General features: G+C 37.7%; 5 protein-coding genes across 6 annotated transcripts; 1 reads left to right on the forward strand and 4 right to left on the reverse strand.

Moving 5' to 3' along the window:
* Window positions 1-585: 585 nt before the first annotated feature.
* On the reverse strand, window positions 586-28,012 carry trim45 (tripartite motif containing 45). 2 transcript variants are annotated; one of them, XM_051959129.1, is made up of 9 exons: window positions 27,888-28,012; window positions 27,303-27,767; window positions 25,533-25,821; window positions 21,617-21,762; window positions 20,392-20,708; window positions 13,012-13,141; window positions 8,676-8,790; window positions 7,542-7,668; window positions 586-4,999 (listed from the first exon to the last, which is right to left on the reverse strand). In XM_051959129.1, the coding sequence occupies exons 2-9, from the start codon at window positions 27,746-27,748 to the stop codon at window positions 4,845-4,847; spliced, it is 1,725 nt and encodes a 574-aa protein (XP_051815089.1). In that variant the 5' UTR covers window positions 27,749-27,767; window positions 27,888-28,012; the 3' UTR covers window positions 586-4,844. The 2 variants fall into 2 exon arrangements, with proteins under 2 accessions (XP_051815089.1, XP_022072481.2); XM_022216789.2 differs by having other exon boundaries at window positions 27,303-28,012.
* Window positions 28,013-30,554: 2,542 nt separating this feature from the next.
* Window positions 30,555-37,745, reverse strand: vtcn1 (V-set domain containing T cell activation inhibitor 1). Its single transcript, XM_022216792.1, has 5 exons — window positions 37,714-37,745; window positions 36,064-36,128; window positions 33,275-33,640; window positions 30,867-31,118; window positions 30,555-30,667 (listed from the first exon to the last, which is right to left on the reverse strand). The coding sequence occupies exons 1-5, from the start codon at window positions 37,743-37,745 to the stop codon at window positions 30,555-30,557; spliced, it is 828 nt and encodes a 275-aa protein (XP_022072484.1).
* Window positions 37,746-45,109: 7,364 nt separating this feature from the next.
* LOC110967244 (MAGUK p55 subfamily member 4-like) lies at window positions 45,110-71,525 on the reverse strand. Its single transcript, XM_051959396.1, has 20 exons — window positions 71,516-71,525; window positions 69,681-69,802; window positions 68,141-68,218; window positions 67,131-67,214; window positions 66,919-67,050; window positions 58,237-58,318; window positions 58,064-58,149; window positions 57,889-57,960; window positions 56,882-57,078; window positions 55,286-55,344; window positions 54,334-54,351; window positions 52,398-52,439; window positions 52,289-52,309; window positions 51,837-51,875; window positions 49,687-49,854; window positions 48,915-48,995; window positions 48,495-48,588; window positions 48,281-48,389; window positions 47,199-47,333; window positions 45,110-45,727 (listed from the first exon to the last, which is right to left on the reverse strand). The coding sequence occupies exons 1-20, from the start codon at window positions 71,523-71,525 to the stop codon at window positions 45,545-45,547; spliced, it is 1,812 nt and encodes a 603-aa protein (XP_051815356.1). The 3' UTR covers window positions 45,110-45,544.
* An 18,152-nt stretch (window positions 71,526-89,677) lies between these two features.
* On the reverse strand, window positions 89,678-90,607 carry LOC110967245 (olfactory receptor 6N2-like). Its single transcript, XM_022216791.2, has one exon. The coding sequence runs from the start codon at window positions 90,602-90,604 to the stop codon at window positions 89,678-89,680; it is 927 nt and encodes a 308-aa protein (XP_022072483.2). The 5' UTR covers window positions 90,605-90,607.
* Window positions 90,608-100,043: 9,436 nt separating this feature from the next.
* LOC110972566 (olfactory receptor 11A1-like) lies at window positions 100,044-100,982 on the forward strand. The gene has a single exon (XM_022222944.2). It carries the CDS (start codon window positions 100,044-100,046, stop codon window positions 100,980-100,982), a length of 939 nt encoding a protein of 312 aa, XP_022078636.2.
* The last annotated feature ends 588 nt before the right edge of the window (window positions 100,983-101,570 follow it).

Below are 101,570 nucleotides of genomic sequence, written 5' to 3' on the forward strand. Positions count from 1 at the left end.
TTAAAAATCAACCGTTTCCAGCTAGAATAGTCATTTACCACATTAACTATGTCTACACTTGATGTATCATTAATTTAATGTTATCTTCATTGAAAAAATTGCTTTTCTTTCAAAAATAAGGACATTTCTAAGTGAGCCCAAACTTTTCAATGGTAGTGTAAAATTTGACAGAAAAGTTCAAGAAAAACCTTAAAACATGGAATCAAAGGATCTGCAGCTAATGTCCAGAAAACACCAGTTCTGTAGGTTTGGATGTTGTGGCGGATTAAAAGAGTCGTAACTCTGGTCTTGTGCTTTTAAAGAGTCTTCTGATCGATTAAAGGAGTATCGGTTCTTCCAGATGTTCAAGATGAAAACTGAAAATATCGTTGCTGCTGTTGCTGTTCGACTCTTTACCCAAAGCATCAAAGATAACAAACGATGGTTTACAGAAAGGTATCAAACTATTGGGAATCTTCTCTAAACACTTCTGAAGCACACTCACTTTTATACAATCACCTCCAGGTATCATCACAGATCCTCAATCAATATAGGAGTTGCTTCTTGATGAAATTGTGTGGAACAAACACATAGACATCCTGTTAGTTCAGTTTGAAATCAGGATGTAGAAACTGTTTATTTCATTGTTCAGGTTTACAGGCTTCAGTATAAAATGCTGGAAAAATGAAAAAGGCACTTTTTTAACACATGAGCAGAAACGTTCTGAAATGTCAGCGTTCAGGAGGTTCTCCCTTAATCTGAAGATGTTGGACCACAAGATGAAGAGATGTGAAGTATTTGCATAGTTCTATTTTACTTTAAAACATGCATTTATACTCACAGTTAACATATTTGTTATTCAGAATACACAAAAATACACAGAGAGGCTCAGGATGAGTTCCAGGTTTGTGATTGGAAGTCTTTACCAGCTAAAAAAAAACCTAAAGGAAACCTGTCAGGTGCTGATTTTCTTCATCGTTCTACCAACAATAGTGAGAAATCTACAAGTGCACAAGTTGAGGTTTAACATTCTGGTTGAGTTTTAAAACACAGTGAACTCCAGTTTCTATTCACGAGCTCTATTCATGAGCTGTTTCCATCCTGACCAGTGTTTCGTATGTAATCTTACAAAATCTCGCTATACAAACAGTAATATTCACAAACTGAGACAGTCTATCGCACCACATTACCATTATCAGCTCAGAAGTACAAATACCTGTAGTTTGTACCACAAAAGTAACATTTGAAAAGTGCAACAAATACATAAAAGGTAAATATGAAGTATTTGGTAATTTCGTCACCTTATTGCATACAAGGAAGGCCAGAGTTCGAGTTTATATGATGTAAAGTTCATCACTTGCCCAACAGTACATGTCCAAAGTATTGGATGCTTGATGGATGTACGACTACATAGTGTGGTAACAGACTAAACATTTTGACAATCTTGAAAACGCTGGACGCACCTGAGTGGATGAACACTTCACTGTCTGCTCCTGGATTTCCAACCAGACCAACACGGTGGCCCATTTGCAACCTTAAATAACTAAAACAGTTCAACAAAATGTGTTGTTGAGAACACTTGAGGTGAAAAATAAGGAGTGCAGTTGGTAAATATGTCTTCATTTAAGAGTTTTTCGGTAGGTCCCAGAGGCACTGAGTGCACAAAGTAGTCAAGCTATGTGTCTTCAGGGATGTGGAAACACATCGCATCTGAATATTTGGAAGGCGGCACTAGTGGGCCACTAGGTGGTCACATAACAGCCCTTCAGACCTTCAGTCCAGTAGATGTATCAGACCAACATGGTGGCTCAGTCACAATCTTTCTCGCTTATTTTGAAAACACTTCAGCAAAAAAATTTTTGAAAGCACCTCAGGCGAGAAATAGGTAGCTGAATCTGTCGTTGTTTTAGTTCAACGACGCCTAGTTTAGACATTTCATGAAAGTTTCGTGATAGTTTCATGAACGTTTCACTAAAGTTTCACGAAAGGTTCAGGATGTGTTGAACCTCCATTCCCCACTCTGCATTTGCATAAAGTAGAATTAAACTAATTTAGGCAAATGATCTCTGAGGCAATGCATGGGATTCCAGCTCGAAATGCACTGTAACACATTTCACATTGACAGTGAATGGGATGCAATAAACTGACGAATTCTGAGGACATGTACAATAAGGCTAATCGGGAGCAGCGAATGTGATGCCCCGTCTCTTAAAACACAACATGCTGCTACCAGAAGGCATTGCAGTGAATGGGAAGCGTGGAGATGACAGATCCTATTCCTAGCCCTATGACAAACCCACGGTACATGTATGGACTAGAAAGTAGTACAGGCTCAGCACTATCCTCGATGTTTAGAAGTTCATGAGGGTCTGCATGACTTCCGTCATCTCCCAAAGTCCATGAAAGTCCATAAAGACCCTCCATGGATGACTTTGTTCAGCCCAAAACATTCACAAAGGTGCACACGTCCATGCCCAGAATACCTAGATGTTGACCGACTGTGCATATATGAAACAGAGTCCTCGAAGCAGAGTTGAAAAGTAGATTAATAAAAGCAAAACAATGAAAAAACAGCTGCACATCTGTGGTGTCTAAATCTATAAAGGGAGTACAATCAAGGCTACAAGGGCGCTTCATGCTTTCTTGTCTGTAAGGGTCCACATGTAGACCAATATCTGTGACCATACATACGTGAGGAAAATGAAATGGTGCTAAAATCAAATGATTGTTATAAAGAAAGACTGTTGGAGAAGATTCTTCATCATCCACACCTTTATAATTCAGCATTCTAAGAGTTGTAACTGTAAATTAGTCTCTGCTGGATTTTGCAATTGCTTTGATTGGTAGATTCTTTCCAATAATGACACCCCAACACAGGAGGAAGTTCTAAATTCTCCAGATATCTTGTGCAATGTTTGCGCAATGTACTCGACAAGCCTCATGCCAATGTGTAACTAGCACTTTAATCCTGTAAAAAGTACAAAGTCACAACTTTCTGAAACATCCACGGGAGTCCTGAGTGTTTTTCTGGGTTCAATATAAACAGCAATGAAATGCTATCTGCTTTTTAAGTCAACATCGGTCATGTGGAAACCATGTGTTGGCGTTTTGTTCAACCTACACATCCATAATGTCCGCAATTGTTCAAATGTGCATCCGTAAGGGAGCATAATTAAAGCCTGAATACCTGCTGCTAATACGTCTATAGGATTCAGTAAAAGGCACATTAAATTCTAAGTTCTAATAACAAATGTGCAGTAGTTTAGTATAAACGTAGAAACAAAAGTACAGTAGTTTTAATGGAAAAAAAATTCCCACTATTAAATGACAGTCAATAAACTTCAAGTACAAGAACTGTACATTAATTACCTTATAAACAGAATACACAACGGTCACTACTGTAAAGGAAATTCTAAATTTAAGTAAAATATTGGTGTGGATATTAATGCTAAATATATAGTTTAGAGACTGTTTGCTATGTTCCTTACACAACATGAGATGCTAATTATCAGAAAATATTGTATACTTTACAGCTTCATAATTGTACATGAAGAACTACATTTCATTAGGCTATAAAAATACTTTCTGGAGATTCTTAGTATTTCTATTCTAATACGTTTTACATTTAAATAAGCTTTTTTCAGACTTTAGATATGTAACACTGCAGGATTCATCGTTGTTAAAGTGTCAGGATTTTTGCTAAACTTGTGAAACTGGGCAGACAGTTTGTTGTAATCTTGTGTGTGTCTATCAATCTTTTTTCAGACTGAAACGGAAAAACCTCCACAATAATTAATGTTAAAATGTGCGAATCGGCATTCTTGTTTATCCCAGTTTAACTGAACACTCGTGTGCTAGCTGGAGGTCATTAAACCTTGTAGAAGTGTCTGTCATGGTGCTCCTTTACGAGCTAAACTCCCACAATGCTCTTCTGTACTTTCAGAACCACATTTCTAGGGCTGCATACCTGAAGCTATTTGTTCCAAGACAGCACTATCTACAGCAATAAATGACTGCCAAAGTGCACGACTTCAAAGGCTGGTTCCACTCGAAATACTACGAGTATTCCACACAAGAAGTACTGAGTTCCTATAGTTTCAAAGGTTATTTTAGCCAAAGCAGTACTTGCATTTATCCCAAAATATCACTATATTTATTCTGTATTTTAAGTTGTTACTACGAGTTGTATTTATATAAATTGTGTATTTAGCATATTTAGGCCATTATCAGGTACAATAACAGCAGAATCATACACTGTGGTCTTTAGGTCTCAAATGGGAACAGTTTGGAGACTTGTTTTTAACATTAAACAAAGAAAACTTGATTCATTTTCATGACTCACACTACAACTGTTGTTAATCTTGATCAGAAACTAGCAGTGATAGACATAAGGGGGCTCCACCTGGTGGCACAACCAGGTACTACAGCTAATCTAATCTGTGGTCACGTCATTCCTTTAGCATGATTTAAAGCCTGTGTGCTGGCCTGATCTCACTAAAGTCTCGTGGAAGTCTCTGTCACGGTGCTCCTTTACTAAACTTCCCACCTAAGAGGCTCCATCTGGTGGCAAAAGCAGGTACTACAGCTAGTTTACAGCTATACTGAGGACATCCAAACTTTTAGCACATTTGACTCCGGAGTAGATGTCAAGTTGGCAGAGTTTAGTCAAAGAACTTTATAACTCAGATTGAGATCTTCAGTCTCACACTTTGGTGTTTGTCCTTGTTTGTCTCTAATGACAAACTGGCTCCTGTATCTGTGTCTTCAGAGTTGTACTTCCTCTGTCTGATCTTTTCAATGTTTCCAAAACAAACCCGAAGCTTTCTTGCTGCCGTCCTGCGTCACCTTGCATCATCTCGTCACTTTCAGAGCTCCACAGTTCTCAGGTGGCTCCGAGGGGAAACTGAAGCCAAAACGCTCTGAGGCAGACACTCGGACTGCTGCACTGTGCTGCCACAACAGGACCAGTGAGGCTTCCCTGGATGCCCCTTATGTCCGTGACCACAGCCTTTAAAGCCTCCTGCATAAAGACAAACATGAAGTAAACAGACAAGTCAGGACGGGAGATCAGACGCAGTTTTAGATCTTTCAAGTCTTTCTAGGGAGTGTTGACGGAACAAAAAAAGACAGAAAATGGAGATGATTTATACTGGATTGTATTAGCAGGACAGCTGACAATCCAAACATGATGAACACACAAAACTACACACAAACAAAACTTTATTCATCAGGACACCCTTCTTCTATTAATTCTTCTACAGTTGAATAATAAACTCATCTAATTTAACCTAAAATTCCATAACTTTTAGAGACAGTTCCTGTCAATGCTGCAAGTAGATGCAGAATGAGAAGATGAGAAAATTGTGCCTCCTTTTTTCATCATACATGTCCTGTTCTTGCATGATTTATTTTAAAACATATTCAAAAGAAACTTGTGGAAAACCTTGTTTATTAATACTATGTCTACATAAAGAGTGCCTCATGTAACTCAGTGCATTTCTGTGTTGATCAAGCTGCAAAGGAAAGCGTATTTTGAGGCTTTAATTCTAATTTCCTGTTTTTACTAGCCTAGTAAAAGTGTTTAACCTATCTTCTGCAAGTATTTTACTTTAACATGACCAAACTGTGTTTCTTTTATGCCAGAAGACGTAATGAGTGAAATAAACAGTCAAACAACACAATAGTTGCCAATTTCCACCCTACCCTAACCTCTTCAGACCCTGCATACTCATATGAGGACGTTACATTTTTGCTGTTCTACACCATGATACCTCATTTGTAAGAATGTTGACCCATTATCCTCATCCGGGGGCCCTGCCTGAACCATCAGGTGGTCTCATAATGAAATTACACTCATTTGGGAAAAAACAAGATGGCGGGAATCCCAGCTAAAGTTTTCTACAGCAGCTCCCGACAGAAACATGGACAAGGAAAAAATCTTGAATTTTATGATTGAAAGTAGTATATTTATGCACAATAACGTCTGTAGCTTCACCTGGCATGCTTATTTGATAAATTTGAGTAATATTAGCAAGCTACAATGTCTGTAGACATGATGTACTTCTTTGAGGACATCAGGTCTAGCCTCACTGCAAAAACGTAAAATCTTGCCAAGAACATTTATTTTATTGTCTTTATTTTCAGTCACAATGTCTAATTTCTAGTCAAAACAAGTCTAATTACACTTCTTCCTCCAAAAAGTAACTTGTTTTTAGACAATTACCACCTGTTTCAAGCTAATTTCACTAGAAAGAAGTAGAATAATTTTTAATTAATTAATTAATTAGAAAAAAATTCAATTTTTTAGGCTAATTGGGTTTTTGTATATGCAAAGACAGACCCATTCTCCTCATATGAGGGCACTGGTTTTGATAGTTCAAGAGCACATAGAAAGGTAAACTTTAATATCAACTAAAATTAGGTCCTACTAATCCCAAATAGTAAGGAGACATAAAAAATGCACATCAAACAAAAACCCGGGTCTCAGGAGGCTAAAGCTGCAGTGTAATGATGACAGTTTCTAAAACATGGATTCTGACATCCAGGGTTTCATACTTAACAGACTTTAAGAAGCCGCTTGCAGGGTGGAGCTTTCTGCATAATGTATAAATAAATTAAACTGACATTCAAACTTGCCACTGTGCAGCATAATGTAGTCTGCCACAGTCATAGGTGAGCTGGTGTGCTGAAAATGCAGCAAACAGATCATAGATCTGAATCATTTGTATTGTGCAGGCTGGTATATCCCATTTTACCACAGAAAGGGATTTGTTTTTTAATGGAAAAACATCTAAATTTGTCATTTTCATACACAGAGATGAGTTTTTTACGGGTTTAATCCATGACCAGGGAGGGTGTTAATGCATCTCTGATGGTTGTATTCATCAAATAACATTCAAATAAATATTACTACACATATAGAGCAGAAAAGAACCAATTCATAAATAACAACAACAACAACAAAACAAACACCAGTTGAGGCTTCAGCTCCAGATTAAGAACTGATGAAGCCTCTTGAATACCACTAATGTAAACAAAAATATCTTTTGCTGCATTACTTTTCTCAGTAGTTTGTACAATATCATTTTCTGTATCACATGCATTTCATTTAATTTCATGTGCAATAATTTTATATTTTCATTTTTCAGGTGCAATATTTCATTATCATGTGTGACATTATTTATTACCTCAGTATAACTGCCAGCATTACTTTTTATTTTTCTGCTCTAGTCTTATTTTAGTTTGCTTACTTTTTCAGTAATGTATTCTACTTACATGGTATTATTTTCTACTTTTTAGACACTGCATTTCTTATGTTATTTAATTTTGCGTTTTTCTGAGGATGATCTTTCACAAGAATTTCCTTGATCTCATCTCATCTCATCTCATCTTCCAGAAGCTAAAAGAGAAGTCCAGCTGTTTTCTACTGAAGCTCCTAGGATTACAACACCAGGATGACTGAGAATCTGCACAGACAAAGTGACTCCACGTTGTTTTTTGGCCATTTCTTCCTCTTTATTGGCAGTAAAGGCCCCTAAATGACCCCCTTCCCTCTGACAGACCTGGCATCGTTCCTGTGCAGCCACATCGAGCCTCTTTAGCTCCTCCACTGGAGCAGAATGAGCAGCAGTGAAACGTCCCACTGTGACGCCTCAGCTTCCTCTTTACAGTCAGAACAAACGGAGAACCCTGCAGGAGGAGGCAGGACAGAGTCACACGGTCTGTTAACTCCAACTCCAAGCAGCTTCAGGGTGTTTTTTTGCTTTGTTCACATTTTTCTCCACTGTAAACTCACATTTACTGCAACATAAAGTCCTGCACTTCCATGGAAACAGAACAAACATGAAGACGGAGAGAGAACTCAGAAATATCCTCTGCGCAGAACAACATAGTTTAATGCCACAAATTATAAAATAAAATGAAAAACAAAAGTTTAATTTCTTCTCCTGGTTACTTCTTCTATAAAAATTTGAAGAAAACTGAAATTAACACATTAAATTTTTCCCCAAATGGGTCTAAATACTAAAAAAATTGATATCTCTAAATGCTTTATTTAACTGACATTTTTAAAAATGTGTTCCTGTACTGGTCTCCTTTCTCCTTGCGGTAAACACAGCCTGCAGTTCAACCGAGAAGGATTTTAATTTCATAAGATTGTAGGTTGCAGCTGAATCTCTAATGATTTAAATAAAAAAACTCTGGACAGAGCAAATTATTTATTTTTGTGTTTTTAAATGACACATGTAGAATTATTCATAAACATTTTTGCAGAGGATGTTAAGCATTGACTTGTTTAATTTTCCTGCTGCAAAGACAAGTCCCAGATGAGCAGTTCAGGAACTGCTGGAAAGCTGAAAATCCAACTATTTTTTTCTGTTTTCACAGTTTCTTTCTGTGATAAATGTCGTGATTTTGGTGATTTTTTAAGAAGACAACAGACCTTTGAAACCCACCAGAGGGTTAAAACTGAAAAAAGTGGCTAACTTCTCATAAGAGGATGTCTGACAGTCTGTTCATTATTAAACATCCCAGGAGACAAACTGAACATCATTTTAAAGATTGTTTAATTTGTCAGGATGATGTGAACGTCCCTGAGGCGAGTCTCTGTCCAGCTGTCAGCTCACTGTTCTAACATGCAGCTCTGATTAAACAAAGACAATAAACCCCCCCCGCAGATTTAAACTATATGTTTTTACCTTGACATGCTGAGCTTTGACACAAACCCACACTGAGTAAACTCCTGGTTCTTCAGGTGTGAATGAAACACTGTAGGATCCGTCACTGTTGTCCACCACTGTCGTCTCCACTGTGCTGAAGGAAAACAAAACAAATCAACTTATTAATAATGTAAAACGTGACAGATGACCAATGTAGTAATACCAAAGTCAGTGTTAAGAGCTTCAGTTTCTTTTTTCATGTCTTGACATCCAATTCTCAACATTTCATTCCCTGTTGTCAAGCGGAGATCACTGTGGGAGTTTAGCTAGTGAAGGGACACCATGACAAAGACTTCTGTGAGGTTTAATGACATCTGACATGCAGCAAATCGAGTAGGAGTTAATTATGTCTCAGGAACTTTTGCAATTTCATCAGCAGTGTTGGTGCACAGCCAATAAAAATTGACAACTACAGGTAAAAATTTGACATAAAAAATTAAGATTAAAAAAAGTGTGTATTCAACATTATAAAAGTAACTTTGTGCAAAAAAAGTCAATGTAAAATGCATGATAAAGAGCATTTCCTATTTCAGTGAAAGAAGAATTGCACAAATATTAATCAAACTCTCAAAAATTATCACTGTTTGAAGAGGATATCCCTCCCATCCAATTTCTAAACATTTCATTCCCTGTTGTCAAACAGAGACCACTGTGGGAGTTTAGCTCGTAAAGGGACACCATGACAAAGACTTGTGTGAGGCTTAATGACACCTTATATGTAGGAAATGGAGTCAGGGTCAATTAGGATGCTGCTCCAGTGTCTCAGTAGTTTTTTTTAATTTCACCAGCAGTGACATAAAAAAGTTCCAATAAAAAGTGAGCTGATTTTAACGATCATTAATCAACTACTGTCGTCTCCACGGTGCTGAATGAAGATGGAACTAATCAGCTCATTAATAATGTAAAAAGCAGCTCATAATCAGTGTAGTGTCACCAAAATCACCGTTAAGCTTCTTGTTTTTCATCTGATGACATCAAATTTCCAAACATTCTTTTGAATAACAGAGCAAACAAACAATTGAATCGGCGGATTCTTCATACAGTGGCAGAGAAAAGACATCAATAATCTCAGCAATACAAACACAGTAACCACAGCTGGTAGAGTTAGCTACAGCTAATGTGTTCATAGCTTTCATGGAATTTTGACACCCATAAAACAAAATTAACCGACCGACAAATGATTGCAGCTTTCTTTCTCAACAAGTTCTTTCTAGCTTTTTTACATTCAAAGCTAGCATGCAGAGTTTAAACACCATCATTATCCTCTTGATCTCCTTTATTAATAGGTGTGTCTACATCCTTATAGTAGCTCTCAGAACGGGCTGCAGGTCCTCATGAACAGATTGTTGGTCCCTGTGAGTGTATATCTAATTTTTGGATAATTTGAGGGAACACTTAGTGTCTGGAGACGGAGCAGAAGAGTTCTTCTAGCATTTGAGGACGTAACTTCTCACCTCTCCAGAGTAGAACTTTCCAGAATGGTGTAAAAAGTTTGGATAAAGACCAAAAAAATCTGAACCTAATCTGCAGGTTTATCTCCAAACTTCTTCAAGTGAAGTGGACAAAGATTAGTGACAATATTAAGGATGTTGCATTCAATTTGTTGCTCCTGACCTCATCCAAGCAGTTTGAAATTAAGTATCTACCAATGCTGAGCCCCAAATTATACCATTATCCTTCACAGAAAAGCTTCTTAAGGGTTTATATGCACTAAATACAACAACATTTCTCTAGTTAATATACAAAGCAGGGAGGAGATGCAAAAAAACAAGAAAAAAAAGAAACTGGAAAAGACTAGTTTACTTTAAAATAACTGCGATGCATATGAAAAAGCTTTGAGACACCACATGAAACAAACAGCAACACAAATGAGTGTGACAGAAGGAAAAAAGTCGAGGGCAAAAGAACAAGAAGAAAGATTTTGGGAAAAAGAAGAAAATTCTGAAGACCATGTCACATAAAACTTAAATATCTAGAATATAAAATATCTTAAAAACACAACTCAACACGACAAGAAAGCAAAAACAACTAGTCATTGTTCATTTAAGTCAAGAAATATGACCCCAGAGTAGCGTATTTTACTCCAAAATCCAAACTCTCTGAAGCTCATTTACTCACTTTTAACACTAAAGTGACTAAAATCAATCCAATGCGTCCGGTTGACAACTACACAGCTCTGCAGCGCAACAAAGAACTTCAGGTTTCTAAATGTCATTTCACTAATAACCAACAGATTCATCATCTATTTAGTGCAGCTTTGTTTTGGGTTTTTTTCTTTTTCACTAAATAACCAAGTAAACTAATTAAAATAAATAAAAGTGTAATGTCATACTGTTTCCTGTGGTTGTTTAGCAGCAGTCTGGTGTAGTTTCATAATGAACATCACTCAGATTACAGACAAAGACGGGAAACTCCCACACGTTCTGTCATCACATGTCTGGAAGAGTTCATTCACTAAAAAGAATCCTACATGCAAGCTGTCACAGCTGCTGGTAAGAATCAGATCTTCCTGGTAGAGTTACACAACTGAGAATAAAACTGGGTAAAGACTGTTTAATCAAACAGATGAGCAAAAACAGGAATGGAAAGAAGAAAAATGAGGTTATGGAGGTCAATAAGGATGAACCTCCTGCCACCTATATACACTCCCATTCAAAAAGTTTCATCATTTTAACTTAATCCTAACAACTAGCTGAATTTAGTTTGGCAAATTCCATGACTGGGCAGATATTGAGCCTCACTAGGGGTTTGTTTGGATGAACCAAAGGTGAAAATATCTAATTGCAGTTTTTCTCATGATTTCATTTGTGCTAAAATTTACTAAAGTCATCATAAGTTCAATATTTACTGTGTAATGTTTATAAAACATGACTGAGCATTTACCACTACTGCTGTTTGATACTGCAGCCGCCACAGGAAGCCAGCAGGTCCATGTTGGCCAGCAGAGGGCATCCTGGGAGTTTAGCGAGCAAAGGGGCAGCATGACAAAGACCTCTGTGAAGCTTAATGACAGGCAGCTAGCACACATGGAGTTTACAAAGGTGGGATCAACTGAAAAGTTTTTCTGATGTCCCAGTTGGTCATATAATCGGCATTTTTTCTGATAATGTCAACAATTACATTGGAGATGAATGAACAAATGTGCTGAGCTAATATTACTGATACTGATCAGTTAATCAATTATTTGCACACTATTTGCACTAACATTGTAAAACACTAACATATAAACATTAACATTGTAAACTCTTTACACAGGGTATTTTGCATTTTAGATTTTTCTTACTGTTTGTTATTTACTGCACATTTTTGCTTATTTATCAGTATTTTTAGCGGTGGGAACTGTACTTTTCTGCTGTAGCAACCAAATTTCGCCAAAAGAAAGTATTTCTATTCTATTCTGTTCTGTTAAAAGTTGTCGTGATCGACCCAAACCTTGTGTCAGACGTGCTGCAAAGCATATATTGTAAATTGCAGCTGTTGCAGTTTGCTAATTATATTATTTTAAATTATGATTTTGACTTCAAGCCAATACATTTTCCACAGACAGTTCAGCTGTTTGTTAGCTTGTTTTACACTGATTACTATTGACTCTAAGTATGATTTGTTTCTGAGTTAACTAAAGACTCTAAAATAACTCTTTACACACCTGTTTCCTGTTTGTCTATTGTTTCCAGCTTCAGTTTTCATTATATTTACAATCTTAGCGTTGAGTAGAATGTGCACAATATATCTTAGCCTTTTTGATGAGGCTATATGGCTTAGCTCTGGACTCCAAACTGATTTTATTGTCAATCTGTTGCTCTAAAATGGCCGTAGCTTGAGTTTCAAACCTGTATTCTCTTGAATGGCCAGCAGGGGCGACATCTCTGGTTTAAAGATTGCATGAGAAAATGACTACATTCTCACTTGATTTGCTACTTTAGCAGATGCTTTTCTAATGAGTTTATGGTCTCAATTGTTAGTTTAAAGCCTTTTTGTATAAAGCATGATGTTCTTTGTTTGTAAATTATGGTCCCATTTGGAGAAAAACTGAGGATAAACCAAGCGCAAAACAAACAAAACTATCTCATACGTACAATGGCTCTCACCCATTTCCAATATTTGGAAGATCTTGGCTCCAACCTGAAATGATGTTCTACTTGATACGGCCATATTTATTTATTTAGATTATAATAAAACTTCTCCTTAAAATGTCACATTACCAGCATAAATATAGAGCCATTGGCGTCTTGTTCCAGGACATTTCTGCAGCTGCTTTACAATTTGCTGAATCAGAAATGCCTTCAAAGACGACCACACGCTGTCATGGACTCACCATTTCTTCTTCTCCTTGTGGACGATGCTGACCTGGACGTTCTCTCCACCTCGAACCATCTGCTCTCCGGCTGGGTCTCGGCACACGAGGGTGAAGTTTCCTCTCTGGCCCTGAACGCCTCGATGCAGACCTGAGACCAGCAGAGGTTAAAGGTGAGAGGTTAGACAGCTGTTCTGAGTGATTAAAAAAATGTGTTACATAGACGAAACAGCACTAACAGTCATTGGTGAAGGTTGAACATCTTAAGCAACTGACTGAAGCAGGATATTACCTCCTACGTACTGTAGTTACAGACTGAACAACCTCTCAGATGGACAGATTTTCAGAAAAACAATTACAATCAACAAAAACCTAGGGCTCACAGGAAATCATGTTGATTTTTGCGGGGCATGGTGGTGGCAGTATCATGCCATGGATCAATGTTTAAAGAGCCATATTTTGAGAAATAATGTAGATAGAGTCCTGAAATTTTACAGGTTTATTGACATGTACATCTGGTCTCCAATGGTAAACCCTTCGTTTATAGAATAATACAAACCAGTTATATGATGGTGAAAATCTGGTTTTTCTCTATTCCGAAACCTTTATTTTTCACCCTAAGATGCAGATTTTTTTCCTTGTGACTAAGTATGGTGCCAGTCAGAGGTATACTTTATGAGAAAACCAATTGGAGTTTTTGCATTTATGGCCAATATTTGAACTTTTAAGCAGGTACAATGGTGAAACCACTCCAACAGTGTCCCAACTGGAAGAGTCCTATAATATTGTTACTGGGATAAAAGAAAAAACTCTGTCCAACTGCTGTTAAAGACAAAAAAAATTCTCTAAAATGATCGTACTTTCCAAAAAACAACTACAAATGCAAGTTCATGAAAGGACTAACGCACAAACACTAAAGCAAACAACTATAGATAGGACTTTTTTTGCACAAACACACAAGCAGCTAATGCAGAAAAACACAAATTAAAGTAGAAATGTTTCCCAAACATGAACCCAAGAGGACCGTATATTCACTGTGGAAGAAGAACCTGCATAAAAAGACTACTAATGCTTTTAGTTTCACCATCTCAGCCTCTAAACTGAACCACTTTCCTGCTGCTTAGGAGTTTCAAACCCTCCTGTCATCATTTAGAGTTTCATTAAGTCGCTGTAGATATTCATCAGGGTTTGTTGTCGTGTTAAAGCAAACATCGTCTGCCTTCACGTCGGTGATTAATGCCGCTCTGCGTCTCCCCGTCAGGGTCTATTAGCCGTCCGATAACAAATCGTCCTGTTTTCATCTGGTCTTATTGAGCAGCTGCAGTGTTTGGGTGCCGCTAATGAAACTACCTCATGAATAAGAAGAATTAAGTGAGGAGATGAGCTGCTCTTCAGAATGAAATGGCTCCAAATAGCAGATAAAATGCTAAAAATGCAAGTTTTTGCTCTTCTTTATGTCTGATTCTGACACAATATTTATATTTTTGTCATCTCTCTACCCTCAGAAAGACAGAAAAAATGTTTTTGCTCGAAATAAACAAGTATATTAAAAAACTGTATGAATGTTAGGTCAACAAGAAAAGGTTTTTAACGCAGTTGTGAGATAATAAACGATGTCAAAAGAAGGTTTCCAAACATGCCGCACAATTAGACCTGAAACAGTTCATTGTTTAGATGATCAAAAGAAAATGCAAACAGTAAAATGAGCTTCACTTTTAATGCTTTTCTGAAATTCTTGACTGTCATTCTAGACATTTATCAAGCAAAAGGTGAAACATTCACTGGCTTCAGCCTCCTAAATTGAACAATTCACTACTTTTTTCAACAAAAATAAGAAAAAGAAAGAGCAAAATGAGGAAGACAAAAAGAAAATTAGGCAAAACAGGAAATACTCGGATTTATTGGGCTTTTATTGTATATTTATAAAGTCGGGTTAATAATTATGAATACTGTAAATTGTTCATCTCTATTTATTGCAGTCAGGCAAACTGAATTCTACATCATATTTGTAGGGTTTTAATCCTTCATATTTAAATAAATAACACCACAGGCTATAAATCTCAATATTCTGACTTGTTAGTCTATTTATTTTAACTAATTTATCAACAGTTAATTAACTATAAAAATGGCCAATTTTTATGTGAAAAATATCCACATCAAAAATCTGTATTTTCCCAAATATTTCTTAAATCTTAAGAAAATCTTTTTGACATTGCTGAACTGTAAAATGACACAAAAATCTTATTATTTAAGGAAAAAATAATAATATTAAAGGCTGTTTTTTTTTTACAGCTATTGTACAGATTTTCCCTGTTTTGTTAAACTGCAAATAATATCAAGGAAAATCACACAAAATCATTATTTTACAAGTTAATTATAACAATTTCAACAGTTATTAGTCACCTTGATTACGAATATCAGTATCGACATGTCAAAGAAGTCCTAATGCCTCCAAATTATAATTTAAAACATGTAATTTATTGAACTTTTCTATCATCTTTTCATTTTATATAAAGTCTGTCAGACAAAAAAGTTCACAGTTCAGTTTGAAAATGTTGCAGAAACGTAAAAAAGACGTGTTTTATATGCAAGTTATTATTTTGAAAAGCTCAGTGTTTCCTGTCTGCAGCAGCCAGTTGACCTTAACAGTAAAAGCAGGTGTAATAATATATAAAATATGCACATATCTGCATTAAAAAACACCACAACACTGAAATCCTCCCTATTTTCTCCATAACAGATGATTTTTCTGTCTTTTTTTTTAAACCTGATTGAGCTCCACTGTTGCTGCTAATCTGCTACTATCTACTATTCTCTCAATCGTCTGCATTAAGTGTGAATTTATGTTCCTGCAGCTGCCACCGTTTAGAACACAGCTGTCGTATCCCACAATGCACCTGTGCAGCTCGGCTGAAACACTCAGCGGCTTCTTGTCGCCCTCAGAGGAGATAATCGCAGTAAAGCCTCTGTTATTTTCTACGTTCTGGCAGGAATCTTTGGCCTTTATCTGACCCTTAAATGAGTCTCAGTGTGAAGCTGAGGATAAATAACTCACCCGGTTTATCTGACGGATGAATTTAGACGTCTTAAATGAGAAAAACCTGGACAACGCTGTAAAGCATGAACCATTTTATCTGTACTATAACTGCTAAAATCATAGCAAAAAGGGTTTAGTATATACACACGTGGACAAAATTGTTGGTACCCCTCAGTTAAAGAAGGAAAAACCCACAATTCTCACTGAAATCACTTGAAACTCACAAAAGTAACAATAAATAAAAATTTATTGAAAATTAAATCATCAAAAACAGCCATTACTTTTGAATTGTTGATTAACATAATTATTTAAAAAAACAAACTAATGAAACAGGCCTGGACAAAAATGATGGTACCTCTATAAAAGATTGAAAACTATTTGACCAGAGTGACATGATTAACTCAGGTGTGTCATTTAATTGACATCACAGGTGTTTCCAAACTCATAATCAGTCAGTCTGCCTATTTAAAGGGAGACAAGTAGTCACCCTGCTGTTTGGTGAAAAGGTGTGTACCACACTGAACATGGACAACAGAAAGCGAAGGAGAGAATTGTCCCAGGACATCCGAAAAAAAAATGATAGACAAACATCTTAAAGGTAAAGGCTATAAGACCATCTCTAAACAGCTTGAAGTTCCTGTGACAACAGTGGCTCATATTATTCAGAAGTTCAAGACCCACGGGACAGTAGCCAACCTCCCTGGACGTGGCCGCAAGAGGAAAATTGATGACAAATTGAAGAGACGGATCGTTGGAATTGTATCCAAAGAGCCCAGAGCAACCTCCAAAGAAATTAAAGGTGAACTCCAAGGCCAAGGTACATCAGTGTCAGATCGCACCATTCGTCGTTGTTTGAGCCAAAGTGGACTTCATGGGAGACGACCAAGGAGGACACCACTGCTGAAAAAAACTCATAAAAAAGCCAGACTGGAATTTGCAAAAATGCATGTTGACAAGCCACAAAGCTTCTGGGAGAATGTCCTTTGGACAGATGAGACCAAACTGGAGCTTTTTGGTAAGGCACATCAACTCTATGTTCATAGACTCAAAACCAAGCATACGAAGAAAAGAACACTGTCCCTACGGTGAAACATGGAGGAGGCTCAGTAATGTTTTGGGGCTGCTTTGCTGCATCTGGCACAGGGTGTCTTGAAAGTGTGCAAGGTACGATGAAATCTGAAGACTATCAAGGCATTCTGGAGAGAAATGTGCTGCCTAGTGTCAGAAAGCTTGGTCTCAGTCACAGGTCATGGGTCTTCCAACAGGACAACGATCCAAAACACACAGCCAAAAGCACCCAAGAATGGCTGAGAGAAAAGCGTTGGACTATTCTAAAGTGGCCTTCTATGAGCCCAGATCTGAATCCCATTGAACATATGTGGAAGGAGCTGAAACATGCCATTTGGAGAAGACACCCATCAAACCTGAGACAACTGGAGCTGTTTGCTCATGAGGAGTGGGCCAAAATACCTGTTGACAGCTGCAGAACGCTCATTGACAAATACAGAAATCGTTTAATTGCAGTGATTGCCTCAAAAGGTTGTGCAACAAAATATTAAGTTATGGGTACCATCATTTTTGTCCAGCCCTATTTCATTAGTTTGTTTTTTTAATAATTATGTTAATCAACAATTCAAAAGTGATGGCTGATTTTGATTATTTAATTTTCAATAAATTTTTATTTATTGTTACTTTTGTGAGTTTCAAGTGATTTCAGTGAGAATTGTGGGTTTTTCCTTCTTTAACTGAGGGGTACCAACAATTTTGTCCACGTGTGTATATTACCCAAAAAACAACAGATAACTGAAAAAAAATGAAAAAATGTACAAGCATACATGTTTGTTTCTACAACTCCATGATGTCCAGATGAAAAATCTGTATTTAGCAAATAAAAATGACTTTAAAAATTTCTTTAATTAAAATTTAACAAAACAATAATAAAAAAATAATAATTCAGAATTTTTGAAAAAAGTATTTTGCAAATACTTATCAGTTGTTTTAAATTAATAAATTTAAATTTCTTTATTTTAAAACTATCAAAAATAGAAATAAAAGCCAATAAATTAGGATTTTTAAACTTTTTTTTTTTACAGATAGTAGCTGGTGAAATCACAGAAAAAATATCAACACTTTTTTTTTTAAATTGCATAATGTCATCACACATCAAAAATCTGTATTTCAGCAAATAATTAGTTTTTTAAAAATTAAATTCTTTACTTTAAAATCAACAAAAAATAAATAAAAAATACTATTTTAGAATTTTTTTGACAGATAATAACTAGTAAAATCACAGAAATAAGCTATTGAAACACAAGTAAAAAAAAAAAAAACTTTGCAAAATGTCCACATAAAAAACATAATGTTAGCAAATAATAATTAGTGTCTTTAACATTCCTTTACTTTAAAATGTCTTTTTAAAACTGTATTTATATCAGGGAAAAACATAATTATTTTGGAGTGTTTTACAGATTTTTACAGATAATAACTGGTAAAATCACAGAGAAAAGGTATTAGCACATGAATTAATACAAACCTTTTTTAATGTCCACATCAAAAATCTGTATTTGAGCAAATAATAATTAGTTTTTTGTTTTTTTTTTAAATCCTTTGTTTTTCAATCAGCAAAAAATATACTAACAATCATTTTGGAGCATTGTACAGATTACTGTAAAAACGGGTAAAATCACAGAACAAAAATATTAATTTCCTTCCATACTAAAATAAATAAATAAAAAATTTAAATATTGGCCAAAACTAAACAATCTGCATTTTTACAAACAGTGATTCTTCCTTTTCAATGTGAGACCACGTAGTTATAGTTCTACTGTATTTAAATCAACTGAATACACCATTATTTTACAGATACTTGCTGTTGTTTTCACAGTTTTTGGACGTTAACAGATTTTTGTAGGCACCATTGAACTGTGATCTGTGAGAGGTAAAGAACACCACTGCACTAAATGTTCATTAATGCAATTCATAATGAGGTAGAAACAAGGTTTATTGGGGTTTTTAGATAATAAAACATGACCCAGGAACATCATTACTGTTCCTGAGAAACAAACCTAACAGGGAGGTTAACGTGTCAAAAGTCGTTCCTCCTTCCTTAACTTTCATTTCTTGAACTTTCTGAACCTCCATGTTGGCGGTTGGAGCTGTTCTGGCAGCACAAGGAGGAAAGTTCACAATATCATGTTTTGGTTTGTTGTGGTCGAGTTAGAAAGAAGAACTTGGGTATAAATTACTCTCTAGTTCCTCTTTAACTCACTTTCCTTTTCCTTTTTAACTCTGCAGCTGCAGAAACGTCACCAGTCCAACTTCCTCTTGCTCACGCCAGCAATGTTCTTCTTTTATTTTGAAACTGTGCAGCTCTTTAGTCTTTGAGCAGGTGCTTCCTGAAGAGTTCCTATTTGTGTTAAACGTCCCCTCAAGTCTCCACATTCCTTCAGTCCCAGAGGAATGTTTGCTTTGAAGCCTCAGAGGGAACAACAGTCTTTATCTGCAGCTGAACTCCACGTCTACCTCTGGAAATGAGAATTCTCTCTATCGTCTAAGGACAAGGCGGAACAAATGCTCTGGTTTTCTTCCTCTAAAGACTAAAACCAAGGATTTATTAGTCATTACAGTCTTTCAACCCATTTCTTTTCTATTACTGTCTCACTTTGCTCTTCAGATTTGTGACATTTCTGGTGTTTTCTCACTGCAACTATATAAAATTCATGTTTTTATCGTCTTTTGTTTTTTTTCCCTCATTATTTGTATAAAACGTGGTTCATGAAAAAAATAAAGTTCCTGTTTGAAGGTATTTTTAGACCTGAATGAAGAAGCTTTGGTTGCATGGTGAACATTCATAACACCATTATTGTGGTTTGTGAAAAATACCATGAAAGAATATTGAACTATGAAACAATATTGTAATAACAAAGGCAATTTTCAGTTTAGTGCATGATAAACACTTTTTAATGCCAGTTTAGGTCTTCTTCTAGGATTTGTCGCCATTCTATGAGAAGCCTGCTGTTTACTTGCCAAAATTCCACCATTTATCACAGCCAGAGACTGTAAAAACTAAAATTTAATTAAATAGTTCTCTGTGACGTGCAGAGACGTGCAGTTTCAGTCCAAAAATGAACCAAATCAAAGCCTAAATTAGTAAAATTTTCTGGTTTCTTTCTTGTTCTGTGGCACAAAATTGAATATCTTTTGTCATGTTGAACTTTAGGAGACTCTAATGGACATTTCTCACTATTTTCGAGCATTTTAAACAACTAAACAATTAAGTAATAATCAACACATTAATTCACTTTAATATTAGATTTTTCATTTTTGGGACAAATATGAGACAAAAATTCAGAATGTTTTCCTACCTTCTCCTTCGATGGTACACCTGCTGACGTCCACCGTCCTGGAGTTGATCACTCCGACCACCGGGTATCCCTCCACTTCACCCGCCGGCTCGTTGGGCACGAAGCAGATGCCGCCACCGTCGTCAGGGGCGACGGTTGCCGGGTGGGGGTCGTAGCCGCTCTCTGATAGGCTGGTCAGCCTCCTCAGCGTCACCCCTTTGGCGCTGAGGATCTCGGTGTCGGAGCCGCAGCTCAGCAGTCGCTCGGCAAAGTCGACGCCGCCACGGACGTCCAGCAGCGCCTGTTGCAGCTGCGCCCTCTGCAGGTGGAGCTGGTTCCTGCAGGACGGAGGAATTAAGAGCGTTCTAGACACCGTACACCACAGTTGTACAACATTATGACCACTGACAGGGGAAGTGAAGAACATCGATCATCTTGTTATAAAGCAATGTTCTGCTGGGGAACCTTGAGTCCTGACATTCATGTGGATGTTTGACATGTAGCGCCTATCCAAACACTGCAGGTCAAGAAACCCCCATGCACCATGGCAACAGCAGTTCTTGATGCCAGTTTCCACTCTCACCAGGGCGATGTACCCAGACACACCACAATAACTGCTCAGGAGTGGTCCGGACAACAGAGCTAATGCGTTCACTCGAGTTCCACATTCCCCAGATCCAAACCTTATTGATCATCTGTGGGATGTTCCAGGATAAGCCTGATCTAGGAAGGTCCCACCCTGCAACCCACAAGATCCACAGAATTCACCGGTGCCACAGGACATCCTGTCCGTTCTGCGTCTGTTGTTGTAAATGATGGTGATATACAGCCATGACCATAAGTTTGGACACAGCATGACTTCCTATGTCTGTTTTGATGTCTATTACAGAACATAACTAATATTTTTTGACAGCACCAGTTTAATTAGTCAACAAATCAACAAGGGATATAATATTATCAATAAATTCCAACAATTGGAACAACTTTGTTCCCAAAACATAATATTAGAAGAAAATAACAAAAAATGCAGTACTTTCACAACCGAATTTGGTAAGAATAACAAAATGACACCAAACTCTTTTGATGTTTTTTTTAAATATGAAACTTAATATAGTTCTCAGGAGTTGTGTACTGTATTGTAAGTGACAATTTTGTGGTATTTTCTAAGATTCACAAGCGTCATGGTACTTGTGTCCAAACTTATGGCCATGGCTGTATGAACAGCTCAGCGCTGGTTGTTTCCTACCTTCGTTGGACTCGGAGCTCCTCGAGGCGACGCAGCAGTGACAGGCAGTGTTGCTCCACAGCGCTGGCGTAGCCTCGGGCAAATGCCCTCACCTCGCTGGCCATCGCCTCTACTCGCATCTGCAGAGACTCCTGGGAAGCTTCCACCTGCAGCAGGAAGAGAATTCCAGTTAGACTTTAAAAAGTGAAACTATATGAATCATTTGTGTCATGAAGGAGCTGGTTTGGGAGTTATTACATTATGTTGAAGCATTATGAAGCCAGTGTGGGACCTTCGTCAAAATCCTTGGTTGTCCGTACAGCAAATTACGGACGACCAGCTCCTGCCAAATCCAAATTTTTGGTAGTCCGTACAAATTTCTGGTCGTCCGTAATTCGTGGCGTTTTTTTTTAGTTGAAGCAAAAAATAAAATTGATTAAAAAGTCACTTTTTAAAAAATCTTTAATTATATCTTGTGTAACTTTAATACGACACTCCAGTAAGACTTAGATCATCATCCTGAGATCATTATGATCACTTTTAATATGGCAACTCTACAGAAATAACATTGAAAATTTAAATGTAGCATCAAGTCCTCCAGTAGCACTGAGATCATCATCCTGAGATCATCATCCTGAGATCATCATCCTGAGATCATTTTTAACATAACAACTATGTACATTATTACTAGTATCATCTATCTAACATTGAAATAAACTTATCTCTGATAAGCAAATATGAGATATTATAATATCATCATCATCATACCAAGTCTATATATCTTCATATCCAATACTAATATTTTCATATTATCATTAAATAGTCTCTCTGACCAACAAGAACAAATATGACTTAGACAAGTTAGCACAAAGTCTCTTAGTTAGCACAAAAATGTCATGCCAAAAAAGTCCTAAGACCACATCATCCCTGAGAATATTCCTTGATAACAAAACCCAAGCGTCTGCCCTAATAACCCGTGTGATCCAAACTGAGAGCTGTGTGGAGATGTGGGAATCGAACCTCCAAACATCGAATAATAAGAAAAATCGGAAATGAAACTCTTCATTATCCATTATAGCCCCCTCTGTACTGTCATTCAGTGATCGAAGCGAGACCCCTAAGGAAAGTTGGGAACCGAAGCAATAAATACAAATAAATGGTTAGAGTCGCAATCGACATCGCTCAACATCCACACGAACCCCAACCGGAAACTGAAACCTGCACGAAGCGATGCGCAATGACACAAGATGGCGGCCTCCTGCAGGTTGAGAACCGAGAAGTTATTCGTTGTTTTAAATTGGTAAGAAATCATTACCTCCGCCAGGTTATGTAATCACCGGAGTTTGTTTGTCTGTCTGTCTGTCTGTCCGCGTGTGTGTGTGTGTGTGTGTGTGTGTGTGTGTGTGTGTCTGTCCGCGTGTGTGTGTGTGTGTGTGTTTGTCTGTGTGTTTGTCTGTTAACAGGATAACTCAAAAAGTCAAGGACGGATTTTCACCAAATTTTTACAGAATGTCCAGAAGAGCAAAAGTAACAATCGATTAGATTTTGGAGGTGATCCGGATCACCGTCTGGATCCAGGATTTTTTTGAAGGTCGAAGGACAATTGCGAGGGATGGCCGTCAGGCCATCTCTCAATTGTACAGACAGAGGTCGCCGGATCGATCCCAGGCGACGGCCGAATTCCGCGCGGCCGGTTCGGCCTGCCCGAGCGAGTCGGGACCGACGGAACGAAGCGGCGGCGACGCGTACGGTACCGTCACACGCGCGCGCAACGCTACCGTTTTGTGCGTGCGTCAAAACACTGTGCTGTTACACTGTATATGCATGTTATGCTTTGTGCACAAACTGTTAAAACTAAATTAAATCCGTCCATTACGTTTTGGGTTATGCTGTTAATAGACAAACAGACAGACAGACAGACAAACAAACTCCGATTGGTCATCTGTACAACTGAGCGATGGCCTGGCGGAGGTCTGCACTCTCCGAGTGCTTTTCTAGTTTAATATGTCTTTCTGAGCGGCGGTCGTCCGGGCGGACGAGTAAGAATGTAGATATCGTAATGACGAGTCGTCCGGCCGAGTTTCAGGTCGCTACGGACGAGCGCGAAGGTCCCACACTGTGAAGCTGAGACTACATCATTAAATTCGTTGAAGAATTTCTGCTCAACCAACTCTGATTTGCCAAAATTTTCATATCACAAAATATGGATATTTATTAAGATATTTGTGAAATTTTAGATTAATATGTGAAATACTTTTGGAGATAAACATTTTTTAAAAATACCCATCAACCCACTTTCAGAATGTTTTTTTTTGCGCATTGTAATTTAAGGTTAAAATGCGAACAAAGCAACGCAAAAAGAAGATATGTGAGACGAAATACTGATAAAAAAGATGAAAAATGACTAAAATGACACACAAAACGACTATTAAAAGATGTAAAAGGACCAAAATGAGGCTAAAATGCAACCAAGTGATTTCAAACAACCACAAATGACACAAAGTGTCCTAAATGTGACACAATACAATCAGTCTCATGAAAAATGGCCAAAATGACGCATTACACAGCAAGAAAGATGCAAAACAACCCCAATGAGACCCAAAATCACCAAAACAGAGCAGAGAAAAATCATAAAGAGATGTAAAAAGCCACAAATTGTTTTTTTAAACGAATTGTGCTGTCAAAAAGTCATTAAGCACCACATATGTCTTTGTTTACAAGCTAAACATCCAAGAATGCTTGCCAACACTGAACCGCAGACTCCCTGTGTTCAATGTCAACGGTATTTATAAAACACATTTAAAATAACTGGAGTTGAATCAAATCAGCTGAATTCCAATTGCTTACATATAGAGCTGGGCGATATATCGAATTAATTCGATTTTATTTTTTCAATCGATGTGTAAAAAATTCAATCTCAACATCGAGTTTAATGTTAATGTCCCTCCGCTATTTTTACCCGACGCATGTAATACACACAGTCGCCATACCAGGATGACTGGCGCTGTAGCACAGTGTACAGTCAACATTCTCTTACAATTGAGCAATAGACGAAGAACACACAGATACGACAGGGATACACATGAGAGATGGAGGTGGAGAAAGGAGAAGAAAATGAGGAAGATATTGTGCAAAAAAAAGGGCACCGTGACTTCAATAGTATGGACTTGGTTTGGATATGCGAGGTCGGACATGGAACAGACCGAGGTGTTGCGCAGAGTTTGTAAAAAGATGCTGAAAACAAAGGGAAGAAGCACAACAATTCTCTTTCAGCACCTCAAGCAGAAGCACCCGGCAGAGTGGGAGCAAAGTGTCAGGCGTCGCCTTACAAGCACCGAGTCCAGCTCCAAGAGCGAAGCTCCAAAAAAACAGTTAAATGCTGACGTTTTGGCATTCAATAAAAGATCCTATTTTTGAATAATGTTTAATTGTCTTTCTTTACACAGAAAAAAAATCAATTAAAATCGTTTATCGGATTTCAAGCCAAAAAAAATCGAGATTTAATTTTTTGGCTATATCACCCAGCCCTACTTACATAGGCCACTGTGATATAAGAAAGGTTTAGTAATTCATGCCGGTTTGACTAAAAACACTTTGTGCCACCTGAAAGGCATTAAGCACCACGGAAGTCTTTGTCATGGTGCCCCTTTACTAGCTAAAAATCACACACCAACACTACAGATGGAACTACAAAAGCCACTGAGACACTGTAGCAGCATCCTAAACAACCCTGACTGAATTTAGTACATGTCAGATGTCATTTAGCACCACATAAGTCTGTCATGGTGCCCCTTTATGAGCTAAAATGCCCAGCATGCTTGTAAACACTGAAGTGGACGTTTGCTGTGTTCAATGTCAACAATATTTTTAGGCACAGTTAAAACAAGTAGAGTAACAAACACACCTCTTCAGTTCTTAATAAAACAATGTTTTTTACCTTCTGCAGTGACTCCTCCAGACGCTCCAGTCGAGGTCGCAGTCGCCCGGCAACCAGCTCCCGGATGCGGTCTCCGTGGCGATCGATGACGTCCTGCGTGGGGCAGCATCGGTGGTCGCGGTGCAGCGTGGCGGCACATTCCAGGCAGACGGGGAGGTCGCAGGGCTGGCAGAAGAGCCGGAGCTCCTGTCCAGGGTGGAGGGAGCAGAGGACGGGCCGGCAGAGGCGACCTCGAGCCTTCAGATCCTCCAGAGGCTGGACAGAGTGAGACAAAGTTCGCTTCTGACGCCTGCAGGCACAAACATAAAACAAGAAAAATGTAGAACTTCATCGATCTCAGATCTGGTTGTAAATGTAGCTGGAGATTGGATGTTATTTACTGTTGGCTGTGAGAGAGAACAACATAAAAGTTTGGACACAGGAAATCTCACTGAAAGATTAAATATGGCTTTATTGAAAGAAGAGTTGAACTGGTACTTCTCAGTGAACATAAAGGATGGACATATGGAAAGACAAGGATAGGATTTGAGTTAGGGAAGTGCAGAGTTTTGTATTGTTATTGGATATTACTCACTTTGAATTAGGTGAGTCAATTTAAAGGAGGTGAATACTTACACAGTTTCTTTCATTTTATATTTCTAGTTATTAGTAGAAAAAATAGAAATCAGTTCTCATTTTGACATGAAAGAGTCGATTTTTTTTGTAGATTCTTGCCTTAAAAGTCAAAATACATTGACCATGAATGTCTAAAATGTGAGCCTAAAACAGGTGAATAAGTTCTTAATTTATATATTTTTAATTACTTTGGAGAAATCAGGTCTCACTTTGACATGAAAGAGTCATTTTTTTTGTAGATTCTTACTTTAAAAGTCACGTTAAATTAAGTAAAATTCCATTTTTAAAAACTTGCAAAGATATTACTTTGCAGATATCTGTTCTCACTTTGACATGAAATAACTTTTTTGGGGTAAATTCTTGTCAAAAAGGTCAAATTAAATTGACCATATTTCACTCTGGCGCTGAGCTTCAAATTTTAGCATATAGCAGGTGTTTACTTTTGCAATTATTTTCATTTGATGTTTTGAAAATAATTTTGCTTTCACTTTGTTCAAATCTATTCTTACTTTGACATGAAGGAGTCTTTTTGGGTAAATTCTTGCCTTAAAAGTCATGCTAAATTGATAAAGATTTAATTTAGAAAAGTAATAAAACTGGAAAACTTGCAAAGATTTTATTTTGTAGAAATCAGTTCTCACTTTGACATGAAAGAGTCATTTTAGGTAAATTCTTTTCAAAAAAGACAAATTATACTGACAATGAATGCTTCTCACTGCAGAAACATCAACATTCTTTCTGAGCTTCAAATATAGCATAAAATATGTGAATAATTGTTTAGATTTTATATTTTTAATATTAATCTGCTTTTACTTTGTAGAAATCTGTTCTAGTGTTGACATGAAAGAATGCTATTTTGGTAAATTCTTTTCAAAAAAGCCAAATTAAAGTGACCGTGATGTGAGCATGTTTCTCATTCTGGCACTGAGCTTCAAATTTAGGATAAAACTCTATATAAGAACAGTTTGCACTGCATGTTTAGGCAATATTTTCATGTCAAATTAAACCAGAACACAATGATTTAATGACATCTTTTCAACATTTAAACAACTGAAGTATTCAAAAGTTACTTTTTGTCTTTGATTTGACTTTTTTGGACCATAAATATATGCTAAATCGACTGTTTTTTGCTCTCTGGTTCCGGTTCTGACCCACCTGTGCGCCTGGCGGCAGAACTCGCACAGGTTGACGCAGCAGACCTCGCAGCGGCTCCCGGCGTCTCCTTCCCCGCACAGGTCGCAGCCCAGCGGGCCGTCGGTCACCAGCGTCTCCAGGAACACCTCATCCAGAGCCAGGTGGTCGGTGCTCAGCCCGGCCGGCCCGGACGGAGGGAGCTCCACCTCGGAGTCGCAGTCGGGGCAGAGCACGGTAACGGTAACGGCGGATCGGTCCTCGCCGCTCCGGTCCTCCGCTGCGTCCAGGCGGCGGAGCGGCGGAGACTTGGAGAACGGCTCCAGCTGGGCGATGCAGTCCGAGCAGAAGCTGTGCAGGCAGGGCAGGATCTTCGGGTCCCGGTAGAGGCGTTTACACACGTTACAAACCGCCCGGGGGTTCACCGAGTCGCCTTTTTGTTCCGGTTTCTCCGCGCTCTGCTCCGACATGCTGCGTTTTTGGAGACTTCTGGTGCCAAAAACAAACCAAACAAACTCAGCAGACTGTCAGAGCTCAGGGGAAACTTCTACACAGGCCCTCTCCTGCATAATAAGACCGTTTTCTTCACTGTTACAAAAACAAACTCACTAATTATGATCCCTGGGAAACTTTCCTCAGGCTGCGTTCACGGCTCCACGGACATCCGACACCCCAGTTCCCACCAGACCAATAGGAAGCTCCCTGCAGACTATCCGGGGTGGTCCAAAGACTTCCAGGACTTTTTTTTACCACCAGCTGCACCTCTGACTGACCCCATCTACTGGTAGCACAGAACAATGGAGCTGGAGGAAGTTTTATTGATTACTTTTTTAAAATAATGCAGCAAATGTGACAGGGAAATGGAAAAATCTACACATTTCTTTTGTGTTTTCTTTTTATTTGTCTTAACAGGCTGCATATTTTTTAAAGCTACAACATCACAATTTACATCACAAACAATAAATCCACCTATTTCAGGAAAAAAAAGAATTTCTTTCTGCATTTAGGAAATTAAAGAATGATAGAAGATGTATGAAAACAAAATCTTAAAGCAGAAATATGCAGGCAGATAGTAACAAACAATAATATAAAATTCAATGTTTATATGATGAAATTTGAACCTCATTGTCAGAGCAAGAAACATGGTCATGTTCTCATCATAGGTGTTGTAATTTAGCTTTCTATAGACAAGAATTGACAAGAAAAGACTCTTTCATGTCAAAGTGAAAACATATTTTAAATGCATATTAATTACAAACATAAAAGCGAGACACCTATTGAAGAAGTTCCAAGCTTCAGTACCTGAGGTGTGAGAGACTGTTCAGACAACAACTGTTCTTCATTGATCAAACCTCGTTATGGGAGAGTGATAAAGAGAAAGTCACTGTTGACAAAAGCTCATATTATATCCACATTCACCAGAAGTCATGTAGAGATTCTGAAGTCAACTAGAAGAACACTGCACATTATGACAAACACACCATCTTCACTGTGAGGCACGGTGGTGGCAGTATCATGATGTGAAACGAGGTGCTGAAACATTACACAGTCCCTCCAGGATTTCACGGGCGTTTTTCGTGATTGTTGCGGCCGAAAATGCCTGATTTAGCAGCAGCTTTTCTAAAAAACTGCGATAAAAGTTGCGATGTTTTAAGCTTATTTATAGTGATAAAATTGCGGGCGACACTGACAATTGCTAAAAAGCTGCATTTTTTCCAGCTTGTAGAACACGTTTTGAAACTGTAATTGACAATATTTATTCCGAAATTAATTATTTAACGTTCCATCAAATTTCCACAAAAGCTGGCACACCATGGTGTGACATTAGCAGCAGCCAGATACTGGTTTAATGTGACGTGACCTAAATATGTGTGATGGGAATTGATGGGACTCAGAAACACCCCCACAATTTAATCAGTTGTTCTTTGTATCATTTCCGATACATCCACAGTGGTGGATTTGTTGTAGGATCACAATGATGTGATCATCAGCAAGCCGCTGAGGTAGCGTTCACTTGTTGCCACGGTTACCGTGCCGCTATCAGACGCCGTGCCGCTACCTCAATGGGAAATCCTAAACAAATCCGTTGATCCAAACTTTAAGCCACATCACTGCCGAAGTCTAATCATTTGGTCCTTGTGTCATTTCTGACCGACCCTGAAAACTTCATTTAAATCCCTAAGTCTGTTTATGAGTGATGTTGGTAACAGAGGAAGGATTCACACACGCTGATCGTCACATAACTCCGCCGTGTTCTTTGGTGGAATAATTAATCTAATTTACCTTCATTCTTTCAGCGCTCTAACGGATCTGGATGCAACAGTTTCCATCATGGTGATTTGTCTGGTCTGCTGTCTGCTCATTTCAGCCGTTCTAATGTGTTTTGTGTTTTTTTAAGTGTATCAATCGATGATTTTTTTTTTCTTTTTGTATTCCACCACAATATTGCACGGGTGTAAAACAGTTTAGCTCCGCTTTGGTGAAGAACATCAGTGAATTAATTGTTTATCACGGTCTTCAGCAGTAATTTTTGTTGGTAAATGAGAGACATTAGTATCACACATGTCTGCATCTTCAAACCATAAACAGGAAGTGAATTCGGTGACGTATGTGCATTAGGTTTGCGCTGGGAGCTGCTATGATTGGTGGAACTCACGGGAGGCGGGCCAAAATTGCGGGAAAGTTGCGGTGATTGGACAAAATTGCAAGGCCGCACAAAATTTGCTGAGATTGGTTGATTTCAAGTGAATTCACGTTATCGCAACATCGCAAATTCCTGGAGGGACTGATTACACATGAACACCCACTGAAAGTAAAAAGCACTGAATCCAACACAACCAGGTGAACTTTTATGGGGGAAGATAATATTTTTAACATAATCCATCCATGCATTCTCTATACACCGCTTTATCATCACTGGGGGTGCTGGAGTCTATCCCAGCTGACTCGGGTGAAGGCAGGAGACACTCTGGACAGGTCACCAGTCTGTCACAGGGCTACATATACAGACAGACAATCACACTCACATTCACACCTACGGGCAATTTAGAGTAACCAATTAACCTCAGCATATTTTTGGACTGTGGGAGGAAGCCGGAGAAAACCCACACATGCACAGGGAGAACATGCAAACTCCATGCAGAAAGATCCCAGGCCCACCCCAGGATTTGAACCAAGGATCTTCTTGCTGCAAGGCGAAAGTGCTAACCACTACTCCACTGTGCAGCCCATTTTTAACATAATATAACAGAATTATTGAAGCATATTCAATGTACATCAGGTCACATAATAGATACAGAGGATAAGGGTTGTAACGTGGAGGTAAACTGATGCCAGCAGGGATGAAGCAGCGTTGAAGGTGATGTACGTCTTCCCTGAAACACCACTACCTGCAAAATAATGATAATACTTCATCTGTATAGTACAGTTTATGCAACAAATACAGGTCAAAATGCTTTACTTTGAAAAATATAGTAATATACAGAAGTAAAAGCAGTAAAAATAACGAACATATATTACAGTAGGTGTTACTAGATGAAGGCCACGATGTGTTTTTATGTGTGCTTGGAGGCTTTTAACTCAGTTTACCGTCTATAGTTTCCTCAGAAGTAACGACCACCAGCTCATTTTCGATCCTGCAGCTGTAGGTGTCCTGGAAGTGAACGTCCTGCAGCCTGCTGACCAGGCTGAACAGTCCGCTGTTGCTTTCTGTGAAAGTCGTCGTCCCATTTAAGACGATTCCAGACTGGTTCAGCCAGGTGACGTTGGGCTTGGGGAACCAGCGGCTGGCCTTGGCCACCAGAGTGTTATTAGAGAAGCTAAACTTGGGGGCTGAAAAAGCTGAGAGAAGAACAGGGGAACATGAAAATCATGAATTCAATCTGAAACTTCAGTGGAGGTTTTCTCATCATCAATAAGCCTTTCAACACCATTAGCTAACACAATGTAGCATTAGAACACAGCAAATGTTCCTCTGTACCCCTATGGAGATATTCCATTAAAAATCAGCTGTTTCCAGCTAGAATAATCATTTAGCACATTAACTATGTCTAGCCTCTTAAGACCTGCAATCCACATATGTGGACATGTTTTTGTTTTTGATTATTTTTTCCCCCCAAAAGGTCATATTGTAAATACGAATATCCATCCATCCATCCATCCATTCTCTATACACCACTTTATCCTCACTAGGGTCACGGGGGGTGCTGGAGTCTATCCCAGCTGACTTGGGCGAAGGCAGGGGACACCCAGGACAGGTCATTAATACGAATAACAATACTAATATTACTACTTCTGCTACTACTACAAATAATAATAATATTTACAATGTAAATCTAGTAAAAAAAATGTATGTATATATATATATATATATATATATATATATATATATATATATATAATGTAAATGTAATAAACATAATAATCAGATATTAGATATTAGCCAGTTATTATATTTATTGGTTACTCCTTGTCCCAAGTAAGTAGAAAAAAACTAAAATGCAAAACAAACCAATGCTCGGGTCTTAGGAGGCGAGACTGGATTTCTGATTAATAGAATGCTGTCTACATTGAAAAAAACTGCTTTTCTTTCAAAAACAAGGACATTTCTAAGTGAATCCAAACTTTTGAACAGTAGTGTACATAATTTGTATTTCATATCTGGAAAAATAGTATATTTTTTGCTGATTTAGACAGATCAAGCGGTCAAATTATGTAAAGGAACACATTACCATTTGTGAAACTGCCAATGTTTTATTTTATATTCAGCTTTGGCCTGTTTTTAGGCCTGACTTTGCAAATTAATGCTTTTTCTGTGATTTTTATTAGACATTATCTGTTTAACTAAACAGGGACAATCTATAACATAACACTTTAAAAATGTATTTACCATTTTCAATCCTTAATATACATAATTTGTCTTTAGAAGAATGGCAAATGTCTGAAAAATGATATATTTTTTGCAAAAAGATAAGTGTAATTGTACAATCAAACTTTGTAAAAGAACAAATCACCATTTGTGAAACTATTTTGACGCAGACTTTATTTTCAGTTTTCGGCATGTAAATGAATTCGTCTTTTCTGTGGTTCTACTATTTATTTTCTGTAATTTAACAAAATGAGGAAATTTTAGAACATATTTATTTTTTCACCATTTTTCAGTCCTTAAAGTACATATTTTTCTTTCGAGTAAGAGCAAAAATGTGTAAAATTATTAAATTTTTTGCTCAGTTAATTATCTTTAAAACTTATAATTTTATGATGACACATTGCAAGAGAACAAATTTATTAAAATACAGCTTTTTTAAATGTTACTTACAATTTTTGCAATTTTATTCATCTATTTATTTACTGTTAACATGTATATTGTTACTTTTTTCCCATGGATTTTACTTGTAATTATCTGTAATTTAACAAAAATGCAAACATTTCTTTGAATAAAATGATTGACCTTTTTCAATATTAAATATACATATTATTTTCTTGCAAATAACAGCGAATATCTGTAAAATAACAATATTTTTGATCATTAAATACAGTGAAAATAGTGTAAATTCATGAGCAAACATAAAAAAACTTGATTTTAATTTAAAACAATAATATATATATATATGGAACATCATATCCAAGTTTATGATGTTCCATTTAAAAATCTGTATTTTTGCTTGAATGTTTGAAGTTACACTGTTTAACTGTGTTTACATCAGCTAAAATGTTTTTATTTCATTATGTTTTTCTGTTATTATGTTTATTTTCACAGTTTTTACAGGATTTTGAACATAACAGTATTCCAATGTTTTTTAATGTACTTTTTCTGACAGATTTTTACCATTTTTCTACGTATTTTGTTCTCTAAAGTGAACTCTACACTGTGTTTTATTTACCAAACGTCTCTTTTCTACTGGTTAATGCTAAACGGTGGTTTGACTGAACCAGTTTTCTCAGAGAGGCTCCTCTAAGGTAAACAGACAGTGGACTGGAAGGACGAGTCTTCCTACCTGCTGTCCTCAGGTGAATGCTGACCCGCCCGTCGCCTTCTGCAGACCTGATGCTGCAGGTGTACGCCCCTTCGTCGCTCCTCCTCACACTCCTCAGCAGCAGAGATCCGTTACCTCTGGTCACGTCTTCGGGGAACAGCTGAGTCCTGCCTCTGAACTGCGAGGCCTGATCCTGGAGGACCGGAGCGGCGTTCTCGAACAGGTAGACCAGCCCCGTCAGGCCCGTCTTCTCCCAGGTCACTGATATGTCTCTGAATCTGTCCTCAAAGGTGTCCACGTTGAGATAGCAGCTGAGGAGTTCGTCCTCGCCGAGGTTCACTATCGGCTTCGTGTTGCTGCTCATCACAGTAGACCTTGGGTTACCAACTGGACCAAGACACACATGCAGAATTAGCTTATTTTAGCACCATTTTAAAACTTTTCAGCCCTATTTTTTGAACAACTTACTGCTATTTTACAGATTTTCTTGTCTTTTCTTTTTGTTAAACTGTGGATAATAACTAGCAGAAACTGTACATAAAGTCCACATTGAAAATCCATGTTTTCAAAGATGATCATGTGTTTTTATTTCCATCCATCCATCCATCCATCCATCCATCCATCCATCCATCCATCCATCCATCCAATTAAGTCGTGGAGGCAGCAGATGGAGCAGGTAATCCCAGATGTCCCTCCCCCAGCAAGTCTTTCCAGTTCTTCCTGGTGGATGCCGAGACGTTCCCAGGCCAGATGAGATACATAGTCCCTCCAGCAACATCTGGGTCTTAAGGATCCGTCAATTTCTCACATCCCATTGATTGTCCGTGTCAGAGGTGTCAAACATTCGGCCCTCATAGTATCCAATTCAACCAGTGGGTTGACTTGACAGAATGTTAAAATTACAAAGCAACTCCCCCAAACCCAGAGGGAGCAATCCACCAGTTTCCAGCCGAGAACCTTGTTCTCGGACTTGGAGGTGCTGACTTGCATTCCATTCGCTTCATACTCAGCTGCAAACCACCCCAGTGAGCAGTGTAAGTCATGGTCTGATGAAGCCAAAAGAACCACATCATCAGCAAAAAGCAGAGATGCATTCCTGAGGTTCCCCAAACTGAATGCCTTCTTCACCCCAACTGCGCCTTGAGATCCCATTCATGAATACCACAAACAGGATCAGAGACGAGGGGCAGCCCTGGAGGAGTCAAACTCCCACCAACTGTTTGACTTTGTGCTGAGAACAGGCTCTCATATTGGTTGTAAAGGGACAGAATGAATTGAAACAAGGATGTTGAGACCCCACACTCCCGCCCTATCCCCTACAGAGCCTCTAGAGGTACATGGTTGTAAGCCTTTTGCAAATCCAAGTGGACTGGATGGTCCAACTCCCATGACCCCTTCAGTGACTCTGCAAGAGTAAACAGCTGGTCCAAAGTTCCATGACTAAGTTTGACAATCAGTTGTAGACTCCCTCCCAGCAACCTCGAATAAACTTTCCTGGGGACACTCTCTGATCCCTACTTTTAAAAAATGTGTTTCCAACATTTGACTCTGCAGTTACTCAGTTTTGCAGAAGTCTAGTTTCCTCACAGAAAACGTGGAATTAAAATTATCTGTTGTTTGATGCCAATAAAGTTCTGCCTACCCCAGCTTTAATCTGATCCTAAATTACATGACATATGGAGCCAGTAGGGCTGCACAGTAGAGTAGTGGTTAGCACTTTCGCCTTGCAGCAAGAAGATCCCTGGTTCAAATCCTGGTCTGGTCTGGAATCTTTCTGCATGGAGTTTGGATGTTCTCCCTGTGCATGTGTGGGTTTTCTCCGGGCACTCCAACTTCCTCCCACAGTCCACAAATATGCTGAGGTTAATTGGTAACTCTAAATTCCCCGTAGGCATAGGTGTCAGTTTAGGTGGGGACATGTCCCCCCCACTTTTTGTCAGGGGTCATTTTGTCTCCAACACATTCAAATTCTTCACATGTAAGCCGTTGTAAACTCAGTTATTTTCAGTAGTATAGAAAATTCCAACGCACCATCCGCACTCCCCGAGAGTTGCACAGACATGCAGCGCTCCTTCGTGAGGTCAAAAAAAATTTTCTCAAAGTGCTGTGGTCTCCACCCCCCCCACTTTTAAAAACAAACTGACGCCCTTGCCCGTAGGTGTGATTGTTGTCTGTATATGTAGCCCTGTGACAGACGGGTGACCTGTCCAGGGTGTCCCCTGCCTTCGCCCGAGTCAGCTGGGATAGACTCCAGCACCCCCGTGACCCTAATGAGGATAAAGCGGTGTAAAGAGAATGGATAGATGGATGGATGGAACCAGTAAAACATCAGAGCTCTTTGTAAAAAACAAAAACAAAAAGGCATAGAAATAGCTTTATTTATATATCAACTCTTTTGACTTCCATCTTGATACAACTTCACCAGAGAAAAAAATATGTATTAAGGACACCTGCCTATAAGGTAGAACTTTCAGTTTGTTTAATGGAATTTTTCACTCCGACATGTAAACGTCTCTAAAGATCATGAAACCGTGTAACAGAACTTTTGCAAAGCCCGGTATATATACATCTGGTCTCTCTCACAAGTAAATGAATCATAATTAAATGTATAACTAGCAATAATAGCATCCTTTATCTCAAATATAAACTCAGATACGCTACACTTGCATGCAGCTGGTTAGAAACACTTTGTGGTTTTGTTGTTAACCAGAAGGATTAAGGGCTTTTTAGTTTAGACAAACAGAGCTGAACACACCCAGAATCCCCTCAGGACACCACTGAAGACAACAGGATCCATGTTAGGATGTTACCTGTGAAGGCCAGAGTCAGGATGAGGATGATGGTGGCTGCGAGCAAGACGATGATGACCACCATGCTGCACACAAAGAGGAAAATATACGCAACCAGCTTCAGATTAAAACCAATCTGAAGATAGATTTCACAGCACAAAGTTCAGAAATCTGACATTTACGAGTAAAAGATGTTAAATAGCAGTATAAATACAACAATCAAGTATAAGTTTTTCACTTTAAAAATCCAATTTTTACAAGGTGAAGCCAATTCTGTAGCATAATGAACTGTGAGATTAACAAATCATCCCATGTTCTATTATTATTATTAGATTATTTACTGATGTGTTAATGAATAAGCAGCATTTTACAGGTTTTAACCACTTTATATGCCAGCCTACTGTTGGGTTTGAGTTGCAGATTTATGTATTTCTGATTATTTATGTCTAAAGACATAAATAAGAAATTAAAACTCTATTTGTTTTGGAACTGTTTGCTGTATTTTGCATTTTATGGTTTGTTAAATTCAAATATATTACATTTTTAAAAATCTAGTAGAAACACACAAAAAAGTAAAAGTAAAAAAAATTACATGTTAACTGTAAAATTATACCCTTTTACTGGATTTAAGTCTGCAAAAATAATGTTATTTTACACATATTTTAATTATTTGAAAGAAAAAAACATATATTAAGTATTAAAAAATAGAGAATAATCTTGTGATTCTGCAAATCTTCCCTGTTTGTTAAATTACAGATAATATCTAGTAAAATTATATATATATATAACTATAAAATATTATCATTATTTACCAGGTTTTTGACATCTTTGTTTTAAAAAAGTATGAAAAAGTATAGAAAAAATGGTAAATATATATTTTTACAACTGTTATCTTACATATTTTCCCAGTTTTGTAAAATTATAGATAATATTTAGTGAAATCACAGAAAAAATATTCATGTGTATGTTCATTGTAAAAAAAATAGCAATAACAGACACATTTTTGTTGGTATTGTCACTGTTATATGTTCTTTTTTGTCATGCTAAAGCATTCCACTGTTCCTTAAAATGTTTTTTTTCTGGCATTCTTGCTGTCAGATTATTACTATTTTTTTAATAAGACTTTTTTTTTTTACAGCGTAGCTTCATGTAATTTTGCAACATCCTAACAAACTAAAATATAAAATAAAATGCAAACTGGTTAAAGTTTGGGACTGGAAATGCAAGAAAATTGCTTTAATAACAGAATGAAGTGACTTAATGTGTTATTTAAACGCCTTTTCATGATATAAACACTTAATATTTTTTGGTTATTAATGGAAGAAAATATGCCCTGCTAAGTTTTATTGAGACTTTCTTTTGAAATATTCAATAATTTTGGGGGTCTACAAAAGTTATCTACATGAAACTGTCTGAAAGAGTTCACAACAAGGTACTGCTTTTGAGAAAATCTACAATATTTTGCATCTTATACTCATCAGAAACCAGAAAAACAACACTTCTGGAGTAAAAATTGCCTTCCCTTGTGTAGTGAAAGCATAAAGTAGGATAATATATGGGGAAAGTACAAGTAGATAAAAACTGTACTTCAGCACAGTAATTGAGCTAATCTACTGAGTTAGAAGTTTAAACACCAGATGCACAGAACACCTTTAAAGTTCATGTCCAAACCTGAAGAAGATGATTTGCCCAAAAGTCGCCATCTCTTAAAAACAAGAAGAAATGATTCTGTCCTGTTGCTTGAGTCAAAAATCCATCACATTATTCCTCCTAACGTCCAGGTTTCCTTCAAGCATCATTTCTACACATGTTCTTCTTCGTATCTTTCTGCTGCTCTGCCTGTTCGTCCTCGCTGTACTTTAAGCTCAACACCATGAGTAAATATTACGTTTAAGGCGTGTGCTTCGTTGTTGTTGACATGTCGACACGGTCACTCATTTATCTTCATTAAAATATAGTTTGTTGCTGCCAATTTACAAGAGAAATGGGCTCTGATTCTGCAGTTAGTTTCCCAGAATGCCAAGCCCAAGATCTGACGTAATAAAAGAAAAGTGAAAAAGTTTGCAGAGTTGTCATTGTAACACTGAAATGGAATATTTATCAGGCATTTATCTAACATCTTATATTCATATACCTAAAGGAAAAAGAATGTTAAGTGCCCTGCATAGGTTTCATACAATTATTTGCTCAAGGTGGGTCAAATAAAGCCTGAGAAAAGCAGCTGTTTGACAGAATGATGACATCCCTATAGAAAAAAATGTAGAGTGGAAAATGTAGATACATATTAGATTTTACAGTATATTTAAAATAAAAAAAATTAAACCCTTATAGAACATCATACAATAAAATAAAACATGACAAACTCCAGTTACAGGCATCAGTGACTCCTTTAGATCAGACTACTGTAGTTATATTTCATTATTACAACCAATTTGATGTGTAAATGTTTTGATAACAGCAATGGTAAGAAATGAAACAAAGTCAGCAGCACAAACCACGAGCACTTCTGCCATAAATCTGCATATGACCGATATTAACACCAAACATGAGAAAGCACATTAATGTCACATGATGTGACCATGTGAAATCAGGTGTAGTTTCTCATTTCAGTTTCTCAGTGTTGACACATCAGCTGAAAAAAGGAATAAAAGGTAAATTCCAGTAAGGTTCCTGGTGCAAAACTCAGCAAAAAAGAGTCTGCATCAATGTTTTTTGAGTTGCGACTATTTCTATTTAGATTAAATCCAACCAACTACCAACTAAAGCCACAATAAGTCAAATACCAATCAAAATGAAACTGCTCCAATGTTATTTCATAATTTAACAGGAATGTTTCAGTGGTATATATTTAATTATAATTATGGCGGCATATTGCAGCATCATGATGTGAAGAATGGCAAGGTTTTCTGAGGGCAGAACATGGTGCTCTGTAACCCTTTGTGGAAATTGGATCATTTACCTCCAGAAACAAACAGGCAAATCAGACTGGCAGAACTGATATTATCATTTGCAATTAATTTTTATTTTTTAAAGTTAAAAATAAATGCAAAATATAAGTATCTTCAGTATTGATTTCAGAATTTTCCTTTTGATGGTTTGATGAGGGTTTACTTTTATTCTAAGAGCATTAATCCTATTGGTTGAGATCAACTTAATTAGTCAAGTTGTGCTTTTATTTCACATTTAAACAGTGATTATGGTGACATATTTGAGATTTTTAGTACACAACATGTAAATCACTTTTTATAAACTTCTATGAACTTTTTGTAAAGCATAATACTCAACTCCAGAGTTAGATCAATCTGGTTTGACCTCCAAAAACAAGAAGTCAGACCCAGTGCCAACATGTTGAGCAATCAGAAAGAAAGAACCCTCTTGACCACACAAAAATTCTGTCCAGAGTACTTCATGTTATGTGTAATATACAAATATAGGAAGTGGTTTTGATTTCATTTTTTAAAATGTCAGATCAGACACACAGCTATCAGAAACTAAATGTAAAGTTCATTTCCAGTAAAGACAGTCCCTGAACAGAAATGGATCCTGCATAAGGCCACACATCTCCAAAAATGTACAAGGAGAAGCAAAGTCACACATTAGTCATGTGTTCATATAAAAATCAGGTGAATTTTTTGAAATGTCACAAAACAAACTGAGCTGTACTTGTTTAAATGGACTGCTTTAGAGTGAATAAGGTGGTGACACAGGTTACATTAGAAGTGGCTGTTTTAAACAATGTAGACGAAGCTGGGAGCAAAATCAGGTTTTGCCATCTGCAAGAGAAAAATTGAGACTCGTCTTCGGAAATTGTTGTCAAACAGGAAAGTTGGATTATTCTTTAATTTCAGCTTGCACTTGCCATGTTTTAAGCTGTCTGGAAATAGAATCAATAAAGAAACAGCTGATCAGCTATGTGAGTTAAATATTTATTCCATCAGAACTTGCTTTCAACAAAGACTTATGGGAGAGAAGGAGAATGTCACTGTTCTAAATAGCTCATCAAATTTCAATTAGAGTTCACCAGAATACATGAGGGAGACTCTGGAGTCAACTGGAGGAAGATTCTTTTGCTTAGCGAGACCAAAATGTAGTTTTTTGGCTATTAGACTAATACTGCACAGCATCCACACTCTGAAGCATGGTGGTGGCAGCATCATGCTGTGTTGAATATCAATAAAGGTTTTAAACCTAAATATGTGAATTACTGAGGTAAATTGACACAAAGAATAATGTTGTACAGGCTTAACCCCGTAGTATGGTATTTCCTTGAAACCATTGTCTCTCCCACAGATAAGATTGAGAATCTGGAAAATCCTCTTTGGTTAATTGGAGAAGTGAAAGCATTCAGTTGCATCATTGTGAAAGCACTGGAAGTTGGCACATTGTGGTTATCAGCTGTTTTATAGCAGTGGCTGACCTTAATATATGGTGCAGAAAAGTCTCATCTTTTCACTCAACTTGTGGAGGAGAGAACTTCACACAGATCTTGCAAGAACAAGAAGACACCTGGAGCAGCCTCACAGGAAAACATCTTAAACTGTGTCCTCTAATTTTCCATCTGGACTCAGCCAGCATGCCTGACCTCAGTAAAGACTTAATTCCCAAAATTTTTGAAGTATTAAAAAACGCTGTGAGTATGTTCCTGCTGATCGTCGTCTTCTCCATCCTGCAGTACATATTCAACATGCATTTTGTGTGCTCTTGCAAAGAAGGCCTACATCTGAATGGTGTACTGTACATGACCGTCCCTCCTTTGATCCTCATCTTTGTCGTCAACATCGCTGAGCCTTTTCACAGAAGGAAGATTTTTTCCAGCCGGTGTTGGTTCAGTTGCCCGAGCTACAAGAAGTCTTTCTGCAGCTATCTGATCAAGATGTTCATCAAGTACATCGGCCTGACTGCTGTGTGGGATGCTGTCGTACTCTTCGATGGAGATTGGTACATTTGCCTGATGACAAACCTCAACCAAAATCAGACTGGAATTCCTTGCATTGAAAAACTGTCCTACCAGCAAGTACTCATTAAAAATGGTCACAAGACAGACTCACTTGTAAGTATATGCAGCAATCAAATTATTTAAATCACACGAACATGAGTTAAGATATGAAAAACAGCACTGATGCATAATGGCTAATCAGCTTGGACACATACCTACTGACCTGTGGTTTCTTGATTTAAAACAGTAAACTCTTATTAAAGCTGTAAGCAGTGCTGAATGGGTCCCCACACACCCATGTATATTAGGAAATGGGGCACACTGAGGTGTGGTGTATGTCAGGGTATGTTTTTTTTTCTTCAATATTTTTTTGGCTTTTTTGCAGCTTTATTTGACATTCATAGTGAGAGGAAGACAGCAAAGTGGGGAGAAGAACTGGGGAATGACCTGCGTGATTGTTGAATGGGGACTATAGTCCCGGTTTATGTTTCGCCCGCTCAACCTGCTGAGGTACCCGGGCACCCCAGCTGACCATTTTCAAGGGTTATATCACCAAATTTCTAGCCACAGCATGTGCAAATATGACACCAATAACTTCCTGTTACCAATAAGTAGCGCTATGACTCACTTTTAGAAAGTGGATGTCTTCAGACCTGGATTCTTGTCCAGCACATGAAATGTGGCCAGACTGGATCATGTGTAGCTGAGATATAAACTCTTCAGTAGTCACGGCAAGACATCGAAATTTGCCACAGCGTTTGATGAAAACTCATAATTTCCCCCGTGAATACTCATCAATGTCTTCAGGCTTATGTCACCACATTTGAGGTTAATATGGTCAACTGGCTAACGACAGTACATCAAAGTGTAAAACATGTCATTTCCTGTTGCCACCAGGTGGTGCTATGACTGTGAATGAATTTTGGCATATGGATGTGTTCAGAGCAGGACTGTGATCAAACATGTCGATTGGAGCATTTAGAGGGTCGGCATTTCCTGTTTCGTGGTGAAGCATCAAAGTTCAGGGGGCTGCCATGGCCACACCCTGAGAGTTCTTGATAGTTTTGGAGAGCAAACTCCTCATAGTTGGTAATTCCAAGAGATCTCAAACATTTGTCAATATATACAACAGGGCTTAATGATAGAAAGTTATCTAAATATATATATATATATATATATATATATATATATATATATATATATATATATATATAACCTTTTTCCAAGTACCCACAGGTGTTACCAATACTATAGATATTTAATATTTTCAGTTTTTTTTTACAACCTCTTCAAACTTGTTTAATACTTTTCTAGCTCTAGAAGGATGTTTCACTTGTTCACCCTCTCTGTTCTGAGTAAACCACACAGCCTGCAGTTCAGCCAAAAACTTCTTTAACGCAGTTCATGTATGCTGGTGTCTCACAACATAGTAAAGTGTCTGAACCAAGATGGAGCTTGAGTGACACCACATAACTGATATTAACACAACTATTGAATAAAAGCTGATCTCCTTTTTCTTTTCCAGGTCTTGGGCCTTTATGTGCTCTGTGGATTTGTACTTCTTTGGAGCATCTGTGAAATTAGAGCAGCCTACTGCACATCAAAAGGCCAATGCTGCCGTCCTCGTCCTTACTACAGTGTGGTTTATGAAGAACTTCTGGCACAACAAGTCAGTGGCCGTCTGAACGATGAGCTCAAAGAAATAGCAATGGAAAAAGCGAAAGCAATCTGTAAGCCCTACCTTAAAGTTATCAGGAATCACGAGCTGCCAGTGAACAACAGGACTGATGATGTCGTCAACGATATTTCAGAATCCTGGGAAATAATTTCGTCCTCACATTTCTATTCCATGGAATCTAAGGAGGAGGTGCTGTTGGCGACACATAATGGGATGTATACGTCTGATGACGGAGAAGCAGACTTTTACACATGTTGGTTTTTCGGATTAAAAGTCAAAATTTAAAAAAAAAAAATATTAATTTGTTTATTTGATCAGGGACCATGCAATAAACATAGAAAACATCTGATGTATTGCATATAGAGTGTATAACATGAAGCTAATTTTGAACTCCTGTCTCTGGTTGGGCTTTACAGAGAAATCAAGATTAAAATAACATGAAATGAAGATTTTTGTTTTTTATTCTTTAAATGCATATATCCTTATGCTCATTGTGTACATGCTCTTTTACTTCAGTTGGATTTGAATGCTGCACCTTTAATTCTACTTAAAGTCTGGATTTTTCTTCCAACTACACAAGCCTTGATTAAAAGGACCACAGCACCATCTGCTGGTGTTACTGGGTAAAACACACTTCTAGTGGGTGATGAAGTTGCTGGTTGCATTGAACATACAGCATGTTGATGTACATTAATGACACTTAACTTTATTAGAATATTGGCTTTGAAAGTTATCCTCTGATGATTACAGAAGTAAAATGCATAAATTTTACTGATCAAAAAGTAATTCTAATTAATAGAGGAACTTACAGTATGTAGATTTCAGTTCTAGTATAATATTTGTAAAGAAATAGTTTTCAGAATGTTAAATATAAACAAAGCTATATCGGTCAGTTCACCACTTTGACTCTGAACTATTTCAACAACTGTTGACATTTTCCTGACATTTCCTTTGACTTGCAGATGAATCTAATTTATTTCCCTTAGTGTGAACATGAGATTGACATTTGTGGTTGAAAGTAAAATATTTCGACATCCTAAATGGTGAAAATCCATTTGTATTGTGTTTTGTTATTCTTAAAAACTTGCAGGTGCAAAATTAAAGCTGTATAATAAACAACTGCTGTGTGTTGCTGTATTTTTATGTTGTGTTTCACGGTAACCTAAACACAGTTGAGGATTCCTTCTGTTCTGCTCTCTGTTCACACATATTTTATATTTTAATGCAGCCAAATTCCCAATAAAGCTGCTCTGATTGATATATTGTTCTGTTTTTGTCATTAGACAGCAGGACACATATAAAATCGTGGATAAAATGCAGCTTTTGGTGCTCTCTTATGAACTTAAATACAAAAAAGAAACTTTTTAAAACTCCCTTTAATATCTTTGATATAATTCCTTAAAAATGACATAATTACTGATGATACTTTAGAGCTCAGTAGCTGCATCACATCAATAAATTCCCTTTGACTGGTGAAGTTTCAAACCTGAGCAGGTGAAGCGGTTTCCTTCTGTTTCTACTCCTGTTTCTGCTAAGCTAAGCTAAGTTAAGCTAATGACATCTTTGAGGATAATAAAAGAGATTTTAGCAAGAAAAAGTTGTTTTGTAAAAAGTACAATTCATTCCCATGCAACTAAATTGTACAGGTCAACAAATGGCACCAGTGGTGTTTTCATAACAGATGTATTTCCTACAAAATGTTTTTTTTTTTTAATTTTAATAATACAAATTTTTGCTATTTCTTTTCTCCCTGCTGTTTTTGTTTTATCTTTGGTTTTATTTCTGCTTTTTGTTCTTTTTGTGTTTTTTTTCATAAAATATATTTTAAAATTATATATTGTCCTTTAATAAATTTTATTTTTTAAAGCAGTTTTCGTGTTTATACAGTTTCATTTCTTTTTTTTAAATAAAATAATTACCTTTTTATTTTGTTTTTTTTGTCTTTTTCATCCGTTTCCAGTTTTATTATCAATAGCTTTTTTCTGTTATTTTTTTTTCACATTCTTTTCCTAAACCTTCCCCTATTTTTTCTATTTGATTTTAATTTAAAAACTTCATTATCTTTTGGATTATTTCTTTTAACTAAATGTATATTATCTGTTATATTTTATTTTTTCTGTTATTGTTTGATCTTTGCTTTTACTCATTTAATGAGTGTTGCCATGGAAACAGTCTTCGCCCAAGTTAGCCTGGGTAAATCATGTAAATAGAAATAATTTCTGTATGCAATTATATCAATGTTAAAACACACAATTACTAGAATAAATTTTTATCTGGTGTCTGTGGATAGTTGCAAAAAGAAAACTGAAAAAAGCCATAAAAAGCTTCGTAGCTGATTAATACAGAAACTCATAGAGTACAAAAGCTAAAATCAAAGTTATTTTTGAGCGTGCATTTTAGGGATGTTGGGGGAAAAAACAAACACAGAACATAAACATTATGTAAAACTGTGATTTATTGAATGAAATCTAAAGTGCAGCTTTTAACAGAAGAAATGAGGTAACATGAGACGCTTGGCCTTTATTTAAGCTAGCTTTGTAGCCTGAACATTCCTCAGAATTTAAGATAATTAGAAGCTATTTACTACCGTTGTTTTTCCTGACAACACTGAGAATGAATGGAAGAGTTACTGACTGATTTTTCAAGCAATTTTAATGCAGCCATTGAGGTTAAATATTTGCTAACACAATTTAGGAGTTTTGTTGCAAACTTTCAGGAGTATTTTTTTACATTTCTGTATTTGTCTTCTCCTCATTCTCATTTAGATTTTTTCTTTCCCTACTTCCAGGTTGCCTCTTCACCTTCCTCCTCCATTGCCCTAACCCTTACTTTCATATTTTCCTCATTCTTTTCCATATCTGGTTGTATTTTCCTCTCCTGGGCTGTTCCTACTCGGTTCGACCCCAGCTAACAGGAATCCACTGTGGTTCGTTCTGGGCCTGCTGGATGATGGAGCAGAGCTGGATGCAGGCATCCTGCAGGTCGTCATTCACAAGAACGCTGTCGAAAAACTGCCTGTACTTTGCCTCCATCAGCTGAGAGGCCTCCTCCAGCTCCACAAAGTCGTCCTCCTGCAAGGACATTAGAGGTAAGATGGCGCCGACTGTAGTTCCAAAACTACTCACCCCTTTTAGAGATTTGAATCTTTTCAACACTGAATCATGGTCACTTTAATTTGGCTTTTTTTGACAAGAATATGCAAAAAAAAATACTCTTTCATGTGAAACGGAAAATAGATTTCTACAAAATAATGTAAATTTATGAAAATATATAATGTAAAATACGAGCTTGCGTAAGAATTCATCCTCTTCAAGTCAGTATTGAGTCGATGCATCTGTGTTGGTCTCAGTCTGTCTTGAACTTTCGGATGCAGCAATTTTACCTCATTCTTCTTTTTAAAACTGTTCAAACTCTGTCAGGTTCCAAAGAGATCATGAGAGAACAGAATCTTTCAAGTCCAGTCACTGACTCTCAGTTGGATCGAGCTCTAGGATTTGACCGAGTAACTCCGGAACTTTCCCCTTGTTGTCTTTAAACTATTAGTTTAAGTATATATCTTTGATGGTTAGCTTCAGGTTGTCCGTCACAATTTCTCTAGACTTTGCTGCGTTCATTTTACCCTCTAACTTTACAAGCCTTCCAGGACCTGCTGCTGAGAAACATCATGATGCTACCACCACCATGCTTCACATCATGATGCTGCCACCACCATGCTTCACATCATGATGCTGCCACCACCATGCTTCATGATGGGGATGGTGTGTTTGTGAGGATATACAGTGAGTGGTGTCCACCAAATATATTATCTAGTCTGAGGGACAAAAAGCTCAGACCAAAGAACCTTCTTCCAGCTGACTTCAGAGTCTCCCACATGTCTGTAATCTGGATGTAATATGAGCTTTTGTCAACAGTGACTTTCTGTTTACCCTTCTCCCATAAAGCATTGACTAATGAAGAACAGTTGTTATCTGAACATCTCAGCTACTGAAGTTTGAAACTCCATCAGAGGAGTCATAGGTGTCTTGGCCTCCCTCACTAGTCTGTTTCTTGCTCTGTCTGTTTTTGAGGACGTCCTGTTCTTGTCAGATTTATTCATGTTTCATATTTCTTCCATTACTTAATGATGGATTTAACTGTTCAGTGACTGACATTTTCTTGGATCATTGCCCAACTTGTGCTTTTCAGCAACCTTTTATGAATCTCTTGGAGTGTTCTTAAGTCTTCAGGGTGTGGTTCTATCCAGGTGTTCTGAACCACCAGTGACAGATACAGGAGTCTTTATCCTACAATCACTGAGACACATTCACTGACCTCAGATGATTTTACTTTCACTAATTGTGAGACTTTTAGCACCAACTGGCTGCACCTGTGTTGAATTATGTGAGTCCTTTAATGGGGTGAAAACTTCTACAATCACTTATTATGGGTTTTATATTGACATTACTTTGTAGAAATCTTCAGTGTTGTAGAGCTATAAAGAATGTTGTTGTTTTCCCTAAAATGTGATGCAGAATTGTAATGAGAGGAGGTGTGCTGTATTACTGTGAAAGCTCTGTTGATGGTGAAGTTGGTGATGATTCGGGCGTCTCTCCGGGTTTGTCTCAGTCTTTCTGGACTCGGAGCTTTGACAAAAATCACGAAAGGTTTCAGTTTCTTCGTCCGCAAGAACTGGATGCCCTGGAAATAAAACAACCCCAAAACCAGTGTTTTTGGTCAAACTTGTCTCAGAGAGCTTTACTACTTACACCACATGTGACCTCCACATCCACAAAAAAACTTTGAAAATAAAACAACGGAGAACCCTGAGGTGTATCTACTGTATGTCATAGGCTGGATGTTAGCACTGACTGGCTTCTCTACTCTTTAATAAATACTGACATGAAGCTTACCCAGTTGATTACTTACAATACAACAATGATTCTTCTGTCTTAAAAGTTTCCTGAAATTGTCTATTTAAATATGCAAACAAGCTATAATACATGTAAAAATGTCCTAAATTGCATTAACTTCCAGAATGCAAACCTAAACATTGAATTAAACCAACATCAGAAAATAGTTTCAACAGCCAACAATAAACACATTTTTAGTAAGCTTTAATGAGTAAGATGTTCGATAAATCAGGCTGTGAATAATACATGAACAAACCACTCTGCAAAAAAACCCAAAAAACCCATCAAAATATAGACAGAAACAGAAGGAAGGAGTAGTTTGGTGTATGGAAATGCTATTAAAATGTAGAATTCTGTCATACATAAGGAGAAACTTTGAGGAAATCACCTTTACAGGTGTGTTTTGTTAAATTCACCATTTGTTTTTCATATAAAATCTGTATTTTAATCATTAAAAATTACTATGAAACCTGCCCAATTGATCACTTCCATTGCGAAAATTATTTTTGGTCTGAACTTTTCTGAAATTTCAATTTCAAGTCAAAATAAGCAAATGAGGCAAAATCTCATTAAATGTGCTTTAATTTGCTTTCAAATCAACACCTCAATGTAAATTCACCTTTTAGATGTTTTCTTTCCACTGGTTTGATATTAAAGCAAAAACATCCTAAAATTGACCAACGCATTAAAAGAACTATGTTGTTTCCTGTAATGTTTTGCCTTGATTAAACTCACATGTGGTTCAATATCGATGATACACATCCGTCCTCGTCTCAGGACTTCGTCGATGGCGTCGGTGCTGGTCCCGTACAGCTGACCTTTACTCTCCCCATATTCCACAAATCTGAACACAAACAGACACACAGTTAGACATAAATAATCATTAGATACAACACTGTAGACATAAATAGTCATAATATAGATAGAATAAAGGAAAGTTAAAGCCTACCTGTGGTTACAGACCATGTACTCAAACAGCTCCTTGGTAACAAAGTGGTATTCTGTTCCTGACTGCTCCCCTGGTCTGATTGGACGAGTTGTGTCTGGAGGAACAGGGCGACAGTTTTAAAGGAAAAAAGGTGTTTAATCATCAGTGAAGGTCATGAGGACAGTTCAGCTGTAGAAACTAAAACATATAAGGGTTGTTTCTGAACATTACTCTGTCAGAGTGTCTGGAGGCCCACAAATATGAGAAAAGACAATTAATGTCTTTTTTTTCCTTTCTCCATAGATCAGAAAGTATCTCTAAAGGAGCTGTTTATAGATTAGTTTACTGCTACCAATCACAAAAAATAGGAGTAGCAGCTTTTATTGTAATCTCTCTCTGAGCATTTTAAACAAATATGTTTTCGTGCTGTTTGTCTCTTACGAGGGACGGGACTCTGGAAGGTCGAAGGGTTCAGTTTGATGAGCCTCTTCCTCAGTTCATTCACTCCGACTCCTGGAGCTCCTTCACAGAGGAACAAACAACACAGGAGGGGATTGAATTCACTGATAAACAATAATATACCATAATAATAAAACACGCTGGAGAAGAAACATGTTCAAACACTGAAGAAATTATACAAAAAGCTGTACTGAAAAACAACATAAAGTATTATCACGTGTTTCGATGTTGCACCAAATAATCCAAAGATGGACTTCATACTTTAAATTCAGTAAACCTGTGAAATTGATCAAACGGGGCTGAAATATTCAGATTTTTAGCCCCGCTTTAGACATTTCCCATAACTCAGTTGCATTTTTTCATTACGTCGTGTCTTGTTTATGTAATAAAAAAGTTTCCTATTATAAATGAGAAGATTTTACGCCTAAAAGACTAAAGTATTTATTCAAATTTGTCATGTAAATATGTATTATATGCAATATTGTAGAGTTAGGTATATTTCTCTATTGGAAAACACTTTGGCTCATGCTTTCAGTGTGATATATTCATAACAGTAACTTGGCCAGACTTGCTAGCTGTTTATTGTCATGTTGTTTTGATGTTTTTTCTCAAAAGTCAAACCTCAATACATCAAAATAATATAACAAGTTGAATTTCCACTTTCCTTAGTTTAACTGTCAGAATCCCTTTAAATTAGCACATTTACTTTGGACAGGACTTAGAGAACAGACTTTCTGATTGGCTGGTTTCTCACCGACGAGGATGATGAGGCGGTGGTTCTCCTGCGGGGGGCGCTGGTACAGAGCCACCTCCTCATATGGAGTGTTCAGGGCGTTGCTGTTGGGCGAACAGGTGGTGCAGGACTGACGTCGCTTCCTGTAGGACGTCCTCCTCCAGAGACGGAAACTCCGCCGGAAACCAGCTGACAAAAACCAAGAAATACTATTAATCAAATCATGAGCGAATCTCTTTTTTAAATATTAAACTGCCTTACACACCTTTCCTATTAGGACAGTTTTAAAGAAGCTTTATTGACTGCAATTAATAGCTTTGTTATTGATTAATAGCATGTTTACGAGGGTTTTATAGATCATTAACAACAACAATTTTAGCCTTAAAAATGGAAGCAAATCCTCATCCAGCTCTTTATTTTTTTGCATCAATAGAGTCTGTATTAGTTGACAAATGGTTGAACTGTAGTAAGCTGTAATCAATAATAAATTATTTTGCCAATTAATGTGGGTCCAGATGTCCAGCAGGCGTTTTTCTACAAGATAAAAGATGATGGGATTTCCCTAAAATATGTAAGCGTTTCCTGGTCTTATTCTTAATAATGGCTTAGAAAATAGTAAGTCATTAATAATCTTAATGTTAATCAATAAATGCCTAAAAGGCATCTTTAAAGGGATCAAACAGGTCTTGATCAGGCGTAAACTAACCGTGACGTCACCCGTTGGTTTCAACGCCGAGAAAATGAAGCCCGGATTTTGCTACTTCCTGGTCGCCGTTTTGGATTTTTTGGAGCCAGTGACGTAAAAAGCGTCATCAAACAGACTGGACCGGAGAGCAACTAGGGGCAGGATTGGCTGAGGACTCTCTTATCCCGCCCACATTTTACCGCAGAGGCTTCTGTTGCTGTCTATCAAGTATAGCCACGCCCCCTGGCTCCGCCAACTTTAACGATTTATTTAAAATTCAGTATTGATTTATTTTAAGATCGGCCACCTGATCTCTTATTTTGACCATGAAAACTAACGGGGAAAAAATCCTGAGCTGTAGAACATCAGTCTATCAAATTCCATTTTTTCCAAAACTGAATTGGGGTCTATGGAGAAAAAGCTTTTTGGAGCCAACCCTAGTGGACGGCGTGATATTGTAAGTTTTTGACACTTCCGGTTTGGCTTCAATTCTGGAGCCAGATGCTATGTCCACTATATATACAGTCTACGGTCTTGATATCCAAATAATTTTAAAATATAGGCTCTAGCATACAATCACAAACCGAGCAAAGAAGTCTTGAGGCTTGGCAGGATGTAATCAGTCTTTGATGGTGGATATTTTTATTAAATAATAATAAAGAGATCTTTTATGACAGACTGATATCCTGAAATAGAGAACAAATAACCCGTTGAGCCATTTTGTGGGTCAAAAATGTGCTTAATTTTGCTTTTTGTGTGTCATTTTCATAGATGGTATCTATAAAAGATGGAATGAAAACTGAATCAAGTGTCTCAATACATCTAACAGCCAGCAGGGGGTGACTCATCTGATGTCTGAGTGTATAGAAACATTAATTAATCTACTTCTCAAATGATCTGGTATGATAGAGAAATGAAAAATGACTTGAAATACAACAAAAATACACATTTTGCTGAAACAAAAGCTCATTAAAATCATATTTTCTATTCTCGTATCATCCACCAACATATAAAGCTGCAACGATTAATCTATAATTTGTCAACTATTCAGTCAATGTTTTGGTAATCGATTTGAGTAGGTAAACAAAAGGCATATAATGGTTTGGCAATGGGCCCAACATCAAGCTCTGAGGAACTCCACAAGTAGAGCTACAATGATTAATCAATTATTTGTGAACCAATAAATTATTTTCATGTGCAGTTAATCAATTTGAGTAATTATCTAATAAAATGATAAATTCTCTGATTCCAGCTTCTTAAATAAGAACATTATCTGTTTATTTATGACTGAATATCTTTGGATTGTGGACAAAACAAGACATTTGTCAGTACAGACTTCATTTTCACAATTTTCTGACATTTTATCAACCAAACAACAAATCAATTAATCAAAGCAATAATCCACAGATTGAGTGACTATGAAAATAATCTTTTACATATTAACACTCTATCTAATTATGCAATCATTGGATGTGGTGTGTCTTACCGAGGTAGATTCCTTCAGTGATATCAGAGTCGGCTTCATCTGAAGGAAAGAAATGTTCAAACTTCATTATGTCTTCAGGAATTAAACACATTTGATCTGTTTAAACACTGATTTTCATTAAGCACACAAAGAAACAGCTGAAATTGACTGTGAGGGATCAAAAATGTGAAATAACAATCAAATAAAACGTGGAAGTGTTGCTTTTAATGTATACATTTCATAAACCAAATGCCAAAGTCTTCTCAGGTTTGTATTACTATTAACTCCGCATGCTCTAAATGGCTTTTACAATCTTGTTACTGATTTCTGTTATGAAGTCTGAAGTGTACTTGCTTCTGTGTCACTATTAACACCATTTAGATTCTATAGACTTTAGGTTAAACATTAGAAACAGCACACAGAATCAAAAGTGATCAACAGTTTTATCTGCAGACATAAACAGACTTACCTACCAAAGTTTATTTCTTCCAAAGCTGCAGAAAAGAGAGAAACAACGGTCACATCCTTTGTTTTAAAGCAGAATCGTGAGCTTAAATCAGTGTTTCTGATGTGTTTTTTTACCTGTTGTGGTGCGTTTATCGTCACCATGTTGTGGATCGTCCTCTGAAAACAAATAAAAATAGACACTTCTGTTAGTTAAAGCTCATTTCCACATAAAACCCTCATAAATATAGTCGCCACATGTTTTTTTATGTTGTTGGATGGTAATAATATGATGATTTAAGAACCAGCAGGACAAAAAGTATGAAGATTTTAGCACCCAAAGCTGCTCAGGTTAAGTAACACTGTGCATCTATTTAACAACAATGTTCAGTTTGGAGTCCTGGAGACCCCTTAAACCAGCTTAAAACAACCAGTACAGTTTGAACAACAGTCTGTTTGCACAATTTAAGAATTAACTTGGGGAAATTTGCCGTCTTTTCACTGAGAAACACCTGATTTCGCTGCATTTTGATGGAAAAAATGTGGATTTTCATTCTTAATTTGCTTGATAATGACATTCAATTTGTTGAAAACTGACTAGAAACATGATTTTGAATTAGCTTCAGAGGTTTGTGTCAGGAAATAATCAACGCTTAGATGCATGGTTCCACAAACAGCCATATTTTAAACACATAAATATATTTCATGGTTAAAGAGCCCATATTCTGCACATTTACAGGTCTGTAATTTTGATTTTGGGGGTCTACTGGAATATGTTAATGCTTTAACGTTATAAAAACGCATTATTCTTCTCATGGTGGGCATTCCTGCAGCACTTCTTTTCAGGTTTAGTTTCAGTTCCCGTCTTTAAAGGCCGGTCTGCTCTGATTGGTCAGAAGCAAGGGTTATGCAAATGTGTTACACAGTGATGTAGATGCGTAACAGAAGAAAATCCTGGACTTTAAACGAGGTGTTTCAGACAGGCGAAGAGCAGTATAACCCGGTTTGGTGTGGGATTGGTATGCTTGCAAACCTTCAACATGAACAAAAAAACATATGACCCACAAACCAAGGTAAAATACGCCATCTCTGCAGTATTCTGAGCTGAAAAACTAAAATCAGAGAGAGTTTCCTTCCTTATAATGGCAGGAAAAGTGGCAGCTTGCTAGTTTTTTGAGCCAAACTGCCCATTTAGAAGAGCCCTAAAAGCAACATTCAGACAATTGAGATGAAATAAGCCATCTTTGAAGCATTTTGAGCTGAAAACCTAAAAACAGAGAGAGTTTTCTTCCTGAAGGGAGTGGAAACAGCAGTAGCTCATTGGTTTTCAGGGCAAACAGCCCATTTAGAGCAGACCTGACCCCAGGATTTATAGAGATGTGCAGAAGTGAAACATCTTTGCAGTATTTTAAGCTGACAAATTAAAAGCAGAGAGAGTTCTTCCTGAAAATGGCAGGAACAGCAGAAGTTTGTTGGTTTATTGGGCAAAACTAACCATTTAGACGAGCCCTAATACCAAGATTTGGACAGTCAAGGTAAATATGTATTCTTTGCAGAATTCTGTCCCTGAAAAACTGAAAGCAGAGAGTTTTCTTCCTGAAAATGGCGGGAAAAGCAGCAGTTTGTTAGTTTTCAGAGCAAAATTGCCCATTTAGAAGAGCCGTAGAACCAAGATTTAGACAGTTAAGAAAAAATTAGACTCCTATGCAGCATTTTGAGCTGAAAATCTAAAAACAGAGAGAGTTTTCTTCCTCAAGGGGGCAGGAACAGCAGCAGCTCATTGGTTTTCAGAGCAAAATGGCACATTTAGAGCAGACTTGACCCCAGCAGCAGTTGTGCAGAAGTGAAGCATCTTTGCAGTAGTTTAAGCTAAAAAAAACAAACAACTGAGACGTGAGGTCAAGAGGAACACATAAAAGCTGAATATGGGCTCTTTAAGGTTGCACTCAGATGAAATAACAACAAAACAGTCACAAACTCGCTAAAATCACATGAAAACTAATACTAAACTACTGCATTAAATGAGTAGAAACAGCCTGTCAGAGAAATAAACGTTAGACTGTCTCATACTCACCATTATCAGCCACCGACACTGAGGACAGCAGGATAACAGAAGGACAAGAAACACAAATATGAGGAAAATGTCGACTAACTTCTCTTCAGTGGGTTTCTGAAAGTACTCTGAACTACACATGAGAGCGTGGAAGTTTCATAAGACCAGAGATACCCAAAAAAGGAGATTTAGTACATTTTTTGAGACTATTTTCAATTTCTTTTTGTCTGCATCTTCCCCACCATGCATAAAATTAGGCTATGGGATGAATGCACTGTGACACCAAGGCAGCGTAAAATCATTAATTTTACTTTAACTCATAAACTCAGGAACAAAAATACATTTTTTTTTTGCTCCTAATTGCTTGTGAAACCAAACAGAAGAAAAAAGCCAACACTGTGTGGTGCAGAAAACAGTTTTCTTTTTACTTATATTCTTATTTAAAGGAATAATAATGAAAAAAGCTAAAGCAAGTGCTTTGCAAATTGTAAATTTGTGAAAAAGTGAGCCCCCCCCAAAAAACATGGTGTACTTCATACACTGCAACTACTAATGCCACACTGTAGAAATACTTTACTACAAGAACAAATACTGCAGTAGAAGCTCTCAATGCAGTTCATCAGTTGGTTTGTCTACAGTCAGAAATAATGAGAAATAGCATCATAATTACAAAGAACCTCTGCAAAGACTGCTTAAATATAGTTCTAGATGCTGCAGTTTTTACTTCTCAAGTTTATTTAGTAAAAATTAAATGTTTAACTGTGATAATGCACCACATAAATACAAAATACATCAGTGAGCCACAACATTAAACTTGTGACAGGCAGAAAAACACTGATAATCTCGCTATAATTCAATGTTCTGCTATGAAAATTTCAGTGTTCCTCCAAACGTCACATTCACAATAAACTACACAATATAGAGGCTGTGGCTGATCAGTGTGAGGCTAATAATAATAATAATGAGTCCTTACAGGGTCTGATGCAGGTATGAACCTGTAACGGTTGGCGCCACCACTGTTCCTTCTGTTTGCTGTGAAAATAATTTTAAAAAAATATGTAAAAGCAATCAAAAAAAGGATGACATTTCAAAAAAAGAACTGCAACATGAAACAGAAACCTGCAGATCCTTCACTTAAGTCAAAGTACTAATAGGAAAGTGTAAAAATATTCCATTACAAGTAAAAATCAGCATGTATGATGAACTTTTTGTAAAGTTACAGAAGTAAAAGTGGAGTTTGTGCAGTAAAATGAATCTGGTGATGTTATTAGAAATCTAACGTAGCTGGAAAGTATAAATGATTTATAAACAGTCAGTTGAAACATGCAGAAACAGTCTCATATCTCTATAAAATGTGTTCAAATGGTAACAGTGAAAAAGTTTCTCATTGTGTTCCTCTGTTTCAATTCAAACCTACCGTTATGAATGTTTTGCACATTTAAAACACTCCATACAACAGTTTTTTTTCTGTATATACAAGAATATATGCAGCATTAATGTTTGTCTGCACATATAGAATAAACCTGTACAGCATTATATGGTATTTCCTGCATTTAGAGGAATCTGTGCAATTTTGACATTCAGTACTTTTATATATTTCTTGTTGATTTTCCCACTGATGTTCCTACATTTTTGCACAATACTGTACAGCCGATTTAACCTCTGTGGGATCTGAGTATATAATAACTTAGTTGCTTATTTACTTACTTACATACGTACGTATTTACTTATTTATTTCCTTATGTACTTACTTATTTACATAATTATATACTTAGTTAATTACTTATTTATTTACTTAGTTACAAATGTACTAATTTATTTACTGATTTCCTTATGTACTTACTCATTTACATATTTATTTACTTACTTATTTACTCACATATTTGCTTACTTAATTACTTATTTGCTTACTTATTTATCTATTTATTTTTTCTATTTATTTATTTACTCAATTTTTTACTTAATTATTTATTTACTTAGTTACTTCCTTTTTAACTTATTTATTTACTTATTTATTCTTTTACTTATTTATTTATTTATTTTAATATATTTATTGTTTCCTTACTTCATTACATATTTACTTAATTATCTACTCAATTGCTTATTTACTTATTTATTTATATACTTACTTATTACTCATGTATGTACTTGCTTAATTAGTAATTTACTTACATAAGTACTTACTTCATTATTTATTTACATAATTATTTACTTACTTATGTCCTTGCTATTTTATTTACTTATTCATATACTTATTTACTTATCTACTTAATTACTCACATATTTACTTGCTTATTTATATACTTTTTTACTTATCTACTTATTTATTCATGTATTTACTTACGTACTTATGTAGTTACTTATTTTTTAACTTATTTATTTACTTAATTACTCATTTACTTACTTAGTTACTTATGTACTTATTAGTTTACTTACTTATTTACTTATTTATCTACTTACTTAAATACTTATTGACGTATTTATTCACTTATTTATTCATTAGTTTACCTAATTATCTTCTTATCTACTCATTTCCTCTGCAGGTTGTGCAGGTTTCGTGTACGTTCACCTCTTCAGCATGCTTGCAGAGGGGATGAGCCCAGCGCAGGAGGCAGCACAGGGCAGCTTCCTGGCCTGCCACCAGTGAGCGTCCGACTGGTCCACCACCTCCAGCAGGTCTCCTCGGCTGAACGCCATCCCAGCATCCGGACAGGGGATGGAGGCGTCCTGCAGGGGGCAGTAGTCCACCATCGCCTTCATGTACACCTGGAGGACGACAGGCATGGAGAGACAGGAGAGGAGGATTCATTTATCTTGATTTATTTGCAGATTAAAGAATATAAATTACATATTTACAAAGAGTCTTGCTTGCCTGTACACAAGCACTGTTCATCACATGAAGTCAGATATAGATTAATCCAAAGCAAAGAGTGCAGGAGAGGCAGGAAGCTCAAGGCAAGATAAAGTACAGAAAATAAAATAAATGAAATACAATAAATACAAGAAATGAAATCCTATATTAAGGGACAGGAAAACTAGTGAAATATATTTAAAAAAAAGAATAAAAATCGGAATCAATTATTTCTGATTATACACTGTTTAAGGAAATATTTAAATGCAAAATAAGTTCTACAAATAAAAAAATAAACACAAATCTGTAGTTTATTAATACTAAAAGCTAAAGACTTCAGACTAGAGAAGTTGATCGTAATCTATTACTTATTTATTTATATTTATACTTATTTATATTCTTACTTATTTACTTGCTTACTTATTCATTTATTAATTTATTTACTTTCTTTTTATTACTGATTTACTTTCTTACCTACTTATTTGCTTATGTACTTATTTATTTACTTACTTATTTATTTACTTATTTACTAACCTACTTATTCATTCATTCATTCATTTATTTGTTAATAATTCTATAAAGTTTGTAGGTTCTTTGTAAAGTGAATTTTCTCACTAACTGCGATGTGATGTGTGACTGTAGCTTTACCAGGACACAGTTATCATGTGATTCAAGCTGTATTTATTATTCTTCATGATGAGAAATGAGATGATTGAGTTTCTTACCGGATTCTGGTTGCTGCTGGCCTGACCTGGATTAGGAATGACTTTAAACAGGATGGTGCCGTGAGAGTTGGTCTGTCAAAGAGAAACATCCAGAAAAACTTACATAGGAACCAGGTTTGTATTAAACAACAGCTTAACTTAAGTATCCTCGGGTTCAATCAACTCTTCTTCCTACCAGTATCTGGATGACCTCTTCTGGCTCCAGGCCTCCCACTGGGTTTCCATTCACTTCCACTAACAGATCACCAGAATGTAGGAGTCCTGACGCCAAAACAAACAAACCCATGTTCGTCCACCATGTTGCACATTTCTATCTGTTTAGCTGACAGTTTTACAGATTTATCTCACCGCTACGATCAGCCAGTCCTCCATGAATCACCCTGGCGATGTAGATCTCTCCTGTCTCCTCGTTTCTCCTTATTGTCGCCCCCTGACAGACAGAGAAGTTATTTAAATTCAACAGCCATTAAGAAGCGCAACAGCAGAAACTACCTGCTTCTAGGACAATTAGGCATGAATAAAGTAAAGAAGATGGGAATAATAATAAAGAAGAAATAATGCAGGCTGAGATTGCGATGAAAACAAATAAAGAATGCAAAACCTGAAATCCCTTAGAGAAGCTTGGTTATGTATGGTCTATTATTTTAGCATTTTATCATACTTGGTCACCATAATGCCACCAAGCAAAAATGCATAAATCAACTGTACTAAGAGTCGACAACCACACTAGTCGAGTGGCTTTCCAGATCATCCTATGTGGGATATTAAAACACCAAATGTTGCTGCAATATATCCAGAAGTTGTGCTGTTATTCCACTTAAAACATGATGGGTCTACCTACTGATGGTGGTAAATGAAACGTCTATGGACTACAACAGCAGTTAGGTTTTATTTCCTGGATATTTTATGTCAATCCAGCCAACAATTATCAACACATTTCACATTTCACTCAACATTTGAAGAATAAATGAATGTCCAAATGAAATATAATCGCAGGACTTTGGATGGTTGAGATATTTTAGATTGGAACGAAGTGGTGAATCAACAAATGACCAGCAAAACAAGAACCAAGCAGTTAATAGAGCTAAAACTGCACTGGGAAGCTTAAGAAAGAAATCATAAAATTCTGTAAATCTGTAATAAAGTATCATAAAAATATCCTGCACAAATCTGTCAATCCAGTGCTGAGGAAACTCTAAACACAGTTTAGAATGATAGCAATCTAGAAATGGATTCAAGCAAAGTTTCTGAAACATTTCTGTCCAGTCTTCTTGCTGCCAGACTAAAATAATCTATTCAAGTTTCTCTCCAATCCTGCCTCTCAAAATGGAATTCCTATACAACTAAATTGCATTCTTATTTATGTTTTGAATTAAATTCATTTCCATCTGACAATGCAAGACTGACATAATAGGAAAGACTTTGAAAACTAGATGGTTTGTTGTCACTTTTACAACAACAACTACACATTTGAAGCTTGGCTAAGCTAAGGCACCAAAATTACTTGGCTAGCTTTTTGAAAATATGTTTTGGCACCAAATTACCACCTTACTTTGGTTCTGTTTCTATCAGAACCAACCCTCCATGCAGTTAATGTATAACATATTTTCACACCAACAATAAAACCATGAAAACGTAGTCTTACTGAGACTCACTAAAAAGAAACCTAAACATATCTGAGGAAACATTCTTCAACACGTTTGAAACTTTTCTCAAACATTTTCAGAATTTTGAGTGGGGATTCCCATGAGTCCCAAAAGATGAGTTATTGACTGGAAAACAGGGACAATATCGCAACAAAACAGCAAAAATATGTTAATTTGAAACATATTTGTCCTTCAAAACGTATTTGACAACAAAGTTTAGTTGTATAGGAATGTGATTTATGAGAGACAAATCCTAAAAACTCCTTCAGTACCATGTATCTGCTCAGAACGTTATTTGCTTTACTTTCATTTAACGTTTCTGATTCCATTTAAACAAGGTGTGCAAAGAATGATTCGTTATTTTGCAGATGACACCCTAATTTACTCTCTGGGATAACTTCAGAGACTTGTATTTGAACATTGTGATAAGAAGAACTGCAAAGAATGAAGTGGAGCTGATGAACAGAGTGATAACTGAAGGACAGCTGGATAAAGTGGGAGTAAAATGTAATTCCTCTTTACCTTTCAAATTATTTGCTTTTTCCTCTTTGAGTGACCGTTCCAGGAATGTTAGACCAGAAAAAAAAAGTTCTCTCTGAAATGTTTGTTGTCCAAGAATCTGAAATGAATCTGCTGGTTGTATGTGGTGAAATACAACTAATCAACTAATAGATCCAAAAGTTCTACATCTGCGTGGTTCTTCAGTATTACTAGATGAACTGGTCATAGTCTTTTTCCAATACCAGAGAAGGCAAAAGAGGAGATTGTTTGGTTACTTCTTTTTCTTCGTTTTCTTCTTTGTTGTCAAGCATCCAGTGCTGTTACAGTCCTGTTGTTCCTCCAGATGAGCTCTAGAAACTGTTCCATTGTTGAACCTCACCTGTCCGTTGCTGCCACTACCACAAGCTGTCCTCTGGGGAGCGCTGAAGGTTGCCATCATCCTTTTGGATCCTCCATTCAATCGTTTCAGACTTCTAGACATCACATAGCCGTCCGCACCTGGGCTAGGAGACGTGGACGAAGAAGAAGAAGAACGAGAAGAAGATGTGGAGGGCGAATGCTGGTGTGGGTATGGTGTGGGAGGTTTGCGGACTACTTTGGGGGATAATGAGGAGACTCTTGGAGGTGGCGTGGGTTTATTGAGGGGTTTTGGTCGGTTTGGAGGTGACGCTTCATGGTGTTTTTTGGCCCCAATGAGCCCCTGGAGCTTGTCGACCACCTCAACAAGCAGGTTGAGCGCCTGGGCGTTGTCTTCCACGCTGTCCGTGATCATCCCTGTCGCCGCCATCATTTTCTGGCCGAGGTGGTGAACGTCCTGACTGCCGTGCTCCATGCTGCTAGCCACTGTCTGCACAGTTGACCTCAGCTCTTCCACGCTGCACTGTTTGGTGAACTCTGGAGGCTGTGGGGGCTCATTTCGATGAGGATCTATAGAGTAGTAGATCCTTGAATGATTCAGAGGATCTTCTGGGTAGTTGTTATGGAGCCCATGGTGCCTCAGAGGGGTGGGTAGAGTACTAACTCCTTGCTGCCGAGTCGAACGCTGAGTTGCAGGACTAGAAGGTGCAGTATGGACTCTAGGAGGTCTTGTACCGGGACAAGAAGGGGTTCGTCCGGGTGTAGGAATATTCCTCGACTGGCCCCCCGTAGCATACTTTTTGTACAAGACAGGAGAGTTGGGAAGGCTAAAACTGTAAGCGGGAACCGGAGGAGGAGGATAAGCGTAGTCATCACTGCTTCCTCCGACAGAGGCACCTTCTTCCCTGCTGGGTTTGGGTCTCTCTGAAAATTAACCACCACAAAGGGAGGCAAAAGAAGAAGTTTAATGCTCACAAGAAGGCAGGAAACTGTTAACATGAAGCCAAATGACGGAAAGATGAAAACATAGGGGCAACTGAAGGATGGTTCGGGGTATAAGTGAACTCGTGAGATGAAAGATGAGGGATGGACGAGCTGGTTGATGTTTTCCAGTGTTGGATAAATGAAAAGATGTGCCAAACACTGAAGTCAAATAACTGGTGGACTAAGCCACCATCGCTTTGTGGTTGGGATGTCCTGCTCAAGTTGTTCTTTCACTTCGAACCCATCCTGGTCATTTTATATCTTGTTTTCTAAGTATTTTTATTGAGCATTGTAGAGTACCTGTAGTACCTGGTTTGGCCACTAGGTGGAGACTCTTAAAAATTAGTGCTGTGACTAGACTAGGAAATAAGTTTCACATTAGCAAACAGAGAGCACAGTGGGGGTTTAGTAAGTCTTCAGTGACGTTTAAGGACCGCCGGCTACCGCATATATAAAATAAGTCTTGCTGTGATCTTTATTATGCGTCTTCAGCTTTTCAGAGATATCAGTGGGTCAGTTTAACAATTACTGACTAAAAATGTAACACATTCAAACCGAATGTAAACGAAGAATTAGGTCCCTCCCAATACTTATCAGTTAAAAATTACTTTGATTGGCTGCAATCCCCATATATGGACCCCTTGTTTATGGGCTGCCATTTTGAAGCCTCAAATTTGGAATCTGTCACCATCTTGGTGTTTTGAAAATAGACATAATAATTGAGGGGTGGATCTGACTTAGATTTTAAAGATCCAACAGCAAATAAGGTAGCCCTCCATGAAAACAAACCTTAATTTATCATCTAATTTTTTTCGAAATGGAGCCATATTTCACAAAATGAACACAATTCTATATTCAAAAAGTCTTAAAGCTAGCAATAGAGATCATAAATTTACTGAGACAATGTTTACTGAGGTAACCAGGATAGTTTTCTCATGTTGCATGTCTTTTTACAACCAGAGGAGTCGATCCATCGATGGTCGTTAGACGAAATGCAAGTTTAAGGCATTTCTGTGTTGTCGTACTTTTCAGAACTTGAGGTTACTCGGTTGTTTTTAAAGCCAGTTTATCATGTAGACAAAGGAAAAAGCAAAAGAACAAATGGACTGATAGAAGCAGGGATGACTGAATGATGCTTTCATGGATGAATTTCTTCAGTGATGCTTCTTTGGTGAGGAAATGCTTTGGTGAGAATGAAAAAATGGACAGATGACTGGTGAATGCGTGGAATGACTGTCTCCTCTTCTTCCTCCTCTTACCCATAGAGGCTGCAGGACTAAAGACGGAGGGAGCTGATTGGTTCAGTCTCTTCTTCTGATGTTCTGCAGCTTGCGGACACAAACAGCAGCTTCCCGTCGACTGATACCGGGGGAGAAAGGGGTGAGGCTGTCCTCCTGTGGGTAGAAGCCTGGCGACACTTTCGTCAACTCGGAGCTCCTCCCCCGACCAGGCCCTCCTCGCCGGGACGAGGCGTTCCAACGTGAGGCGACGGAGGCTGTTCCAGCGGCTATGAACCAGTCCTAATCCATCGCCTACACTCCCTCCATGATCCTCTCCTCTCTTTATGAATGAAACATGACAGTTTTTGTCGTTGAAAAAGAATCTTTGGCAATTAAAACTTCAATCTTTCAGGATAGATTTATGAGGATGCTTCTAAAAGTTGTTTGCCTCATCTGTAAACGAGGGCGTAACTCTCATTTTAGGGCATAACGGTGGACTATTTTCTTGTAATTCACTTCAGTTTCAATTAGAAAGTGCCAACATATGTCATCTCATATCTCATCTAAGTAAGGGAAAGACATAACATTTAAACAGAGAAACCCAACAAATCCAAAGAATCTATTGTGGAAAAAATTCATTTTCATATTTCAATCATTAATAATTATCATGTGTTTTATACATTCATTTATTAATATTAATCATCATAATAGCCTTAATGGTAATGCTATTAATTTCTAATATTGTTAGTGATTATTTGTCTCTGTGAACTTTCATGAAACAACCTCTTGTTATGAAACTTTCCAGAAAAGCAAGCTTCCTTTTCACTGTCCTTGCCTTCAGGTCAGCCTGACCTTGATTCACTGGAGACATAACATAACCTGGCAATAGCCAGATTAATAATTGTGTAGTACTTGATAGTACTCCACAATATCAATCTGGGACCGCTCCATGTAAATCCGTTCGGAGGAAAGAGGCACGGATTGGACAATGCAACAGTATGTCCCGCCTCTGACAGGTTTGTTTTTAGCCAATCGCGGGATCTTCACAACGAGCGGAGCCAATTGGTAGATTAAACTCTTACCAAAACCCGTAGGTAAAAAAGCACAAACATCTTTACCATCCAGAAATGCACAAAGTGCCTCTCGTTGTTCTTCCTTCAAAGAAGCGATAGGAGATTCAGCTAAAACTGACTTAATAGCAGCATCTACACGATCGTTGTCCTCCTGCCATGTTTGTTTTGATCTACTGGCGCTTGGTGTCGTCTTCACACCCGGATATCCCGCCCCACACACGAATACTGCTGCGTGATTGGCCCGTGCCAACTTGGCTCTGTACGAACAGTGAATGCGGGAGCGGAGCAAGATGGTTTCTTGAGAGATTTGTAAACTCACAAATATCGCGAGAAATCAACTTGCTGGCAAGATTACTTTTAAACAGATTTGAAAATAGTCTAAAATGACTGGAAAATTATCCTAAATCAGTCATAGTTTCTCTCAAATGATTAAAAAATGGTCCAGAATGACTGAAAATTTGCAGAATGATGCTAAATTTGTCCCAAATGGTTTAAAAATCACCCAAAATGACTCAAAAATTGTTTAAAATGACTTAAAAATGATCCAGAATTGCAGAAAATTTGTCCAAGATTACACAAAATTTGATTTGTCACAAATCTTCCCAAAATGATTCAAAATGAATTCAAAATATACAAAACAACTCAAAACTGTCCAAAATTACTTAAATCTGTTCAGAATGAACTGACAATTACATAAAATGACTGAAAACTTGCAGAATGACATGAGGGGGTTAGAAGCAGAGTGGTCGAACCCACAAAAAGTCAGAACTGAGTTTTATGTAATTTCTGTAATATTTCACGGTCTAGATTTTAGTGGTCTAACCCACAATAGCCAAAATTTAGGATTACAGTTGCATTTTGAATGTTAGACCATTCTGGAAAACACAAAACGTTGAGCAAATGTTTCTCAGAAACTACAGAAAGTGGCTTAGACCACTCTGCTTCCAAACCCTTCAAATAGTAAAAGGAAGTTTTAGCACTGCTGTATTTATACTTCTGACCCAGCAGATTTGGTATATTTCCAGAAAGCCTGTAATAAATCCATGAAAAAAACAAAACACGCGATTGTTTTTTAGTGATTCCAGCATAGATAATTCAGAGTTCTTGGAGTCGTGGAAACTTAAGACTATCATGATACATTTAGTCTTCACAAACAGACGGAAACTTTTGTTCACAGTTGTAAATGGGAGTTATGCTGAGAACTTTATAAAGTACTTATCAGTCATGTCAGAGTTAATTGGTGGGCTGGTGGGGCTCCATCCTTTCATCCTCATGCTAAAGAATTTGGTTGGTCTGTTATGTTTTGTAGGGAAAAGTAACTATTAAGTATGCAGATAATAATTATGACTTTGGAAAATGACGTCACATACAATCTGCATTCAAGAGTTAAATGGGTCATTCCTACTATTCGGTGCCATTTGAGTACCCATGACAGAGTATTGCATATTTTTGGTAAAAATGTCCTAATACTAATTTTCAAAAGCCTGACTTATATGGTTAACAGTTCTCTACCATAATATACAATGATATGTATGCAGGAATATTTCAATTTTAAACAATTACCCTTATTTTTGGATAAGTAGGCCAAATTCCCATGTCCCAAATCATGTTTGCTCAATTAAAAATACATATAAAAGTAATAGTAATAAAATAAACCCAACACTTTTCACTATTGTTGCACAGCTTCGTTTATAATCTACCTCCCCAAATGTTATTTTTTGTTATTTATACATTTTTACTGCTTAAAATATTCAAAATATGTTGTGTCCCTGAGTCAACTGTCCACCCTGTTACTTTGATACAAAGATCTCTGCACACGCCCCCCAATACATCATCTAGTCACATGATACAGGAAGTAGCTTACACTTTTGGAGGGAAAATCAAACTAATGGAAGCAAAGTAAGTACCTCTCTTTAAACAACCTTTTTTAAGTGTTTTAGAATGCTTGACTGACGTGGTAAAGCATAAGATGTCCACCCTGTTACCCTGTTTTATAGCAGAAAATTATATTTTTTGGTAATTTCAAAAATATGGTAAATAAATATGTTAAAAATCTTCCTTGGTTGTCACTAAGTGCTATCTTGTTTTTCATCACATTAGCAGTAAGGGACAGCTTTAGCATTAAATGTCCCCCCTGTTACCGTTTGTAGAGTAACAGGGTGGACACACAGTAACAGGGTGGACACACAGTAACAGGGTGGACACACAGTAACAGGGTGGACACACAGTAACAGGGTGGACACACAATAACAGGGGGGACACACAGTAACAGGGGGGACATAACAGAGGTGGATAAACATCTTTCTTCAGCATATGTTGTCTTCTATTATTATTTTTGGTTATAAATTGATTATGTTATTTTTATTTTTAGTTATTGAATGAATTTCCTATTTTAAATTATTGAATGAATTTCTAATTGTTAATGAATTATTGTTCAGTGAATTTGTATGTAAAGCTGATGCTAATGAAGTTTTTGATGTTTTTTCATATGACTAGTGAATGATATTTTTATTTACTTGTTGGAAGTATTTTTTAAAAATAATTTTAATGTTCATGTAAAGGTTAAATAAATTTACTTTTTTAAATAAAATTTTGTTCACAAATATTAGGTCCATTCTGTGACGTCTTGTCCACCCTGTTTACTCTTCTGTCCACCCTGTTACCTTACTATTTTTTGATGAGAATTAGATAAAAAGTCTGAAATATTTAGCATGTCTTTGTGTTTACTTGCAGTTTCTAATTAGTATAATGAAATAACTAAAAAAAATAAAGGTAGATTCCATTGAAATTATCTTAAAATTGAAAAGAAATGTGTTCAAATTGTGTTGTGCCTTACAATAGAGCACATTTTTTGTACATATACTTCTTTGTTAATATTTCTCAAAATAGATATTTCAAGGGTAAATTAAGGGACATTTTAGCTCTTACTAAATGTAATTATTATAGCTAGAGTGGTTTGGAAACATAGTGTAATAGATGTGAGAATGTCCCGTAACAGGGTGGACATTTGCCGTCTGTCACATGCGAAGAATTTGGTAAAAATATTAGATTATTGATATCCTGAGCTGGACCAATATAGTTTTCTTATAGTTTGATAAGTAATCCTTCAGATAAAAGACGAAAAAATTGGAAATTTTAACATTTTTTTAATAGATTAAACAAGGCCGAAATGGCACCGAATAGTAGGAATGACCCGCTTACGAGCAGATCTCTGATGGCACTAGACTGAAAAACACGCTTCTTTCTCACCAGAGGCTGGTTGTTTTTCACGAGACAAACGATCCTCATGGCCTCCTCGTCGTCGGGCAAGTCGTCGGGTAGAGGAGGCAGGACGGGCTCGTAGTCCGACTGAGCTACGCTGTCGTGGGTCGACAGAAGAGCCTGGCAGGAACAGAGTGAGTCAACATGAGCTTCAACAGAGCATCAGGTTTAGAAGGATTAAACAGATTTAATGTACAGACCTGGATGTGAGGGGAGCTGAGGAGGCCGAAGAGCTCCCTGGCTTCATGTGAAGGACGGTGAGTCTTCTGGATCACAGTCATAATCTGAGGAAACAACAAGAAGACAGAATTATGCTGAAAGTCGATACTGTTAAAAAAGACACTGATTCTGGCAGTAATTAAGGTAAAGTAATTAAAACAGTAGTTCCTCATCAATAAAACTTATCTTCTCACTTTTGTTTTTGAGATCAAGTGTATTTTTTTGACTTTTTAACGCTTAATGATGGATATTTACATGTGTAAAATCAATAACTTATGTTTAAAAATATATACGATAAAACATTTCATAGATCACCAATGCTTGTAAATAAAATTCAACAACATTCGTTTGGCATTTTTGTGAAAACTTCTGTAATTATACAGATTTTTCTCATATAACAAACTAATTCACGTAAAATTACTAAACTGCAACAGTTAGTCGTTAACAGTTGCGCCTAATTTTACAAAAATATTTATTGTATTAAATTTAAATATAACAGTTTCATCTATTAAATGAAAAGAAAATATCTGTGTGACTCCAATAAATATATTTCATCTTTTATGTAAAAATACATTTTATGAACAATCAGTCACACAATAATAATATGAATTCGCTTTTATAGACGTTTTAGTTTATTTAAAAAAAATAAAAATAAGCAAGTCCTCAAAGAATCTTCTTAACATCTAGATGAAAAAAAATATTCTCAGTAACAAATACTTCCTCAGGTTATGTTAAACAATAAAACATAACAAATATAACAAATAAAACAATAAAATACGGTTTAAATTGTGCAAATTGTTGTTCAACTACAATCCATTACGTTAAACTTTGTACTAATAGCGCCATATATTAGATGCAGCAACACTGGACCGAGAAAAATGTAATAAGAGAACAATAAACAGGATCATATTCCTCCAGTAAAGGATCAGAATACTTCTTCCATACCTGCTTGTGTACTTGTACTGTGTGTATTTATGTGCAGTATATGTACCTCATGTGAGAGTCCTGAGGCATAAGGCAGAAAAGGGCTTGGTGACAATCTCTGGAACTGCAGCAGGCACTCATAAATCTGCAAACAGGACATTAAAGTTCAGTGGGTTGGTTCAACCATTGATTGTTTCGAGAAAAGAAACAGAAGAAATTGTTCATGTGACCAAATATTTTTGAAGAAGTCTCCATTCTACTCTCTCAGTAAAGAGGAGATGGAAGCACATTTTAGTTAACAAAACAGGGGTTTTTTGCAGTTCAAAGTACATTTTTCATGTTTCTGGTTGTATGAGTGTTGTGTCTGAACAATTATAGAGATATCTGAAACTGAAAAGTGTTAGCATGAAGTTAGCTCTAAACTGCCTTGATGATGAGGTTTGTTAAAATAGTGACACCCCATGATTATTGTTAAATAATTACATTGCTGTAATTCTACATTGTATTTTTACATTCTATAACCAAAATGACACTTTGATTTTGAGACCAGTGAAAGACAGACGGGGCTTCAACTTCTCTTAAAGGTTTGTAGAGAGCTGTAGGAGAAGTAAAGAATGGGAAGTCTATGGTGGTATATGGTGGCAGATGAAGATTGACAGAATGACTTTGAAGCAATTCATGGACAAAAATAACAAAGAATAAGTAACCAGAACAGGATTTAGGAGGACAGGATACGTCCACCAGGTCTTGGATGAACAAATGGAGATAGATTCTGCATTAAATGAGGTATATAACATTGCAGTTTGACTTTAACATAATTGATTACACTGACATATGTTTTCCTTGCTGGGGACAAGTTGAGACAAGAAAAGACTGTTTTTTGGAAATCGATATTTTTAAAACAGTTTATTTTAGATAAACAAATTAGATAAATTATTCAAAGAGATATCTCACATCTTAAAGCACACCAATCACGTATACCATTATGAACACCTGCCTAATAGTGTGCTGGTCCCATTTATGAGGTCAAAAATGCTCTGAACCATTGGGTCTGGACCAGAGGACCTCTCAGGGTGTCCTATGTGGTCTGGACCAGGATGTTGACAGTGGATCCTTTGGGTTCTCTGGGTTGTGCAGTGGGGTCTCTGGGAATCAAACTGGTTCCACTGCTTCCTGTTGATGCTTGATCTGAATGGGGTCTAGGAAGTTTGGAGGTCAAATCAACATCTTGGGCGATTGTCATATTCCTCAAGATGCTCCTGACTGTTTGATGTTTTTGTGATGTGGTGAGGTGTATTTTCCTGTGTGGGTAGGCCAGTGACATTTTGGAATGACCTTTTCATGAAGGAGTGTGCTTGTTCTGGGACAGAATTTATTTGGGTGTCTAAGTCTCATCAACACAGATGCTAAAATCCAAGGTTTTCCAGAAAATACCGCATAATATCAATATGATCAATGTTTTTCACTTTACCTGTCAGTGGTCACAACGTTGTGGCTGATCAGTGTGTAATAAGTAAATACCATCTCATTTTAGCCAACTGTCCCTAAATTGTCAGTACAGAGATGGATAGTATTTGTGTTTTACTGCAGGACTGTTGGATCGGTACCTTCAGCAGGGATCTGAGCCACGGAGCACTCAGGAGTTCATACAGCAGCTGAGCGCCATCAATGTTTCTTCCAACAGCTTGACCGACGTCGTCCACCACGCCGGACAGAATATCAGTGACGCCTGAAAATGCAAGAAAACATGTAGAAACAAACACTGTTGGAGAGTTTAAAGGTGATTTAATCTCAATATCAGTTACTTTCCAAAACATTTTGAATTCTAAATGGTCCATCGGCCCACTTTCAACACATTTTATCGCACATTGACTTCTATATTTGAACAACAATATCTCAGGAACTATCTAAGTTAAAAAAGAGAAGAAACAGTCATTTTTACAGTTGAAGAACAAGCAGTTTTCAAAACCAGAGAAAGAACATCAAGTTTCTTCAGCATTCATGTGGTTGTAAAGCAGGAATTAGTTCCTCAGAGTCCGAAGGCAGAGATCTATTGTAACATTCTGAGGTGATAAAAGGAGAATATTCAGCACAAATAACCTGAATTGTGGCAAGTAGGTGCTTCAGATTTTGGCCTCATCAATGCAGCTGTTGCTTCCCACCAGATTTGCCTCCCAGGTTCCAATTTTGACACAGTTCAGGATACAGGTGACTCTCAAAAGTATGTTAGTTGTTGGAAATTTTCCCAATCTATTTTTTTTCCCAAGGTGAGGTCCAAAAATGAGAAATATGCACACATTTAAAAAACAAAAAAGTACTGCTTTTTCTTTAAAAAAAAAAAAACATATTGAAACTCCAGAACTCTACTTGCATCAGACTATCAGCTATGAAGTTTCAACAAAATAACATCTGTTTCCAGTATTTTGTGTTAAAATTATTCTATATGCTTTGTTTTGTATTATTGTGACAAGCAGCTACATATGAAAACATCACTAGTTGACTTCTGCATGATCATTTTTTTAAGAGACTAAGTTTACTGATTTGCTTGTCCAATATTGCAGACATATTATCTTTAAAAGTTCCTGACATAATCTTGTTCAAACATAGCTTCAAATTTCAATGTTTGAAAAAACTTAAGGTGCTTAAAGTAAATAGATGATTAGTTTTTAAAAAAAGGTTTCAGACAAATCAGAGATGGTCGCGCAGAAATTGATCTAAAAAACTGATGATTTGAGAAGGAACATTTTAAACCACAGTACAACTAAATTCATGCTGCTGAACATATACTGATCTCAAATTTGGGCAACAGTTTGAATACTAATGCACTATTTATCTTAGTAAGTAGCTAAAAGTCTTGACACTTCACCACAGATGTTCCATCAATGCATCTGCAGCTCCATATTTTTCTTTTTTTCATTCTTACTTTCTGCATAAATCAAGAATCAACGTTGCTGACAATGAGATTATCTTGTTTGAGTTTGGAATTAATCTGAAAAAATGGGTGTAAATGTTTGCACAGCTCCTCTGAGATTTCATTCATGTACTACAAATGTATCTTTATCAAATGTGACAGATACTACCAACGTAAACTGAAAGCATTACGACGCCGGCGCCCCCCCGTGGTAGAATAAGCTGCACTGGTCATTAACAGATTCTAAAATGCAGCAGTCTGAATGTTGTCTGAAATGTTGCAGCAGATGTTGAAGGCTTGGAGGTGAAAAACAGACATGTTTGGGCCAGACGGGATTAGCATGACAGAGAAGCCGTGACCCTGCAGAGAAACACTAATACCATCAGAATTAGGTTTTAGATTAGATTAGATTCAAATTAAGCCCCCTGTCAGGATTCAGGCCTAAGTTTGGAATTAAAACCGAGCTCAAGTAAAGACACCAAGAACAGAATGGAGCTAATGAGGATGTAGTGATGTACGTTTGAGTCTCACCATCGTCCATCGCTTGTCTCATGGTGACCGTCCAGACTCACCAAAGAGGAAGGAAAGGCTTCTTCCACTGAAAGGGAAGAAAAAACATCAGAGCAATGTCATTATAGTAGTTCAACAATCTTATACTACTGTTCAAAAGTTTGGGGTCACTTAGAAATGTCCTTATTTCTGAAAGAAAAGCAGTTTTTTTTTCAAATGAAGATAACATTAAATGAATGATAAATCCAGTCTAGACATAGTTAATGTGGTAAATGACTATTCTAGCTGGAAACAGCTGATTTTTAATGGAATATCTCCATAGGGGTACAGCGGAACAATTCCAGCAACCATCACTCCTGTGTTCTAATGCTACATTGTGTTAGCTAATGGTGTTGAAAGGCTAATTGATGATTAGAAAACCCTTGTGCTGTTATGTTAGCACATGGATAAAAGTGTGAGTTTTCAGGGAAAACATGAAGTTGTCTGGGTGACCCCAAACTTTTAAACGGTAGTGTATATTCTTACTGACAACCTTAACGACAAAAAAACCCCAAAACAAAACACTAATTTCAGCAGACTTTGTGTGCAACTTCTATGGCTTCCTTCATGGCTGCTTTCACTTTGGGTTGAATATATCACAGAATATTTGGAGCTGGAATAACAGAATTGGGCTTTCTTGCAATCGTCCTAGCACATAATATATCAAATGCTAAAAATACCATGTCCTTGTAAAACAACATGTTTATTTGTGCATTCTGACCCACAATCATCTGCTTCACGGTGTTTTACAGGAGAAGCTTGAACCACCTATAGTTAATAGAGAAAACAGCTCATTCCATACTACAGACTACAACAGTTAAAGGTTAAGGTGCATTATCATGATGAAAAAGTTCATCCCAATTCACTGCATCATGCATGAAATTTAGAATTTAAAATTAAAATGAAACTTTCACAGTTTTTGATCAGAGTGGAACTGTGACAGTTTTAATTTTTCTGCTTCACTAAGTGATGTTTCAAGCAAATTTCTATGAACGATTTCATTTAAAACTTCTAAATCACCATTTAAATATCTATTTATCTAAATAATATCTAAATATCTATCCGCTGCCAGAAAAAAAATATGTTTATAAAATGTAAGAATACTACAAAAACTGGTGAAAATAACAGCAAATATCTGTGAACTACAAGTGTTTTTTTTTTTAGATGCTTTAATACAGTAAACTGTGTGATTTTAAGGAACAAAGTACTACTTGTAAAAGTACAGTAGTGGTCCCGGTGTGGCAGATAGAAAAAGCAAACATTTATTCAGGATATCCTGCACAATAGTTATCTATGCATGAGTGCTGAACTGCTGAACTGAAATGCAAGATATGAGAAATATGCAGGTTTGTTGGCAATCTGTGATCAATTTCCGAAAATATTGATCTCTGTTTCTCCAAGGTAATGTCTTCAGATGTTTAGTTTTGTTTCACTAACCATCCAAACTGCAAGGATATTCAATTCAACTTGATATAAAACTGAGAAAAGCAAGAAGTCTTCATATTTGATAAACGATAAATGAAAAAAAACCTTCATTTTTTCCCCCAGTTTTGCATTAAATCTTTCTATAACAAATGAATAATTGATCGTTGTTTGTCTTTTAATAGATTAATTCACTCTCAGTGAAACAAGCACAGGGGAAAACCGAAGTGAACGTTCAGCTTATTTTAGTCCTTCCTCTTACAGCAGCAGGTTTCTAAATGTGGGCTAATTTACTTTAGCTTCTTATCTGGCCTCAGCTTCCGTTTCCACTTACACTTTCCAGGACCTGACCTCAATCAGACCTAAAAAGTCCTGACTTTCCTTAAGAGGCACTGAAACTAGTCACTACTGTTTGTTACGTCTGATGTTGAGCAATTTGTTGGCTGTTTAGAAAGTCAAAATTGGTGTAAATTTAATTGAAATCCATTACGTGACCACAAAAGACGTGCTGATTCACCCAGTATGCATGTAAACTGGTTGTTAACACCTCTTTAACTTTTAAAAACTAAGAAAATCTGTTTTAAAAATGACAATTGAGATCTTTCTGCAGCACTTTGGTCAACTTTAGTCATTTTAAAACATGTTATATGAATAAACTTCATATGGTTTTTGATTTATCTGGTTGATAAAAGGCAATTCAAAGAAAAAAAACTGGTGTGCTTATACCTTGTGTTACTCCTATTGGGCATTCCAAAATTGAGGATCTTTTCCACAGTGTTGCCATGGTTCAACATGACATCTTATATGTCCATTTTTAGGTTTGTTCTATACTTTTGTCTGCCAGACCAGAAGTTTGTGTCACATTGTTTATTTTTTTACTACAAATATGTCTTTTCTAGAAAACAACAAACATTGGGATGAGTTTGCAATAAAACCAAAAAGTTACGTTTGTGTACAACTAAACTGCATTCTCATTTGAGCTTTGAGGGGCACATTTGCTTGTGACGTATCACAAAATCACATGTATTTTATTAAATGCTGTCACTTCTAAACAGCCAAGCACTTATTTATTAGATGGGGAAGGATTCATCTCCTAGAAAATGTAGTGAAAGAGATGTATTTTAGCCCAAACCATGTACTTTTGGTGCTTAAACTTCACAAAACAGGCAGTGAACGCTAAAAGTAAACAATAAAACTAAATTAAACTCAAGCCCAATAATTGTTCAATACAGAAGAGAAACCAAGTTCCACCCGGGTAAAAGTCTTTCCTACAATGTCAACTTTTTGGGGATAAAAAATAACTTTCTTTCACAATGGAGGTTATGGTTGGATGTTGGTCATTAAACTTGGAGATAAAAGCCTCTAACTCGGTTTTCATGGCTCTGATTCCCAACCAGTTGGACCTGGAAACATCTTCTCAGCTAATTTGACATAAATAGAAATCAGTAAACTGTATCTTTGGGTTGTGGATATAACAAGACATTTGAGGACATCATCTTGGACAACACTGATCGACATTTTTCCCCCTTTTCTTGCCTTTTGTTGGGCAACTATTGATTCATTAAGAAGATAATCAACAAAATCCTGAATCACATCAATAATATATAACAGGATAAGAATATTTTTCCACTAAAAACTGGCATCTGCCCCGAAAATCCAGTATCAGCCAGCAGAGAATGATCAGTTTTGAATTATTGGTGTGTGTTTTACTACCTAAAAGGTTCTCAAAGTACGTATACATGTAAAGTTGAGGTCGTGGCCACTTTACGCAAACAATGAGCGTCGGACAAGATATGCCGCCTCTGAAACTTCCATTGAAGTTTTAAACTAGCCATTATCGCTCTAAAATGAGGACAGAGTCAGCAGCTCATTACTTGCCTCAAAGGTTTTCTGAAACACAGAAAATTTCCAAACGAGCTGCCGTGTTGGTGCAGTTTGAAACGCAGCAGCAGGCAGCCTCCAAGTGAAGCGTTTGTCCAATTAGTTACAAGAAGAAGAAGTCTGTACTGGATTCCTGTTGAAGAGCACCTGCTGATTACCTAACATGACACTGCCAAATCTTACGCCCAACAACTGTCCGATGTTGGGAAGCGAACTAAACTAAAACCTAAAAACCTAAACCTCTACAAATCCCCCGTGGACACATATCATCAGTGTGTTGAAAGGTGACAGTAAAGAGTCCTGACAAAGCATCGCAAACCCATTAATTATTCTGTATGTAACTCCTCCTTCAGAAGTCCTTTCTTGTTTAAGTGACGTCTAAGTAAATCAAAAAAATCTTAAAAGAAAACAAATGAAAAAATCATAGCAGACATGTTAGCTTTTAGCTCAAAGCAGCTCCTCACATCACTTTTAGGATGTGCTTTCTGCTAAATCTTTGACCTTTTTGACCTCCTAAGATTTGCAGCCCTACATGAATAAGCCTGACCTTCTTAGTAATTCATCACTGATAAAAAGAAAGGAAAGGAAAAGAGGATTATTTTTCTAAACTGTGGCTCCTGGCATATTTTTACTCAGTTTTTTCACTGCAATATGAAGTCCTGCACCTCTATGGAAACAGTTCAACTACACCTGTTCAGTATGACACAGTTGTTTGGCTATAAAGCATAAAAAGGACAAAGATGAAAGCTTCTTTGACTGTTAATTTTACAAAAACAAAAGTAACTGAAAAGGCATAGCGAGCATGTTAGCTTTTAGCTCAAAGCAGTTTTTCACATCATGATCAGGATGTGTTTTCTGCTAAGTTTATAACCTTTTTTTACCTCTTAGGATTTCCAGCTTTACATGAATAAGTCTGACATTCTCATTAATTCATCACTGATAAAAGCGAAAAAAAAATACAGTTGCAGATCGAATGCATAAAAAGAGGATTATTCCTCAAAGTCACAAGCACTTTGTGAGCATTTTTTATTTATTTTTTGGCTCCAGTTACATGTTTCCACTGCAATATAAAGTCTTGAGCTTCTACGAAAACAGCAAATTGTGCCTGTCCAGTATGACACAGCTACAATGCTATAAATCATAAAAAAGACAAAAGTGAAGGCTTGTTTGATTAGTAATTTTACTAAAATTTAAATAATTGAAAAAGCATAGCGAGCGGGTTAGCTTTTAGCTTTAGGATGTGCTTTCTGTTGAGTTTATAAGCTTTTTGACCTCCTAGGATTTCCAGCTTTACATAAGAAAAGCCTGACATTTTTATCAATTCATAACTGATAAAGGGAAAGAAAAGTAGTTGCAGATCAAATGCATCAAAAGAGGATTATTTATCTAAACCAAAACCAGTTTCTGGGCGTCCTTTTTTTCTTTATCTTTTATTTGTCTCCTGTCATATTTTTCCTCAGTTTTTTCACTGCTATATAAAGTCCTGAACCTCTATGGAAACAGCAAGTGGTGTCTGTTCAGTATGACACAGTTGTAATGATAGAAATCATGAATAAAGACAAAAATGAAGGCTTCTTTGATTGTTAACTTTACAAAAAGTGACACAACTAAAAAAGAATAGTGAGCATGTTAGCTTTTAACTCAAAGTAGCTCTTCACATCATGTTCAGGATATGCTGTCTGCTGAGTTTATAACCTTTTTGACCTCCTAAGATATCCAGCTTTACTCAAATAAGCCTGCCATTTGTATTAATTCATCAGTGGTAAAAGAAAAAGGACAGTAGTTGCAACTAAAGAGGATTATTCCTTGAAACCACAAGCAGTTTCCAAACATTTTTAATTCATTTTTTGGCTTCTGTCACATGTTTTTACTGCAATATAGAGCCCTGAACCTCTATAGAAACAGCAAATGGTGTCTGTTCAATATGACACACTTATAATGCTGGAAATCATACAAAAAAATACAAAAATGAAGTCTTCTTTGATTAGCAATTTTACAAGAATTGAATAAGCATAGCACGCATGTTAGCATGTAGCTCAAAGGACAATTGTGCACAGGTACAGCCTCACAGGGCCACTAGGAAGGCCGTGAAGTCAGATTTCTGAGCTGTTTTTGTCTAATGAGTACACACAAACACACATACAACTACTCACATATCGTCAGACTACAAGAGTTGAAAATGTTCAACCAGACCGACTAACCTCCTCCTCCTCCTGTGGTCCAGTTTCGTGATGATTCTGATCTCTGGGCTGAAGTGAATCAGCAGCGTGAGCGTGTCAGCAGCAGCCAGTGCTGACTGACACGGATGTGAGTTTACTACCAAACCAAAACTGACACTAATCCTACTAACCCGACTTAATCCACCAACCTCCCCCGCTCTTCTGCTTCTCTTTGCTTTCTTTAGGGATATTTTAAATCTTTTTCTTTCCCCCAGCTCGCCCTCTTCCGTCGCTCACCCTGTCTCTTTCTGTCTCCATATTCACTTCACCCTCTTGCTCGTGTGTCGTAAAGCTTCCTCATTTCATCTATATCTATTTTCTCACTCACTTTAAGTACATCAACAGATCACAAAGCTTCTTAACCCTTCGCTGCTTTTAGCCGCACACACAGTACAAACACACACACATCTGTGCTTCTGTGTTTGCAAGGACCCTCAGTGACACAATGCATTATCTGCCCCTTCACCCCAAACATAAACTGGAGTCACAGAGCAAGTCCTAAAGCGAGGTACAGCTGGAACGTCCCCACATTCCAAGGATGTCCCCATAACGACTCTGGCTCATATAGGTCCCCAAAAGGACAGGCGAACAAACACACAAAAATTCAGACATGTTTAGCAGCAGCAGGCGACGCAGTGTTAAGATGGCAACACACAATGATAGTTGTGACGCATTAAATCCCGCTGCAACATCTGCCATTATGTGTTTATGTGTGTGTGCGTTGGGGGTTACAGCAGAGTAATGGTCACTGGGTCACCTTCTCGGCGATTAACACTGATCCTTCAGAAAGAGAGGCAGAAACAGAACAGGAGCAGAAATAGGAAAACAGAGGAACCCAAGACCCAAACCTGTTTCCAAAATTCACAAACCGACGCCCACATTATTAAAAATGGTGCCATCTGTAGTGTTTGTATTTTAGATAAAAACTAAAGAGACTCATAAAAACGTAGGAAACGTTTAGCAGTTTTATTATTTAAAAAATAGATGAATAATGTTTTAATCTATGTTTTATTTCCTGCCTGTTTGTTCTCTACATTTTGTTAATCGGTGCTGGTTGATTTCAATGGAAGTTTTAAAGATAAATGTGTCTGAATATGCGACTGTTCAAAAGTCTGGGGTCACCCAGAATAACGAAACTACTGCAAATTTAAAATCAGAGGTGCTTTTTCAATCTACATAGCAGATTCAGTATTGTAATACATGTGATACTTAAATTAATAACACATAAATATTCACTACTATTCAATAGTTTAGGGTCACCCAGGCAATTTCATGCTTTCCATGAAAATTCACACTTTTATTCTTAACATAACTGCACACGGCTTTTCTAATCATCAATAAGCCTTCCAACACCATTAGCTAACACAATGTAGCATTAGAACACAGCAAATATTCCTCTGTACCCCTACGAAGATATTCCATTAAAAATCAGCCGTTTGCAGCTAGAATAGTCATTTACCACATTAACTTTGTGTAGAACAGGGGTGTCAAACTCATTTTAGTTCAGGGGCCAAGTGGGCCTGACAAATCAGAGCATAATAATCTATAAATAACCACAACTCTAAATATTTCCTTTGTTTTAATGGAATAATTTTCATATTAAATGAAGCGTCTTTTTTTTTTTTTTTTACTAAACATTATGAATAACCTGAAATTTCTATTTAAAAAAAAGGTAAAATTCTATTTCAGCGACATTATGCCTCAGTTTCTCATTTGGTTGTTGCTAGAGGTACGGACCCGTACCCGTAGCCTGTGGACTACGGATACGGCACTTGCCATTTGCCAATCAGATACGCGAGATCTGGTCATGTGACTCCCGGTAGACGCTAGCGGTACGGACCCTTAGCATCGGTACTACAGGTACAGACCCTAAACCTGACCCTAACACTAACCCTAACCTTAACCTTTGCTTACCTTTCAACAGTTTGCAGTGGTTAGCAGCTTCTTGACTCGCGAGACTCGCGTACGGGTCCGTATGTGTCTGGCAAATGGAAAGTGCCGTATCCGTAGCCCACAGGCTATGGGTACGGGTCTGTATCTGTAGACACTACCTTCTCATTTACACATTACAATCTACAGATCACAGAGTGTGTACAAAGGAACAAAACATGCAGTCATCTGGAACTGAATAATATATTTTACTTTGTGATCAAAATGACAAAAGTCAGACAAAATAAGAAAAAACAACAAAACAAGACAAAATATTACAACAAAAGCGAGACACAATGACAAAAAATGAGACAAACGACATGAAACAAATCAAAAAAGAGACAAAACATGAGTGAAAAAGGTTACAAAGTGACAAAAAATGGACAAATGACAAAAATGAGACAAAAAAATTACATATATGAGAAAACGAGACAAAAAGTGACAAAATGTGCATGAATACATGATTACATCTGACATTCTAATTAATTAATCACTAATAAAAGGAAAGAAAAGTAGTTTCAGATCAAATGTACCACAAGAGGATTAAATTAAACCACAAGCAGTTTCTAGGCATTTTTTAATTCATTGTTATGTATTATTCATTTTTTTGGCTCCTGTCACATTTTTTCCTCATTTTTTTTCACAGCAATATAAAGTCTTAGACCTCAGATGGTGTCTGTTCAGTATGACACAGTTTTAGTGCTAGAAATCATTGAGAAAAGACAAAAATTAAGGATTCTTTGATAATTAATTTTTGCAAAAATGGAAAAAAACTAAAACAGCATTGCAAGCATGTTAGCTTTAGGCTTTAGGATGTGCTTTCTGCTAAATTTGTAACCTTTTTGACCTCCTATATTTGCAGCCCTACAAGAATAAACCTTACATTCTAATTAATTCATGCCTGATGAAGGGATGAAATAATTAATGAAATCTATCAATAGAGGATTATTCCTCTAAAAGAAATATAAATAAGATAATATACATCTTTTAATTAGAACACTGACGTTAACAAAAAAATCCAAAACAAAAGCAAGCAGCCACATGTACTAATTTGTTTTAATAAGCCAAACTCTTTTACTATTATTATTATTATCATTATGGTGTTGTTGGCTAATTGTCATGTTTGTGAGGGTTAAGACCAACCTGGAGATTAATTATTATCTAAGGACCAGAGAGATAATGACCTGTTGACCACCTCTGTTGTTGTGATGGTTACTTCGCTTAAATTAGCGACTCATTACAAAGGCAATTAAAGTGAAAGTTCTTTGGTGTCAGGGGTAAAAAGCGGTGTTTGTCATCATGTTGCATCAGTTTGACAGATCTTTCTGAGGTAAATGATGGCAGAAGATCCCACGAGTCCAGCCGACTGTGGCCACTGGGTCATAATTAGCTGTTGGCTGTAGTCGGACCATCCCCCGAGGCCTGTTGTTTACCTGAGGTATCATACATGGGAGGTCACAGTAAACTGCAATCATTACAGCATCCTTACATCATCTCTAACACATACAGCTGAATATTACAAATCAGAAATCTGCCTCAAGACACTGTTATAGTAAATAAACCACTAATTCATTCCTCTGAGGCTCACAAACCACAACAGCTCTTCACATCACTTTTAAAATTTGCTTTCTACTAACTTTCTGATAACTTTCTGACCTTTTTGATCTCTTATTTGCAGTGCTACATGAATACACCTAACTTTATAATTAATTCATCACTGAGAAATTGAAAGAAGAGTAACTGGTGAACAAATGCATTAAAAGAAGTTTGTCATGTGAAGTGTAGCAGTCTAAATACTTTCAAAAGCAACAGATTATGCATATGTTAAGTCTAATTATTGTCATAATCACCCCTAAAAGCTATGTCAACCAGAGAACATGAGACTTCCTGTCCTCATAGGCAAGTGTGGGCCTGAACATTATTCCTGATTGTCTTGTAACATTATGCAAGATTTGTAAAAAGCAGGGAGGTTAGAGGCACTGTAAGTCATGAGGGTTTAAAGAAAAGGAAAGTAGTTGCAGAACAAGTGCATTAAAAGAAGATTAGCCCTTTAAATTCCAAGCAGTTCTACATTTTTAGTCAGTTTTTTTTAACTGTAGTTTGCAGTCCTGCACCTCTATGGAAACAGCTCTGTACAGAAACTACAGAAAACTAGATGAGCCATGTGGATTAAGACTTAGATGAACTTTATTCATCCCCAGAGAGAAATTATATTGTTACTGCAGCATGGATATTTAAGAAGAGTCAAACAATAAGACAACACAGGATATTAGGGTATAAAACAAAGGTAAAACAAGATAAAATAAAGTGAAATAAGATGAAAAAATACAGAAAATACAATATAGAAAAAAATCTACAGAATATACAAGAGTGACAGAATATGTAAATGACATATGAAGGTGGACTTGGATGGAAGATGAAATGTATGTCATACCTTGAGAATATACGAAGCATTTTTACTTTTTTATTATTAGTTTATTTGACAGAGACTATGTATAGGAGAACACTAAACACAAAGTTACAAGTGCTCTGTACCAGATTATAGCACACTCGCTAGTTTCCATCTGCAGTCCCTGTAGCAGGCAAGAGAGAAACCAGAAAAGGATCTTACATTCACACAGTAAAAGTCATACTGGTTTCTCCAGATCTATATTTTTAGTCCCAATAGAAAAGTCCTTAATTAAGTCCTTAGTTACAGTCTTTAGTTCAGAGTGGAGCTATTCCATTCTGTTATTGCTTTGTAGGAAAAAGACGTTTGTCCAAAGGCAGTTTTACCTAAAATTGCGACACTGCTACTTAGACGAAGCCTTTGCTGTCCTGGCAGTATTTCCAGATGTGCAATGAATAAAAAACTTAAGAGGTGAGGGCGCATAACCCAACCAAACGTACATTTGCACACACGATCACACTTTGAAATTTTAACATTCCATACTTATCCAGCATTGGTGATACTGTTGCATCTTCTTCAGGATTTTATTAATGGTTTGTCTATATCAGGATTCGAGAGGTTTCAAAGTTGTTCTGTTGGCTTGTGACCAGTATGAGATACAATGTGCGAACTGTGACATAATCGAAACATAAAAAAGGCTTTTTGCACCATCAAAAGTAACAGAGTTTCTGATACTTCTTAAGTGAGAGAGGTTGTATTTCAGTGTCAGTCTCATTGGTTTAACAGGCTTTTTAAAGCTGAGCATGGAGTCTAATGTAGCACTGACATATTTATGACCTGGCATTTTTTATGGCTTCTCCAGTGATCGTAGTGTTAGGACAATCCATTTGTTGTTGTTTAGTATGGAAAAATATAGTGTCAGTTTTTCTGAAGTTTTTGGTGAGACATGATTTATTCAGCCATTTTGTCATTTTCACCACTACATCTGATAGTCTGTCAGCAACCTGTTCACAGCATCCTTCCCCTGAGTGTGGAAAACAGTGTACATCTGGATTTTTACATCATCTTCACACACTGATGGGAGGTCGTTTATGTACAAAGTGAAAAGCAGATGGCCCAAAATTTAACCCTATGGTACTTCCATGGAGCAGACCATTGTTTGAGATATGACCTTAACATTACGCATGGTGCGTGAAAATAAAGATACAGAAGACGAGAGATTCATGACAAAAATACACCGCCACTGCTTTATCTCTCATGATTTATAGTGACAGTGTGGTATCTATGGATCCTTGCCCCACATTGAAAGAAAAGTTTTACTTTCTATGACTTTTCAATTTTACAGTGTACAGTCTGATTGTCCCTGAGGTTTGTCCCTAACCCTTAAGTCCATTGCTACAAAACTGCAAGACAGAAGAGAAGTATACAACGGAAAACCAGAAACTAATTCTCTTTCAAGGACGATTTCCATTTACTTGAATTCATTTCATTTTGTTTTCATGCTTTAGAGGTGTGGGTGAGTTTCTGTGAGGTAATGGAGTGTTGAGGATGCATCCTAAAGAGAAAAAATATAGAAAATAGAGGACTTAACTCAACCAGGGTCCAACAAAAGCTGCAAATGTCCATCCAAAGAGGTGGAAGGACAGAAATCCAGCCCTGCTCCTGAGATTAACTTGAATCCTTATGGACCAGGGAATGCCAATCTGAATTCCAAAAGTGCTCTGTTTGCTTCAATACATTCTTCTTTAAAGCAAACTTTTAGAGAGACTGGAATCATAAAATGTTCACTCTCACTTCTCTGTATTGTCCTCCATGTTCTTTGTTCTCTCAGCTCTCAGGTGTGACCTCACTTCCTGTCTACTTTTCCTGCCAAGTAGAAAAACAAAAAGGGCTATTATGTCAATCAGTCAATCAAAAGTTATTTATAGAGCACTTTACAACAACATAAAAGAAGACCAAAGTGGTTTCCATCACCACAATAAAACAAAACAATACAATTTGGTTACCACAAAACAATAAAAACCAAAAAACCACGAAAACCACAAAGCCATAATAACTATAAAACCAAAATGCAGCACAGATGAATCAGTAACATTTAAATAAGGCATTTTGGGTGAAATGAGAATAAAACAGTCCTAGGAGTCGAAGGCATGTCTGACTAGGTGGGTTTTCAGTCTCAGCTTGAATGGCGGCAGGTCGGTGAACACAAGAAGTTCCAGTGAAAGTGCGTTTTTGAGTCTCGGAGCATCAACAGTAAAAGACAGCTGTAATCGACGGAGTGATGAATGTGTGATACCAAAATAAAGTGCGTTATAGCAGTCGATGTGAGAACTGATGAAAGCATGAATGGCCTTCTCCAGGTCAGGTTTTGAAAGGAAGGGCTTGACCTCAGTGAGCAGACGTAGCTGGAAAGAGCTAGCCTGAACAACACAAGCAGTTTGCCTGTCAAGTCTCAAGTCACTGTCAAAAATGACTCCAAGGTTGTTTTTTTTTACTGGTTTTTACTGTTCTTTTCCTTTTTCTTTCTGCTACACAGAAACCCCAAAAATCTTATTATGTCTTATCTCCCATAGTTTTTCAATCCTCGTTATGTTTCTCTCTTCTTTTTCCCATGACTCATAGCCACAGTGTGGCATCTACCAATTTTGTGCTGTGTTTGTGTACAACGTAAAGTTTGTGTTTGTGTTGGAAAACTGTCCCAAAGACACACAAAATTTTTACTTTTCTCTAGTTTTACTCAGATTGCCTAAAGCGGCATTAGGATAAATGTGTGACTGTGCTTGAGTGGTTTAAATCAGACCTAAAAATGTCACTTCGACACACAGTGTAGGAGTCTCAATACTTTCTCAAGCAACGCATTATGTAAATACTAACTCTAATTATTATTATAATCACCCTTAAAAATCAAGTGAAAAATGTCAACCAGAGAACATGAGACTTCCCGTCGTCACTGGCAACCATGGAGCTGAACATATTTCCTGGTTGGTTTGTAATATTATGCAAGATTTTTTTATTTTCATTTGAAATGTGATAACTAAATTGCCACTATATCACTTTTGCCATGCCCTATTCTTTTGTTATATGCTGCCACCTGACATTTTTTGTGCATTTTCTTGTAAAAATTTCTCTTTATGTCTTTTACTCCACTATTTAGTGATTTAATATTCTTATTTTGTTTTCTTAACTTATTTTTCTTGTATGTTTAAAAGGGAGAAACTCATCTGGAATTTAATTGTAAAGCTTTGTAATCTTATCTTATTGTGTCTTTAAGATAAAATACTTATTACATCCCTGATAAAGGGATGAATTAATTAATCAAATGCACCAGTAGAGGATTATTCATCTAAAAGGAATATAAATAAATAAGATAATATAATTTTCTTTGTTGGAACATACAAAATAAAAGCAAGCAGCCACATGTACTAATTTGTTTTAATAAGCCAAACTCTTTTACTATTATTATTATTTTCATTATGGTGTTGTTGGCTAATTGTCATGTTTGTGAGGGTTAAGACCAACCTGGAGATTAATTATTATCTAAGGACCAAAGAGATAATGACCTGTTGACCATCTCTGTTGTTGTGATGGTTACTTTGCTTAAATTAGCGACTCATTACAAAGGCAATTAAAGTGAAAGTTCTTTGGTGTCAGGGGTAAAAAGCGGTGTTTGTCATCATGTTGCATCAGTTTGACAGATCTTTCTGAGGTAAATGATGGCAGAAGATCCCACGAGTCCAGCCGACTGTGGCCACTGGGTCATAATTAGCTGTTGGCTGTAGTCGGACCATCCCCCGAGGCCTGTTGTTTACCTGAGGTATCATACATGGGAGGTCACAGTAAACTGCAATCATTACAGCATCCTTACATCATCTCTAACACATACAGCTGAATATTACAAATCAGAAGTCTGCCTCAAGACACTGTTATAGTAAATGAACCGCTAATTCATTCCTCTGAGGCTCACAAACCACAACAGCTCTTCACATCACTTTTAAAACTTGCTTTCTACTAACTTTCTGCTAACTTTCTGACCTTTTTGATCTCCTATTTGCAGTGCTACATGAATACACCTAACTTTATAATTAATTCATCACTGAGAAATGGAAAAAAGAGTAACTGGTGAACAAATGCATTAAAAGAAGTTTGTCATGTGAAGCGTAGCAGTCTAAATACTTTCAAAAGCAACAGATTATGCATATGTTAAGTCTAATTATTGTCATAATCACCCCGAGAAAACGAGACTTCCTGTCCTCATAGGCAAGTGTGGGCCCAAACATTATTCCGGGTTGTCTTGTAACATTATGCAAAATTTAAAAAAACTAAACAAATGTAATCACTAAATACGCGTAAGTAAAATGTAGAGAGTTTAGGGACAAAGTAAGTCATGAGGGTTTAAAGAAAAGGAAAGTAGTGGCAGAACAAATGCATGAAAAGAAGATTAGCCTTTTAAACTCCAAGCAGTTTTACATTTTTACTTATTTTTTTTTTACTGCAGTATACAGTCCTGCACCTCTATGGAAACAGCTCAGTCATGGCTGAAAGTACAGAAAACCAGATGAGCCTTGTGGACTTATGGAAGATTAAATCGACGACATACACACCCTTGAGGATGCAAAAAGCATGAATTGACTTTAACATTATGCATTGTCCTTAAAATAAAGATACAGAGAAGTAGGAATTCGTTGCCAATACTTAAGGGACGCCCCCTCTTGTTTTCTGGGGAGTCATTGTGTTTTTGTCGTTCACTTCCAGACCATGTCCAACTTTTTCTGCCATGATTTAAAGTGTGTGTTTATAGTTTAGTGACAACGTGGAATGTGTGGATCCTTGCCTTACACTGACACAAAAGTTTCACTTCCTACGACTTTGCAGTTTTACATTGTGAAATCTGATTATCCCTGAGGTTTGTCAAGCACAGTAGCAGACCCAGCACGGGATATCTGGAGAATTTAGGATTTTCTACTGTTTTTATGCATATCAAAGCACATCCTTGTACAATCTCCTCTTAACAAGCATTTGTTTTGTAGTTTTCTGTGCAGTCCAGACTGCAGGCTGCATGAGGACATTTGGAGAGGGGTCCATTGCAGATGACAAAATTTACATCACACACAGATGCAGAAAGCATGATTTGGCCTTAAAATTATGCATGATCCATGACGACAAATATTCATCTTGCACTTTTTACAGTGTACAATCTGATTATCTCTGAGATACGTCGAGCACAGTGGATGGACATACAGGATATCTGGAGAATTTAGTGCTTCCAACTATGTTTAAGAACTGTTAATGAAAAGTGAACAAATCAAAGCCCAGCGACCGCCAATTCAGTTGCAAATCTGGTCAAGATGAGTCATAAAGGCATTTGTTTTAAGTCTTATTCTTTGCAGTAGAGTAGTGTACAGAAATATTTTAGGCTGAATGAGGACATCACATTCAGGGTTATACGATTTAGGTCATGCATACCTCCTGGTAGACACGGATAGCATGAATAAGCCTAAATATTGTGTATGATCCATGAAAAAGAAGGCAAAAATACAGTGTAGAATTTTAGTTAAAGCATGAGGGGGCTAGCTAATATTCAAATTAGTCAAACTGAGTTGGGCGTCAGACATTGGAATACAAGTTATTCTCAAAAAGATGACCATATATAATTACAAAAACAGGCCAGAGCTTAACTCCGTTGCTACAAAACTACAAGACAGAGGAGAATATCCAACTGAAAACCAAAAACTAGTTCTCTTTCAAGGGTAATTTCCATTTCATTTTGCTTCCTGCTCTGCGGTTCAGTTTTTAGAGGTATGGGTGAATTTCTGTGAGATAATGGAGTGTTGGGGATGTACTATCCTCAAGAGAAAAAATATCAAAAATAGGAGGCTGAACTCAACCAGAGTCCAACAAAAGCTGCAAATGTCCATCCAAAGAGGTGGAAGGACAGAAATCCAGCCCTGCTCTTGGGATTAGCTCAAATCCTTATGGACCAGGGAATGTCAATCTGAATTTCAAAACAGCTCTGTTTGCTTCAATACATTCCTCTTTTAATCAAATTGAACAGAAATTGGAATCATAAAATGTTCACTCTCACTTCTCTGTATTGTCCTCCATGTTCTTTGTTCTCTCAGATCTCAGGTGTGACCTCACTTCCTGTCTACTTGTCCTGCCAAGTAGAAAAACAAAAAGGGCTATTCTGTCTGTTTCTTTTCCTTTCTGCCTCATAAAGACCCTCAAAATTTTACTAATTATGTCTTATCTAATGTAGCTATTTCATCCTGATCATGTTCCTCTCTTCTTTTCCCATGATTCATCGTGAGAGTGTGGCAGACACTGATTTTTTCTGTATTTCTGTTGGAAAACTGCCCAAAGAGACACAAAACTTTTATTTTTCTCAAGTTTTACTCAGATTGACTGAAGTGATAAATGTGGCTTAAATCAGACCTAAAAATGTCACTTTTACACACAGTTCTTACCTAATCGGACCTTTATTCTTTATATAATTTGCTAAAAGTATAGGGGGCTCAATACTTTCTCGAGCAGCAGATTATGTAGATATTAAGTCTTAATAATATCAGCATCACCCTTAAAAACTAAGTGAAAACTGTCAACCAGAGAACATGAGACTTCCTGTCGTCATCGGCAACCGTGGGCCTGAACATATTTAATGTTTGACTTGTAATATTATGCAAAATTTTTATTTTCTTTTTAAATGTGATAACTAAATTGCCACTATATCACTTTTGCCATGCCCTATTCTTTTGTTACATGCTGCCACTTGCACATTTTTTGTGCATTTTCTTGTAAAAAATCTATTTACATCTTTTACTCCACTATTTAGTTATTTGATATTCTTATTTTATTTTCTTAGCTTGTCTGTCTGGGATGTTTACAAGGGGGGAAATCATCCAGAATTTTATTGTACACGTGTATAAAGACAAAAAACTTTATCTTATCTTATCTTATCTTATCTTATCTCAGCTTACACATATATTTATAGTAAGAAGGACTTTAACACACAGCAACAATATATTGTTTATTTAAATTATTTTATTTTGTATTGTGCACACAGTCCAGCAACATGCTTTTTCAGGTGAATTCCTACAGGTCAGAAATGCCTCTTGCACTGTTTTTTTTTTTTCAATCCCAATAATAGAATGCTGCTTCTGACAATATATAACCAATATATGATGTATTTTAAATTACTTACATGAGGACAAAATGTGCTTGACAACATCTATAAACAAAATCAAACAAAAAAGACATATTTTGTTCATAGACACATATTTGCTCTCATAGGTGGAACCAGTAGTATTGACTGAAACAGAGTATGTTTCCATCTTACCAAACTTGTTTAAACAACATTAATAGTTCAGTAATTTAGAAATGTACTGACATCACATTAAATGCGCAGAATATAAGCATAAACATTCAATTCACTTTTAAATGGCATTAAGTCTCATTTTAAGGCCTTTCTGCTGCTGCACAATCATGCTGAAAGATGTTTGAATTCATCACAAACACATACACCCCCTGTCAAACGTTTTGAGACAGGTTCTAATTTATTTGAATGAGAAAGTGTCTCAAAACTTTTGACAGGAGGTGTATATACACTACCGTTCAAAGGTTTGGGGTCACCCAGACAGTTTCATGTTTTCCATGAAAACTCACACTTTTATCCATGTGCTAACATAACTGTACAAAGGTTTTCTGATCATCAGTGAGCCTTTCAACACCATTAGCTAACACAATGTAGCATTAGAACACAGGAGTGATGGTTGCTGGAAATGTTCCTCTGTACCCCTATGGAGATATTCCATTAAAAACCAGCCGTTTCCGGCTAGAATAGTCATTTACCACATTAACAATGTCTAGACTGGATTCATCATTCATTTAATGCTATCTTCATTGAAATCAACTGCTTTTCTTGACCCCAAACGTTTGAACAGTAGTGTAAATATTATCACATTACATGAGACATTTTGCACACAGAGAAAAAGTGTCAAAACAACACAACCCTCAAAGTTTCTACACTTTTGTCTCTTCCAATTTTGTGACAAAATTAGTCAAATTTATCTCAGTTGCTTTGATATGGGAGGAACAAGAAAAAGAATATGCAACATCACAATGGAACAGGTGTGACTATTCATTCAAGATTTTAAATAACGACGTGCATAATGACACTAATGTGGAGGTCTTTTTATATGATGGTTAACATAAGAGGAATTACTTAAGTAAATGAAATGCAGCACATTTATCAATAATTGCAAATAACACATCTCTTCGTTATCAACAGTACAAATAATTACAGATAAATTAGCTCACTTTGACTTGACAGAACAGCAATGTGAGATGTTTGGAAATTTCCTTCATTTTCAGTCCGTATATGATCGGATTGAGGAGAGGATTATAAATCACTATCTGCAGCGTCATTACAAAACGAGCGGTTTGTGAAAAGTCGGACTCCATTCTCACTATAATCAGGTCATAAATGAGCAAACAGCTGTAGTTGATTAAAACAAGCAGGTGAGGTAAACACGTCTGTGCAGCTTTTTTCTTGACTTCCCCACAACTCCAATAAACTACTACGAGTATCTTTGCGTATGTGAAAAGTATTAAAAGCATAGGAAGAAGTGTAACATTGAACATGACAGCTGCACCGTACATGAGTAACGCTCTTGAATTTGCACAGGGAAGACTTTGAACTGTGTTGTTACAGAAAATGCCTTTCAGAGTGAAGCTACAGAGTTTGAGATTTGCATTTCTCACAACTGGCACAGCGATGTGGCAAGCAGGAACCAGCCAGGCCAAAACCAGGAGCGTATTAACGGTCCTTCTTCCCATGATAGTTGGATACTGCAGAGGTTTACATATAGACACGTATCTGTCAAAGGCCATGGCTGACAACAGTAAGAACTCAGTGCAGGCTGAAACATAAAAGAAAAACACCTGAAAGAGACAAGCTCGGTACGAGATTGTCTGTTTTTCAGACAGAAAGTCCATCAAAAGTTTGGGGTAAATCACGGTGCTGAAAAAAACAGAGTTCAGCAACAGAGCAGCGATGAATACGTACATTGGCTTGTGGAGACTTCTGTGAATCACAATAAGACACACGATAGTGGAATTGCTGCAGATGATGAGAATATACATTGTAAACATGATGGTAAAGTAAAGATACCTGTATTTGTCTATTTCCACATGACCACCGAAAGTTAAACATGTTGCATTAGGTTCAGTGTTCATGCAGACTGTCAAATATTAAAGACAGCTAACATAAATAAACAGAGAAAAGGTATGCTACTCAACTGTCTCGTTGGTTTACAGATGTCTAACTTTGAACTGCCCTCTGTGTGTTGATCTCAGAGAATGAACTGTGTGAGTCAGTACAGATATCTATAAGAACTTCATCTCCCTCCAGGAGCTGCTCCATGGTAAAAAACAAACAAACAAAAAGAACGTCACCTCCAGCTCTAGAGACCTGAACTCACAGGTATTGGACCTTGTTTACATGGGTGCACATTGTTTTATGATGATATTTTGCAAAACAAACATTTCCCACAATGTTTGGGTCTCATATCTGCATGTCAGCACCACTGTGGCTCATGAAGACAAAGGTATTTTAAAAACACCTTCTAAAGTGAAGATCTTATTAAAAGCTCTAGCTTCCGCAGACATGTAAAATGGACAGTTTAATGCGACACCTCAGTTCCTGCATGTCTGTTGCTGCTGTGTGCAATAAGCATGTGCTTGAAACAACAACAACAACAATGAAGAATACACTCACTGGTCACTTTATTAGGTACACCTTGATAGTACCATGTGGGACTGCCTTTGCCTTCAGAACTGCCTTAATTCTTCTGGGCAGCGATTTGACAAGGAAACATTTCTCAGAGAGTCACCACATCCCAAAGATGCTCTGATAGATTGAGATCTGGTGACTGTGGAGGCCACTGGAGTACAGTGAACTCGTTCTCATGTTCAAGATGGTGGTGGCAGCATCGTGACGTGAAGCATGGTGGTGGCAGCATAACAATGTGGAGATACTTTTCAGTTGGTGTTTTTGTTAAATTAAATAGTTTTTGTGCCTAAACCGAACCAGAAACTGAGAGAAAATCCCAAGTAAACAAGAGGAAACTTATTTCTTATTTCTGTCGTCATCGATCCATTTTATTCAGAAAAATTGGCACATGATGCTTCAAATGCCACTGCCCCTCCGGGGGCGGAACAGAAGCCGGGGACTGGAGCCCCTCCGGGGGCGGAACAGGAGGCGGTGCGTCGACCACCGCGGGAACAGGAGGCGGTGCGTCGACCACCGCGGGAACAGGAGGCGGTGCGTCGACCACCGCGGGAACTGGAGGCGAGTGGCTGCCATGGGGAAGTGTGACGGAGCTGTCCAGGAAGTCCAGTATCTCCTTGGGTAGGCGGCAGGTTAGCTCGGGCCTCTGGGCTGCTAACCTGCGCGCCAAGACTTCCGTGCTCTCCTTGCCAGTCTCCTTCCACTCCCACCAGAGGTCGTTGACAGCATAAAAGAAAACGCTGTTCTCCTTACAGGAAAAAAAGAACACGTAGGATGAACCTGAAGTCTGGGTCTGGGGTTCAGCGGGCTGGGTCGAGGTCTTGCGAGGCATGGTGACTGAAAACTAAACAGGGTGGCTCCAACAAACTCAACAGTGGGGTGTACTGGGCTAGACCGGATTTAACAAAAAGAAGAGTTACTCACAGGACTGACGGTGACCAGACGAGGAGCAGAGCAAAGGGATTCCAATTACGGGGATGGCGAGGGCTGTGGAGGGGAGAGGATTGGTCCAACCCCGGTAGTGGGCTCTCTGGGTCCGTTTGTTGGCCAGAGGATTCTGTCACGGACTGAGCTGGTGGACCTGAGCAGAAAACCACACTACCAGGGCTGGCTGAATGCAAGTGGTTTATTGTTTGGGGTGAAAATGGTGGCTAGGTGGGGGAAAACCAGGGTGTAGGAGCGGGGAGTTCCGGGCAGGAGTGGGGGTCCAGGCGGGAGTGGGGGTCCAGGCAGGAGTGGGGGATCCAGGCAGGAGTGGGGGATCCAGGCAGGAGTGGGGGATCCAGGCAGGAGTGGGGGTTCCAGGCAGGAGTGGGGGTTCCAGGCAGGAGTGGGGGTTCCAGGCAGGAGTGGGGGTTCCAGGCAGGAGTGGGGGTTCCCGGGCAGGAGTGGGGGTCCAGGCAGGAGTGGGGGTTCCAGGCAGGAGTGGGGGTTCCCGGGCAGCTGAATGCGTGGTTCTTGTTCAATCCTCTGGCAGGGAGTGGAAGGCTGAGCCGGTACTTATTGTGGAGGTGAGTCGTTAGCAAGATGATTGTCAGCTGCCCGGGAGACGTGGAGATAGTTGATTGCCTGAGTGGAGTCAGCTGGAGAAGCTAGACTCCACTCAGGCACCGAGCTGTAGGGGAAAGACAGGACAGAGGAGCAGATGGAAGATAGGCAGGCCAGGCAGGGCAGAGGAACAGATGAGACAGGCAGGGCAGAGGAGTGGATGAGAGACAGGCAGGGCAGAGAAAACAGGAGAGGGGGAGAGAAGCAGATGGGAAAAGGGGTATTTGGGGATGTCAGGTGGGAAGGACGGGGGTGAGGAGGGAGCCCTGACAGTACGACGTTGTTGCAGCTCGATTGGGATCAGATTTTCCAAAATCTGTGCATTTGGTCATGACTTTACAGGTCATTTTGTATCATCCTCTTTTCGATCCAATTATTTATGGAGTGAAAATGAAAGAAATCTCTAAACACTTGAGAAAGCTGTTTTGTCCGGGCAAAGTGTCACGCTGAGCTAGTTTGCAATAAATCTGAAATATGTTGATGCAAATCCTCAGATGTCTTTTCCTTTTGTTGAACATTACAGAGTGGAATTCATCAATGTGTATGTGTGTCAAACTAAGGTTTTTCTCCATGTTTTTATCGTCCACTGTCGCACATCATTACTTTTAGACTCTGTACTCGTAAGGTTCAGAAAATATCACAAGTCAACTTCTGCATTATCAATTTTTAAGATGGGACTTTTAAATTTGTTTTTAGATTTTAACTCGCCTATAAATAGCATAATGTGTTTGTGTTGTGTTTCTATTATGGCAACTATCAATACTTCAGGAATAATTTCCAAATACTGGCTTTGTTATATCCTGATGTGTTACAGATGATAAACTTCTTGCTGGTTGTTATTATTTTTCCTGATCCTCAACTGTTCCTGAACTCTGTAAAAACCAGGAAGCTCATAATTACAAATCTGTGGTCCATAATATGTGTTTGAATCGATATTTTCAACCTCTTTACGATGTAGAAGTCATATTTCCCCATGGTAAAACAGGCTCTGGGGCTGCACAGTGGATGGTGGTTCGCACTGTTGCCTTGCAGCTAGAAGATTCCCGATTTGCGTCCCGGCCTGGACCTGGGATCTTTCTGCGTGGAGTTGGCATGTTCTCCTTGTGCATGTGTGAGTTTTCTTTGGGTTCTCTGGCTTCCCCCCACTGTCCAAAAACATGCTGAGGTTAACTGGTGATTCTGTGTTGTCTGTAGGTGTGAATATGAGTGTGCTTGGTTGTTTCTCTGTCTAGCCTTGTGACAGATTGGCAGCCTGTCCAGGTGTCCCCTGCCTTCACCATCAGATGGCTGGGAGAGACGCCAGCGCCCCGCCAGCCTAATGAGGGTTATGCAGTGTGTTGATAATGGATGGAAAATAGATTCTTTATATCTGGTGTCACAACAACATTGTGGTTTCTGAGACTGTTAAAAAACTCAGTCAGAAAAACACTTGAGTGCTATTGTAAGGAATGTGCGTGTCTATACATACAGACACACACACACACACACACACACCTATATATTTATCTGTGTGTGTGTGTGTGTGTGTGTGTGTGTGTGTCTTTGTGTTTGTGTGTATCAGATCTAGATCACAACAACAAGTGGATCAAAAATCTGAATAAAAAATGATTGCTTCATCTTTGTCGGGAAAAACCTTATTCATTGATTCGAGCATTAATTATGTACACTGTTCATGGCGCATATTTGCCGAAGCCGAAGATGTCTATAGCAACTTCAAAATCCTGTGGGGATAAAACAAGCTTAAACTCATGTTGCACGGCATTGCACTGTTCACTCTGAATGCTGGAGCGGCTCGTCGTCCTGAACAGAAGAAAACAAAGTTACGTCACTAGAAGGGTGGAACTAACAACAGAATTCTGCCCTGTGTTTACTGACATATGTTAAGCTATGGTCTGGCGAGGAGTGATGATCCAAGCCCAGTCTTATGGAGGAGGAGGATGGTAATCAGGTGGAGAGGCTCCCCATCACAGATGTATCAAGTCAGGTGACTGGGTAATTACAGACCAGCTGAAGGGAATAGGGAAGGAGGGAGGAGGAGAGATTGCTACTAAGCAGAGGAGGCAGGGACCGTGACAGATCCAGCTTCATTCCTCTGGACTGTGTCCCGCCCAGTAAACCGGACATGGGAGACCCCGCCCACGGCGACGTACGTCCATGAGCCACCATACAGTGTAAGCAGGCACATCATCCAGCATCCTGGGTGGCAGAGGGGGAGGAACGGGGGGGGCAGAACACTCTCACGGTCCGGCTTGATCTGGGAAATGTAATGTAGGGTAGATTTTCATGATGGAGGGCAATTTTAGACACACAGCACTGGGGTAAATAATGTAGTCTACCTCAAAGGGACCCACAAAGCGTGGAGCTAGCTTCCTGGATTCCAGAGTAAGATCCTTTGCCCCAAGCCAAACTCTTTGTCCTGGAGAATACATAGGGGCAGGAGCACGATGGTGGTAAACTTGCGTCTGCATCTTACGGGAAGCACGGATTAGGGAAATCCGGGCACATCGTTGTGTTCTCTCACATCTCCGGATGAATGTCTGCACAGAAGGGATGGCCAGTTCTTATTCCTGTGATGGGAACAGGGGCAGCTGGTTCCCCAGACAACATTGGAGCGGCGAGAGACCAGAGGACGAGTGGATCAGCGAATTATGGGCATAGTCCACCCAAGGCAATTGAGAGCTCTAGGCCGAAGGATTGTCAGAGATCAGGGCAGGAATGTGTTACGATGTGGTGGGAATGGCGAACTCAAAGTGAGAAGCACACAGGGCAGATGGCAGGCAGGCCGAAATTAACCTTTTAGTCCCTGAGCCCTGTTTTTGAGGCACCTCCTTAGTACCTACAGCCCCCGCCGGCGGGGGCTGTCGGGACTAAGGGGTTAAACAGGTTTTATTCACAAAATTATGACAAAAAAACTGTAATGGGGGGAATGCAGGCTCCCAAGGGGCAGCAGTTGAGGGGGGCATGCACTGGCACTCGCAGCAATCTGTGGAGCGCGGCAGCAGCAGCAGCCAGAGACGAAGTTGGGACCTCTTCGTGAAGCGGGCCAGTCGACTGGGGCAGTCCAGGGGGGCATCCTCACTCTGGAGGGCGCAAGGGTCCACGTCCTCACTCAGGAGGATGGCTGGGGGCAAAGCAGGCTGCTCCTGTGGCTCCGTGTCACACTGTCATCTAAAAGCGACAAAGACAGTATGATCCAATGCTGTCTTCAGTGCAGTGCTGGTTTTTAAAGTGATCATGACGAGATGAGCTGCAGCAGCAACTAATCTCATTCATGCTGATCATCTGCAGCGGCTGTGACAGTAACCCTCCTCAGCAAATGCCTCCTGGAGCACCCAGGGCCCCATCAGGGTGCAGAGGGGGGTGGAGGGTGAGGGGTCAAAAAACAAAACTACACACGCCACATCAGTCCAAAAATCAAATTTCCACAAACACACTGGCAGGCAGGCTAGGTTCTTCCAGGGTCTTGCCAGTGGAACAGGTGAACTGTTCCGGCGGTTGGGCTGGAGGCTGGCAGAAGAGGTGGGACCGCTCTGGGACAGGCGAGGCGGACCTCACCCTCTCTAGGATGGCTGAGGACTTGGTGACAAGCTCCTCCTCGATGAGTGAGGCAGTGTTGGTGGCGTCGTCGACCCCATTGGGAATGGCAAACCCTAAGTCAGAAGCATACAGGGCAGGTAGGTCAAAATTAAACAGGTTTTATTTTCAAAATTAATATAAAACAACTAGAATGCAAACACTGGCCAGAAACTCACAACCAGAGAGGTAGTGGCAAGAAATGCTGTGACTGTTTTCCTGGTTTTGTGTTGGATTGTACCTGCCTCTCACATGGCAGTCCAAACCATTCTGAGCACTAAAGCAAAACTGTGTGACTTGAGTTTAAATTCAGTATTTTGTAACAATGCAATGTACAGATTTCAATGTGTTGATTCAAGAATAATTAATATTTTTGGTGTGGTTGGTTTACTGGATCACGTTATACTCCCTCTGCTCTTCATAGCCTTTACATATGCAAGAATACTTGTAATATCCTATCGAAGCTGTAAAGAAGTCAGAAAAAAAGCTGCTGAGACCTGTTTGCCTCACCTGCTGGTATTAATCAGCTTCTCCTTTTTGATTGTATACGATGTGAGCATAGCTCGAGTGGACACTGATGTTCCAAAAACTGCACGTTTTTTGAAGGTCTCTGTCCAATTGAGAGATGGCCTGGCAGCCATCTCTCAATTGTCCTTTGACCTTCAAAAAATTCCTGGATCCAGACGGTGATTCAGATCACCTCCAAAATCTAATCGATTCTTATTTGTGCTCTTAATCAAGAGCACAAATAAGGTGGCAATCCGGTGAAAATCCGTCCATGACTTTTTGAGTTATGCTGTTAACAGACAAACAGACACACACACACACACACACACACACACACACACACACACACACACACACACACACACACATGTTTGTTTTTCTATACCGGTGGGGACTTACCATTGACTCCCATTCATATCTAACTCCTAACCCATACCCTAACCCTAACCTTAACCATCACCAAATCAATGCCTAACCCTAAACAAACGTTTTTGCACTTCTACATTTTTTATTAACAACAATATGGCCCCACCCGTGGGGACCTCATTTTAGGTCCCCACCGTAAGACAAGTCCCCACCTTTATAGCAAATAGTCAGGTCAAAGTCCCCACCTGTATAGCAGAAACAAGTACACACACAGACAGACACACAGACACACAGACACACACACACACACACACACACACACACACACACACACACACACACACACACACACACACAGAGACAGACAAACTCCGGTGATTACATAACCTCCTGGCGGAGGTAAATATTAACCCTGTGCCTTTCTGCATTGGTATAAACAGCTGTGCCTGCATTAATAAAGTGTATATTGATCACAGGATAAACATTTCAAAGTGTATTTTTTTAAATTTACAATTCCATGATACAGTAAAACAATTATAATGCACACACTAATGTTTCAGGTCTTCAGAAAACTGAAGATGAACATGTTATTGTACATAACAGAATCTGTTTACCTTACACCAAGCGCTTTACTGTCTACTCCTGCACATGATAATTTCAGACAAGATTCCTGATTTTTATAACAAGCTGTGACTTTTAAACCCAAAAGCTGGAAGAATTTGTCAGATTTTGTGTATAAAGCACAGTTCAAAAGAAAAGCTTATCTAGACTAACTAGAGTTTTGGTTTCCTCCAGGTGGATAGTTATAAAGACTCCCCATTGCTACTTCAAATGTCAAATAAGTCTTTAAATCCAAAAGTTATGTCACAGAAGGACACAAGAGGAGAATGTTAGTATTCAGGAAGGAAAACTCCTGTAGTCGTTCAGTGTTTGTGCACTTTGTCAATTTGTCTGTCTGTGTGATAGACATTTGTGCTGGATACTAAGAGGACAAAAGCTGCTACTGCTGCAGTTTGTCTTCTTAATTAAAACAACATAAATTCTCTTTTTTGGGAGCACTCTAAACACACAACGTAGGACACATGATGGGATTTGAATGTAACTTTATGTTTTGCAGTCATTTTATGATGTTTTGGCTGCATGGCAATGGTATAGTATCCAGTAAGGATGAGCACACCTCTGTCTAACATCAGCGAAATGTCAAAATATTTACAATTGTATCACCATCCAATGACTATATTACTCCTGAACTGAGCGGTGGCAGCATCAAGATGTGAAGCACGATGGAGGTAGCATCATTATGTAAAGCATGGCGATGGCATTATCATGAAAGACTCATGGCAGTGGAAGCATCATGATGTTAAGCATGGTGGTGGCAGCATCATTACAAAGTCAAGTCAATACTATTCAATCACAGTACTTGAGCAACTGCACAGGTATTCACCCCCAGCAAGGTAGTATTAGTTTGGCTGCAATTACACAATTATACAATTTCACTATTCACGTTTGTATCACTTTCCAGTAACTGCATAATTTCTAAGCTGAGTGGTGGCAGCATCATGACAAGAAGCATGGTGGTGGCAGCATAGTGATGTGAAGCATGGTGGTGACAGCATAACGACATAAAATATGGTGGTTAACAGCAGATCAGATTAGAGCCCAGATAAATGCCACACACAGTTCTGGTAGCAGACACATCTCTGCATCAACTGTTCAGAGGAGACTGAACCAATCAGGTCTTTATGGTCAGGGAGCTGCTAAGAAACCACTACTAAGGAAAAGCAAAAAGCAGAAGAGATTAGTTTGGGCCCAGAAACACCAGGAATGGAAGTTAGACCAGTTGAGGTCCGTGCTTTGGTCTGGTGAGTCCAAATTTGACATCTATGGTTCCACCCACCTTGTCTTTGTGTGATGCAAAAATGTTAATGGATGGTCTCTACATGCATGGTTCCACCGTGAAGCATGGAGGAGGAGGTGTGATGGTGTGGGGGTGCTTTGTTGAAGACACTGTTGGGGATTTATTTCAAATTGAACCATCATGCCGACCACAGCATTCCTGCAGCGACATGCCATCCCATCTGGTTCATGTTTAGTTGAACCATCATTTATTTTTCAACTGGACAATGACCCCAAACACACCTCCAGACTGTGGAAGGACTATCTGACCAAGAAGGAGAGTGATGGAGTGCTGCTTAGGTTAGATGACCTGGTCTTCAGAGTCATTTTACCTAAACCCAGTCCAGATGGCTTGGGATGAAATGGACCACAGAGTGAACAAAAAAGGACCAACAAGAGCTCAGCATCTCTGGGAATTCCTTGAAGACTGTTGGAGAACCATTTCAGGTGACGATCTCATGAAGTTCATGGAGAGAAAACCAAGAGTGTTCAAGGCAATAATCAAAGAAAAGAAGCATCGAAAATATAAAACATGTTTTAACTTATTTCACACTTTTTTGTTTGCTATATAATTCCATATGTGTTCATTCTGAGTTTTGATGCTTTCAATGAGAATCTACAATGTCAATATTCATGAAAATGAATATTTATCTACTTCTAGCCATGGTTGTTCTGTTTCCATAGAGGTGCAGGACTTTGTTTTACAGTAAAAAATGAGTCCACAATGAGTAGAAGTATGACAGGAGCAAAAAAATAAATGAAAAAAAAAAAACATTGTCAGGTAAATGATGGTGTTGCGTCAGGCCTCCAGAGCAGAGATCCTCAGTGGACGAAGAAGCAACCTGATAAAAAACCTCCCTCACACTCGTTTCTAGAAGAAGTGTACCAGTCACTTTCCAAGTTCAGGTATGTGCACTTCAACATAACAGGTAGTAACTGTTCTCTATCATTCATGTACACTCTGTCTGTTTCAGGATTTAGATTTTAACGGCATTAATGGATGATGAGTTAAATGTTACTCATATAAAACTTGGTGGGTTTGTGGAAATGGACAAATACAGGTATCTTTATTTTATAACTATGTTTGCAGTATATATTCTGATAATCTGCAGTAATTCTACTATCGTCTTCCTGATCTGGATTCACAAGAACCTCCATGAGCCCATGTATGTTTTTATTGCAGCTTTGCTACTGAACTGTGTCCTTTACAGCACGACGGTTTACCCAAAGCTTCTGACTGATTTCTTATCTAAAGAACAGATCATTTCATATCCTGCATGCCTCTTTCAGTTTTTTGCTTTTTACTCTTTAGGTGGTTCTGAATTCTTGCTCTTATCAGCTATGGCCTATGACAGATATGTGTCTATATGCAAACCTCTGCAGTATCCAACTATCATGACAAAAAATGCTGTGACTGTGTTCCTGGTTTTGTGCTGGATTGTACCTGCCTCTCACATTGCAGTCCAAACCATACTGAGCGCTAAAGCAAAACTGTGTGACTTCAATTTAAATTCAATATTTTGTAACAATGCAATGTACAGACTTCAATGTATTGAATCAAGAACAATTAATATTTTTGGTGTGTTTTGTTTACTTGATGTCACAGTACTTCCTCTGTTCTTCATAGTCTTTACATATGCAAGAATAGTTGTAATATCCTATCGAAGCTGTAAAGAAGTCAGAAAAAAAGCTGCTGAGACCTGTTTGCCTCACCTGCTGGTATTAATCAACTTCTCATTGCTGACTGTATACAACACGATCATGGCTCGAGTGAACACTGATGTTCCAAAAACTGCACATTTGATAATGACGCTACAAATAGTTCTGTATCATCCTCTGTTTAATCCGTTTATTTACGGACTCAAAATGAAAGCAATTTTTCAACACCTCAAAATGCTTTTTTGTAAAGCCCAAAACATCAAGACTGATTTCTAATGTGGAATCACTTTTACTGCTGTTGTGAAACAAAATATCAGCACGACTTTTATTCTGATAGTTTTTCTGTGTATTTCACTATCTTAACTGTCAAGAAATCAGTTTTTAAATATTAATCCTGTGTGTTTCTGCATTAGAATAACTGGCTGTGCCTGTATTAATAAAATGCATATTGATCATAGAATAAACATTTCAAAGTGGTTTTTTTTTTATTCAAAATTTCAGATTTTGGTAAAAAAAAAAATTATAATAATGCAGACATTAATGTTTCAGGTCTTAAGAAAACTGAGGGTGAACATGTTATTGTACATAACAGAATCTGTTTACCTTACACCAAATGCTTTCCTGTCTACTCCTGCACATGATAATTTCACACAAAATTCCTGATTTTTATAACAAGCTGTGACTTTTAAACCCAAAAGCTGGAAGAATTTCTCAGATTTTGTGTATCATGTGCAGTTCAGAAGGAAAACTTATCTAGACTAACTAGAGTTTTGGATTCCTCCAGGTGGATAGTTTTAAAGTATCCCCATTGTTACTTCAAATGTCTTTAAATCCAACAGTTATGTCACAGAAGGACACAAGAGG

This window comes from Acanthochromis polyacanthus, chromosome 14 (assembly GCF_021347895.1).
Source record: "Acanthochromis polyacanthus isolate Apoly-LR-REF ecotype Palm Island chromosome 14, KAUST_Apoly_ChrSc, whole genome shotgun sequence".
NCBI classification, from domain to species: Eukaryota; Metazoa; Chordata; class Actinopteri; family Pomacentridae; genus Acanthochromis; species Acanthochromis polyacanthus.

What these genes read in the sequence shown, in the direction of transcription:
- LOC110967245 (XM_022216791.2), bottom strand. Translation starts at nt 90,604, where the DNA reads ATGAACACTGAACCTAATGCAACATGTTTAACTTTCGGTGGTCATGTG.
- vtcn1 (XM_022216792.1), bottom strand. Translation starts at nt 37,745, where the DNA reads ATGGCGACTTTTGGGCAAATCATCTTCTTCAG. An exon ending in CATTCACCTGAGGACAGCAG is followed by an intron (nt 31,119 to 33,274) that starts GTAGGAAGACTC and finishes TTCTTCTCTCAG; the next exon opens with CTTTTTCAGCCCCCAAGTTT. An exon ending in TTCTGAGGAAACTATAGACG is followed by an intron (nt 30,668 to 30,866) that starts GTAAACTGAGTT and finishes ATTATTTTGCAG; the next exon opens with GTAGTGGTGTTTCAGGGAAG.
- trim45 (XM_051959129.1), bottom strand. Translation starts at nt 27,748, where the DNA reads ATGTCGGAGCAGAGCGCGGAGAAACCGGAACAAAAAGGCGACTCGGTG. An exon ending in TTCTGCCGCCAGGCGCACAG is followed by an intron (nt 25,822 to 27,302) that starts GTGGGTCAGAAC and finishes TTGTGCCTGCAG; the next exon opens with GCGTCAGAAGCGAACTTTGT. An exon ending in TCAAAGCTCAGCATGTCAAG is followed by an intron (nt 7,669 to 8,675) that starts GTAAAAACATAT and finishes CTCCTCCTGCAG; the next exon opens with GGTTCTCCGTTTGTTCTGAC.
- LOC110972566 (XM_022222944.2), top strand. Translation starts at nt 100,044, where the DNA reads ATGGATGATGAGTTAAATGTTACTCATATAAAACTTGGTGGGTTTGTG.
- LOC110967244 (XM_051959396.1), bottom strand. An exon ending in TCTGCAAGCATGCTGAAGAG is followed by an intron (nt 55,345 to 56,881) that starts GTGAACGTACAC and finishes TTATTTTCACAG; the next exon opens with CAAACAGAAGGAACAGTGGT. An exon ending in CGATAAACGCACCACAACAG is followed by an intron (nt 52,310 to 52,397) that starts GTAAAAAAACAC and finishes TCTTTTCTGCAG; the next exon opens with CTTTGGAAGAAATAAACTTT.